This window comes from Mytilus edulis, chromosome 9 (assembly GCF_963676685.1).
Source record: "Mytilus edulis chromosome 9, xbMytEdul2.2, whole genome shotgun sequence".
Classification (NCBI taxonomy): Eukaryota; Metazoa; Mollusca; class Bivalvia; order Mytilida; family Mytilidae; genus Mytilus; species Mytilus edulis.
Genome location: NC_092352.1, coordinates 35054053 through 35190090, shown reverse-complemented (window position 1 = coordinate 35190090; position 136038 = coordinate 35054053). Strand labels below are relative to the sequence as shown.

The 136038-nt window shown below is 32.1% G+C and overlaps 5 protein-coding genes and 1 long non-coding RNA gene across 7 annotated transcripts in view; 1 reads left to right on the top strand and 5 right to left on the bottom strand.

Annotated features, from left to right (window-relative positions):
- Positions 1-6409: 6409 nt before the first annotated feature.
- Positions 6410-6808, bottom strand: LOC139489937 (uncharacterized). The gene has a single exon (XM_071276784.1). The coding sequence runs from the start codon at positions 6806-6808 to the stop codon at positions 6410-6412; it is 399 nt and encodes a 132-aa protein (XP_071132885.1).
- Positions 6809-33889: 27081 nt separating this feature from the next.
- LOC139488224 (protein ecdysoneless homolog) lies at positions 33890-82304 on the bottom strand. Its single transcript, XM_071273703.1, has 14 exons — positions 82073-82304; positions 78918-79035; positions 78008-78095; positions 76277-76455; positions 75304-75445; positions 69147-69197; positions 65077-65205; positions 64335-64469; positions 49159-49244; positions 48681-48790; positions 42827-43004; positions 35502-35563; positions 34752-34990; positions 33890-34354 (listed from the first exon to the last, which is right to left on the bottom strand). The coding sequence occupies exons 1-14, from the start codon at positions 82272-82274 to the stop codon at positions 33980-33982; spliced, it is 2094 nt and encodes a 697-aa protein (XP_071129804.1). The 5' UTR covers positions 82275-82304; the 3' UTR covers positions 33890-33979.
- A 105-nt stretch (positions 82305-82409) lies between these two features.
- LOC139488225 (ragulator complex protein LAMTOR2-like) lies at positions 82410-90335 on the top strand. Its single transcript, XM_071273704.1, has 4 exons — positions 82410-82536; positions 86837-86999; positions 88884-88973; positions 90128-90335. The coding sequence occupies exons 1-4, from the start codon at positions 82469-82471 to the stop codon at positions 90182-90184; spliced, it is 378 nt and encodes a 125-aa protein (XP_071129805.1). The 5' UTR covers positions 82410-82468; the 3' UTR covers positions 90185-90335.
- A 2963-nt stretch (positions 90336-93298) lies between these two features.
- Positions 93299-109996, bottom strand: LOC139488222 (uncharacterized). Of its 2 annotated transcripts, none has more exons than XM_071273702.1 (7): positions 106967-109995; positions 106326-106462; positions 105734-105893; positions 105188-105283; positions 104480-104611; positions 100040-100144; positions 93299-93976 (listed from the first exon to the last, which is right to left on the bottom strand). In XM_071273702.1, exons 1-7 carry the CDS (start codon positions 109956-109958, stop codon positions 93789-93791), a joined length of 3810 nt encoding a protein of 1269 aa, XP_071129803.1. In that variant the 5' UTR covers positions 109959-109995; the 3' UTR covers positions 93299-93788. The 2 variants fall into 2 exon arrangements, 1 of the variants encoding a protein (XP_071129803.1); XR_011655942.1 differs by lacking the exon at positions 93299-93976 and adding an exon at positions 94844-95149 and having other exon boundaries at positions 99967-100144; positions 106967-109996.
- Positions 100786-102018, bottom strand: LOC139488223 (uncharacterized). Its single transcript, XR_011655943.1, has 2 exons — positions 101744-102018; positions 100786-101387 (listed from the first exon to the last, which is right to left on the bottom strand). It is a non-coding gene; the product is annotated as an uncharacterized lncRNA (long non-coding RNA).
- Positions 109997-129952: 19956 nt separating the features above from the next.
- The window catches only part of LOC139488221 (uncharacterized), a 14296-nt gene continuing 8210 nt past the window's right edge, over positions 129953-136038 (bottom strand). The window contains exons 4-7 of the mRNA XM_071273701.1: positions 135401-135532; positions 135145-135201; positions 134140-134218; positions 129953-133173 (exon numbers count right to left, since the gene is read on the bottom strand). Of these exons, the coding sequence (XP_071129802.1) occupies positions 132150-133173; positions 134140-134218; positions 135145-135201; positions 135401-135532 (1292 nt within the window). The 3' untranslated portion in view covers positions 129953-132149. The remainder of the gene's footprint in view (positions 133174-134139; positions 134219-135144; positions 135202-135400; positions 135533-136038) is intronic.

Here is a 136038-nt window from a genome sequence, read left to right as displayed (position 1 = left end):
ACAGTTAAAAGTTAACTGTGGAACAAGTGTGTAGAACTAGTTTGTAGAACCTGGGTATATAATCCTCATAAAACATTTTTTCCTTTGTTACATCGAAGTTACTGCGAGCAAACCCACGGGGGGGGGGTAACCATGGTAACTTCGATATTTTTTTGGTAGGGGTGTGCCATTTTTGCCTCAAACAACGTACCCATTTTAATATAACATTCACTGAAAATCAGTACCTATAGTTAGATAAATATTTAAGAAAGAATGACCTATATTTATATATTTCCGGGGTTCATTTGGGAACTTATTTAAAAGGTGAACTTTCAAATGAATTAATTTAATTTAATATAATAGTTGACCATTAATAATGTAAGATTCGCAATAGCATATTTATTTATGATATATAGATCATACCCAAAATCAATATTCAATTATCAAACGTATTAATATAGGATGTCATTAAAAAGGAGGGTCATTTTTATATAAAATCTCGCAAAATTATGACCCATATTTTTGGCACATCCCCGTATACCCAATAATAGGAAATTAAACAAGCAATCTGACAACTTCCTTATTAACGATAAGGGTTTAAACACCACTAAATAAAGGTCTACCAACTCGCCCCACTTATAAAAATCTCTTGCTTCCTTTAAGTATGTTAAATTACTAGTTGTAGGTATCTAGTTGTCCTGGTCAGTGGTATGTGTCGTGGGCTGATATGCTTAAGGTCTTGAGTTCGAATCCCAGCATAGACACTGGATTTTTTCTACGTAAATTTGATAGATAGTCTTTTTCCGTATAATTAATTATAAGTTTTATAGTGGATTTAACATTCCCGCCAAAATGTTACAGAACAAAGGAAAGCATGCAAAACAAAGAAACTCAAACTGGGGTGATCTGGTAGGGGTGACCTGAGCCGGATCACCCCTACCAAAGGACAAAAGAGCTCGGATGTAAATAGTCATATATAAGTCCGATACTTGTATAGTATGTACCGATGTGTTCACAGTAACCTCTACGTACAACATTAAGTTTAGCATAGACAAATGTGTGTTTGTTTAGAAATGTTTGTAATGTTTTTAATAAATGATTTAAATGTTGTATCGAATAGAAAATAAAAAGTTACTGCGAGCAAACCAAGCCTACATTTTGACTTGCCTCTTATTTAGTAGATAGATTATAAATGTTTTAAATTCGGACGAAGCCCGAATCCCCATATGGAATTTACTGACCCCATATATATCGTTTAATTAAGGTCAAACACACGCTATGTAACGAATTTGTCCTACCGACTATCTTAACTTGTTAGCTTTAAGGAGGCTCGAGGGTACAAAAAATCAGCAAAAATTGAAACATTTTTTTTTTTCATTATAAATGTTATTCCTTATGACACTATTAGTTGTTACTTTATGATATGGTACAAAATCAACAAAAAATATCAATTCGTCTTGGCCCCAGATGATTTTTTTAAATGTTTATATCATTGAAAAAGCTCCAAACTATCTGCCTTTGGTGAAAATATGCAATTTTTTTGCATTAAAATTGAAATAACTTTTGTACCTCATCGGTGACCTATATTTTTTTTATTATTTTATTCAAATAAACTGTACCTAAACTAAACTATTGTAAAATTTAAGCGAATTCTGTAATTGAGTTCTTTTTTTATTTCGATATTAATTTTTTTTCTCCTATTAGTTCAACAGAAAAAAATGCAACTTATCAAAAATGCATCCTTCTTTCAAAGGCAGATTGTGAGCTTAAATGAACGGTGATCCCATATTTTTATTTTATTTTCCCATTGAGTATACTTAAAGTTGGGTTTTTTTTAGAAAAAAAATTAACGAAATCCTATATTTCAAAAAAAAAGATTTATTCCCGCGAGCCCCCGTAAATGTTTTTCATTAATTTGTTACAAACGTTCATCATCATTTTCTTCGTCTGTTGAAAACTTTAAGATTTTTCCTCAACGTCTTGTTGTTTTTATGAAGGGATGTAACACCTTACTAACCGTGTATTGATATAAGCTCCGCCTACTAATTTGGAACCCTACTAACCTAATATGGAATATAAACGGTCTCCACGCGGTTGCTTTTAACCTGTCATACTCATAGAAATGCATAGGAAGTAAGGTTAATCATTATCCTAAACCTTATCATATCTACATATCAGAATCCGTATCCTTATAACATTTATATATTATTATCCTTATCCTATGACATTTATATGTCATTATCCTTAAATAATTAATGCATTTGATACGTCAATTAAAAATTTGATTTTGTTCATACTTGTATGGCTAAGTTTACAGTCCAAGGGCGATGGTTAAGCAGAGATGAAAGGATGTATAACAAACGTGTTTAATAAGGTAAACGGTACTTATTGATTCTTATGGAACAAATTAAATACACAAAATCATTTAAGGAGGCTCGAGGGTATACAAATTCAGTAAAAAATTAAACATTTGTTTTTTATTACAAATTTTATTTATTACCTTTTGTAGTTGTTACTTTATCATATGGTACAAAAAAATATTAAAAAAAAGTTAATTCGTGTTGGCCCCAGATGACTTTTAAAATGTAAACATCATTTAAAAAGTTCTAAATTATCTCCCTTTGGTGAAAAAAATGCCATTTTTCGGCTTTAAAATTGAAATATCTCTTTTAACTCATCGGTGACCTATATTTTTTAATATAATTTCGATATATGCTGTACTTAAACTAAATTATTGTAAAATTTGAGCGATTTCTGTAATAAATTTCTTTTTTTATTTCGATATTATCTTTATTTCTTCTATTAGTTCAACAGAAAAAAACACTTTTGCAAAAATGTATGCTTCTTTCGAAGGCAGATTGTGAGCGCAAATGAACGGTGACCCCATTTTTTTTTATTTTATTTTTCTATTAACCATAAGATAAAGTTCATTTATAGAAAAATATAGAGAAATCCTATATAAATGATTTAGACCCGCGAACCCCCTTAATAACTGTTTATGTTAAAGTTTAATTACCCAATGGGAAAATAGGGAGAACAACTATCTACATTCGATCTATCAATTCACTTATAATCCATGTGCTCAACGATTCTGTGTTGATTGTTTTTGATGGACTTCACATTCTAAGGTGAATAAGCTTGCGATCACCAATCACTGACTGAAATATTATTTCTCAAATATACGTTCGATTCTTAATAAAAAAAAAATATTGCATAGGTACGGGGAGCCGAACGGAACTCTTGTAGTTTTGTAAAACAGAGTTCAGTTTAACAAAATTTGTAGCATTATACAAATTTAAATTTTGTATGTTTTTCAGAGGGTTTGTCATGACAAAATTCATTTTTTTTTATCACAGACTTTACTTTTGTGTTCTAATTTGAAAATTGGGCGACAAAATTTGTTAAGTTTGGATTCTGTGCATACAAAATTGACTTTTGTGACTCAAAATTCAATTTTATGACACAAAAATTATCTTTGTGAAACAAAATTTGAGTTTTGTTATATTTTCACTTCTGTCTAACCATACTCAATGTTATCTTCACTAAAATAAACACTAAATGAATTTTGTCTCACAAAATTGAATTATGTCTCACAAAATTGAAATGTGTCTCAAAAAAATGACTTTTGTGTTTTAATTTCCATATTTCAGGTAACGAAAGTGAATTTTGTATGCAAATGAGTATATTTGCTATCTATTTGACAAAATAATTCATGACAAAAATTACTTTTATATGCAAAAATGAATTTTGTGTACAAAAAATGATTTAATTAGTCCCATTCGACGCCCCGTAATAGAGAATGTAGTTTAACCATGCATTTAATAATTTCCATAACATAATTAAAAGTATCTCATTTCCTGACTTTAAACACTAACTGTCAAGTAAACACATGCTTATTTAATGAACATTTAAACTATTCTTTAATACAAATTAATGAGATACACTGGCCAAGGAATAAGATCAGCACAACAAAAGAAAAAAAAACATGTTTTAATAAGTTAATAAGTTACGTTACACATTGCTATTGTCTATCTATTGTGTTGCTAACCTTGCGCCATACAAAATTCCGTACAGACAGAATGTACCTTCGTCCTTTCCTTTTGGCTAGCTTTACAATCAGCAATGTAAACGCAAAAGCTAAGGTCAACAAGAACATTTTACAACAGGATAACCAATTCAGTTTTGTATAAAGAAGCCAAAGGATTTTTCCGTCCACACTATGCCAACTGCCACCTTTTAAATGTTTGAAATATTTGTTTCCATATAAGGAGTTATTAATATTTAAAATCTGTGACTTTCTGTTGTACAACTGAGCTTTTCTGGTCAAATATATTGATCCAGTGGTCAACATAACAGTAAAATAAGGTATGATATAATTTTTCTTTGCTGGAACAAGTCCGGAAATAACATATTCCATAAACGGATGTTGTTTTGCAGCAATCATGAGGTCATTAGAAACCCCCGATGGTTTCGTCTCCATTAAAACGATACCCTGGGAAGCAGATAAACTGTTGAGAATCTTATCTATTGCATTTGGACGGCAAGCAATATCAAGATCTGAATAAATCCCACCGAAGTAAAACAGAAGAAAATATCTGGCGACATCTACTCTTTGAATATTAAAGGGATAACTGTCATATGTTTCTATGAACCATGGAAATGTATCATTTATAAACTTCCTTAACATCAAGTCGTCCCAAAATAAGTACGTTATGTCTTTTTTTCCGCATTTTTGTTCCCGCCATGTTTTTTGGGCTTTCAGCCATACTTCCGGTACATTACCATATTTCCAAGTTTGATGCACTATCATGGATATTCCTTTGTACGTTGAAAAATTCTTCCATTCATGTGATCTGAAAAAACCAGGATCTTTCATCATGGACGAGCGTGTAACATAAATAAATGTAATCCATAAATAAAAACTCACCATTAGCAGAAACAATACTAATATTACACTTAAAACAAATACTTTCTTAACTCTAAGATAAAAGTACATAATGTTTGATTGAGTGTTACGAGATAAATTGATACAAAATGTATAAACAAAAATATCGAACTTCATAAATATGATATGCACTAGACTTCATGGTATTTAAATAAAGCTTAATCGGCATAGATGGATGATTTGAAATAGAATCATTTAATTCATTTCATACCGAGTATCCGAGTATAAAATTTCAGATCTTTTGACATCCCTAATTTAAAACAATGAAAATTACAATACTTATAAATATTAAATAGTGGTAGTAATTAGACAATTCAAATGTGAATAGGTACGGGGCGCCGAACGGGACTCTTGTGGTTTGGAACTCGGAATTCAATTTTGTGCGGACAAAAAATTTACAAAGTTCAGTTTAACAAAATTTGTATAATACTACAAATTTAAATTTTGTCATACAAAATTATCTCTCAGTGAACAAAAGTTACTTTTGTCATGACAAAATTCATTTTTATATCACAGACTTTACTTTTATGACCTAATTTGAAAATAGGTTGACAAAAGTCAATGTTGAATGCAAATTAGTTTAGATTTGTTTCTGTGAACAAATTTGCATACAAAATTGACTTTTGTAAAAGTAACTTTTGTGACACAAAAATGACTTTTATGACACAAAAATGACTTTTATGACACAAAAATGACTTTCATGACACAAAAATGACTTTTATGACACAAAAATTATTTTTATGAAACAGAAATTACGGGGCGCCGAATGGGACTCTTGTTGTTTTGTACTCGAAATTCAATTTTGTACGGACAAAAGTGAGTTTTGTTCAACAAAAATGAGTTCAGTTTAACAAAATTTATAGCATACTACAAATTTAAAATTTTGTCATACAAAATTATCTTTCAGTGGACAAAAGTTACTTTTGTCATGACAAAATTCATTTTTGTAACACAGACTTTACTTTTGTTACCTAATTTGAAAATTGGGCGACAAAAGTCAATTTTGTATGCAAATTAGTTTAGTTTTGGATTCTGTGAACTAATTTGCATACAAAACTGATATTTTGTCACAAAATTCAATTTTGTGTTTATCTTTGTGTAGACAAAATTGAATTTTGTTAAACAGAAATGAAAATTTAACACAAAAGTCAATGTTGTGTCACAAAAGTCAATTTTGTCAACAAGACAATTTTACAAAAGGATGACCATTTATGTTTTGTATAAAGAAGCCAAATGACCTTTCCGTCAACACTATGCCAACTGCCACCTCTAAAATGTTTGAAATATTTGTTTCCATATAAGGAGTTATTGATATGTAAAATCTGTGACTTTCTGTTGTACAACTGAGCTTTTCTGGTCAAATATATTGATCCAGTGGTCAAAATAACAGTAAAATAAGGTATGATATAATTCTTCTTTGCTGGAAGAAGTCCAAAAATAACATATTCCATAAACGGATGATGTTTTGCAGCAATCATAAGGTCATTAGAAACCCCCGATGGTTTTGTCTCGATTAAAACAATACCCAGTAAAATAAGGTATGATATAATTCTTCTTTGCTGGAAGAAGTCCAAAAATAACATATTCCATAAACGGATGATGTTTTGCAGCAATCATAAGGTCATTAGAAACCCCCGATGGTTTTGTCTCCATTAAAACAATACCCTGTAATGCAGATAAACTGTTGAGAATATTATCTATTGCATTTGGACAAGCAATATCAAGATCAGAATAAATCCCACCGAAGCAAAACAGTAGAAAATATCTGGCAACATCTAATCTTTGAATATTATAGGGATAACTGTCATATGTTTCTATGAACCATGTAAATGTATCATTTATAAACTTCCTTAACATCAAGTCGTCCCAAAATAAGTACGTCATCCCTGTTTTCCACATTTTTGTTTACGCCATGTTTTTTTGGGCTTTCTGCCATACTTCCGGTACATTACCATCTTTCCAAGTTTGATGCACTATCATGGATATTCCTTTGTACGTTGAAAAATTGCTCCATTCATGTGATATCAAAAAACCAGGATCTTTCATCATTGACGAACGTGTAGCATAAATAAATGTAATCCATAAATAAAAGCTCACCATTAGCAGAAACAAACTAATATTACACTTAAAACAAATACTTTTGTAACTCTAAGATAAAAGTACATAATGTCTGATTGAGTGTTACGACATAAATTGATACAAAATGTATAACATCAGATTATTACATGGCATTTTTCATATCGCATGTATTATCAGCCCTAGGTTAAATATCAGCCCAAGAGCCGCAAGGCTCGAGGGCTGATATTGACCGAGGGCTGATAATACATGCGATATACAAAATGACATGTTATGATCTTTTTATCATATGCTTCAACAATGGAGAAAAATTACAGATTCATATATTGATCCTTTTACGTTGTTCCAAAATAGAAGTTTTAAGAGTGACAAATTTAGTTCATTCGATATGAAATCTTCTATCATATGCCTCAACACAGAAGAACAATATTCTAATATGGACGAATCGACAAAAAAAAAACATAGCATTGAGGTGTATTTTCCGGAATTTACCGAGTATCACCGGAATGCCGTGCGATAACGTTACGGAAAGGCATGTGATAACAATCGAAGCATGTGATAAACTTTTCATATTAGCCCGCTAAGCACCAATTCGAAAAATATGGAATTTACGTTAATTTAATGCTATTATCATACAGTAAAAATCATATGTTATTTAGTCTAAGTATATGATAAACAAAAATATCGAACTTCATAAATATGATATGCACTAGATTTCATGGTATTTAAATAAAGCTTAATCGGCATAGATGGATGATTTGAAATAGAATCATTTTCATAACAGTGTGGAAAAGACAATTTTTTGGCGCGCTCAGGTAATTAATTGACTGGGTCGGATAAGTTGAATGCTTATCTGAGGCGCCCATTGTCATATCGTACGTGTTATAGACATTAAAACTGTGGGGTCGCCAAAGGTTCTTAACGCCTAAATCAAATAATACGAATAACTAGGAGAGGACTAAACCTTGTGTGTTGTTTTAAATGTTGGATGCTTCATTTTTTTTCTTCTCGTGAACCTGCATGTACTTTACTCTTTAAATCCCCACTGGAAAGCATGTGACAGACTAAGTGAGCGTAAAAATCACTGTTTTCGATAGCCGATGACAAACAAGTTGACGGTAAATAATTCAGTAGTATTACTAACATAAGAATTGCGGACAGGCACAAACATAGAGAATGTGGTGGGGTTAAATTGTTGATTTGTCTGTGACGTATATATCAACTGTTACTTTTATACATTAAGAATATTGGAGGTATCAGTCTAAAGAAAATTGATGAAAAATCTACGTGCTGTTCAGTTTTGCAAAGAAAATTAACAGGAGACAGATAGGAACTTGCAGTTTTATGTGATATACCGATTAATGATTTAAAAATAAAATTGAAAAAAGGAATGAAAACATGTTTTTGTTATAGTCAAAAAGTGATTAACCGACATATGCTTCTGTTGTATTCTCCAAAAAAGATGCATATATAAATGTCTAATTTGATTTTCCGAGATAAGAGGAATAAAACTTTTTGGGTATTGCTGTGGGAGGTTGTTTCGACCGGTTATAGATCTCTGAATCCAATACACACAATTTAACAACCGATCAATGATAAAAAAAAATATATAGAGCATTGCAAAAGGTTCTTTGTGATAGTCCAAAAGAGGTTAAACTACATGCTTCTGTTGTATTCACCGAAACAAATATAAGTAGTCTATTTCAAGTTATCTTATGTAATTTAGAAGATATCTCATATCATTTTCTTTATAAGATATCTTATAAACTTTATATGATATCTTATTTGTTATATGAAATATATTATGTTTTATGAGATATCTCATATAAAAATTATTTATAAGATATCTCCTAAAGTTTAAAGGATATCTAATATTAATAACTCCATTGAAAATCCAAGTCTCCCTTTAAATAAGTAATCAATAAATGATCGCGCAGACAAAATTTGCAAATGTATTATATTAAGATACCTGAAATAACAGTTGACTTCTAATGAGAGTTATTTACCTTAAATAACGATTTTAATCGTTTTTGGTTGTGGGTTTAACCTATAAAAGAAAAAGAGCACTCGTTAAGAGCAAAACTGAGCAGCAAGATAATATCTACAAACAGGCCGACAAAGCTGAAATTGTTCGTCCATGCACTTCTAATAGGGAATTAGGAGAACTCGGACTAAGCAACTTGGAAAAATTTAAAGACAACTCGGGTCAGTATGAACATTGTTCAGTCAAGGTTTTTTACTTGAGTTGACTTAACTTGTTTTATACAAATACAATTATAACATTGAAATTGAATCAAACATTTCAAACTATAGACTCAACAATTTTTTTAAAATATTCTTAAAACCCTTATGCTACCTATGATAAGTACGTGGATGTCTGTAAACCCAATTTTAGTTATAATGCATATCAAATCATTTTTAAAGCGATGAATTTTTTCCCATTTCTATATAATTAAAGTAGTTATACCTTATTAAAGAAGATTATGTAACATCATTCTTGACTTTAATCCTCTTTCAATGTATAGTTAATTGATTGAATAAACTCATCATAGACACCCGGATTTAACCAGTCTAACCCGGATTAACATTTTATACGCCACACGCGCATATCCGGGTATGGTCTACAAAATACTAAGTGACACTCGAATAAACACGGATATCAATTGGATCCGAATCTTAATCAAACCCTTGACAAATTATTTATAACGAATTTATTTTTTTATATATTTCATTAGAAATAAATTATTAACTGATATTAAAATGAATGGGGAATGTCTATCATATCAAGTTATAAAATGAAACAACTGAACAAAAAGTAAAATAATAAAAAAAAATCAAAACGGAAAGTCCCTAATCAAATGGCAAAATCAAATGATAAAACGCTTCAAACGAATAAACAACAGTTCCTGTTCTAGTGATTCTACCCAAATTTGTACTGGATATGAGTTTCGTGTTAATATCAATTGTGTATAAGTTTCATAACATTTGGTTGAGGCAAACCTAAATTAGAGATTTAGCATTTTGTCCCATTTGTAAAGGTGCATAACTCTAGAATGGTAAAAGTGATACCCCCAAAATTCAAACCTAATCTGTAATTAGCATTGGGAATAATCAGTTATCAAAGGTACCAGGCTTACAATTTTGATACGCAAGACGCGCGTTTCGTCTGCATAAGACTCATTAGTGATGCTAAAATCAAAATAGTAAAAAAACTAAACAAGTATAAAGTTGAAGAGAATTGAGGACCCAAAAATTCCAAAAAAGTTGTGCCAAATACGGCTCAGGTTATCTATGCCTGGGATAAGAAAATCCTTACTATTTTGAATAATTCTTACTTTTGCAAACAGTTTATTTATAAAAAAAATGACCATATACTAGTAATTGGTATGCATGTCAATACCGAAGTACTGACTACTGTGCTGATGATACCCTCGGGGACGAAACGTCCACCAGCAGTGGCAGCGACCCAGTCGTGTAAATAGTTATTAAAGGTACAAGGCTTATATAAGTTTCATAACATTTGTTTGAGGCAATCTTAAGTGAGAGAATGGAAACCAACTTTCGGACGTACGGGCGGACGTACAGACGGACAAGGGTTAAACTTAATGCCCCCTCCGCTACGGCGGGGGCATAAAAAAATCGACTACTCGTGCATGTACAATATCAAACATTTGTGTTGATCAACATTTATAGAAGAATTAAAATAAAACAGCCTTAATATTTGGCATTGTACTTTGTCAATAAGACAGATGAAATTAATAAACAATTAATTGAATAATGACTATTTTGCAATTACAGTGATAACTAATTAATTTGCTCTTTATGCCTATACGTCCTTGTTCCATGTGATAAAATTGCATCATTGGACCAAAATTTTATATGAATTTATTAAGAAATAATTCCTTCATGTCATGCTCTATGCTCATTTTAACATGGGTAGGCATTATATTTGTCGATATTTTACACTGAGCGTTAGCGAGGTGTAAAATGTGGTCAAATATAATGCCTAACCATGTTAATAGTTATCAAAGGTACCAGGATTATAATTTAATACGCCAGACGCGAGTTTCGTCTACATAAGACTCATCAGTGACGCTCAGATCAAAACAGTTAAAATGCCAAACAAATACAAAGTTGAAGAGCATTGAGGACCCAAAAAATCCTAAAAGTTGTGCCAAATACGGCTAAGGTAATCTACTCCTGGGCGTAAGAAAATCCTTAGTTTTTCGAAAAATTAAAAGTTTAGTAAACAGGAAATTTATAGAAATGACCATATAATTGATTATCATGTCAACACCGAAGTGCTGACTACTGGGCTGGTGATACCCTCGGGGACGAAACGTCCACCAGCAGTGGCATCGACCCAGTGGTGTAAATAGTTATCAAAGGTACCAGGATTATAATTTAATACGCCAGACGCGAGTTTCGTTAAAATGAGCATAGAGCATGACATGAAGGAATTATTTCGATTCTAATAGGACAAATACAGTATTTTTATAGGTCGAAGCGTACGAAATTACCGTAAAAATGTTTGGCTGTTCCCGTTTCCTCCTCGAGGAGTCTGTGCATTGCATTTCATATTTGATAAGTTTAAAAACTACGAGCAGGATAAATATATGTTGTTTCATAAAAATATATAATAAAAGTTAAATGTGTATATTTTAAAGGATAACGATGGAAATAACGTTAATATAAACAGTAAGTTTGTGCGCATGTGTCAAACATATTTTGTGCTCATTAGAACACGGCTTTGTTTACAAAGCGTAATAAGGACGTCATATTAGAATATCAATTAAGTGATACCGTACAAGTTAAAAAAATCTTATAATTATCAACAAGAGGTTAGTTAATCTCTGCATATTTTTATATTTAAATGAGATGATATCTCTGATTAACGCACCTCTTTCCTGGTGTGGTATATTAATTTCATATAATGGCTAATTGGCATAAAGTAAAATCACAAAAATACTGAACTCCGAGAGAAATTAACGGAAAGTTCCTAATCAAATGGCAAAATCAAAAGCTCAAACACATCAAACGAGAGGATAACAACTGTCATATTCCTTACTTGGTGTAGGCATGTTCTATTGTAGAAAATAGTTATATAACATTTGTATATCAGTGTTTTAGATTTAGTCAATTATAACATGCTTTTGTAAAATCACTCATGTTAAAGGGGCACTACCTACGAGATGTATAACAAAACTAATATCTTTTTTTTTGTTTTTCTCAATCAATAATGAAATGTAGATAGTGAAATAATAATTAGCTTAGCAGCCAGTTTGGATCAATTTTATCAAAGTAAGCTAAAAAAAAAACCAACATTGATTTTGAATTATTCACTTGCAAGTGAATAATTCGACCTCATTGGATCCGTATTCATGTGAACTTCAATTTAACCCCTTAGCTTTAGATGGATAACATGTGAATTGTGTATGTGTAAAGTTTTTTAAAGGAAAAGAATGCCAGCATTGAAAGTGAAACAAAGATAAATTATTTAATTGACTGATTCGATCCACAAAAATTTATTCTTATACAGGTAAAAACGATGATAACCATTTATTTTTCATCTACAATATGAAATTAAATAGACCTAGAATAATCCAACAGCACGAGTTTGCTTAATCTACATGTATTTATATCTATATCTATGTTTACATCGCTTAAATGGTCATCGCATGACTTTAGAGGCCAACTCGATATTTAATTAGATGGCGTCTAGACTAAAATACACACGAAACGAAGTTACGTATTTTCATGCTCGTGCCCTGTTTATTATTTATTTTAGACTTTTAATAGTTTGGATAAATGTTTTACATTGTTAAAATATGAGAATTTGATTAAAATTGGTGAACATGAATTTGACAGCTAGTATTCTTTAAACGAGTTCTATACTATTGTCACTTTTCTGTTCTATTTGATTAACTTAAATGCTATCTTTCAATTTGTAAAATTAGATCAACCTGAAGCCCAAGGTTTTGGTTGGGTTCGTGTTGCTCAGTCTTAAGCTTTCTATGTTTTTGTTAAGTGTACTGTTGTTTGACTTTTTCCCTTTTTGTCATGGCGTTGTTTACAACTTAGGAGTTTGAATGTCGCTTTTTTACACCTTTGTCTCTCTTACATGTAAATCATAGGACTTTATTTTTCTAATTGAATTTTATCATCTGGCTAGCAATCACCTGTTCAAAGATATGCTAGAATAAACAAATAAGATAAATAAAAAAGAGGGGCGAAAGATACCAGAGTAAAAGTCAAACTCATAAATCGAAAATAAAGTGACAACGCCATGGAACTAGAAATAAAGGATACAACAGATACAGTTAAGTCTGCCTCATATCTTGACTTACATCTAGAAACTTGTGTAAAGTGTAGAAAATTCAAAAGTAACCGTAGCCAGTGACAAAAGAGAAACACTATCAAACCAAACGTTTCTTTTAAGGCAGGCTATCATTACATGTTTTAATGACATTCTGTCTTCATATGTCGATTAGGAACTGCATTGTCATGTATATTTCATGGGTTTTAAGATTAATAAACAAGTCAGACTTCCTTACCAAGTTTATAAAGTTATGTGATTCACACCTTGTAATTGGTCATCCACAACTCTTAACTGCAGCAAGATAGCAGATTATCAGCATGAGAGAAGCAGGTATGTCGCTGTGACAATTGCACGTAGTGTTGGTCATCACCATTCCTCTATAAGTCGTTTTGAGAATAAAAATCAGGCAACAAACGATGTTATAGACCTTCCGAGATCAAGAAGACCCCTATAACATCTGCTAGCTAGGGAAAATCAAGCCTAATGAAGGTTGGTCAGAAAGAAACCCATTGCTAACAATGCAATCCTAAAAAAGAGAGTGGTGGCAATACAATAGCCTTTAAACAAGAACTGTTCGAGATCGACTCATCGCTACTGGCTATCGTGCGAAAAGACCTTTTCGGGAACCTTTGCTTACGAACAGACACACAGTTGCCAGTATCCAATGTAGTGCAGAGCTCGCAAAAGTTGGAAATTACAATCGTGGAGGAAGATCCATTGTTCAAATGGCATTCTGTTAATCTTTCTTGGTTCGATCGTAGCCCGGATTTGAACCATATCGAGCATATATGGGACACTTTTGGGCGTAAAGTGCGGAAAGGATGCCCCAGTTCAAACATGTCATGAAATAATCAATGCCCTTCATCGGGAATGGTTTCTGCTACCTAGGCAACATATTAGTCGACTTATGGCAGGAATCAGAAGACGCTAAGAGGCGTTTATCCGTTTGAATGGAGGCTGCGCAAAAAGTACTAATTCTACGGCGTATAACGATCAACCATGATGTGAACAGTCATCTTAAGATTAATTTTAAAATGTCTGACATTGTAAAGTTCGACTACAGTAAAAGTTGTAAAATGCATTTTTTTGTACCAAAAACACTTCATTTTGTTATCAAAGTTAGTTTTTTCATACATTTTTTGTTCGTTTTAATGCCAATGTTATCCTTAAATATGTTTCAATATTATTTTACAATTATTTTATTATATTCCATCCAAAATAAGAGGCTGATTTTTCAAGCTTTAAACTTTTTTCCATGTGTGTACTTCGAATTTGACATACGCTGTCATCTTAGTATCAGAATCGATAAAAAAACGAGACGATTTTAATTTTTAATTATCAATTTCCCCCAACTTATATGTAGCAATAAAACAACCTTCATCTACACATAGGATATATTTTCCAACTTGTTCGGTATTCAAGAGCTTGCAGATGCTACTCATACTTTGTACTTTTTGGAATTTTGAGTCCTCAATGCTCTTCAACTTTGTACTTGTTTGGCTTTATAACTATTTTGATCTGAGCGTCACTGATGAGTCTTATGTAGACGAAACGCGCGTCTGGCGTATTGAATTATATTCCTGGTACCGTTAATTTGATAACTAATTAAACGTAACCAGATTCTGAGCAGAAAGTTGATAAACCTGGGGTTTGTTAAAGAACGTGTCGTCCTTTGTCTAAAAAAAAATAAAGTTCATCGGAAGGTACCAAGACCTTGTTGATAAATATTCTGTATCAACTTCACAAGTAATACACGATGATATAGAAGTGTAGATTCTGGGTACTGACAGTGTTAACATCTTTATAGTAATTAAGATTAATTTATAACACAATGCTGACTGCTGATACCCTATTTTTGACATTTTTACCTCTTATGTCTGTTTGTTTTGATCACACATCGTTGTCAATATAATGGACTTTTTTGCGGCTGTCATACACATGAGATTTAGCTAGCTATAAAACTAAGTTTCACGATGAAAGATAATCTTTATAAAAAAATATCTGTACCAAGTCAGGAATATGCGGTCTCACTAATTAGCGACAACAAGAATTTTAGCGACAACAAGCGTCAACAAGCGACAAGAAGCGACAACAAGAATTATTTTAGCGACAACAAGCGACAAGAAACTATTTAGCGACAAGAAAACATTTTTTTTAATTAAAATTAATTATTGCAATAAATTTTAAAAGAATATGCAAAAGAAAATAATTTTAGCGACAAGAAAGTTAAAATTGATAGAAAAAAATGAAACATTATTTACATAATATTTTATCATCTATTATGAATAACAGCCAGTATTACGTTTAATTATTGTATTATGAGATTACTTTTCCTTGTGTTTTAGAACATATTATTTATCTTATAATTTGTATTTTAAAACTCTTTTCGTGCAATATGTATTAAGCTCGCAAAATGAATTACTTGTGCATCATTGTCCTGAAAATATTGACACAAATTGTGAAATACAAAGAACTGAAACCAAACAGGAGGAAAAGAAAATTGAAATGTGAATGTTTTCATCTTTTTATTTGTTTATTGCCTCATTAAACGATATTTATCATGTTTATGCATATTGATTGAAGATGAAAGGAAATTAATGACAATCTTGAGTTTTCAACAGGTGTTCACTATTTACAATGATTGTATAGTCTGGTGCGTGTAATTGTATAGTCTGACGCATGTACAAAGTTGAAGGTGTTAATTGGATGTTATTGTAGCAATAAAACAGGGGACACGCGACTCGTTAATCTCATTTGATGTTCCACATTGTGTGTACTGTTATTACCTTAAGGTGAAGCCACATCTAATGTTGTTACTATTAAGAACAATGAATTATACTGTTAGAAAGGAAATAATATTTCATGTTTTTGTTTCAGTAAATCCTTCAAAGGAAAGTTGACCTTTTTTTTTTCTTTTTTTTTCCGCAAAAGTACGTGATCTGTATATGGACCCCAAGGTAGAACCACGTCCTCGTCGTGGGGTCTGGAAACACGCTTAAATAATAAAGATGGCAAAGCGTGGCTGAGAGTTTTACAAATAAAGCATCGAATTGACATAACAAGAGTACACTTAGAGGATCTTAGAGCATAGTATTAAGCAAATGAATCAAAATATTATATTCGATTATGCCCGCTCCATATATATATCTCCATTCGTTTATTCATACTTTGACTTTGATGAAAACAGATACATACATTATCTTATACATATTCTTCATATTTAAAAATAAAAAAAGAAGCTCAATCTCTTTCTTTTTCACAAATGTTAAATTTCTTCATCTACCAATATACTAATATAAACTTCACAATCTCTTTCTTTCTCACAAATGTTTCATTTCTTCGTCTATCTATATAATAAAACATTTTAATTAGACATATCTGCTCGTATATTTAAAAAAAAAACATTACATACAAATTTCTTTATATCTAATAAAAAAAAATGTTTTCTTGTCGCTAAATAGTCTTCTTGTCGCTTGTTGTCGCTAAAATAATTTTTGTTGTCGCTTCTTGTCGCTTGTTGACGCTTATTGTCGCTTGTTGACGCTTGTTGTCGCTAATTAGTGAGACCCGGAATATGACAGTTCGTTTGATGTGTCTGAGCTTGTGATTTTGCCATTTGGTTACAGACTTTCCATTTTGAATTTTTCTCATAGTGAGGTATTTTATGAAACACTTTTTTCTAGCAACTGCAAAGTTATTAAATCTATCCCCTACTGTTGTAGTGTTTGAGTTGGGAAATTGACTGTACTTTTATTGTTATTTTACATGTCAAATATTTCTACAGTGCTATATTTCATATGGGTACAATTTTCTTACAAGTTGCATATGACAACTCTTTACATTAATTCTGTATTTTTTTAAATATTTTTTTTGAAATTAATAAGCTATACAATCGTACCTGATGATATTGAAATCTATTGCCTTAATGTATCAACCAATTAAAGATGCCAGGCTTATAACTTTGTATACCAAGCACCTTAGTCAAATAGCATATGGCCACCATAACTTATTTTTAATGTACTGTTAACTTATTAAATTATGTTGTCTTGTTGAAGTTTGAAAGACAGTTTTTAACATGGTGTAAAGTGAAATAAAACATTTAATTTGTTGACTACATTTGCATTGATGCCCACACATATTGTCTGCCCATATGAGGTTTTGTTTTATAATATGACAAGACTTATCAATAGCACACTGACAAACTCGTTTAAAATGCAAGTGCTAAATTTTAACCCCACCTAGGTAGCAATTAAAACAACCTTCACCTGCACATGGGATATAATTTCCAACTTATTTAGTATTCAAGAGCTTGCAGCTGCTATTCATAATTTGTTAAACGTAACGAGATTATGGGTAGAAAGTTGATAAACCTGGGGTATATTATCTAACACAATATATCTGTTATTGTTTGTGTGGTACCTTTGATTACTAGTTACACTTCACACCTGTAAAGCATTTGCCTGATAGAACAACAATTTTACACTTCTTCCATTTATTTTTATTTTTCATGGCACAATGTTCTATTGAATTATCTGTATAATCATATATAACAGTTTATAAAATTTAAGGCAAAACATAAGTTATCATAGTGCAATGATATGTTCTTTGATTGAATGAGTTCCTTTTCATGGGGAAAAATAATGAACAAAAAGCAAACTGGTAACAAAAGCCTTTATTATATACTTAGTAGTAAATACAGATAAATTGTATGTGTAATACAATCAATGGCAAGCGTACTGTATCAGCCACCCGTGATGATATTGATATCAGCACGGTTGCAAAAGCTTTATCACACCTTTAATCTGTATGACGTCACGTCATCGATTGCAGTCACTGTTGCAAAGTCTTTTCAAAACCCTAATCTGTATGACATCATGTCAAACTTATAATCTGTATGACGTCATTTCAATCCTCCTTATCTGTATGACGTCGTCATGTCACATAAAAAACATCTACTTGAGATATATGTATATAATAAAGTGTATACGATATGGCTTTTTCAATATCATACACTGTATCAACCCTCAACCAATATAATCCCTCGAGCAGAGCTCTTGTGATTATATTGGTGTCTCAGGTTGATACGGATGCGATATTGAAAAAGCCATATGATATTCTCTATTTATAATCATTTGTCCAAATATAGCATTTCTTTGCAATAGAACTTACTAGGTATTGCTTTAAAAGGTAACTAACTGCAAAAGACTGAATAACGAGTAACAAAAAATTGATACAGCCCACTTTCTGTACATTAAAAACACTTCTCTTAACCCGTCTAAAGAGGACCTAGTAAAAGACGAAATATCTGCCTCACCTGCATATCTTGTTTCATTGGCAATCCAAATTTCATCCAGGTCGACAAAATCTTCAGAACCTACCTATTTTATCTACTATTTTAAAAAATAATCATACTAAACACATATGAAAAATTAGCTCATCATCAAAACAACAATCCATCATTAAAGATAAAGGCAGAAATCCTTACACATCTTCATAGGGATGGGTATCAGAAAAATCAAGCACATCAGTGAATATCTACACTTTGGAGAAACAACAATTTTCAGAACTTTTCATATATTGCAAAATGAAAAACATTGCACTATGAGATAAATATGTTTACAACAATCCTTAGGAAAATGGTCATATAAAACTATTAATTCAAAAATTATTGGGAGGTTTTTTATCATTGCTTATGATGCAACTGAGTGAGGATAGCAAAAATTAAGAACTTCCATTTTAATATCCAATATTAACACATATATGCAGATTTCTTTATATGGTCATAATAAATCTCACATTTTTTTATCATCCTTCAAAAAAATCCCATTTTTATGCAGGCAATAATTTCTGAATAAACAGTATTAAATAAGTATAAAACAACATTTCCTAAACAAATAAAATTAATACTGACAAAGAATCCATTTACAAAAAGTATGAATATGCATCATCATGGTTAAACTTGAACCTTGATTAAAATGTATAACTTTCCTAAATGATAATACTATAGAAATGTATATCATAAAAATTGTCATTTCCAATTGTAGTATGTCTGCTTTTAAACATCATGTAATTACATAATATATGTGTTTCATGAGAATATGTAATTTTGATTTGCAGACAACAATAACGATGTATTCCAAATTATGGTTTGTTTCCAAATAAAATACAACATTCCTTAATACATAAATGATAGTCTATTCAAAAACTGAAATAATTTTACCTTAAATATTAGATAAAATGTATTATGATATACTGGTGTTATGTTAACTTTGGTTTTGTATTGATATTAAAAGGTTTTTAAATCTGAACATTCTTGACGACTGGTACTGAAACCAGACATTCAAACATAAAAATAGCATAAGACTAGACAATTCATTCAATTACTACATGTATATACATATTATCTGCTTTATTAGCATACATAGGCAAAACATAATATAAATAAATGCCATATATGAAGATTTTAAATTAAAGAACCTTAGTGAGCACGCTCACATACCCCACGTCCCCACATTGTCATTGGAGAAATTAAATAAGTGTAAGAAAAAAAAATTGTATAAGAAAAAATATTGAATAATAATTTCCTGTCAATATGCACATCAACATAGTATGTCCTTATTATCTACAAAATTTCATGAAATTCTGTTGTGTAGTTTCAGAGGAGTTGAGCTTACAAACTGTTGCAGAAGTACATTGAAGCAAGTAAGTTCAAAGAGATGTAACTCCTAGAAAAAAAATTGAATCGTAATTTCCTGTCGATATGCACATCTACATAGTATGTCCTTATTATCTTAAAAGGTTTCATGAAATTCTGTTGTGTAGTTTCAGAGGAGTTGCAATGACAAACTGTTGCAGTAGTACCTTAAAGCAAATAAGTTCAAAGAGATGTAACTCCTAGAAAAAAAATTGAATCGTAATTTCCTGTCGATATGCACATCTACATAGTATGTCCTTATTATCTACAAATGTTCATGAAATTCTGTTGTGTGGTTTCAGAGGAGTTGAGATGACAAACTGTTGCAGTAGTACAATAAAGTAAATAAGTTCAAAGGGGGGTAACTCCTAGAAAAAAAATTGAATCGTAATTTTCTGTCGATATGCACATCTACATAGTATGTCCTTATTATCTTAAAAGGTTTCATGAAATTCTGTTGTGTAGTTTCAGAGGAGTTGCGATGACAAACTGTTGCAGTAGTACAATAAAGTAAATAAGTTCAAAGGGGGGTAAATTTTGAATTTTTCTCATAGTGAGGTATTTTATGAAACTTTTTTCTAGCAACTGCAAAGTTATTAAATCTATCCCCTACTGTTGTAGTGTTTGAGTTGGGAAATTGACTGTACTTTTATTGTTATTTTACATGTCAAATATTTCTACAGTGCTATATTTCATATGGGTACAATTTTCTTACAAGTAGCATGTGACAACTCTTTACATTAATTCTGTATTTTTTTAAATATTTTTTTTGAAATTAATAAGCTATACAATCGTACCTGATGATATTGAAATCTATCTATTGCCTTAATGTATCAACCAATTAAAGATTCCAGGCTTATAACTTTGTATAGCAAGCACCTTAGTCAAATAGCATATGGCCACCATAACTTATTTTTAATGTACTGTTAACTTATGTTGTCTTGTTGAAGTTTGAAATACAGTTTTTAACATGGTGTAAAATGAAATAAAACATTTAATTTGTTGACTACATTTGCATTGATGCCCACACATATTGTCTGCCCATATGAGGTTTTGTTTTATAATATGATGACTTATCAATAGCACACTGACAAACTCGTTTAAAAATGCAAGTGCTAAATTTTAACCCCACCTAGGTAGCAATTTAAACAACCTTCAACTGCACAGTGGATATAATTTCCAACTTATTCAGTATTCAAGAGCTTGCAGCTGCTATTCATAATTTGTTAAACGTAACGAGATTATGGGTAGAAAGTTGATAAACCTGGGGTATATTATCTAACACAATATATCTGTTATTGTTTGTGTGGTACCTTTGATTACTAGTTACACTTCACACCTGTAAAGCATTTGCCTGATAGAACAACAATTTTACACTTCTTCCATTTATTTTTATTTTTCATGGCACAATGTTCTATTGAATTATCTGTATAATCATATATAACAGTTTATAAAATTTAAGGCAAAACATAAGTTATCATAGTGCAATGATATGTTCTTTGATTGAATGAGTTCCTTTTCATGGGGAAAAATAATGAACAAAAAGCAAACTGGTAACAAAAGCCTTTATTATATACTTAGTAGTAAATACAGATAAATTGTATGTGTAATACAATCAATGGCAAGCGTACTGTATCAGCCACCCGTGATGATATTGATATCAGCACGGTTGCAAAAGCTTTATCACACCTTTAATCTGTATGACGTCACGTCATCGATTGCAGTCACTGTTGCAAAGTCTTTTCAAAACCCTAATCTGTATGACATCATGTCAAACTTATAATCTGTATGACGTCATTTCAATCCTCCTTATCTGTATGACGTCGTCATGTCACATAAAAAACATCTACTTGAGATATATGTATATAATAAAGTGTATACGATATGGCTTTTTCAATATCATACACTGTATCAACCCTCAACCAATATAATCCCTCGAGCAGAGCTCTTGTGATTATATTGGTGTCTCAGGTTGATACGGATGCGATATTGAAAAAGCCATATGATATTCTCTATTTATAATCATTTGTCCAAATATAGCATTTCTTTGCAATAGAACTTACTAGGTATTGCTTTAAAAGGTAACTAACTGCAAAAGACTGAATAACGAGTAACAAAAAATTGATACAGCCCACTTTCTGTACATTAAAAACACTTCTCTTAACCCGTCTAAAGAGGACCTAGTAAAAGACGAAATATCTGCCTCACCTGCATATCTTGTTTCATTGGCAATCCAAATTTCATCCAGGTCGACAAAATCTTCAGAACCTACCTATTTTATCTACTATTTTAAAAAATAATCATACTAAACACATATGAAAAATTAGCTCATCATCAAAACAACAATCCATCATTAAAGATAAAGGCAGAAATCCTTACACATCTTCATAGGGATGGGTATCAGAAAAATCAAGCACATCAGTGAATATCTACACTTTGGAGAAACAACAATTTTCAGAACTTTTCATATATTGCAAAATGAAAAACATTGCACTATGAGATAAATATGTTTACAACAATCCTTAGGAAAATGGTCATATAAAACTATTAATTCAAAAATTATTGGGAGGTTTTTTATCATTGCTTATGATGCAACTGAGTGAGGATAGCAAAAATTAAGAACTTCCATTTTAATATCCAATATTAACACATATATGCAGATTTCTTTATATGGTCATAATAAATCTCACATTTTTTTATCATCCTTCAAAAAAATCCCATTTTTATGCAGGCAATAATTTCTGAATAAACAGTATTAAATAAGTATAAAACAACATTTCCTAAACAAATAAAATTAATACTGACAAAGAATCCATTTACAAAAAGTATGAATATGCATCATCATGGTTAAACTTGAACCTTGATTAAAATGTATAACTTTCCTAAATGATAATACTATAGAAATGTATATCATAAAAATTGTCATTTCCAATTGTAGTATGTCTGCTTTTAAACATCATGTAATTACATAATATATGTGTTTCATGAGAATATGTAATTTTGATTTGCAGACAACAATAACGATGTATTCCAAATTATGGTTTGTTTCCAAATAAAATACAACATTCCTTAATACATAAATGATAGTCTATTCAAAAACTGAAATAATTTTACCTTAAATATTAGATAAAATGTATTATGATATACTGGTGTTATGTTAACTTTGGTTTTGTATTGATATTAAAAGGTTTTTAAATCTGAACATTCTTGACGACTGGTACTGAAACCAGACATTCAAACATAAAAATAGCATAAGACTAGACAATTCATTCAATTACTACATGTATATACATATTATCTGCTTTATTAGCATACATAGGCAAAACATAATATAAATAAATGCCATATATGAAGATTTTAAATTAAAGAACCTTAGTGAGCACGCTCACATACCCCACGTCCCCACATTGTCATTGGAGAAATTAAATAAGTGTAAGAAAAAAAAATTGTATAAGAAAAAATATTGAATAATAATTTCCTGTCAATATGCACATCAACATAGTATGTCCTTATTATCTACAAAATTTCATGAAATTCTGTTGTGTAGTTTCAGAGGAGTTGAGCTTACAAACTGTTGCAGAAGTACATTGAAGCAAGTAAGTTCAAAGAGATGTAACTCCTAGAAAAAAAATTGAATCGTAATTTCCTGTCGATATGCACATCTACATAGTATGTCCTTATTATCTTAAAAGGTTTCATGAAATTCTGTTGTGTAGTTTCAGAGGAGTTGCAATGACAAACTGTTGCAGTAGTACCTTAAAGCAAATAAGTTCAAAGAGATGTAACTCCTAGAAAAAAAATTGAATCGTAATTTCCTGTCGATATGCACATCTACATAGTATGTCCTTATTATCTACAAATGTTCATGAAATTCTGTTGTGTGGTTTCAGAGGAGTTGAGATGACAAACTGTTGCAGTAGTACAATAAAGTAAATAAGTTCAAAGGGGGGTAACTCCTAGAAAAAAAATTGAATCGTAATTTTCTGTCGATATGCACATCTACATAGTATGTCCTTATTATCTTAAAAGGTTTCATGAAATTCTGTTGTGTAGTTTCAGAGGAGTTGCGATGACAAACTGTTGCAGTAGTACAATAAAGTAAATAAGTTCAAAGGGGGGTAAATTTTGAATTTTTCTCATAGTGAGGTATTTTATGAAACTTTTTTCTAGCAACTGCAAAGTTATTAAATCTATCCCCTACTGTTGTAGTGTTTGAGTTGGGAAATTGACTGTACTTTTATTGTTATTTTACATGTCAAATATTTCTACAGTGCTATATTTCATATGGGTACAATTTTCTTACAAGTAGCATGTGACAACTCTTTACATTAATTCTGTATTTTTTTAAATATTTTTTTTGAAATTAATAAGCTATACAATCGTACCTGATGATATTGAAATCTATCTATTGCCTTAATGTATCAACCAATTAAAGATTCCAGGCTTATAACTTTGTATAGCAAGCACCTTAGTCAAATAGCATATGGCCACCATAACTTATTTTTAATGTACTGTTAACTTATGTTGTCTTGTTGAAGTTTGAAATACAGTTTTTAACATGGTGTAAAATGAAATAAAACATTTAATTTGTTGACTACATTTGCATTGATGCCCACACATATTGTCTGCCCATATGAGGTTTTGTTTTATAATATGATGACTTATCAATAGCACACTGACAAACTCGTTTAAAAATGCAAGTGCTAAATTTTAACCCCACCTAGGTAGCAATTTAAACAACCTTCAACTGCACAGTGGATATAATTTCCAACTTATTCAGTATTCAAGAGCTTGCAGCTGCTATTCATAATTTGTTAAACGTAACGAGATTATGGGTAGAAAGTTGATAAACCTGGGGTATATTATCTAACACAATATATCTGTTATTGTTTGTGTGGTACCTTTGATTACTAGTTACACTTCACACCTGTAAAGCATTTGCCTGATAGAACAACAATTTTACACTTCTTCCATTTATTTTTATTTTTCATGGCACAATGTTCTATTGAATTATCTGTATAATCATATATAACAGTTTATAAAATTTAAGGCAAAACATAAGTTATCATAGTGCAATGATATGTTCTTTGATTGAATGAGTTCCTTTTCATGGGGAAAAATAATGAACAAAAAGCAAACTGGTAACAAAAGCCTTTATTATATACTTAGTAGTAAATACAGATAAATTGTATGTGTAATACAATCAATGGCAAGCGTACTGTATCAGCCACCCGTGATGATATTGATATCAGCACGGTTGCAAAAGCTTTATCACACCTTTAATCTGTATGACGTCACGTCATCGATTGCAGTCACTGTTGCAAAGTCTTTTCAAAACCCTAATCTGTATGACATCATGTCAAACTTATAATCTGTATGACGTCATTTCAATCCTCCTTATCTGTATGACGTCGTCATGTCACATAAAAAACATCTACTTGAGATATATGTATATAATAAAGTGTATACGATATGGCTTTTTCAATATCATACACTGTATCAACCCTCAACCAATATAATCCCTCGAGCAGAGCTCTTGTGATTATATTGGTGTCTCAGGTTGATACGGATGCGATATTGAAAAAGCCATATGATATTCTCTATTTATAATCATTTGTCCAAATATAGCATTTCTTTGCAATAGAACTTACTAGGTATTGCTTTAAAAGGTAACTAACTGCAAAAGACTGAATAACGAGTAACAAAAAATTGATACAGCCCACTTTCTGTACATTAAAAACACTTCTCTTAACCCGTCTAAAGAGGACCTAGTAAAAGACGAAATATCTGCCTCACCTGCATATCTTGTTTCATTGGCAATCCAAATTTCATCCAGGTCGACAAAATCTTCAGAACCTACCTATTTTATCTACTATTTTAAAAAATAATCATACTAAACACATATGAAAAATTAGCTCATCATCAAAACAACAATCCATCATTAAAGATAAAGGCAGAAATCCTTACACATCTTCATAGGGATGGGTATCAGAAAAATCAAGCACATCAGTGAATATCTACACTTTGGAGAAACAACAATTTTCAGAACTTTTCATATATTGCAAAATGAAAAACATTGCACTATGAGATAAATATGTTTACAACAATCCTTAGGAAAATGGTCATATAAAACTATTAATTCAAAAATTATTGGGAGGTTTTTTATCATTGCTTATGATGCAACTGAGTGAGGATAGCAAAAATTAAGAACTTCCATTTTAATATCCAATATTAACACATATATGCAGATTTCTTTATATGGTCATAATAAATCTCACATTTTTTTATCATCCTTCAAAAAAATCCCATTTTTATGCAGGCAATAATTTCTGAATAAACAGTATTAAATAAGTATAAAACAACATTTCCTAAACAAATAAAATTAATACTGACAAAGAATCCATTTACAAAAAGTATGAATATGCATCATCATGGTTAAACTTGAACCTTGATTAAAATGTATAACTTTCCTAAATGATAATACTATAGAAATGTATATCATAAAAATTGTCATTTCCAATTGTAGTATGTCTGCTTTTAAACATCATGTAATTACATAATATATGTGTTTCATGAGAATATGTAATTTTGATTTGCAGACAACAATAACGATGTATTCCAAATTATGGTTTGTTTCCAAATAAAATACAACATTCCTTAATACATAAATGATAGTCTATTCAAAAACTGAAATAATTTTACCTTAAATATTAGATAAAATGTATTATGATATACTGGTGTTATGTTAACTTTGGTTTTGTATTGATATTAAAAGGTTTTTAAATCTGAACATTCTTGACGACTGGTACTGAAACCAGACATTCAAACATAAAAATAGCATAAGACTAGACAATTCATTCAATTACTACATGTATATACATATTATCTGCTTTATTAGCATACATAGGCAAAACATAATATAAATAAATGCCATATATGAAGATTTTAAATTAAAGAACCTTAGTGAGCACGCTCACATACCCCACGTCCCCACATTGTCATTGGAGAAATTAAATAAGTGTAAGAAAAAAAAATTGTATAAGAAAAAATATTGAATAATAATTTCCTGTCAATATGCACATCAACATAGTATGTCCTTATTATCTACAAAATTTCATGAAATTCTGTTGTGTAGTTTCAGAGGAGTTGAGCTTACAAACTGTTGCAGAAGTACATTGAAGCAAGTAAGTTCAAAGAGATGTAACTCCTAGAAAAAAATTGAATCGTAATTTCCTGTCGATATGCACATCTACATAGTATGTCCTTATTATCTTAAAAGGTTTCATGAAATTCTGTTGTGTAGTTTCAGAGGAGTTGCAATGACAAACTGTTGCAGTAGTACCTTAAAGCAAATAAGTTCAAAGAGATGTAACTCCTAGAAAAAAAATTGAATCGTAATTTCCTGTCGATATGCACATCTACATAGTATGTCCTTATTATCTACAAATGTTCATGAAATTCTGTTGTGTGGTTTCAGAGGAGTTGAGATGACAAACTGTTGCAGTAGTACAATAAAGTAAATAAGTTCAAAGGGGGGTAACTCCTAGAAAAAAAATTGAATCGTAATTTTCTGTCGATATGCACATCTACATAGTATGTCCTTATTATCTTAAAAGGTTTCATGAAATTCTGTTGTGTAGTTTCAGAGGAGTTGCGATGACAAACTGTTGCAGTAGTACAATAAAGTAAATAAGTTCAAAGGGGGGTAACTCCTAGAAAAAAAATTGAATCGTAATTTCCTGTCGATATGCACATCTACATTGTATGTCCTTATTATCTAAAAAGGTTTCGTGAAATTCTGTTGTGTAGTTTCAGAGGAGTTGCGATGACAAACTGTTGCAGTAGTACATTAAGCAAATACGTTCAAAGGGGCGTAACTCTTATAAAAAAAATTGAATCGCAATTTCCTGTCGATATGCACAACTACATAGTATGTCCTTTTCATCTGAAAAGGTTTCGTGAAATTCTGTTGTGTGGTTTGAGAGGAGTTGCGATGACAAGAAACAGGACTGACGGACGGAGGGACGGACGGACGGACGGACGGACGGACGGACGGACGGGTCAAAAACATTATACCCTCCGCAACTTCGTTGCGTGGGGTATAAAAATGATAAAATTAAAGAAACAAGTGAAACTGTGAGCTACTGCTCACTGATGATACCCCCGCCTGAAGTGGATAATATTAATAGTGTAAAAATATGCAAGTGTTCGGTAAACAGGAAGTTGTCGAGTGATGAATCTGAAAACGCATCACACGGTATAGCTGACTTATATAAATCCTGAAACCAAATTTCAGAAATCCTTGTATTGTAGTTCCTGAGAAAAATGTGACGAAAATTTTCAACTTGGCTATCATGTGTAAAATCAGACAAGTGTTCGGTAAACAGGAAGTTGTCGAGTGATGAATCTGAAAACGCATCACACGGTATAGCTGACTTATATAAATCCTGAAACCAAATTTCAGAAATCCTTGTATTGTAGTTCCTGAGAAAAATGTGACGAAAATTTTCAACTTGGCTATCATGTGTAAAATCATACAAGTGTTCGGTAAACAGGAAGTTGTCGAGTGATGAATCTGAAAACGCATCACACGGTATAGCTGACTTATATAAATCCTGAAACCAAATTTCAGAAATCCTTGTATTGTAGTTCCTGAGAAAAATGTGACGAAAATTTTCAACTTGGCTATCATGTGTAAAATCAGACAAGTGTTTGGTAAACAGGAAGTTGTCAAGTGATGAATCTGAAAACGCATCACACGGTATGGCTGACATATATAAATGTTGATACCAAATTACAGAAAGGGTGGATGTGTAGTTCCTGAGAAAAATGTGACGAAAGTTTCATGGGACGGACTGACTGACTGACTGACGGACGGACTGATGGACGGACGGACTGACAGACAGAGGTAAAACAGTATACCCCCCCTTTTTTAAAGCGGGGGTATAATAAAGAAAACTTTACAAAATGTGTGAAATTATCTATTATATTGAAATTAAGAAACTTGGCTGTTTTGTATCAATTTTCAACTTTAATATCTTCTTAACAAAACTACCATGCGACCAAACAATTTTAAATTCACTACTTTCAAATTTTGTCTTAATTTAAATCAAATGTTATGAGAAATGGAATGTTAGAAGTTATAACAGTTATAAGTTGTGTTAGGTTGAGGATGTTGGGAATCGTCTCTCATAAGTATTAAATTACCAAAGATGTAGTCCATGGTGCTATATTATTTTTCACTAATAATTTAGCTCAACAGATATAACTAAAAGCAGCATGTTTATATTATACCCAATGATGATTGTTCAGCAGAAAAAATTAAAATTAAGTACCTTTTTATTGAAAAAATAGACAAATGTATTAAATGATACCAAATAAAACAATGAATACAGATATTTATTAGTTTTGTCAAGCAACGCTTTGACAAAGTCATGTGTTAAACTGATGTAATATTGGAGGAATATTAATGAAGAAAAAAGGTTTTTTTTCCAACTTTTTACTTAACTTTTTTTTTTAGATCACAATTATAGACATTACTTTTATAACATCAGGAGATGTAATATGATTGTCAATGAGACATTTGCAACTATCTGTACAGACCATAGAAACAAAAGTGTGAACAATTACTAGTCACTGTAAAGCCTTCAACAATGAAAAATACCTAGCTATAAAATGCCCCAGTATGACAAAATATAAAATAATTTGAAAAAGAAAAGCAACAGCCTGATTTATGCTACAACAAGGAATGAAAAACAAATATAACAAATAGCAACTAACAACAACTATTAGATTATACTTTCCTGGTGAAGGGCGGACTGATGTCATTAAGTCACGTATAACTAAAATGAAAACACAAAATGTGACATCACAAGGAGGTTAAGGTGGCTCGGGCCTATTCAAATTTTCTATCAGAAGTGCCGTATTTTTTGTTATTTTATTTTTAACAGAAAGTGAATCAAATTGGTCGAAAAAAAATAGGGGGTCACAGACCATTTAAGCTCAAAATTTTACTTCTAAACAGGTATGTAAAAGGGACCATTTTTCAATGACATGATAGGGAAAATAGAGGTGTTGACATATTTTTATCGGAATATCAAAAAAACGTTCTATGACACTTGGTCCAAAACTGTAATATAAAAAGCTTAACCATAGCTTCAAAGAATGAGCAAATAAAAAACATAGGTCACCGATAAGGAAAAATAAATATTTTGGCTAAAAACCCAAATTTTGGCGGGAAAATGGTGAAAATAGGTGATATGTCATTTTTACCCTTTAACAAATACGGATAATAACGAAAATATTCTATTAGTCACATAACTACAATGATTTAACATTTCTAATCAATCAAAATATTTTAAAAAAATTACGACAAATACGTTTGTAATTCATGCGTGAAATTATGCGCAGTCGAATAGTCCCGAGCCACCTTAATCTACTTATTATGTTGATGTCTTATATATAATACTAAGTGGTACATATGAGGCAAGAACAAATAAAAAAAAATACCAAATATTCCCAGATATAAAGATTAATATAAAATAGGAAAAAATACAAAAATGTTTAAAGTTAGCTTCTTTACTGGGAATCCATTTCCAGTGATACATATTTATATATCTATATATAAAATTACCATTTATTGTCGTTGAACATAAAATGTAATTGTACAAGCCTTAGAAACAAGTTGAAATGCAAGGCTCACAGAGGATTTAATTTTATTTTGTGTTGAGTCAAAATAAAATTTTCAATTTCCAAACAATGTTATAAATTGTTATTCTAGAAGAAAGTAGGAAGATCCTGCTATTCTATACACCGTAGCAAAAGCATGAATTTAATTCTATAAAAACATATTGTTGACATAACAAACAACGCTTTGTACAGTTGGTGACTTTGTCACAAATGATTCTACAGTAAATACAATTTGTATGACTGCAAACATAGCACAGTTGAAGTATAAATGATGTTATTCTTACATCAGTTAGGAAGTACAGCAACATGACAATGTCACCTACTAAACATTGAAGTTATGTTTATCTTATATAAAAAAATCTTAACATACATTTTCAAGTTACACACTGAACCATGAATATTTACCATACATGATCATTTCACTGTTAATTTTAAATGCTTTTCACAAGTTCATGAAATGCCAATAAGGAAAACAGCACAAACTAAGGTCGACCCCATGTCTAAATATATGGTATTTCAATGAATAATAATGTTATTTTCAAACAATAAACTATGACCATATTGTACTTGAATGCAAAGTCAGCAATTGTTTCCTACATTGCAAAATAAATGTTTGAATTCTTTCTAAGACAGATTTTTAACAAACAAAATACAATTAACAAATTTAAATATTACATGTGTATAGATTAAGGTAAAATATAACTTTTTTACAAAAAAAATTAAAATTATATTAAAAAAAAAGCACAAAACCACAATAATGTTGACCTTATCAAAAATGTGTAAGTGTATGGTCATTAAAACAACAATTCAATGTTAAAATCCAGAATTGATGCTTAATTTACAGTATGTGTTTTGCTCATGGCAAAATTATCTATATAGGTCACCATACAATCTTACATAAAATAGATGATTAACTGTGAAAAACCTTCTTTTTTTTCTGCATAACAAATATGAATTCCGAGAAGGATTGCAATCTTCCAATGTGCAGAAGTGTGAAAAAGACTATTTGAAAACAAACATAATTATAAGTAAAGATTATTCATCTGAAAAAATAAAAATAAATATAAAAGTTATATCTTAATTGCCATATAGAATGCAAATCTTGAGAATTAATATATCTTGTCTAAAATATTCTTACCCACTCATTGGTTTAAACATGAAGAGGCAAAAAAATGTATTTTCGTGGTATAACATGGGTTTTGTTGTCTTTTATATCTATAATTGTATTTACATGTAAAAACTATGGAATACCACTTCAGTATCCACCAAAACTTTACCACACCACAATGCACACATTGCCTACCTCAGCAGGCCCATACCCAGGAATTTCCAAAGGGGGGTTATTTGGCCTCAAAAACTCGACTTTAATAGTCATTAATCGAACAGAACAATGACTTTAACATTGTTACTATCTATTCAGTACAGATGATAACAGCAAAACAAAAAACAATAAGGTAATAATTATTTACAAACATTAGAATTTATTTTTTTTAAATGCATGATTGGTCTGTACAGAGACAGTTTGTTAAAGTTTATAATTGCACAATGTATTAATTTGAATTGCAAGTTGCATGAATAAACTCAAAATAAACATTACGGATAATTTTCAGTGAAGAAAAATCGACCAATTATTGCAAGTCTTCTCCTTTATTGCACTTATTACTACAAAATGTATATCCAAAGAGGAGAAAAATGTATAATCATATAAATGCATATCAAAAACAGTTTTTAAATGTGAAAATGAAAAAAACTATTTATAAAATTTATAAACTTCTGATTGTATTTCTCAGAGAATTAAAACACTACATTTTTGAGATAGCGCAGAGGTTTTTTTCCTGACATATCATTTGCTGTATTTACTTGAGAGAGAAAAAACATAGTCTATGCTGATTTATTCTGCATTAAAGCAATGGATTTCAAAACTGAACACATTTGTTTATATTCATAAAAGAAATCCTTTATAAATGTCATATTTGATTTGTGTGGACAAATCAATTTTGTATTCATTCATGAATTGAAAGCCAAAAATGAAATCAAATTGAAATCACTTCATGAACAGTGATACCTATTTTTAAGATTTTATGAATCAAACTTAATAATGAAATATTAACTCTGAATCAGAAACTGTTCTGTTAGAGCTGCCATCTTTGAACTTTGATTGAATTTAACAAAACAAGACAATCTAGTCAAAAACAAATAACAGTTGTCATTCAAACACATACTACATCAAAAACAATGTTGACTTTTCATTTTGATTTGAGAAACAACATATTACATTTTCTAATGGATAAGATCAAGAATTTTCAAGTTGCAGCATTGAATCTATATAAAGTCACTTTCCAATCAATTAAGGACATTACCTTCAAATAGCAAAAGTTAAATCACAACTTTACCTTCATTTTTTCATCAGTAACAACTTTTAAAAATTTAAATGCATTTATAGAACAGTTTTCATAATATTGCACAGAAACAACATAAAGACACCCTTGTAGATTTCGAAAGAGTAGGCTAATGCCGCTACAAGGCAGCACTCGCACCCGCAAAGTGGAAAGGGATTAATATAAGTTGCAAAACTTGTTTCCCAATCCACTATAAATAAATATGTTTAAACTAAAAACAACATAAAGTGCCATTTTCCGATCATTCAAGGACCATAACTCCTGAATGCCAAATTTGAAAATCCTCAATATGGAATTTAACTTCCATTTTGTAAACAATAACAATATATACAACTCTAATAGCATGGGTAGAATGTTTTTTAAGTTAAACTAAGGAAACAATATACAGTGTCTTTTCCCAATTCTGCAGGAATCATAACTCCTAAGTGGCAATAGTGAAAATAGTCAATATTGAACTTTAAATTTGCCAGCAGCATAAGTATATTAAATGTAAAAAGATTGGTTGAATGGTTCATAACTCATTGCATAAGAAACAACTAGAGCAGACAGCCCACCATTGGTACTACTCCAAATAAATGATACTATTTTTTACCAGTAAACTTATTACATATCAATGGAAAGCAACTTTTTATAAGTGGTCAATACCAGATTTTAGATTGTATAGGAGTTTAGAAGATTGGTTATTTAGAGGTAATATTTCCCAACACAAAGTTTAATCTAAACTTTTGATTATAGGTAGAGTAGAGGTAAATTTCAAATGATATGGCATTTTTGAAGTAACTACTGAATCAGAGTATAATTATAATATATATTATGCAATCATAATAAAATCTCTGAATTATAACAACCTTAGTACAAATAAAGTAAATGTAAAAAAATTAAACATTAGATTCTTGTCTAACAAGCAAAGGGGGTTTAGAGTCAGCTGACTTCTTTGGTGATCGATGATGTCGTGGAGGTGCTACCGGAAGATCAGTAGGTTTTGGCCGAGGAGGAATTTTAGGACCAGATTTCTTTTCTCTTGATTTTGAACTTCTAGGAGGAACTATTGTGTCATCATCTTCCTCGGCCATTGGTGCTGGTGCTTTGATTCCCATGGACCCAAGTATATTTGAGGCTGGACCAGCCAGTCCTTGCTGAGACTCTAGGGATTGTAACATATTTTTGACAACAGTCATATCAATGTCAACAGGTTTAAATCCGTCATCTTCTTCTTCAATACTCTTTTTGCTTTTTTTACCATTACCATTTACCTGTAAAACAAATTTTGACATGTTACAATATGAAATCTTGTAAAAGATATTTAAGCTCCTCTCAACTTACACAAAAAGATAAAAAGCTTATCAAATACTTTCAGGAAGAAAACATTTACAGAGTAAATTAGGAAACGATTCACACATTTTCATGAAATAGATTTTTTAATTTTCTGGTTTTTTTTCTGTAATCTCAATATTTAATCAACATTCCAACTACATCTGCAATCCATTTCAAAATTAAAAGAGAAAAAAGTAGTCAACAATGTGTTAGTGTTTTAGTTGGTTCAATTTACTTTGAAGCGGTGGCCTAAATATTTCGTTCTAGATGTTTGTGTCAGTTGAGGTTATTCTAAAGACAGCTTAAACATTAAATGCATTCCCTACAATATTTTACCTTTGGTTTTGAAGCCGTGGTTTCATCTCCACCTACTCTTTCAAAACTTTTACCAACATCTGTTGTCGCTAGTTCCCTGTCCATCATATTCATATAATCCTTTACTGTAGGTTGGACTGGTCCCTTTCCTTTCTTCCCTGATTTAGAAACAGGTGGCCGATCATCAACATCTTCATCAGATTCCTCCCATCCATACTCACTCATGTCAGAACTTGAGGCATCATCATTGTCATTAAACTCTGAAAAAATATTTAAATACAATACATTAGTATTCAGGCAACATTCTGTTCTACCGGGTTATGTTGAACAAATAAAATCTTATGACTAAAATAGGTTGTAAGTCATCACTGGTAATGAATAATCATCAATTTTGTCATTAGATTGTTTTTTTGAAACAGACAGGCCTGGTCTAATTGAAACTCTTTTGAAAACACTAACAACTAAACTGCAGATGACCTGAATGCATTTATTTTAGTAACACATGTTCTCAGGCAGTTATTTTTTTTCTTGGAATCACCTGCTTTCATCTAATTCTTCATATTTGATTCTTACAATGTTCAAAGTTTTATCAAATTAATGAATCCTGTAAGAGGAATTGTAACTACAGGGTGCATTCTAAAATGAATTAATTTTACATAATAAATACAAGTAATAATTTCTGAATATAGAATTTTTTTGTCTTGAATTCAAAGTTTTTAACATTCAATATAAATGTCTAACAGTATATGTACATTTGTATATAAAACTTACCAAACATTTTCTGCATCTGTGTAATAAACCCAGTACCATCAAACTGTATATCATCATCCTCTCTGGAAAAATTTAAACAATCATTATTAAGAAATTACAAACGAAAGTGAACCAAAGCCTGGTGAATCTGTAGTACGATAATTAAGAAATAATTCATGGAAGCCATATATTGTTGGAAATTTACACATGGCCCAGGCCAGGCCATGTGTAAATTTCCAACAATATATGGCTTCCATGAATTATTTCGATTCTAATAGGACAAATACGGTCATTAACAAGAATGTGTCCACAGTACACGGATGCCCCACTCGCACTATCATTTTCTATGTTTAAAGGACTGTGAAATTGGAATAAATTCTCTAATTTGGCATTAAAATTAGAATGATCTTATCAAAGGGAACATGTATACTAAGTTTCAAGTTGATTGGACTTCTACTTTATCAAAAACTACCTTGACCAAAAACTTTAACCTGAAATTTGCACTATCATTTTCTATGTTCAGTGAACCGTAAAATTGGGGTCAAAACTCTAATTTGGCATTTAAATTAGAAAGATCATATCATAGGGCACATGTATACTAAGTTTCAAGTTGATTGGACTTCAACTTCATCAAAAACTACCTTGACCAAAAACTTTAACCTGAAGCCAAAAACTTTAACCTGAAATTTGCACTATCATTTTCTATGTTCAGTGAACCGTAAAATTGGGGTCAAAACTCTAATTTGGCATTTAAATTAGAAAGATCATATCATAGGGCACATGTATACTAAGTTTCAAGTTGATTGGACTTCAACTTCATCAAAAACTACCTTGACCAAAAACTTTAACCTGAAGCGGGACAGACGGACGGACGGACGGACGGACGAACGAACGGACGCACAGACCAGAAAACATAATGCCCCTCTACTATCGTAGGTGGGGCATAAAAAACTGAAGCGAGGGTGGGTATGCTGTGTGTGTGGCTGTTCTTTTTTACTCCCTGCTAGATAAAGCTCAAATATCTTTATAAATATGTAGCTTGCATAGGTAAGTTCATGAATAACTGCCAGAAAAAAACTTTTTAATTCTTTAAATTCTCAAACCCAACATTTGCCATTTTTAATTTACATATTTTTCTCGTAAGCTTCCATTAAATCCAAAGTTGACATTTTGTAACTAAGGAGCTGCCATGTTGACTTGCTGAAACGAGTAAATATGCGAATAATGCAATAGAATAGAAAATAAAACAAAACCTACCTTAAAAATCAGTTTTAATACAATATCATACGAATTCCGATGGTGCACGCAACAGAAAACTTTCAACTTTAGCAGTTTCATTTGTATGACGTCATGTTTTGAAATGACTTAAATGCGCCAAAAAGATTAATAGACTTTTGCGGAATTTTATTTAATTTTTATTTTGTTGATTTCTCCGAGCTCTTGTGCATTACTTCTTTTTATTATGCATACGAATAAGAAAAAAGTTATTTTGTATTTTTTTAATTGCCCTTTTTAAAACAATAAAATCGGCAGAGGGTCTGCAAATAGGTTCCAATACATGTAGATTTATGTGGGGAGTATATTGTAACAGCCATTATTATCTATATCTCTGAGTCTGCGCGAAGTATATCAAGAATTTTATCACAGTGTTGTTTACAAAGCTAAAGAAGCACGTCATATTAGAATTATTATTAATAAACATTTTTTTCATTTGAAACCTTTACAATTTAACTCATAAATAACAATAAATTGAACAAAAAAAGTTATTCTGTCAATAAAATGTAAGTCTGTTATCTGCTTATCTAATGATATTTACACTGTGTGTGTGATCTTCTTAAAAGCTGTAGTAACATTGTGATTCACTGTGAATTATTCGGGCAAGTATGGTTGCTTTTTTCATGACAAAGAAAAGTAAAATCAAAGTAAGACACGTTGACATCATACTTGAAATTTTATGCATTGATTTCAAGAATAATTACACATTCCAGAGAGTTAAAGCTCAGCTAACAATTACAAAAGAGTAAAATTCATTATCATATACTAATACTAAATAACATATAAATTTTACCGTATGATAATAGCATTAAATTGACATAAATTCCATATTTTTCGAATTGGTGCTTAGCGGGCTGATATGAAAAGTTTATCACATGCTTCGATTGTTATCACATGCCTTTCCGTAACGTTATCACATGGCATTCCGGTAATACTCGGCCAATTCCGGAAAATACACCTCAATGCTACGTTTTCAGTGAAAAACAATACAAAGTAGTGTACAAAACAATTATTTGAATACTGGAAAGTATATTGTTTAAAATAATAAAAAAAATAAAAATAAAAAAAAACAAAAAAACAAACAAATTATTTAATAAATGCATTTTTTAAGTTTTTCTTAAACATAATTTAGAAAGTTTCCTTAAAAGTTGACTTTTCCAAACAATGATCATTAGGTATATTGATGAATTATTTTTTGCCGATTCGTCCATATTAAAATGTTTGTTTTCTCTCTCTCTGTTGAGGCATATGATAGAAAGATTTCATATTGAATGTATCAAATTTTGGGCCCGACTTTTTAACTCTTTAAAACTTCGGGAACCACATAAAAGAATCAATATGTGAATCTGTTATTTTTCTCTACTGTTGAAGCATATGATAAAAAGATCATAACATGTCATTTTTCATATCGCATGTATTATCAGCCCTCGGTCAATATCAGCCCTCGAGCTGTGCGGCTCTTGGGCTGATATTGAACCTAGGGCTGATAATACATGCGATATGAAAAATGCCATGTAATATTCTGATAATATCCCTCATAATTGAAGAGACTTACAGATTATTCAATGATTGTTTGATTGGTGTTTAATATGACTATCACCACAGTGGTAGTCTGTGGTGATAGTCTGGTAGTCAATTTTATTTGATGGAGAAACCAAAGGGCCTGGAGAGAATCATCAACCTTCCAGAAAGTAAAAATGACAATCCTAGTCATTTAAGACAAAGGTCAAGTGCAACTGCCACATACATGATTCGAAATCACAACCTCAGTGATGAAATGCTAGTTATACAGTAGTTGGACTTCTTAGGCCACTCAGCCACCAAGACCCAAATCAGATTATTTAATAAGTACGTCTAATCTATACTATTAAACAAGAAGACCTCATTTTGTGTGTTGCTTCTCTTCTTTCCACAATTAATTAATCATCATGCCTTTGTGTTCTATAGGTACCATGCATAGTCTCATTTATCATCCATTCTTATGATTATTCAGTTTGGGTTATTTTGGGAGAAAAACGAATAAAAAGATGTCTGGATATTGTTTCCATCATTGGACGGAATTTTAAGTCAGAATAGACTTCCGATTACCCATTTTATTTTTGCGGTTGTATATTGGTATGACGTTGGCGTCATCGTCGTCCGAAGACACATTGGTTTTCGCACTATAACTTTAGTTTAAGTAAATAGAAATCTATGAAATTTTAACACAAGGTTTATGACCACAAAAGGAAGGTTGGGATTGTTTTTGGGAGTTTTGGTCTCAACAGTTTAGGAATTAGGGGCCAAAAAAGGGTCCAACAAGCATTTTTCTTGGTTTTCGCACAATAACTTTAGTATAATTCCCAAGAGAAAATGAAAACAGGATCCCAATGAAATTCCGGTGAAATTGTCGAGATAAGCCGGATAAGCATCTGGAGTCGGGATCCCATTCGGGATAAATATCTGAAACTGGGATCCCATTCGGGATAACTGTCTGAAGCCGGGATTCCAGTCTAGATGAAACAGGATAAAATATGTAAGTGTTTGGTTTGTCTCTGATAACATCAAGTACATGTTATTGGTCTTAATTTTCGCGAATAAAATGGCAGGGCGTCCGAGAAATGTCAACGGGTGTTTTGCCAGACAAGCTTGGGCGTTTCTGATGTTCCCCAAGTTCACATAAGTGTGTTTCTATTAGTTGTCGTTCGGCATCAATGATAAGATAATGATCGACATCGTAAAACGTTGGTTTCTCAACGTATGTAAAATGTTTAAAAAAATCATGACTGCTTTTTTTTCAATTGTACTGAACAGTTCGACCCTAGAAAATACTGTCCTAAATAATGCGGCCACTAACTTATCTGCATGCACCCTGTGCCGATTAATAAAGTATTTTTTTCTTATATTTAGTAAAAACTAGCCAGCAATTAATATTTTTATGCGATACCCTTAATTTATTTATAATACCTTTACGGAGACGGATCAACTTCTGGCCAATATAATATGGGGCGAGATCGTCACTTCGACGTTAGTGTACTGGTAAAAACGTCATCAAAATCTGATTACGCTGATCAATGGAGGACCAAGATGAATTCGATGCAGATGTTTTCAGATAAGTGCATTAATAATTTAACTTAACATGTGTACATGTGTATATAATGATTATAAAATAATTTATTGAGGAACTATGATTTTTATTTGAGCAAATCAACATCAGAAAGTATGAAAGCATGAACTGAAAATATATTTATTTTTAACATATACAATGAATAAACTTGTTGTCACATAACAGGCATAACTGGTAGGTATGTAAAAATTTAATTCAGTTGTGTGTATGTTTATTTGGTGAAAATAATAAGTCGCAAGTTATTTATCTTCAGGGGATAAAAAAGGGGGAGGGTAATTAATTAGCAAAAAAAATTAAAATAGCCTTACAAGACGTCATAATTATTTGGACTAGCTTCCAATCTACTGTATAAACATGCAATAATATTTCTATTGAATTTGTTGCTTCAAAACGTATTGAACAAATGATTCTTTATGGATTTGTTTGATACTTTTTGGGGATTTAATGATATTTTTAAATGGAGCTGCAAACAGATTGCATACAGATATTCCAGTTACCTTAATTTACTCGGCAAAACTAGTTGGAAGTACAGAGACAGCAAATTAATTTACAGAAAGGAGAACTTGACATGTAATATGATGTATCCTTTTGCATAAATAACCCAGGAATCCTAGTGGCAGTGCAATTTGAATGGGATTTATTTATGGGATCCCGCTTTTTTTTCCCGGGAATCCCAGTATATTCCAATCAAAATCCCAGTATATTTCCACTTGGATTTACATCGGGATCCCACTTCTTTTATGGGAATCCCGTAATTTTATCCCAGTACATTTACATCGGGATCCCGCTTCCTTTGCAGGAATCCCGAAATTTTATCCCAGTGGGATCCCAATTGAAATCCCACAATATCCCAGTGGGATCCCAGTATATTTCCACCGGGATTTACATCGGGATTCCCGCTTTTTTTTGCGTGATTCCCGAAATTTTATCCCGGTGGAATTAGGTGCGATCCCAATTGGAATCCCATCAAAATTCCAGCCAGGATTCCAGTGGAATTCCAGATTTATTTTCTCTTGGGTAAGTAAATGGAAATTTATGAAATTTAAACACAAGGTTTATGAACACAAAAGGAAGGTGGGGATTGATTTTGGGAGTTATGGTCCCAACAGTTTAGGAATTAGGGGCCAAAAAGTGGCCCAAATAAGCATTTTTCTTGGTTTTCGCACCATAACTTTAGAATAAGTAAATAGAAATCTATGAAATTTAAACACAAGGTTTATGACCACAAAAGGAAGGTTGGGATTGTTTTTGGGAGTTTTGTTCCCAAAAGTTTAGGAATTAGGGGCCAAAAAAGGGCCCAAATAAGCATTTTTCTTGGTTTTTGCACAATAACTTTAGTGTAAATAAATAGAAATCTATGAAATTTAAACACAAGGTTTATGAACACAAAAGGAAGGTGGGGATTGATCTTGGGAGTTATGGTCCCAACAGTTTAGGAATTAGGGGCCAAAAAGTGGCCCAAATAAGCATTTTTGGTTTCCACACCATAACTTTAGGAATTAGGGGCCCAAAGGGTCCAAAATTAAACTTTGTTTGATTTCATCAAAAATTGAATAATTGGGGTTCTTTGATATGCCGAATCTAACTGTGTATGTAGATTCTTAATTTTTGGTCCCGTTTTCAAATTGGTTTACATTAAGGTCCAAAGGGTACAAAATTAAACTTAGTTTGATTTTAACAAAAATGGAATTCTTGGGGTTCTTTGATATGCTGAATCTAAACATGTACTTAGATTTTTTATTATGGGCCCAGTTTTCAAGTTGGTCCAAATCGGGGTCCAAAATTAAACTTTCTTTGATATATGCTGAATCTAACCATGTATTTAGATTTTTGATATTGGACCATAATAGATTAATGTCTAATTTAAAATTTTTAAGTTTTTAAGTATAAGTTCTTAGACCACATTCATTCTGTGTCAGAAACCTATGTTGTGTCAACTATTTAATCACAATCCAAATTCAGAGCTGTATCAAGCTTGAATGTTATGTCCATACTTGCCCCAACTGTTCAGGGTTCGAACTCTGTGGTCGTATAAAGCTGCACCCTGCGGAGCATCTGGTTCCTGTATACTTTGATCATACAGGAATAAGTGTGTTTGCTATCTGCTATCATTTTCAAGTTTACTATCCAAGAAGGTCACAGAGTTTATTAAATAGAGAGGGTCTATATAATATATCAATGACCGCCGTTGATCGATATTAATAAACTGAGAATTGATAGTAAAAAGAAAATACACTTTATTTATAGTAATGAATGTTCATAATATACAGATAAACGCTAACATTATTGAAATTGATAGAAAACCAAAAAATGGAATTTTGAAAAAAAAGGAGGAGCCGGGCTAGAAAAACAGTTTCCTGTCCCAAAGTACCTATCACTATTGAAACCTTTTCTGAAATTCTCCAGTCTTAAAATCTTTTACAAAAATTCATCGGGTCACTATAAGCAGACATATAATACAATATTATAAGTATCATATGTCTCTGTTATAAGTATATTAAATAGAGAGGATCTATATGATTATATATCAATGACTGACCACCGTGGATTGAATAGTAAACTGAGAATTGATAGAAAAAAAGCAAACACACTTTATTTATAGTAATGAATGTTCTTAATTTACTAAATGTATGTTTCTATTGAAATTAATAGAAAACAAAAAAATTGGAAAAAAGGAGGAGGGGTAGAAAAACAATTATCCTGTCCTGAAGAACCTATGACTTTTGATACTTTCAACCACGTTCTGAATGCCCGTGATTTCGCGGGTGTGTTCTAGTATCTTTTATCAATGAACTAACATCATGAATTATTTGTCAAAAATGTTTGATAATTTGTTTAACATATATAACACAATGGTTGATTAAACCAGGGATAATCCTAAACTATAGAATGATATATATGAAAATATAATCAGCATTTACCCTGGAATTTACAGTATACATGTGAGAAAAGGATCTATATTTACCCTGGGAATTCCGCTCCATCAACACCAGATACTTTGTTGACAAATGATTTCATTCCATCACCCATTTTATTTAAATCTGAAATATCTCCAGTTTTAGCCATGTTACTTGGGTCTAGACCAGATGATTTGAACATTAATTTATCAAGCTCTTCTGGACTTATCTGTAACCAGTTATCATCTGAAAAATGAATCGAAAATAATATAAATACTAAAAAAAATGTTAAACAACTATGTTTACATCTAGTTATATATATAGATATAAGTAGATGATGTATAAGTGCCAATGAGACAACTCTCCATCCAAGTAAAATTTTATAAAAGTAAACCCTTATAGTTTCAGGTACGGCCTGCAACACGGAGACTTGGCTCACACCGAATAGCAAGCCATAAAGGTCCATAAAGGTCCACAGAGCCTTGGTTCACACCTAACAGCAAGCTTAATAGGTCCATGTTTGCAGCTATAAGAAACCTCATTCTGGAAGATATTTAGTAGAGTGTTTACAATGACATTCTCAATAATATTCTCAAGCTTCAAACAATTCTAGTTTGGATTAAGAGAAGTGGTCAATACAAGACATACCCACTTTATATCACAAAATTATGTAAGAAAGATTCTAATATTCTATGTGGAAGATTCTACAATTTCTTCTGTGACCATTTTCACAAAAAATCTTCAGATTAAAATTGATTGCTGTTCTACTGACTTGTTCATGACTCACACGTGTTTTGCTAGGTAGTTTTGTTTTGTGTAAAGAGTCTCTGAATGTCAAAATTTACAACCCAATAAAATATGAAAGAACATGAGCACTGTTCAAAACAGGCATAATACTGTAAATTCACAGAAATTTATGAGCACATCTTTTATTGCAAATCTTTGACCACTGGCAAAAGTTTGAAATCAATTTAATACAATACATTAATTCTTTGAAGTAAAACCAGTTTTTATTTATATTGCACATCTGATGTAGTCACAATTTGTGCTTTAATAAAAACAGTGCAACAGTTTCTGAATTTTAAGTACCAATCTCATACCTTACAGACTGACATGTAAAATGGAATGTCAAATAACACTACAAGATACCTTTAAATCTAAGATCAAGTTATGTTTAAATAAAAAATTCAAAAAACAAACAGCAGTTTTATTTGCTATACGAATGAATAGTCATAAATATGAGTCAGCACACATTTCAATTGTCATATATCTAATAATATAATTTGTGATTTAAGAATCCCAATATAACATTTGATAGATTAATTATGTCATTGTGTGTATAGTTTATCAATAGTATTATCTGAGTATTTGTTACTGGTTTAAAAAATTACATGAACAACAGACCATTTGCACATGTGTGTTTTAATGGTTTTTATATACAATTATGTTGGGACTGTTGATGTACTTATAAAGTGATTATTTTGATTAAATTTTACCCTTCTAACTAATGATTGAAAAACTTATAAAAAATCTAGTAAGAGAGAAACCCAATTTTATCTCATGACATAATTTTAAAATATTGATTTAAAAATGAACCATATAGAACTGATAACCTTGCCATATGAAACTTTCAGCTATTAAAAACAAGTAACATGTGCATCAAAATTAGCAGAATTCATTTAGACTATTTCAGTTGATCTGTAAGAAAAAATCCTGTAAACTATAAACTAAATAACTTGCTATACAGTATATGACTCTTGGCCACTTTGTTATTTGGAAAAAAACTGTCATTCATAAATGGATGAGTAGAGTACTCTAATGTCCCTCTCCCCTTTAGAATATGATTTTGTAGTTTATATATATATATTTTAACAATAAATTCTTGTAGTATGTAAAACAAAATCTGCATGTTATAATAAATCAGATCATTAAAAAGAAAACAGCTTTGCCTATAATCATTTATATGCAAATTTCTTATCACAATTTAACATAAAGTACATATCTATTTTATGGTGTTTTCAGAGTAAATATTGACATTAAATTTGTAAGTAACTCCCATGCAAAGTTTAATCAAAAAAAGAAAAATTTATGGATCTTTTCATCAAACAAAAAAGCATATACTAACAACACACCTTCTGCTGTTGAATAATATCAATGGTATGCATATGTCACTTAGTACAATATAATTTTAATGTTATAACAGAAAATTTCTATATCATGAATTCGTAATTTCTAATTCATTACGACTCTTAAGTTTTCTATAGTTTTTATACTGTTTTATCGCCACCTACTTAATAATATATAAACATTATTTACCAACCTCTTTTAAAGAACTATACAAAATCATCCACTTACATCAGAATATTATGACTATAAATATTTTTTGTAAGAATCAATAAAATTAACGTACCGTGAATTGTACATATATAGAAAGCCAACAGATGCAAACATGAAGAGAAACTATCCTCAAATTTCCATTAAATATGAATCAACTGAAGTTACCTTGCATTTAGTCATTTACCTTTCATTGGAAAACTGCAAACAAAACTTCATTACAAAAAGCTGCTGGAAACTTAACCTAGTTTTTAATAATAACATTTTCCTTTGAACATGTAATTCTATAAAATGAAGTTTGTCCTTAAAACGTAATAATCAGTAACAGCCTAAGGATATGTATTGATTTTATACCTTGAATTAATAACAGACTAATAAAGTTTCTGTTCACTTCATTACATCTTCTTTGTAAATTAACTCTTCACTTTCATTGTTCTATATTTGGAACATTAGCAATTGTGGGTCATATGAAATTTGATTGTTATGCTATTTGTTTAGATTATATGTTTCAATTAATATGTCATTTTCATTTTAATATCAAGACGTTTTCCTTAATTTTGTTTCCTAACATTCTTATTCTTCAGATATTTTTAATGACACTATTTAATTTAATAACATTATATTACGTAACCAATTGTTACTTGAACTGCTGCCACATTAATTATGTCCAAATAAGTAACATAAGGAAATGTTAATGGAACCAAAGTATATAGTTATATATGGGAATATCTGATTCTCTTGACCACAACAATTAATCGCGGTAATTTGATCTATCAAATGATTACACAATATAGATAGAAGACCTAGAGATACTTCAAATATGTTTTCAATTAGAAACAAGAGGCTCTTAAGTGTCGCTCACCTTGGTCTATGTGCATACATGTATTAAACAAAGGACACAAATGGATTCATGACAAAATTGTGTTTTGATGATGGTGATGTGTTTGTAGATATTACTTTACCGAACATTCTTGCTACTTACAATTTTCTCTATCTATAATAAACTTGGCCCTTTAGTTACACAGAGGAAAATATTTTGTAAAAATTTACAATTTTTTTATAAAATTAAAGAAAATTGTTAAAAATTGACTATAAAGGGCAATAACTCTTTGAAGGGGGTCAACTGACCATTTAGGTCATGTTGACTTATTTGTAGCATTTTTATGCAAAAATGCTGGAGGCTAGCAATGTAAAAAGTAAAAATAAATTGAATTCGATAGAATATGTAATGTGTGCAACTGTGATTCTGTTGAAGATGAATATCATTTTACTTTGGAATGTATTGGATACAAAGATATTCGTATGAAGTATATCAAACCTTATTATTGGAGAAATCCGTCAGTATTTAAACTTGTACAATTGTTATCTGTTCGTAATATAAAAGAACTTAATAATTTTGGAAAGTATTTATGTATTGCCGAAAAAATTCATAATCATTGAATGTGTATATCATACTTTGACTAAGATTGTTAAATAATGTTAATTAATATCATGCTCCTACATTTGTTTTTAATTGTATTAATTGCATATCAATGAATTACCTTATTGTAATATTTGTTGCTAATTATATTTAATGTAATATTTATTGTACTTGATACCTATAAGCAGTATTGCTTTTGGAATAAAGAACATATATACTTTGCTGAGCATTATTGCTGTTGACAGTTTATCTCTATCTATACTAATATTCAAGATAATAACCAAAAACAGCAAAATTTCTTATGGGGCAGCAACCCAACAACCCATTGTCCAATTCATCTGAAAATTTCAGAGCAGATAAATATTGACTAGATAAACAATTTAACCCCTTTCAGATTTGCTCTAAATGCTTTGGTTTCAGAGTTATAAGCCAAAATCTACATTTTACCCCTATGTTCTATTTTTAGCCATGGCGGCCATCTTGGTTGGTTTGCCGGGTCACCGGACACATTTTTTTAACTAGATACTCCAATGATGATTGTGGCTAAGTTTGGTAAAATTTGGCCCAGTAGTTTCAGAGGAGAAGATTTTTGTAAAAGACTACAAAATTTACAAAAAATTGGTAAAAAATTACTATAAAGGGCAATAACTCCTTAAGAGGTCAACTGACCATTTTTATCATTTTGAATTATTTGTAGATCTTACTTTGCTGAACATTATTGTTGTTTACAGTTTATCTCTATCTATAATAAATAGTATTCAAGATAATAACCAAAAACGGCACAATTTCCTTAAAATTACCAATTCAGGGGCAGCAACCCAACAACTGGTTGTCCGATTCATCTGAAAATTTCAGATAGATCTTTGACCTGATGAACAATTTTAACCAATGTCAGATTTGCTCTAAATGCTTTGGTTTCAGAGTTATAAGCCAAAATCTACATTTTACCCATATGTTCTATTTTTAGCCTTTTTAGCCCTTCGGCCCAGGTGAGCTAAAAATAGACTGGATACTTAGTCCTAAATTATAAATAAATTACTTTCTCCTACATTTTTATCATTACCATATTTAGTTGATTAAAAGGAGGTATGGGTTATATATCAATGAGACAGAAACCCAACGACAGTCAAGGTCAAAATAATGTATTCAAAATAAATATGTTTTTATCTATGCATACAATCAACACATTTGTGAGATAATCACAAGAGATAACCAAAGATCAGTCATTATGCTAAATTAAACAAAACTGGTATATATACACATCTTATCTGTCTAAGGGAAACAACTCAAAAGAAATATTTGTTTTGTGTTCTTTTTAAGCTTTTCAGTACTGTAAATTCAGAAATTATTACGAGGTTTTTATTATTGTGAATGTAAACGCAATAATTTAAACTCGCATTTTGAAATATTGAGATTTCTAACAATGTTATTTTCCAGATATATTCAAAAGGCATAAATCATTCAAAAACAAGTTGGTTCACATTCTTCCAAAATCTTGCTATCTTGTATGAGACTGCTTACAATGCAATGTTCAAGATTATTATATTTCAAAAGAACACAACTGTTAAAAGTTAACGGTATTGGCAAACAGGAACCATATGTCTGACAGTGCACACACATACAACTCATAACTGTCAGTCAATCTGACAGAAGTAATAGAATGAAATTCAAAACAGTGTGGCTGTGGCCATTGATTGACACATTAAATTCATCCATTGACTGGGACAATTTAGGTGAACGTTTGTATGTAACGACCACTGCTCACTATGTACTTTTTAAAGACACTTAAACTATGGGGTCACCAAAGGTTCTCAACACCTTAATAAAGTAATTCGAAAAATTAATCAGAAATAACACGATGTTTTGAATTATATCAATTATATAAATCAAAACATAAAGGTTATTCCTGATTAATTTTTCGAATTATTTTATAATTAAAGGCGTTAAGAAACCTTTGATGACCCCACAGTTTTAATGTCTATCGTAGGTACGTCGTGAACAGTGGTCGTTACAGACAAACGTTCACGTAAATTGTCCCAGTCAATGGATGAATTTAATGTGTCAATCAATGGCCACAGCCACACTGTTTTGAATTTCATTCTACCAGAAAAATGCAAAAAATAATTAATTGGTAGGAAATAGACAAAATAAAACTGAAATAAACAAACCATCAGGAGGTTTGAGATCTGTCTCAGCGTCTCTCAGTTGTTCTATATCTACTGTTATCTTATCTAAGATATCTAATACTTCTTCTCCTTGGCAGCTGGTATCGTCACTTCTGTTGATATAAAAACAGAAAATTGAAGAACTAATATACATAACAAGAGGTTGTGAGTTCAAGCACAGCTTATGGCAAGATTTTTTTTACTCACATCTTAACTGACTGTTGATAATGTTTACTATGTGATTATAAATGGAACTCTAGTCCTCAAAAATATTACCTGTCTCCAAGGATTTGTATAGAATCCTTGTCACTATACAAATCATTGCTGTCTCTTACTAATCCTAAATACTAGAGCTGTATATTTTTTTCAATAATGATATAAAAAGCGTAGGCCAGCAGAATTTTGTTGGAAAAAAATAATAGTTATTCAAAATTATTAAAAAAAATTATTATCAAAAAAGTCCAAAATAAAAATTAATTACCTATTTGTCAACTCTATCTGTTCCGAGAAGAATTGTCTGGCCTTTTCTAACAACTGTTTATATAATATAGATCCCTCTAACTCATTCTAAAAAGTAAAATTTATAACAGCATAAGGTGATTGACAATATATTTCGGTTTAAATAATGACTGATTTGAAATAACTGTAACAATACTGTGTTCCTAACATGTAGTACAAAGTCCAATATATCATAATCAAATGAAAGGTTATTTTAACAATCAACATCCACTTTAATTCTTTCTAAAAATTACATAATAATGTTATCACAGAACTAAAATGTACATGTTCAAATTAGAAGATGAACATTTTATTACATTTGTTTAAACCTCTGAAATTGAACCTCTAGAATACCACATAATCATGTTACAAAAACATCCGTTCTGATAAAATACAATTTGTTTTTGTCATCAGTGCATGCAACAGGAGGATGTTTATGGGAGATTGTAATTATTTCTTTCCAGTTTTAATATAACTATCTCTCTATCTCAACATTCTTCAGATACAGTGATTTCCATTCCTTATCAATCAAAGTTATCATGCCCAACATTTTAAAAACAAAAACAAAAATATTTCATTCTTCAAACACTATATTATTTCCGTATTAATAAACTTTATATCATATTCTTTTAATATTAAATCGATCTCATTGCACTCAGTGCCTCTTACCTTAATTGTATCCTACATTGCTCATATTATCAATTTATTATTTGTGTATTACTTATTGTGTATTTCACTAATGTTTATATAATCATTTTATTATGATGTTTTTTGTATCTTGCCGGACAAGGGCCCATGATTGGTTTAATAAAATAATGTCTAATGTCTAATGTCTATACTTATCAATCACAGTTACCATGGTTATGATGACAATCAAACAGAGATAAACAAAGGATTTAGTTGATCTAGCAATCAAAAATACCTCCATCTTTGCTTTTTAAAATATCTGAAGACTTCAAAAGGATTTGTTTAATTGGTACATCCAGAAACAATTTTATTTGTTAAGGTAACCAATGGGGCATAACTCTTTGTTAAATTTCAACCAGATGCTCCGCAGGGCGTAGCTTTATACGACCGCAGAGGTTGAACCCTGAACGGTTGGGGCAAGTATGGACACAACATTAAAGCTGGATTCAGCTCTAAATTTGGATTGTGATTAAATAAATGACACAGCATAGGTTTCTGACACAGAATGAATGTGTTCTAATGAACTTAAAATTTTTGTTTTCTCTTAGAGCAATTCACTATGCTGTTGAATATTAATCCTCTCAAAAAAATGTTTGAAGAAATTTTCTTTTTTATTTATGAAATTTCAAATGAGAAAAATTGAACCCAATTTTTTTAATCACATCCCCCTTTCCCTTATTCCAAAACTAATCTCAATTAAAATTTCTAATGGAGTTTGCAACAATAACTACTCATTTAAATACATCATAAAATATTAAGATGTAAAAAAACTGCTTGTTATCACTGAATGGTAAAGATTATTTTAATTTATCAGTTGGTAGTAAAAAGTGAATATACATTGTATATTGTATATAACAAAGATTTAAGTTGATTCTGGACAAAGAAAGATAACTCCAATTAAAAAAAAATCTTGCTATTGCACAATATTTTGCAATTAGATATTTCTTGCTTACTATTCTGGACAAAGAAAGATAACTCTAATTAAAAAAAAATTTGCTATTTCACAATATTGTGCAATTAGATATTTCTTGCCATTGCGCAATACTGTGCAATTGAAAAGACTTGCTATTGCACAATACTTAATATAATAATTTTAGATCCTGATTTGGACCAACTTGAAAACTGGGCCCATAATAAAAAATCTAAGTACATTTTTGGATTCAGCATATCAAAGAACCCCAAGATTTCAATTTTTGTTAAAATCAGACTAAGTTTAATTTTGGACCCTTTGGACTTTAGTGTAGACCAATTTGAAAACAGGACCAAAAATGAAGAATCTACATACACAGTTAGATTTGGTATATCAAAGAACCCCATTTATTCAATTTTTGATGAAATCAAGCAAACTTTAATTTTGGACCCCGATTTGGACCAACTTGAAAACTGGGCCAATAATCAAGAATCTAAGTACATTTTTAGATTCAGCATATCAAAGAACCTAACTGATTCATTTTTTGTCAAAATCAAACTAAGTTTAATTTTGGACCCTTTGGACCTTAATGTAGACCAATTTGAAAACGGGACCAAAAGTTAAGAATCTACATACACAGTCATGACAGTTAGATTCGGCATATCAAAGAACCCCAATTATTCAATTTTGATGAAATCAAACAAAGTTTAATTTTGGACCCTTTGGGCCCCTTATTCTGTTGGGACCAAAACTCCCAAAATCAATACCAACCTTCCTTTTATGGTCATAAACCTTGTGTTTAAATTTCATAGATTTCTATTTACTTATACTAACGTTATGGTGCGAAAACCAAGAAAAATGCTTATTTGGGTCCCTTTTTGGCCCCTAATTCCTAAACTGTTGGGACCTAAACTCCCAAAATCAATACCAACCTTCCTTTTGTAGTCATTAACATTGTGTTTAAATTTCATTGATTTCTATTTACTTAAACTAAAGTTATTGTGCGAAAACCAAGAATAATGCTTATTTGGGCCCTTTTTTGGCCCCTAATTCCTAAACTGTTGAAACCAAAACTCCCAAAATCAATCCCAACCGTTCTTTTGTGGTCATAAACCTTGTGTCAAAATTTCATAGATTTCTATTAACTTAAACTAAAGTTATAGTGCGAAAACCAAGAAAATGCTTATTTGGGCCCTTTTTTGCCCCTAATTCCTAAAATGTTGGGACAAAAATCCCAAAATCAATACCAACCTTCCTTTTGTGGTCAGAAACCTTGTGTTAAAATTTCATAGATTTCCATTCACTTTTACTAAAGTTAGAGTGCGAAAACTAAAAGTATTCGGACGACGACGACGCAGACGACGACGCCAACGTGATAGCAATATACGACGAAAAATTTTTCAAATTTTGCGGTCGTATAAAAATCAGAAGAAAAAAAATCAAATCAAAATTTCAAAACAGTACTTTAATCATCATCAGTAGAATAATAGTACGACTGATGAAAAAAACTGATGTATATGTCTCTTATCCCATTTGAGGTTAAAAAATATCTAAGTCTTGTAAGGAAGACCATGTGCCATCTCCAACAATATCAAAGTGGAAAGGGATTAATATAACTTGTTTCCCAATCCACTATAGTATAAATAAATATGTTTAAACTAAACAACATCAGCCGAAATGTGAACTTCATGCTGATGTGGCAAGACCCAATACAAAATTATCTTGTCTTATGCTCAGATGACACCAAAATTCAAAAATACTACAAATCAAGTTAAACTCCCAAACTACTACCAAATCAATCTCACAAGATTTCATCATTACTATTTACAAATGATACAACCTTGATTTAAATTGATTTTTACATTTTTCTAGTTAAGTAAACAGATATGTTTCAGAAAACAGGAAGCATGTGTCTGGCAGATCTGAAAGGCACATTAGATATTAAAAGTTATTACTGTCAAGCTGCTCACCAGATAGAAATTCATTCTGTTCAGTAGTATACTAGAGAAATATGTGACAAAAATGTCAAGTTAATGCAACATATTGAACAATTTAAAGGACTAAGTTTTTCTTTAAATCAAATATTTTTTCTGATTTTGTGTCAATTTTTTCTTCAAATATCATAACAATATCTACAGAAACGGGTACCTCTTCATGACCCCTGAATAAACATATTTTACCCGTCTTTATAAAATCTAATTAAGCATTGTCAGATAATGATAGATTTATTCACTTTAACTACCAACATTATTGGTCAATAATAGCTTGATGAGAAAAAAATTACCAATTTATTACATATTTGGTATTGATTAAATAGACAATCAACTGATGAAATGTCAAATTCAAGGTTAAAATTAATTACTTTTTTCATTTGATTAAGTGTTTAATTTTCTGTATTATTTTTATCTAAAACTTTGAAGGTTGTAATCAATAAAACAATAACATTGTTATCAATCAAAATAAGTAACAGGATGACTATGCTACAGGTACATTTCTCACCTGTGTCGTATAGATTGATTGAACTTTTGGTGTTTAATGCCACTTTAAACACCTTTGGGTATTTCATGACAGTCAGTTTTTACAGAAGGGGCTGTTTTTTCTTAAAAACATGTGTGTAATATTTGCCTGGAATCAATGCCCTTTTAGCATTTTCTGGATCTTACTGTTTTTTTTCAATGATTTTTGTCCTTACTATTTGTCATCGTAAAACCAGAATTTACTCCATAATGACGCCTTTTGACACCTGTGTAGTGCCTCAGTTGAAATGTTTTCACTACCAAAAATTGGTATCAGACTTAATAAAATTTATATCTAAAATAAAGAGGATATTCATGCGAATATCTTACTGGACTTTCATTGATGAAGTATTTGTTTTAGCAATGCATTAATACTTTAAACCTGATGATTTTTTTGTATTGAAAAAATCCTATGCGAATCATGTTTTAAAAAAATATTTCCATGGAGTAAAGGGTGAAATGTCTCCTACCTATCACCCAATAAACGACAAAGATATCAGACAATTGACAGTAAACCTTTAACGCTGCAATCACCCCTATTGTATTGTAAAAATGTAAGTTGTATTTGATGATAATACATAACATATATAAAGGTTGAGAGTGAACATGGAAGTGGCCTCTTTCATTTTTGACAAAAACCATCTGAAAAGTGATATATTATGACAAATTTGATAGATTTTTTATAATTGAGCTTGAATTTTAGCTTCTCTAATGACTTAATCAGTTAAAATCTTTCACATAAACTTATTGAATTGACTGAAGTATACAATAAGTGTTTAATCAAAGAGCTGAAAGCTCTGAGGAAAAATGACGCCACTGCCTCTAATATTGGGATATTTTTTATGCAAGTCTTGATTTTCACATACCGTAATAAGTTGAACATTGCAACATGTCTCGTAAGCATATAATTGATATTCGTATATGAGTGTGTGAAGTGAAGATGACAACTGACTGTTTTTTTTTTAATACAAATGAATAGGTCAAGAGTCAAGACTACCTAAATGATCTACAGTATCCAATGACTGCTGGCATGTTTTTTTGTACAAATAAATAGGTCAATAAAATTGAGAATGGAAATGGGGAATGTGCCAAAGAGACAACAACCCGACCATAGAAAATCAAAGCGCTGTAAGCGCTGAAGGCAGTTAACCAAAAACCAAGGCAACCGTAATTATGAAAACTGTGGCAATGTTGCCTCAACATTAAACATTCATATATAGTACATTCATGTTTATCTAATGATTTATTTATTAAGGCAAATAATTTATATGTTATCAAGGTTTCAAAAGCAATGCATATATCAATGTATATTTTTTATGGTGTGTCTGCAGTGGTACAAGTTCCCAATGATTGCAGTTGTTCTATTTGGTAGTTAACCTTGGTTTTATTTGACTGCTAGAAGTTCAATTTGACTTAGTATGAACATGTAAAAGTATGAATGGACTGGTTTCCCTGGAAAGAAAACTGAGTTTGTGTTCTATAGTACAAAAGTTATGAGACACGAATCAGACAAATGTTCACTACAACAGGGATCAAAGATGAGGTCTGACTGACTTGCCCATAGTAAATGTAAATGATTTGTTATTTTGTCCCATACATATGAATATATATAATTTAGGGGTGGGGATCTCAACGGTTTTCAAGTTCTCAAACAGGTAGGGGTAGGTAGAGGATTTAGGGGGCAGGGGGCCCGGCCCCCCTTTTAGTGAAAAAATTTGGTTGCTTATATAGGGAATCCCTGAAGCGTGACTGGAGCGGGCCCCTCTTAGATCAGTCAGTGGGCCCCACTTATGAAAATTTCTGGATCCGCCACTGGGGGTAGGGTGACCCTAGGGACTTCCCCTACATTTCATTTTATTTGTTATATTGTACATGAATATATATGGTTTAGGGGTGGGGATCTCATTGGTTTCCAAGTTCTCAAACAGGAAGGGTAGGGTGACCCAAGGGACTCCCCCTATATTTCATTTAATTAGTTATATTGGCCCATACATGAATATATATTGTTTTGGTGTGGGGATCTTGACCGTTTCCAAGTTCTCAAACAGGAGGGTTGGGATGACCACAGGGACTTCCCTTATATTTCATTTGATTTGTCATATTGTCCCATACATGAGTATATATGGTTTAGGGGTAAGGATCTTGACCATTTCCAAGTTCTCAAACAGGAGGGTGAACAGTGACCTCAGGGACTCCCCTATCTTTCATCTTTTTTGTTATATTGTCCCATACATTAATATATATGGTTTAGGGATGGGGATCTCGACCATTTTTAAATTCTAAAACAGGAGGGGTGGGGTGACCCCTAGCAACTCTTCCTATATTTCATTTGATTTTTCATATTGTCACAAACATGAATATATATGGTTAAGGGGTGTGGATCTCGACCGTTTCCAAGTTCTCAAACAGGAGGGGGTGGGGTAACTCCAGGGATTACCCATATTTCATTTTTTATTTATTATATTGTCCTATACTTGAAAAAAAATATATGCAGGGGCAGATTCAGACGGGGGAGGGTTGCGGGCTTGCACCCCCCTTAAATTTGCAAAGCATGGGTTGTTCTCAGCTTAATAAAGAATATTCCGATAATTTTACCTCAATTTTTTTTTAGCCTCGCTCTGCTCGGAGAAAATTTAAGTTTGCGCCCCTCCTAACCTAAAATCCTGGATCTGCCCCTCTTATGGTTTAGGGGTGGGGAGCTCGACCGTTTCCAAGTTATCAAACAGGAGGGGGTAGAGTGGCCCAAAGAATGCCACCTATATATCATATGATTTACTTACATTAAGGTATATATAATATAGTTGCATTATTTGTGAAAATAAAGAATGAAACTTTCAGCTACTTTAATTGACCCTTCAAAATTGAGAAAAAAACAAATAACCCCTCGAAATTGCAGTAATATGTTTACACTTTAAAAGCATCTCACATGCATTATCATCATTTATCATTTATAAAGAAAATTTAGACTGTGACCATGAACATGTATATTGTTAGATATACTGTTCCCAGCTGTCACGTTGTATTGGATTTTTGTCGAGCCTGCAACTTTTGTTGCAGAAAGCTCGACATAGGGATAGTGATCCGGCGGCGGCGGCTACGGCGGCGGCGGCGGCGGCGGTGTTAGCTCACTTCTTAAAAGCTTTATATTTTAGAAGGTGGAAGACCTGGATGCTTCATACTTTGTATATAGATGCCTCATGTTACGAAGTTTCCGTCAGTCACATGTCCAATGTCCTTGACCTCATTTTCATGGTTCAGTGACCACTTGAAAAAAAAGTTCAAATTTTTTGTAATGTTGAATTCTCTCTTATTATAAGTAATAGGATAACTATATTTCATATGTGCGTACCTTGCAAGGTCCTCATGTCTGTCAGACAGTTTTCACTTGACCTCGACCTCATTTCATGGATCAGTGAACAAGGTTAAGTTTTGGTGGTCAAGTCCATATCTCAGATACTATAAGCAATAGGGCTAGTATATTCGGTGTATGGAAGGACTGTAAGGTGTACATGTCCAACTGGCAGGTGTCATCTGACCTTGACCTCATTTTCATGGTTCAGTGGTTATAGTTAAATTTTTGTGTTTTGGTCTGTTTTTCTCATACTATATGCAATAGGTCTTTTATATTTGTTGTATGGAATGATTGTAAGGTGTACATGTCTAGCGAGCATAGTCATGTGACCTTGACCCCATTTTCATGGTTCAGTGGTTATAGTTAAATTTTTGAGTTTTGGTCTTTTTATCTAAAACTATATGCCATAGGTCAACTATATTTGGTGTATGGAAACATTTCATGATCTTTATGTCAGTCGCGCAGGTTTTATTAGACCATGACCTCATTTTCACGGTTCATTGCACAGTTTTAAGTTTTGTGTTTTGTTCTATTTTTCTTAAACTATAAGTAATGGGTCAACTATATATGTTGTATAGAAACATTGTTAGCTGTACATGTCTGCCTGGCATGGTTTATCTGACCTTGACCTCATTTTCAAGGTTCATTGGTCTTTGTTTAGTTATCTTGGTTAATGTTAAGTTTATGTGACAGTTGTATAATAAAGCTTAGCTGTATACTTAGGACTATCAACATAATATCAATAATTATAGTATAGAAGGCGAGACATTTCAGCGTGTGCACTCTTGTTAAATTAAAATTTATCAAAAAGTAATTTTTAGTTTCTGAATAAAATATTTCCCTGCTTTTTCTTTCTTTTACATATATCTTTTGGTTTACAATACTAGTGTTTATATTCATTTACCATGCATAGATGTATTTTTTCACCTGCTTGGATTTATTTTGTAAATGATCGTCAAACCCGGAATTACCCTTATCCGCTTCCGGAATCGGATCCGATTTTGTAAAATTTTGTCTTCACGGCCGCCATTGTTATGTGTTTACAATGTTGTTTTTGTCAATCAGATACGATTTTACTCGAATTTATACAATATTTGTCGGCGATTTTCTGTATAAAGCTAGCGGTTGAACAAAATGAACATCACCGTCATGAATAATAATGATAAAAATAAGTTTTTAGCTCGTTTAATTGGAGACTTTGGTGAACATGGTGAAAAGGTTTGCAAAGTAATTTCTTATTTTCTTTCAAATGTAAAGCGACTACGTCGGGCGTAGCTAGAAACCAACTATCCTAGTCGAAATTCCGCTTGCAAAAGTGGAAGGTCGCGGACCTCGGACCACCGCTAATTTGCACACCTGCCTCCAAATTGAAAAGCTACGAAAATTTCTTTTTCTAATTTGAAATTGCCGCCAACAGCATGAACAGTTGAACTTATTATATAATAGACTACTGACGTAGTTGTACTACGTATTGATGACAAACAATATTCCTACGACTTTTGTCATTTGGGAAATCTAAACTGCTTGTCTTAAGAGATTTTCGGCGATTAAATATTTCATACAATTGTTCTTTGACATCTTAGCTAAAAGCACAAGTCATAATGAACTACACAAGGATTCTTAATAAGCACTACTTCCTATGTGTAACTTTAAAACTTTTGGATAAATCGACGATCATTTAAGGTTTTTCTGGTCATTTGTTTGGTAATCCAGAATAAAAAGTATTAAAAAAGTGTTCAATTAGTTAAATATAACATAGTAACAAGCTAGATAATAACAATGGCAAGTATTTCAGGATTTATTGGGTAGAACACAAATCTAGGGTGCTCGCATAATGCAGCTTAACTGCATAAAAACAACAGCAGAAGGTCACCAACAGGTCTTCAATGTAGCGAGAAATTCCCGCACCCGGAGGCGTCCTTCAGCTAGCCCCTAAACAAATATATACTAGTTCAGTGATAATGAACGCCATACTAATTTCCAAATTGTACACAAGAAACTAAAATTAAAATAATACAAGACTAACAAAGGCCAGAGGCTCCTGACTTGGGACAGGCGCAAAAATGCGGCGGGGTTAAACATGTTTGTGAGATCTCAACCCTCCCCTATACCTCTAGCCAATGTAGAAAAGTAAACGCATAATAATACGCACACTAAAATTCAGTCCAAGAGATGTTCGAGTCTGATGTCAGAAGATGTAACCAAAGAAAATAAACAAAATGACAATAATACATAAATAACAACAGACTACTAGCAGTTAACTGACATGCCAGCTCCAGACTTCAATTAAACTGACTGAAAGATTATGATTTCATCATATGAACATCAGGCACAATCCTTCCCGTTAGGGGTTTAGTATCATACCATCATAACATATATGAGAAGAACATAACCCGTGTCATGCCAACAACTGGTTATTGAATAAATGTGTTTAGTTCCGATGCAAAGACCCTATAAGTGAATCAATATTAACGCCAAAATATGCAATCTTTAATGACCTGACAACAGTATCGTAACTATGTCCCTTCTTAATAAGTCTATTCAAAGGTTTTGTTAGTTTTTGAGGTGAATACTGACACCTTTGTGCTTTATAAAGAATATTTCCATAAAAAATTGGATGTGAAATACCTGAACGTATAAGAAGTCTGCATGTTGAGCTATATTTACGAATGATGTCCTTATACCGATGATAAAATTTAGTAAATGTTTTGACTAGTTTGTGATATCGAAAACCCTGGTGTAATAATTTTTCAGTAATACATAAATTTCTCTCGTTAAAATCTAAAACATTGTTACATACACGAGCGATTCTTACAAGTTGAGATATATAAACACCGTAAGATGGTGACAAGGGAACGTCACCATCTAAAAAAGGATAATTAACGATAGGATATGAAAAATCATCTCTTTTATCATAAATTTTAGTATTCAGCTTTCCGTTAGTGATATAGATATCAAGATCGAGGAAAGGACAGTGGTCATTGTTAGTATTAGCTTTATTTAAAGTAAGTTCAGCAGGATAAATTTCTTTAATATACATACTGAAGTCGTCATTATTGAGAGCCAAAATATCATCCAAATATCTAAAAGTATTATTAAATTTGTTTATCAGATGTTGTTTCGATGGGTCTTTGCTTATTTTTGTCATAAATTGTAACTCATAGCAATACAAAAACAGGTCCGCAATAAGTGGTGCACAGTTAGTCCCCATTGGAATTCCGATAATCTGACGATATACGGAATTCCCAAAGCGAACAAAAATGTTATCTAGTAAAAATTCAAGGGCATATATAGTATCAAAGCATGTCCAATTGACATAGTTTTTTTTGTTTATTGCTACTAAAAAATGACCTAAAAGAGTTTGAACATATATATTCACATTCTGACTTTTTAAATGCCCATTTTATTAGGTGTGTGAATTTTTTCTTAATGAGAATATGAGGAAATGTGGTATACAGGGTAGAAAAATCAAAACTTTGAACAGATTCAAAATCACCAATATAAGCATGCAATTTATCAAGTACTTCCAACGAGTTCTTGACACTCCAAAAGTAATTAATTCCACTATTTTCGAAGGCCTTATTTGAACAATTTATTATCAGATTTTTAATTGTACCAAGTGTGCTGGTAAGAAGAATAGACAATTTAGTAGTGGAACAATGGCTTGAAGACGAAATAAATCTATATTTGTAAGGTGTTTTGTGTAGCTTCGGAAGCCAGTAAATAGTTGGGACTTTCATTGTATTTGGCTCTGCTTGTAAAGCGGTAGCTAAAAGTTTATGTTTGTTACAGATGTCGTTTTATGAAAATGGAGTCAGTTGGAATGTTGTGAATTGGTGATTTCTTTTTTCAGAACTTCAATGTAAAATTTACGTCAAACAATAATAATGTAATTAGCAGCTTTATCGGCCGGGACAAAAACAAATTTCATGGCTAGTTCTTTTAGTTTATGTTTGATACGAGAAATAGGTTTTTTGTGGTTATTGTTAATAGTAAAATGTCAAGACTACCTGAATGATCTACAGTATCCAATGACTACTGTCTGTTTTTTTTTGTACAGATAAATAGGTCAAGAATACTGGAATGATATACAATATCCAATGATTACTAGCTGTTCTTTTGTACTAATAAATAGGTCAAGACTATTTATATGATCTACAATATCCAATGACTACTTGCTGTTCTTTTGTACGTACTAAATAAAGACTACCTGAATGATCTAAAGTATTCTAATTAATATGTATTTTTTTTTCTTGCAATTACATTTTTCTAATTCAAGAATACAGACTACTAGTATCCTTTCAAACCAAATGATTATGAAGAGCCTGTTGTAATAAGCTCTTATACCCCACTAGTCCTATTAACATATGACTCCGCATTCTTATTCAATTTTTAACGTTTTTATACTGATATTTTCATTTTTTTTTAATTTTTGAATGCGAAGTGTGACACATTGATAGTAAAAAAAAAATTATCAGAACAGTAAATAGAAATAGTAAATAATGCTCCTGAGGTCATATGTTATAGGACTAATTACCCACATATTCATTAAATAAGTTACTAGTGACATACACAAATGTAGTTTTTTCTGTTACTTGAAGCAAATTCTATTTCTGTAGATTTACACAATATTGTTATACTTGTTTTATTTCACATTGAAGATTAGACAAATAGGGATACTCCTTTGATTTTTTTATTTCATGTCAGTCAGGTCCCTTCATATGAAACTTGAAACCACTTCTCTGCCATATTGATATTTTATAACAACTCTGCCCATGACCCATATAATTTGATATTCATTCATTAACCATATATTATAGTAAGCTATTTTTTTTTTTATTTTACACTAATCCACAATCTTTCATGTTAAATTTTGTCTCCATTTAAGTTTATGCCATTGAACCATCATGGTATTAAATACAATCCCAAGTAATTATGCTGTTATAGTGGGTCACCATATATTCAACTTGGGTGGCATTCCAGTTATTGAAATTTGTGTCAGATTGGATAATGAACTAGACCTTTAGGAATTGATCTCATAATTTAATATGGAGCCATCGTATGCGACCCCTACCCGGTAACAAAAATAAACATGTCAAGCGGCAATATTTATCACCAGAGATTACAAGTCAAAAGAGGATGGATAAGTCTCCAAAATGCTTGCCAAACTAGAACTACAACAAGATCTCCAGACGAGGACGAACAAAACGTTCAAGCCAAAGTTAGTATTTATGTACAAAGAAGTTGGGGGTCTGATTCACGCTATTGAACCAGACGAATTCCTCTTAAAAGCATGTCCGAAGAGAACCATAACTGCCGAGAAATTCAAAGAATACCACGAAACAATTATTGTGGAAAAGCAAGTAAAGAATAACTCTTACTGTGAGTGTACTGACATTCCGCCAAGTAAAACACCGTACAATATTCAAACTCACTTTAGGGCCTTATTAATATGGTACAAGTTAAATCGGCACCTTGTTAAATCGACATCTAGTCAAATCGGCACCTATTTAAAGTCAATTAGGCATCCAATTATAAATATAAATAATTCAACCTTTAAAAATGTGAATAAACATGATAAAATTAGGTTAATATTTCTGGCCAACTCCTTCCTTATCTACCTTTTCTTGGGTAAATACTGTAAAATTTCTGGACAACCCATTCCTTATTTTTACTGTTTTTGCTTAAAATACTGTTAAAATATATATTAAACAAATCTAACATGGGTGCCGAATTGACTATATCAAGTGCCGATTTAACCAGGTGCCAATTTGACTAGATGCCGATTTGACTATACCGGGTGCCGAATTGACCAGGTGCCGATTTAACCAAGTGCCGATTTGACTAGAATTCCGTAAGACAGTGATCGCGCCGATCAGGGCGATCGATCCCACCCCGCCAATAAAACCGTTGTATTAAAGCCAGCATCGATATCGACAATTTATGCACATGTCAATGCACATGTCATACAGATACAGTCTGTTACAGACTCTAATGTTGTAACTTTGTAAACAAAGATTGAGTCGGATTTCCGTAACTTCGATCTGTCTAATAATCAATAGAAAGTGGACCAACACGGACACATTATATTTTCTTATAAAAAAGGCAGTGGTTTGTAAAAAGAAAAGACTATCAAGTTTTCCCCGATTAATTATAGATTTTTAATGTTTTAACAATGTTTTAGTTTTACTTCACATAATCAATAAAGTTATAAAAATAGATTTATGAGTATCTTAACAACATTGGTTGGTACACTTCGATCTTTTTGGTAATAAGAAGGACCGGAGGTATGTAAACTGGTTCCCGGTTGATTACTACACAAAAATCATAATAAAAGCAAATTCCAGTTTAAATGTAAAATAGTAAATACGAAACCAAGAGCGGTAGACAGAGAAATGTAATGGAAAGTAAATACGAACCAAGCGCGGTAGGCAGAGAAATGTAGTGGAAGTTCAGTTCACTAGTATAGAAACATGCAGCTGAAAGCGTCATTTTTCAAAAAGTGTCATCAAAGTGTGTATCTGAAATTTTAGGCCTCAATTTGCCCTTACCGGTCCTTTGTATCACTTCAGATATTACTTTTCTAAATAAATTGCTTTGCCTAGCATAGCTGGATATGACTGCAGAGGTCCAACCCTGAACAGTTGGGGCAAAAATTGACACATAATTCATGCTTGATACAGGTCTGATTTTGATTGTAATTATAAATATTTGACACATAATAGATTTCAGACACAGAATAACTGTAGTCAAAGAACTTAGAGTTGTTTTCACGACTAGAATTTTATTTTATATTCAATTTTTTGGCTTTGTGTAATACACTATGCTGCTGTGAACTGTTTTTCCTCCTTTTTTGCTCCTAATTCTTAACAGTTTGAGCCATAACATCCCAAATGCCAATCCTAACCATCCTTTTGGGGTAGGAAACTAGAAAATTACTTATTTGGGCCCCTTTTTGGCCCCTAGTTCCTAAAAGGGTGGGACCATAACCCCCAAAATCAATCCAAACCTTCCTTTTGTGGTTATAAACCTTGTGTTTAAATTTCACAGATTTCTATTTACTTATGATTATTGTCCGGAAACCAAATGTCTTCAGAGACACTGACAGTGCCACCACTGCTGACAATACATGACTGCAAATTTTTTTGAGGTCGTATAAAAATGGCGAATGTGTCCACAGGTCACAGACAATGCCTGTGCTTGCATATAACTATATAAATGGACATAACTCAGGAACAATAAAAGTGACACAAACCAAATTTAAATTTAAAGTGTGCTTTGTGGTAATAAACATTGTGTATCAGTTTCCTAGCATTTGGTGGAGGCAAACTAAAGATAGAGAACACAAAAAAAACTATTGTTGGACTTGCACATGTTACAGACGTACAAACCAATGAACATAAGGACAGATATACAGACAGAAAAGGGTAACTCTTAATGTCCACTCTGCTGCATTGAGGGCATAAAAAATAATAGTTTTAAGTTAAAATGTTTGAATTCCTGGTCACTATGAAGCAGTAATACTTTCACCCTAGTATTAAAATGTTACTTGCTTGTCATTTTATATAAATTCTCCCAACCCTACATATAATACATACTACTCATCTGTATAATTTCTATTTTTCAATTATTAGTACAACATACCAAAATCAGAAAATAAAAGCAGAGTATTAGATAAATAAATAACTCCTTACCTTGAAGTAGCCATGTTTGATCAGAGATTTGAGGTATCGTTCCCATCTTACATCGTCTACTGATGAGTTGTGGCCATTGGAATTTTGATCTCGTCTCTCAGAACATTTTGAACATAAAATCTCAAAACCATGAGCCTGCAATAATATAATAGTATATAATTTAATTTATAGTAAGTGAGATTTGTATGTAGGATAGGCAAACTAAATGCAAAATTCTAATGTTTAGGTCAAGAGTTAATAAAATTGTCCATTCTTTCCTGTATTGGAGCTAGATATGGAATAGTAACTGTCTGATGTGTGTCATTGTGACTAAATTAGTGGAATTATTTGTACTTTACCACATAATCCTTACAGTACTCATCTCTGATATTCCACAATAAAGTTTCTGAATACAGAACAAAAGCACGACTAAACAAATGTCACCCAAACTATAACAAAATTGGTCTTATGGACCAAAATATCACTGAACCAGCTCTTTCAAGATTTTAAGGTAACAAAATCTATTCATCTAAAATTTAGTAAAACAGACTAAAATGGGCATAAAAAGTTCACTGGTTTTCTCTTTTGAATTGTTTCAAGTTTTTCACTTTTTGGACTTTAAAAGCTTTCAATACAATATGTCTTTGCTCATGTAACAACGCAGTACAGTTGACCATACTTGATTACATCTTTGTCTATTTGATTTACTAGATGTAAACTTCCTTTATCCTAAATTTTAATAATAAAATAATCTGAAATTCACCAATTTCATCCCAAGATCATGTGACAAATATTTTGGGTTGGATGTGCTAGGCATCTGAAATCCACTGCGCTTGTCAGGTTGAAATTCTTGTTGTACTAGCTGAGCATACAAACATCTTGTGAATTTTACCTGTAAAAGATATTGTTGTTACACTAATATGTCTTACTGTGAAAGTACTTTAATTCGTGGGGAACCAATTTTCGTGGTTTTTGTGGATGACTTTATCCATGAATTTAAGTGTCAAACGAAATGTAATAAGTGTTGTCCAAATCAAGGCATCAACAGATCCCCATGTAGGATTGACTCCTGATCATATCCAGAGAATACATTGAATATCGGCAAATCTACCAAATGCACCCCAGCAGGATTATACCCAATTAATTTTTAAAAAAAAATCGTATAACTTTCGATCTTTTAATTCTCATAATACAAAATATTGTTGATCAATGAAAACCAGATTTCCGGTGATGATATGCTATGATAAAGTGTTCATATTATATCCTCATAATTCCCATAGGGGAAACAAATTAATTATATTGTTGGCTTGCTTTTGAAAAGAAAAAAAAATACAATTCAAAGTCCATTAATTTTATAGCATGTGTTTATGTAACTGTTTTCTACAATATTGACATGTTTATTACCTAATTAACACCTTTGATGGTCTTTAATCACTTCATCTCAGGTTATAATCAGTGTCATCACTACGATTAACACAAGTGCAACAATTTAAATGGTTACTTTTCAATTTCCTTCAATATAGACAATTTGCAATCTTCGTTTCTGATGACTTCAATTCTTCACTCTATTTTTTTTTTTTAGAAAACTAAAATCCATGAATTTAAGAACCAACGAATGTGTAACTTTTGCTCAAACCACGAAAATTGATACCCACAAATTAAAGTACTTTCACAGTAGCTGATTTCAAGAATTTTATTTCTCTTTTATTTCCTATGGTAACATTTTTTGCAATAAAGCTGTAAAGCAGTTATTTGTGTCTCTTGCTTTGCACCCAAATGGATAGAGCCTTGTCCTTGTTTAGAACTTGATGTTTTCAGTCATTCTTAAATTGTATTGAGTTTAGGAATTTATTGTATTAAGGGAGTAGATCAAAGTAGCACCAAAGTGTTCCCTTCATTTAATTTCTTTAATACTACCACCATGCCACATGTATGGGTAGGGATCCATAAATTATCTGCCCAGAGTCTAGATCTTGTTCTTTATGACAATACTAGTATATACTTTGGGTATACTTAACATGACCAGCTCGATTGACACTGAATACCTGATAACAGATTAACATCTAGGTAAAAGTGACTGTGTTGAAAGTATTGATCAAACTAGAAATAGATATAAATTTATCAGCTGGTCCAAATGATCTTCACATGAATGAAATAAATGAAACCCTACTGTTATTAAGGTGCCTACATTGTACTATATTAAATAAATGATATCATATTGAATTTTACTAAGACAATTAAGAATTGAATGCTTCTTTTTGTAACTTCATTGGGGTGTAAAAGAGTTGACCGAAGTACATTTTGTATGAAGCGGGGAAGCGCTTCATGCCCAAAATGTGCGCACAGTCAACGCTTTTACAACCCAATAAAGTTACAAAAAGAAGCATTCAAAACTTATAATAGCATTTTTTAGCAAGGATCATGAAAACACGATTTTTATCAATTTCTTTTAATATTTACCTGTGCACTTTATTGTTGGACAGAGTGTCATCATAAATGATAAATTTTATTGTGTAATGAAGTTGATTAAGGAATAACGCAAGATTGTAGTGTAGCCAATCAGAATAACGTATCATAATGAAACATACATCTAATGTAATTATTGGATAATTGCAATAGATGTAACAATTTTGAAAACAAGGGAGATAAGTCACATGCATATAATTATCAATAATTCTATCTTCAGTTAAATTTTAAATATGTGAATATTTATTTAGAGATAAATTGCTTAACGATTTGGTGGAGAATAATGTAATATCTGACATTCAAGATGGGTTTAGACTAGGAGGATAATGTGTAATTCAATTTCTTGAAATTTTTGGTGAAAGAGGAATATGTTGGATTTTTCATATCCAGTGTATACTTTTTTTCAAAATCAAGTCTAAATATTATAAAAAGTACATGTGAAAAGTGAGCAATTTCAGTAAATATGAACTAGAGGCTCTAAAGAGCCTGTGTTGCTCACCTTGGTCTTTGTGCATATTAAACAAAGGACACAGATGGATTCATGACAAAATTGTGTTTTGGTGATGGTGATGTGTTTGAAGTTCTTACTTTACTGAACTTTCTTGCTACTTACAATTATCTCTATCTATAATGAGCTTGGCTCATTAGTAACAGAGGAAAATATTTTGTAAAAATTTACAAAAAGATACAAAATTTATGAAAATTGTTAAAAATTGACTATAAGGGGCAATAAGTCCTTAAGGGGTCAACTGACAATTTTGGTCATGATGACCATTTTGTAGATCATACTTTGCTGTTAACAGTTTATCTCTAGAGTGGGGTGTGCATATTCGCCGGGGACACAATTTCGCCGTTTTATAATTTTGAGGTGTAAATAATTCAAAAGATGGCTGAAATGGAAGAAATATGCCTGTAACTTAGATTTTTATAACAAATATGATTATTTTTTAAACTACGACAAAATTGCGGCACTTACCGCAAAGAACCAAAAAACGAACAACGATTTTCGGCCAATTTCCTGAATGAAAAACACGATTTCAAAGAAGTATTTCTTAGTAAATCTTTGACTGATTGCCTAAATTTCAGTTCTGTACAACTTTAAAATGTCTGCTATTGCCATCTTTAATGAAATTGATTTGAAAAATATTGTTTAAAGCTGCAGTTTTTTTGGTTTAAATAGATGTATCAAAAACGGCGAATATGTGTCCCCCATTGACAAAACATCAGGCAATTTCAAACACCCTTTAATCTAACTTTTCAGATGATTATTTTCAAACAAACACGTTTTTAAGCTAAGAATATTTTGCATTTGAAGTTATCTTCATATAGAAATATCAGTTTATTTCAAAAACATATAGACCTGAACATAAACTGTAGAAAACATGGAAAGATATGGCGAAAATAAGCACCCCACTCTATCTATAAAAATATTCAAGATAATAACCAAAAACATCAAAATTTCCTTAAAATTACCAATTCAGGGGCAGCAACCCATCAACTGGTTGTCCGATTTGTCTGAAAAGTTCAGGGCAGATAGATCTTAACTTGATAAACAATTTAACCTGTCAGATTTGCTCTAAATGCTTTGGTTTCAGTTATAAGCCAAAATTTACATTTTACCCCTATGTTCTATTTTAAGTCATGGCGGCCATCATGGTTGGTTGGTCGAGTTACCAGACACATTTTTTTAAAACAAGATACCCCAATGATGATTGTGGCCAAGTTTGGTTTAATTTGGCCCAGTAGTTTCAGAGGAGAAGATTTTTCTAAAAGATTATTAAGATTTACGAAAAATGGTTAAAAATTGACTATAAAGGGCAATAACTCCTAAAGGGGTCAACTGATCATTTTATTCAAGTTGACTTATTTGTAAATCTTACTTTGCTGAACATTATTGCTGTTTGCAGTTTATCTCCATCTATAAAAATATTCAAGATACATGTAATAACCAAAAACAGCAAAATTTCCTTAAAATTACCAATTCAGGGGCAGCAACATAACAACGGGTTGTCTGATTCATCTGAAAATTTCAGGGCAGATAGATCTTGACCTGATAAACAATTTAACCTCCTGTCAGATTTGCCTTAAATGCTTTGGTTTTTGAGTTATAAGCCAAAAACTGCATTTTACACCTATGTTCTATTTTTAGCCATGGTGGCCATCTTAGTTTGTTGGCCGGGTCACCGGACACATTTTTAAAACTAGATACCCCAATGATGATTGTGGCCAAGTTTGGTTAAATTTGGCCCAGTAGTTTCAGAGGAGAAGATTTTTGTAAAAGTTAATGACGACGGACGCCAAGTGATGAGAAAAGCTCACTTGGCCCTTCGAGCCAGGTGAGCTAAAAATCAATTGTAAAAAACTTACCCTAGATACCACTCTAGTTCCTGGTCTAAAATATCTCATTGTTCTACATGCCTGTAAATATATATACAAACATTACTTTTTTTATTTCATTTTAGTTATTGGAATCACAATGTGAGAACATATATACAAAATAAGATGGGAGCATGCTACAACACTGCACTTTTTGTCATTCATAATTTGTCCTTCAAATATTGTGCAAGATATAAGAGTAACATGAATAAACTAACTGAAACTGAATTAGAGTTATACAACAAATAAATGCAGTGTGCAGTTAAAAAACAAATTTTTCAAAACCATGTCATCCATAAAATTTACATATTGTGCCATTATACAGTTAAACCTGGCATAAAGGTCACCACAGTGACAATTATTAAATCATAACCTGTCTTAGCATGTCAAGCTTTTTTTGTCCTATGTATTTAAATAGGGTAAATTTTTTTAAATTTTACATCGTTGATCTATTTATACTGGCTTGACTGAATTCATATTCATATTTGTATCTATTTTGCAAAGTGACAAGATCAGTGATTTTGCTAGCGCTCGTCACTTTCGTAATTTACGAACGATTTTTGCATTGACCAAAGTATTTCAAATCAATTTTGTCACTTAAATTTTGAAAGTGTAAAAATATATTTTTGTATTAAAATACTATAAATCTACCTGTCTTTATGTTTTTGACAAGTTTATGATACCCAGGTAATTAAAATTTGCAACAGGTGTTACAAGTTGTGATTACAACTAATCCGCTTATCTCCATTGGATGGGTCACTAATTGTCCCCCCCGGACAGTTCGCATTTGAATTTCAATATTTCTCAAACGATCACAATTTGAAGTTCGTTTGTCGTAGATTCGTCATTCGAACGCATTTTCGTCATATTTGATATAAATTTTCATCAAAATTTTTTGACAATTTCCATTTAAAATATAGAACTTTATTCAAACTGTTCAGAAATGTTTTCACGAGTCAAATAGGTGCTTCCTGTACTGCGTGCTACGCATACGTGAAAGTATTCTCTTGACTATTTATAGACAGCAAAAATGTCTTTCTAGAGGTATTTAAAATGGAACCAGATGCTCCGCAGGGCGCAGCTTTATACGACTGCAGAATTTGAACCCTGAACGCTTGGGGCAAGTATGGACACTACATTCAAGCTGGATTCAGCTCTGAATTGGGATTATGATTAAATAGTTGACACAGAATAAATGTGGTCTAATGAGTTAAAGAGGTACTTAGAATAATATAAACATTTAACTTAAGTTAAGAGAATAGAAACGAAAAAAATCTTTAATTTTTCCACTTGTAAAGAGGTATAACCCTAGAATGTCAATCAAAGTGCTTGTAATCACTGAATGGCAAAGATTGTTTTAATTTATCAGTTGGTAGCAAAAGTGAATATTGCATTGTATATATAGCATTGATTTAAGTTGATTCAACTACTATTCTAGACAAAGAAAGATAACTCCAATTTTCAAAGAACAATAATCATGGCAGAAAATAAACAAAAAAGCTTCATCAGCAACATTTTATATTGGCAAATTTCCAATGAAGTTCATTAAACTAAAGTTATTGGAAAATTTCCAATGGAATTTATTAATAATAAATTTCCAATATACATAATTTAAAAGCAGTTTAGGTGAGATATTCAAATGAGTTTCAATTACCAACCTTACACTGCTTTTAAATTATGTTTAGTACTTAAGTAATTGTCCATTAATCTGGAAACCCTTTCCCCCCTTTTTTGCACATTATTCCTTAACGGTTTGAGCCATTCAATTCTTACCATCCCTTTGTGGTATTCCCCAATATCCAAAATCTAAATGCATGGTTATATTCAGCATATCAAAGAAACCCAAGAATTCAATTTTTGATGAAATCAAATAAAGTTCAATTTTGAACCCTTTAGACCTCAACCTGAAAACTGGGCCCATAATAAAAAAAACTAAGTACATGTATAGATTCAGCATATCAAAGAACCCCAAGAATTCAATTTTTGTTAAAATCAAACTAAGTTTAATTTTGGACCCTTTGGACCTTAATGTTTGAGGGGTCCGTAGGTGGCCTGTTGTAAGGTAAAATTTCTGTCCCTATCCAATATTACCTCATTTTCCAGTGGTAGTCGAAATTTCCCCGACCATCATCCCTTATGGCCTCTTTTATGGCAAGACCTACCTATTGTATTTATTGTGAACTTGTTCTCGTCCTGAATATGCATGAAATATTTGCCACTGGACGTTAAGCAACCAACAATCAATCAATCAATTGGACCTTAATGTAGACCAATTTGAAAACAGGACCAAAAATTAAGAATCTAAATACATGATTAGATTTAGCATATCAAAGAACCCCCCTAGATCAATTTTTTATAAAATCAAACAAAGTTTAATTTTGGACCCTTTTGGCCCCTAATTCCAAAACTGTTGGAACCAAAAACTCCCAAAATCAATCCCAACCTTCCTTTTGTGGTCATAAACCTTGTGTTTAAATTTCATAGATTTCTATTTACTTATACTACAGTTATTGTGCGAAAACCAAAAAATGCTTATTTGGGCCCTTTTTTAGCCCCTAATTCCTAAACTGTTGGTACCAAAACTCCCAAAATCAATCCCAACCTTTCTTTTCTGGTCATAAACCTTGTGATAAAATTTCATAGATTTCTATTTACTTGTACTAGAGTTATTGTGCGAAAACCAAGAAAAATGCTTATTGGACCCTTTTTTGGCCCCTAATTCTTAAACTGTTGGGACCAAAACTTACAAATTCAATCCCAACTTTCCTTTTGATGTCATAAACCTTGTGTTTAAATTTCATAGATTTCTATTCACTTATACTTAAGTTATAGTGCGAAAAACCAAATGTCTTCGGACGACGACGACGACGACGACGTCATACCAATATACGACCGCAAAAAATTTGCGGTTGTATAAAAATGATAATTTCCTGATGAATCTAGACTTGTTTTGAATTTATTATCCACGTGGCACTTCCCGTTTTCATTTCACTGAAAACTGAAAGTAGAAAACGTGATCTTTTCTTGATTTGTTTACAACCTCACACACTAAGTTACAGTTATAAACGTTCCAAAAAGGATTTTTTTTTATTTTCAACTTCATAGAAATGATTTCCAAATATAGATTTAGACGTTTTATAAGGATAATGATTATGCAGTGAGATAATCATTGTTAGTTAATTTCTGCTGTGATTCCTTGTTTAAAAATCAAAGCGCTGTAAGCGCTGAAGGCAGTTAACCAAAAACCAAGTTCTCAAACATGTAGGGGTAGGCAGAGGATTTAGGGGGGTGCCCCCCCCCCCCCTTTGGGAAAAAAATTAGTTGCTTATATAGGGAATCACTGAAGCGTGACTGGAGCGGGTCCCCTCTTAGGATGGTCAGTGGGCCCCCACTTATGAAAATTTCTGGATCCGCTACTGGGGGTAGGGTGACCCTAGGGACTTCCCCTACATTTCATTTTATTTGTTATATTGTCCCATACATGAATATATATGGTTTAGGGGGGGGGGATCTCATTGGTTTCTAAGTTCTCAAACAGGAGGGGTAGGGTGACCCCAGGGACTCCCCCTATATTTCATTTAATTAGTTATATTGGCCCATACATGAATATATATTGTTTCGGGGTGGGGATCTTGACCGTTTCCAAGTTCTTAAACAGGAGGGTTGGGGTGACCACAGGGACTTCCCCTATATTTCATTTGATTTGTTATATTGTCCCATACATGAGTATATATGGTTTAGGGGTGAGGATCTTGACCATTTCCAAGTTCTCAAACAGGAGGGTGTACAGTGACCCCAGGGACGCCCCCTATCTTTCATTTGAACTGTTATATTGTCCCGTACATGAATATATATGGTTAAGGGTTGGGGATCTCAACGGGTTTCAAATTCTCAAACAGGAGGGGTGGGGTGACCCAAGGGACTCCCTCTATATTTAATCTGATTTGTTATATTGTCCCATACATGAATATATATGGTTTAAGGTTGGGGATCTCGACCATTTTTAAATTCTAAAACAGGAGGGTTGGGGTGACCCCCAGCGACTCTTCCTATATTTCATTTGATTTTTCATATTGTCACAAACATGAATATATATGGTTAAAGGGTGTGGATCTCGACCGTTTCCAAGTTCTCAAACAGGAGGGTGGGGTAACTCTATGGACTCCCCCTATATTTCATTATATTGTCCTATACTTGAATATATGCAGGGGCAGATTCAGTCCGGGGGGGGGGGGGGGGGCGTGCACCCCCCATAAATTTGCAAAGCATGGGTTGTTCTCAGCTTAAAGAATATTCCGATAATTTTACCTCAATATTTTTTTAGCCTCGCTCTGCTCGGAGAAAATTTAAGTTAGCACCCCTCCTAACCTAAAATCCTGGATCTGCTCCTCATATGGTTTAGGGGTGGGAGCTCGACCGTTTCCAAGTTATTAAACAGGAGGGGGTGGAGTGGCCCAAAGGATGCCACCTATATATCATATGATTTACTTACATTCAGGTATATATAATATAGTTGCATTATTTGTGAAAATAAAGAAACTTTCAGCTACTTTAATTGACCCTTCAAAACTGAGATAAAAAAAAATAATCCTTTGAAATTGCAGTACTATGTTTACACTTTAAAAGCATCTCACATGCATTATCATCATTTATCACTGATAAAGAAAATTTAGACTGTGACCATGAACATGTATATTGTTAGATAAACTGTTCCCAGCTGTCACGTTGTATTGGATTTTTAAATTAAAATTTGTCAAAAAGAATTTTGAGTTTCTGCATAAAATATTTTTTTGCTTTTTCTTTCTTTTATATATATCTTTTGATTTACAATTCTAGTGTTTATATTCATTTACCATGCATAGATGTATTTTTTTCACCTGCGTAATTGATTGCCAAACCCGGAATTACCCTTATCCGCTTCCGGGATCGGATCCGATATTGTAAAATTTTGTCTTCACGGCCGCCATTGTTATGTTTTTACAATGTTGTTTTTGTCAATCAGATACGATTTTACTCGAATTTATACAATATTTGTCGGCTATTTTCTGTATAAAGCTAGCGATTGAACAAAACGAACATCGCTGTCATGAATAATAATGATAAAAATAAGTTTTTAGCTCGTTTAATTGGAGACTTTGGTGAACATGGTGAAAAGGTAATGGTTTGCCAAGTTAACTCTTATTTTCTTTCAAGTGGAAGGTGACTACGTCGGGCGTAGCTAGAAACCAACTATCCTAGGCGAAATACCGCTTGCAAAAGTGGAAGGTCGCGGATCTCGGACCACTGCTAATTTGCACACCTGCCTCCAAATTGAAAAGATACATACATTTCTTTTTCTAATTTGAAATTGCCGCCAACAGCATGAACAGTTGAACTTATTATATAATAGACTACTGACGTAGTTGTACTACGTATTGATGACAAACAATATTCCTACGACTTTTGCCATTTGGGAAATCTAAACTACTTGTCTTAAGAGATTTTCGGCGATTAAATATTTCATACAATTGTTCTTTTACATCTTGGCCGAAAGTACAAGTCATAATGAACTACACAAGGGTTCTTAATAAGCACTACTTCCTATGTGTAACTTTAAAACTTTTGGATAAATCGACGATCATTTAAGGTTTTTCTGATCATATTTTTTGTAATCCAGAATAAAAAGTATTAAAAAAGTGTTCAATTAGTTATATATAACATAGTAGCGAGCTAGATAATAACAATGGCAAGTATTTCAGCATTTATTGGGAAGAACACAAATCTAGGGTGCTCGCATAATGCAGCTTAACTGCATAAAAATGGAATCTAACTTTTGTTGATCAGGAATGTCATATGGAACAAACTGAACAGAAATTGTGTACTAAATTTCCGGATCCCATGTCAGAATCTTTCATAATAAGATCTAGAGCCAATACAGTCAAATCATACAATAACTGCCAATCATGCTTAAGTCCTTTAAAATCTGACAAGTCAAAGATGAAGCTACATGTAGTAATATACATCCTTGGTCACTTTCTGTTACACAAAAAAGGTTGATTTTAATAGCGCGTAAAAGTGACTAAAGGCCTCAAAATCCTAGCTTAAACCCTGGACAAGATGAGCTGAAGGAATATTCATCAACTTTGTATATTTCAATATATTTATTTACCTTCAAGTCTATGGGATCTCTGTAGTAGAATGCATTGACCCCTGCAGCTATTAACGATGGTTTTGTATCTAAAACAACAGCTAGATTGGCTGGGATGTAACAGTGAGCATAATGGACTTCTTTCTTCACTCTATCAGATAATCTACATATATACAATAGAATCATAAATTTATAATATAACCATAATAATCCATGGGCCAAAGTAACAATCAGTGTTATAACAAGGATTTGTTGTACATTGTATTTGTAAGTGTCTTTAAATTAAGCTTTGCCACTAGCTTTGTATAAATGATTGTACAAAACATTAAGCATTTTTGAGAAAAATGGCATTTAGATCATATCCTTTTTCTTTTTCTGTACTATTTTCAAATGAAAGTGACAAAAGACATTGCATACTTAACCATGAACACCCATTGGGACCATGGGTAGTAATTTAAAACTTTTAGTTATGTTTTATAAGATTGTATTTATTACTATTTAATGACACTTTTCACCGTGTATTGTATGGCAGGCATACCACTAGGGAATGTAATTATCTGTCCAAGATATCATGGGATGAACAGTGAAAACCTACCCATCAAGCCTTTGTCTTAAGCAGTATTTACTTCAGTGCTAGCCAGTGTGGCAGTGTTATAAGTTTCTGACACATTTCATTTAGGAGTGTTGGGCAGGTACAGCAATAAGGGGAATGGTTATCTGTGTATGAAATTGTGGGATGGAAAATCACTCAGTGCTAGCCATTACTGCAGTGTTGTAGTTTCTGACACATTTCCCTTGGGAGTGTGTTTTACATGTACAGGAAATTATGGGAATTATGGGAATGGACCGTTAAAACTTACCCATCAAACCTTTGTCTGACAGCATTATTTATCTCAGTGTTAGCAAGGGTAGCAGTGTAATAGTTTCTGACACATTTCACTTGGGAGTGTGTTTTATCTGTGCAGGGATATGGGAATGGACAGTTAAAACTTACCCATCAAACCTTTGTTTGACAGCATTATTTATCTCTGTGCTAGCCAGTGTGGCAGTGTTATAGTTTCTGACACATTTCACTGCGTATTGTATTTCAGGAACACCACTAGGCAAGGTGGTTATCTGTGCAGGGGATTGTGGAAATGGAATAATGTGCAGGTTTCCTTGAAAAATATAAACCTGAAAAAATAAACAATTCCTTAAATTTAGCATTTTATACATGTATGCTGGTAAAGAAAGTACATTGTATATAAACATGATAAATAATAATGTATGCATACATCATGTACATATTCATGAACCTACAAATTTATGCACTGCAAATCAGTTAATTGTTACCTGGTTTTCTTTTTTTATTACTTCATTTTAAAGGGTGATCAGCTGATTAAGCTGCATTAGATCAAACCAAGAATAATATTTAGGACACTAAAAACATTTTCTGTAACTCATCTACATTTCTTTTTAATTAATAACATTAATACTTCCTTTGCCCTATTTCAAAGATATAACCAAATAAAATGTTATTGTAAAAGTTTCACCAATCCCTCTTTTTGAACAGTTCTATGTTTGTTTTAACCATCTTTGGAATTTTGTCAAAGGGAAATTGGTCTATACATATCGAAAATATAATGAAGATGGAATGCTATGTGAGGAAGAAGGGGCGATTTACACAGCTCTCTGAAACAGACAAATGGAGATGGAATGCTATGTGAGGAAGAAGGGGCGATTTACACAGCTCTCTGAAACAGACAAATGGAGATGGAATGCTATGTGAGGAAGAAGGGCGATTTACACAGCTCTCTGAAACAGACAAATGGCGATGGAATGCTATGTGAGGAAGAAGGGGTGATTTACACAGCTCTCTGAAACAGACAAATGGAGATGGAATGCTACGTGAGGAAGAAGGGGCGATTTACACAGCTCTTTGAAACAGACAAATGGAGATGGAATGCTATGTGAGGAAGAAGGGGCGATTTACACAGCTCTCTGAAACAGATAAATGAAGATGGAATGCTATGTGAGGAAGAAGGGGTGATTTACACAGCTCTCTGAAACAGACAAATGGAGATGGAATGCTATGTGAGGAAGAAGGGGCGATTTACACAGCTCTCTGAAACAGACAAATGGAGATGGAATGCTATGTGAGGAAGAAGGGGCGATTTACACAGCTCTCTGAAACAGACAAATGGAGATGGAATGCTATGTGAGGAAGAAGGGGTGATTTACACAGCTCTCTGAAACAGACAAAAGGAGATGGAATGCTATGTGAGGAAGAAGGGGCGATTTACACAGCTCTCTGGAACAGACAAATGGAGATGGAATGCTATGTGACGAAGAAGGGGCGATTTACACAGCTCTCTGAAACAGACAAATAGAAGTGAGAAACAAATCACCCTGTTACAATATTTAGTAGGTGAACCAATAATTAGTTATTTTTCTCAAAATCTTCATAACAAGTAAAACCTATTGTTGTTGATCTTTTTTATCATGTTAGCTGTGTTTGAATCTCTACTACAAGCAGCAGATAATCCTATAAAATTGAGAATGGAAATGGGGAATGTGTCAAATAGACAACAACCCAACCAAAAAGCAGATAACAGTCGAAGGCCACCATGGGTCTTCAACATATGTGTTCAATGCAGTAAGAAAATCTCGCACCCAAAGGCTTGTCTCAGCTGGTCCCTAAACAAAAATGTATACAAAAATATGCTATAAATAATGAAATAAATACTCTATTTTCAGCAGTATCAGGTTCCAGCCATTTAGGAAGATTATCAGCAGCCTCTATCAGCATAAACTCTTCATCACTATCCTTAATTCTGAATTAGAAAACATGATACTGAGTAACATCTTGTTATTCATATGACAGTCACATACTGATAAAAGATGTCACCAAATACCGGTAAAAGTTCATTCAAAATATAAACAATGATAAAGTTCAAATGGAAAACATATTCAGGAATATTATTTAATTTCCACTGAACAAATAATACACAACAGTGTTTGTTCCTAATGAAATAAATGGTAAAGAATATTTGTTCCTGCTGGAACAAATATTACAGCATTGTTTATAACAAAGTTTTAAGAGGAATTTCTATAAGACGTAACAAAATAGTATTTCCAATACTAAAGGGAAATCAACTGAACATGTTTATCATTTTTACTTTTAGCTACTACATAATAGTTGTTTAAAATAGAAATATGTGATGTACTACAAAAATATAATTACTGTGAGAGAAAATTTCACATGTTTTACACTCATCTCTAGAAAATCAAGAATCTCCAAAAGAAACATCCTCATATGAATAATCAATATATATATATACTATAATTCACTTTTAATATATAGCAACAGAAAAACTACAAGTCTTCAAAAGTGAACATTAATCACTGATCATGAGTCATGAATATGAGGTCAAGGACACTTGACAAATGTCTGACAGAGAGAAAAACATTTTATTTAACTAGAAGAAACCTACATGATGTAGGAAATTACAAATTCAATGCAAATATAAAAAAAAAAATATATTTTAGTTTAGGTTGTCAGTTTTTTTCTAAAAAAGTTTGAATATCATGAATATGTGCATAATGAATCTTTATAACTTTTGACTATCTTAAAAATACAAGTGAAGGTATCTTACTTTGCAACTAAGCAATCAAACTGTTTGGTTAATGTGAATAGTAGGTAAACAATAAGCCATTCATCCTCAACGTTATCACCATAACAGGTTTTTCCATACAGGTGAGGTGGTAAATTATCTAGAAATAATGATAAGATGTTACACATCTCCTGTTTAAATATGATTATAAATTTAAACTTCATTGTCTTGTAACAAAAATATCAACTCAAGCTTTTTAATTTTAGCAAATTCCTTTCTTTCTTTCTTCAACCATTTTGGGGATCTTTTTGTTGTCTTAGCTAGCTAAACAACAAAAGAGTTATTTACTATACATGTAGTCCTTGGTGTCCAGTGGCAAATATTACACATGTTTAATGCATGTTCAGGACAATATAACTCAGACATGCCTGTGTCTTAGTACAAGACTGAACAATAATGACAATGCTTCACATCTGATCTTGAGCAAATTTTAACCAGGTGCTCCGCAGGGCGCAGCTTTATACGACCGCAGAGGTCGAACCCTGAACAGTTGGGGCAAGTATGGACAAAACATTCAAGCGTGATACAGCTCTGAATTTGGATTGTGATCAAATTTTTGACATTACATGAGTTTTTTTTACACAAAACAAATGTCAAGATTTTACAAATCAATTAAAGATTTCTTCTTCAAACTTTTTAAATCTAAAATTAAATGGTTGACACAGCATAGGTTTCTGACACAGAATGAATGTGGTCTAATGAACTTAAAAGTTTTTTTTTGCCTTTTAGCAATTCACTATGCTGTTGAATATTAATCCTCTCAAAAAAATGTTTGAAGAAATTTTCTTTTTATTTATGAAATCTGAAATGAGAAAAATTTAACCCCCCCCCCCCTTTTTTTCACATCCCCGTTTCCCTTTTTCCAAAACTGATATCAATTCAAATTTCTAATGGAGTTTGCAATAATAACTACTCTTTTAAATACATCATAAAATATTAAAATGTAAAATAAAGTGCTTGTTATCACTGAATGGTAAAGATTGGTTGGTAGTAAAAGTGAATATACATTGTTTATTGTATAAAACAATAAAAAAAACTTCATCAGCAACATTTTATATTGGCAAATTTCCAATGAAGTTATTTACATAAAGTTATTGGCAAATTAAAATAGAAAATGACATCATAGTCATGTCTGACAAATGTCCAACATACATTATCTAAAAACATTTTAGATAAGATAAGGAAAAAAAGCTTCATCAGCAACATTTTATATTGGCAAATTTCCAATGAAGTTATTTACATAAAGTTATTGGCAAATAAAAATAGAAAATGACATCATAGTCATGTCTGGCAAATTTCCAACATATATTATCAACTACTATTCTATACAAAGAAAGATAACTCCAATTGAAAATTAATTGCTATTGCACAATATTGTGCAATTAGATATTTCTTGCTATTGTGCAATACTGTGCAATTGAAAATTTCTTGCTATTGCACAATACTTGATATGGAATCCTGATTTGGACCAACTTGAAAACTGGGCCCATAATCAAAAATCAAAGTACATATTTAGATAAAGCATATCAAATAAGCCCAAGAATTTAATTTTTGTTAAAATCAAACTTAGTTTAATTTTGGACCCTTTGGACCTTAATGTAGACCAATTTGAAAACTGGACCAAAAATTAAGAATCTACATACACAGTTAGATTTGGCATATCAAAGAACCCATTTATTCAATTTTTGATGAAATCAAACAAAGTTTAATTTTGGACCCCCATTTGGACCAACTTGAAAACTAGGCCAATAATTAAAAATCTAAGTACATTTTTAAATTCAGCATATCAAAGAACCCCAAGGATTCAATTTTTGTTAAAATCAAACTAAGTTTAATTTTGGACCCTTTGGACCTTAATGTAGACCAATTTGAAAACGGGACCAAAAATTAAGAATCTACATACATAGTTAGATTCGGCATATCAAAGAACCCCAATTATTCAATTTTTGATGAAATCACACAAAGTTCAATTTTGGACCCTTTGGGCCCCTTATTCCTAAACTGTTAGGACCAAAACTCCCAAAATCAAACCCAACCTTCCTTTTATGGTCATAAACCTTGTGTTAAAATTTCATTGATTTCTATTTACTTATACTAAAGTTATTGTGCGAAAACCAAGAATAATGCTTATTTGGGCCCTATTTTGGCCCTTAATTCCTAAACTGTTGGAACCAAAACTCCCAAAATCAATCACAACCTTCCTTTTGTGGTCATAAAACTTGTGTCAAAATTTCATAGATTTCTATTCACTTAAACTAAAGTTATAGTGCGAAAACCAAGAAAATGCTTATTTGGGCCCTTTTTGGCCCCTAATTCCTAAAATGTTGGGACCAAAACTCCCAAAATCAATCCCAACCTTCCTTTTGTGGTCATAAACCTTGTGTTAAAATTTCATTGATTTCTATTCACTTTTACTAAAGTTAGAGTGCGAAAACTAAAAGTATTCGGACGACGACGACGACGACGACGACGACGACGACGACGACGACGACGACGACGACGACGACGACGCCAACGTGATAGCAATATACGACCAAAAAATTAAAATTTTTGCGGTCGTATAAAGAAGGGTTACAATTTATTATTGGCGATTCAAAGTCAGGCAGAAATGCAATCTAAAAGTAAACAAAGTAACCTTTTTCAGTCACAGCAGTCAAATTAAACTGCTCTTTTTGCCAAATGTGGTCGACAATTGTTGAACTAACAAAAGCAGGATAAGTGTCAATATATTCAAGTAAAATTTTCACTTTGTCTCTTGACATAAGCCAAGGATCCAAGGATGTGTCAACAAAGGGGAAAAGCCAATATTCAGAAGCATTGTCGGGTAGTCAATCTTTCTTTTCTACCATGCTTATTAAATGACTGGTTTGTAATAATTAACTACGATAACGATAGCTTATTTTCAATTGTACACATTTCTACAAAGAGTTGCATCGCCAGTGGCAAATATAATTACACATGTTTAACTGTTAATGCACATTCAGGACAATATAGCTCAGATATTCCTGTGTCTTAGTACTTGACTGAAAAATAATGAAAATGCCTCACATCTTGGGCAAATTTTATAGAAGGGTTACAATTTATTTTTGGTGATTCAAAGTCAGGCAGAAATGCAATCTAAAAGTAAACAAAGTAACCTTTTTCAGTCACAGCAGTCAAATTAAACTGCTCCTTTTGCCAAATGTGGTCGACAATTGTTGAACTAACAAACGCAAGATAAGTGTCAATATATTCAAGTAAAATTTTTCGCTTTGTCTCTTGACATAATGATGTGTCAACCAAGGGGAAAAGCCAATATTCAGAAGCATCGTCGGGTAGACGATCTTTCTTTTCTGCCATGCTAATTCAATGATGACTGGTTTGTAATAATTAACTACGATAGCTTATTTTCAATTGTACACATTTCTACAAAGGGTACCAGTCAAAATTTGCGGAAGTTCAGCACAGGTCGTAACCTCAATAAATTGGCCAATCATTTAGAATGTTACAAAGTGCTTTGGATCCGAATCATGTGATCTATTATTTTGTGAAAGATGTTGAAGCCAAAAGCATTAACTCAAGTTTTGAGTCAGGCAAATACTGGTGGTGTACAAAGCACACTGTAAGAATATTAACTAATATCAAAGTTTATGAATTTAATGATATACAAAGTATGCTAAAAATAAATGAAAACAAAATGAAATACTTTGGCATATCATTATCAGATCAAATCATTAACTGGGTAGAATCCTTTCTTTCAAACAGAACGCAAACAGTACTTTTAGAAAACATGTCATCTTCAAAAATACCAGTCTCATCAGGAGTCCCACAGGGTACAGTGCTAAGACCAATACTATTCTTAATTTACATAAATGACCTCCCAGATTACATCCAACATAGCAAAATCAGACTCTTTGCAGATGACAGTATAATCTACGGATCTCCTGTAGTTGGTGATCGCAATACTGGTATACCAGTATTGTCCACAATACTAAAAAATTTGTACCAGTATTGTAACTTTTTATAAAAAAAAACCAGCAATACTGGTACATTACTGATATACCAGTATTGTAGTTGTATTGTTGACTAGACTATATTGAAGATCAACGGGAGATTAAATGAACTCAAAAAGATTATAAAGGATAATTGTGAAATCAATTAACAACCAGTTAAAAGTCATTACTATACTTGCACAAATAAACAAAGGATTATTGAAATTAACTCATAACATCATTATTATTTAAACAATTGCTAATAATTTTATCATATTTCTATATTTTATTTAATTCAATAAAGATAAAATAAAATAAAAGCTTTTTATTATCTGAGTAATAATTTAATAAATTCAAGCAAATTATTAGACTCTAACACTGTAAATTCAGCATTTACATGTATGCCATCACACATTTTGACAGATATTTTAATACATGTATACATTTTTTGTGTACTAAGATCATATGCATTTGTTTGTCTTTATTTTCTTATTAATCTTTCACAACAAAAGATATCAATATTATTCATTAATTATAAAAAATTGCTTTATAGGGGAACCTTGTTATAATCAAATTAACTAGTTTGTCTACATGAATGTTAAGGGTTGAAGCAGTTGATTCAGAACCATGGACAATACAATTAGTAGCAGATACATGTATATCTACTGGTACAAATACTAATACTAGACCAGCATTCTGACAGTAAGAGAGCTGTTCAAATGCTATCTGAAATAGCTTGTAATCTAGTAAGCGTTAGAGAAAGTCCACAGAGACAGAATACCTAAATACCAATATAGGAAGGGGGAGGGGTTGCAGAAATCACATCTGAAGAAGAAATAGACAATACCAATGCTGATGATACAGAAGCTATAACAGCATTAATGTCAATATAAAATTCACTAAAATATACTACATGAATCTTGGAAAGAGAGAGCTGAAAGAAAACATAGAAGAAAGTATAGAGTTTGTTAAAATGCTGATACAGAATGGTTAAGAAAAAAACATCAGAAGATTTAAAACTTTATTTGATGACAATCACAGTGTACCATCTATGGCATCATCAGCTAAACACAATCATTCCTAATAAAATTGTCATGTCATATGTTAATTTCATTATGCATATATGTGACACCTTTAATAAAAGATTAATTACCTATATTGTTTATTTAAAAAAAAGCACAATACTGGTACAATACTGGAGGGCGCACTACGTTTGCGCGCATTTGGGGATTAAAATGTTTTACGTTTGCGCGCAGCTTTTGATTACATTTGCGCGCATTTATCTTACAGGTAAACCCAGGTAAAAAACGGTATATGATGAAATATGAATAATATAAAATTTCATTAACTTTGAAAAGATGTTTTAATCATAATTTATATTGTTCATATTGTATTCTAAGACAAAATATAAAGTGTGCATGATAAATTCTGTTATAACTTAAGGCATACATGTAACTTCATTGCGAATTTTTTCAGGGTGATCAAGTACCCCGAATAGTGATCTCTTTAAAATTCGTAAATAATCTATTGAAAGCTAGATTGTAAAGTTTTGTCAAGTAACGGACATTTGAAATTTTTTTTAATAGCAAATCGGGGGAGAAAATCATTAGTATGCTATGAGTATTAAAATTTCCGGATTGATAGAATATAATGCAACCGACTTATCCTGCTTGTATCCAACTTCTACCTCCTCGTGGGTGAGTATAGGTGACTTAGTCAAAAGGAAAGGGTACTTTTACTTAAAATAATTGAATAAATTCATAGATAAATAAGAGTTATTGCCTAAGCTTACCTGAGTTTACCTGTCAAATAAATGCGCGCAATTGTAATGAAAAGCTGCGCGCAAACGTAATGATTTTTACGCGCAAATGTAATGGTAATGCGCGCAAACGTAATGCACCGATACTGGAATACAATACTGGTACAAAATTTTTATACCAGTATTGCGATCACCAACTACAGGAGATCCGGAAAAAGATTGGCTTATGTCTTTCCATCCAGACAATTGTAACATCATGAATATAACAACAAAAAGAAATCCCATCCACTTTTATTATAACATGTATGGACACATCTTAGAATCTGTAAAACATGTAAAATACTTAGGTATCACCATCTCAGCAGACCTAAAATGGAACACCCACATCCAACAAACCGCTGCAAAAGCAAATAAATCCTTAGGTTTCATCAGAAGAAACCTTAAAGTCCAATCGCAAACAATTTAAGAAAGAGCGTACCAAACACTCATAAGACCAAAGTTGGAATACTGTTGTACTGTATGGGACACATTTACAAACGAAAATATAAAATCACTGGAAAAAGTACAAAGATGGGCAGCAAGGTACGTGTGCAATAGACATCACAACACCAGCAGTGTGTCTGAGATGCTAGACACCATGAAATGGCAAACCTTACAAGAACGCCAACTACGAACAAGGCTTATAATGTTCCACAAAATTGTAAATGAAAATATAGCCATTCCATCGCAAAATGTATTACAACAGAGTCAGTCTACTACAAGATCCACCAATAAAGAATCCTACAGACAAATTCATTGCAATTAAGACAGCTATAAATTTTCTTTTTTCTGTCAAACCATCAAAGACTGTCCACAAACTATCCTCTGAAATTACCAAAAACACTACTACAGAAAACTTTAAGGATGCACTCACACGTGCTCCTTGATACTTACCCTCATCTGAAATAAACAGATACTCTTGTTTTTATCTTATACCAAAAAATAAAAATAAAAAATGTAATATTTAAAAACTAAATAAAAAATTGTATAAATTAAAAACAAAGAAAAAATTGTAAAAATTGAAAATACAAAAATATATGACCAAAAACAACTTTGAACAAGAAATATTTTGTTAATTTATATTTTCACAAAAATTATTCACATAAATTTATTAAAAAACATATACCAGGCATGCACTGGAAAGTAAACATCAGTACATGGATGGTTTTCTGTAACAAAAGAAGAAGAAAAAAACCATTTAAACAGGTTAAAAAAAGAACATGCAAGCAGGCTAGATCATACATGCAAATTATTAGTCCGAGATTACTCAGATGTCCAACAGCTGTTTTGCAAGACAAGTCCCACGGCCCCAGCTTGTCTGGCAAAACAGCCGTTGGACGTCAGAGTAATCTCGGACTAACATGCAATGTATAAAATTAAAATTATTTGTTTGTTTATAAGAGCCTAAAGAGGGGGGTAAAGGGTGAATAAAAGTTAAAAGATTAGTGCAAGGTGAATGAAAGCTGTCAAATCTTTTGTTATTGATGTCAATATCATGGTTGTTGATCACCTCTTAAATCAGTTACAATATTATTATATTCACCATGAAACCAGAGTGATATAACAATAAAAACTATACTACAAGGAATCTCAAAGTTGGGTTATCATATATATATAATGAATTAGATTTATAATTTTTTTAAATCTTGGTAATTTGACTCACTTTACAGGATCAATTGACCTGGTGTCACATGGTATTTTGAACCTTCTGTAAAGTGAACTTGAGGTCTAAATACCTTAATATGGTAAATTGACGCAGGGGTCATAATACCGTATATACCAGTACAAATTTTCTAAAAAGTGTTTTAAGGTGTAATCAGATACAAAGTTGAAGGAAACCATATGCTCCTACATGTATATCATGTATTGTTTTATAAAAAGGGTCAATAAAAATGTCAAAACTGGAACAGGATTAGTATGTATGTATATATACATGATATAGGTGTTGCTCTCACCCAATTAGAACATTAAGGCTAAATAGAAAGTCCATGTCTTGATAGCTATTTATTTTGATATTACCCGGTAAAAGGACTGCATATTACATGCATATGCACTTTTATTTTGATGCTGATACTTGTAATTATATTCATTTTTTTTTAACAAGAGATTTTTTTTAATTGATCTATTTTTAGGTTGTTGAACAATGAAGGAGCCTTATTAGCCTATTCTGGTTATGGTGACAAAGATGCTGCTGTTTCAGCTGCTATAGCTGGTAACATTTGGACAGCCTATCAGAAGAGTGGGTCTGCAGCTTTTAATGATGATAAATTAAAATTAGTTCTGTTGGAATGTGAGGTAAGAAAAGGAAAAAGCATTCAATGATAAGAACTCAATACCAGCATTTACTTTTAAGGGTCCTGGGATGGATAAAAGGGGTTCCTGTCTTATTTTTGTAAATTCATAGGAAAATCTAAATCTTGTAACATCCTTGTGATCCCTTTTATGTCAAAATTGGTAGTTAATTTTAATTTTGGATAACAATACCAAATTTTAGGAACTATGTTTGTAACAGGATTTCAATGAAAATCAATATGTACATGCAGGTACAATTTGCTATTCCAAAATAATTTCCTGTGTCAAAAACATTTGGTTGCTTACCAGTTATGGAATGCCCTCCATTAATACATTTTGTTTGGATGTAAATGAAACTATATATTATCAACCAGGTGCTCTGCAGGGCGCAGCTTTATACGACCCCAGTGGTTGAACCCTGAATAGTTGGGGCAAATTTGGTCACAATATTCAAGCTTGATTCCGTCTGAATTTGGATTGTGATCAAATTTTTGACATAATATAGGTTTTTGTCACAAAATTAATGTGGTCAAAGATCTAACAAATCTATTGCACAATACTGTGCAATTGAAGATTTCTTCTTGAAACTTCTTTGAAAAAAAAGAAAGCCCTTCAAAAAATGGTAAACAAAAAATCCCCCCCCCCAACTTTTTGAACCCCCCTTAGAGCAATAACCCTTAAACTCAATCCCATGCTTTCCATTGCAGTATTGAACCTTGTAGTACAATTTCAGAGAGATCTATACACTTAAACACAAGTTATTGTCATGATTGTTTGGAAACTAGAATCATGCTTCTTTTTGGCCCTTTTTTGGCCCCTAATTCCTACATATTTTGGGCAATTAACCCAAAACTTAATCCCAGCCTCCCCTTTGTTATATGGTACATTGTGGTACAATTTCAGAGAGATCCATACAATTACACATAAGTTATTGTCTTGAAACTAGAAAAAAGCTTGTTTTGACCCCTTTTTGGCCCTTAATTCCTAAACTTTGGCTCCATAACCCCTAAAATGAATCCAAACCTCCTACTTGTGGTTTTAATCATTGCGGTATGATTTTAGAGCAATTGAAATACTTCTACACAAGTTATTATCCTGAAACTAGAAAAATGCTTGTTTTGGGCCCCTTTTGGGCCCAATTCCTAATCGGTTGGGACCATCATCCCCAAAATAAATCCCAACCTTCCTTTTGTGGTATTGAACCTTCTGAAAACATTTCATGAAGATCTATTCACTTAAACTAAAGTTATTATCCGGAAACCAATGTGTCTTCGGACGACACAGACGACGTAGACGACGCAGACGACATCATACCAATATACGATCCCAAAATTTTTTTGGGGTCGTATAAAAACACTTCAAGCATTAATTGCTGGCATCAAAGTTCCTGAAATTTGTCACACATTGCACATGCATGACATGCATAATTGCTTTGTATACATCAGTCTCTGTCTCACACTAAAATTTGCTAACCCTTGCTGACACATCAGTTTTCATGTTTTAATGATGAATCACCAATAGCCCTAGAAAGATTGATACAAAATAAATGAACTGAGTTTTCTAACCACAACAACTGAACTTACAGTCTAAATCTGTCTCTGGAAGTAAATTAATGTTGATGAGATGGGCATAATTTTAAACACTTTTTGTATAAATTAACAAAACCAATGTGAACAAAAGGGAATTGAACACAAAAGTCTAAAAAACATCATTTTTAGTAAATTAAATTATTCCTGTTTTTAATTTAGACTTTTTAACAGTTTTTATGCAGAAGTCATTTAGGGTTTTGGTACAAGAATGTATATCAAATAGTTAAGCACTGATTTTATATTTTTTATGCTCAGAACTTTTCAATTTGATTACAGTACAAACTTTTTTTTATTTCAGACAGGGAAAGTAGCCATAACAAAAGTTGCAAATTTAATTCTGTGCATGAGTTCAAAAGAAAATGTTGGATTTGGAATGTTAAAAGCAAAGGTAAGGCATGTATACCTGTCTTTACGTTGTACATATGTACTTTTATACTATTTCGTTCTATTTGAGCAGTCAAAATGCGTTGACTGTATATTTCTATGTCATATACAGTCACTGACCTGATATCACTTTTCCTCATGAATATTTAAATAGAAATTGCCAAAATTGTAATTAATTATTCATACGACCTATTCAACCTGTTCTTGTTTCGATTGTATACAACGACTCAACCTTATTTCTTTTGCAATTTTTAGAAAAAAAAATATTTCACTTAAATCATTATGTTTTAAGCTTATTGTTATTTTAGTTCATTTTCAAACAATTCCTTCACCACCGATTAAGGGTTTCATCAGGAAATGTACATATTTCTCCGCCTGTATGATATGAGGCCTTTTATAAAAGGGGAGTTTCCCAATATTTAAATCAAATAATAAAATTAACACATTAAACAACAATTGAAAATGTTTTTTTTAGATTGCAGTATAAAGACAATAATAGTGCATTGACTTGACATATCAACGATATAAGGATTCGGCACGAAACGGGGAAAATGCTCGGCATAGCCTCGCTTTCCCCGTTTCTAAGCCTCATCCTTATATCGTTGATATGTCAAGTCAATCCACTATTATTGTCTATATATAATGTGAAATGATCCTTCCAATTGAACAAAAAGAAGAATATGGTTTATTTACTTGAATGTCATAGTTTTACTATAAATATAGACTTTCTTATAAAAGAAACTCTTCATTTTATCCAAGTCATCAGAATTGTACTGCTAGTAAAATAGTATCTTTAAAAGTTTAATTCGATGACAGCTTTTTGATCTGTAGTGGCCTTAACCATAACAAGGTGTAAACCCCTCTCATTAGAAATTCTGCAATTGTATAGTACTTATTAACTTATTATTCAGTATTTTAAGACCTGTTCAGATGAAAATTTATACTAGGTCAGTTCTAAATCACTGCACTAGGGATGGTTGGGTGTAGCAAATTTGAAATATGAATTTTGTCAAAATTAAGACTTTGTAGTGTTAAATTTGTTTTAGAGCGTTGTCCAGCTGAAATTATTCTGATTTCTTTTATGAATCTTAGTTTGTTTATTAAATTGTAGTTAGTATTTTATGAAGTGTTAACATAACTGTATATTATTTTTTTTAGGCAGAAGCATTAGCCCTGTATCTAGAAGAACCTTTATCACAAGTGGCAGCATCCTGACAGTAACAACATGTGGTCATCCACCCTTTGCTATTGATCACCATAATGTCACCAGTCTCTCTATGAACTTCATACTTACTGTCATACTAGATGACTACAGTCAAATACTTGTTATATTGCTTATTGTTAAGTAAAATTGTGTAAATAATAATCAGTATTTTTTTATTCCTATTCTTGATGACCCATTGTTCACCTTTTAATACCCAGCCTAGCCTACAAAAGAAGGACAAACTGTGACTTGGATGGAGAGTTGTCTTATTGGAACTCATACTACATTTTCTTATATCTATTAAAATTCTTTGAAATAAAAGACAATGTTAATAACACAAAGTTTAGTTGAGCACCAGTTGTACATGTGCAACATAGGATTTAAAGCATTGTACCACTTAAATACAAATATACAAAATAAAATAAATTTTGTGTGTCAGAAAATTTAACTGTTTTAAAAAGGTTAAAACTTCCCTATTCAACTCACTACGGTATATATGAAATATCTCTTCTTGCTGGAATCAGCTTGATAAATACTGAAGACCACAACCACAAGAGAAACAAGTATAGAAAGCACTCTTTATCAACATCAAGTGCGTAAAATGTTCATTCTAGAATCAAACAGATGTATAGATTTTTTTTCATTGTAGCTGAACAGTGGCCTACAATTGCTTACTGCTACTTCATTTTAACTGGTTGATCGTTCTCATCTGTTATCATATCACTTCTTATATTTATACATACCAGATAGGTAACTTTTTACAGAGAAAGAATTGTTAGAATAATGGCATAAATGCATTTGGTATGGCAAAATATGTGATAATTATATTGAGTAGAATAACCTAATTCTGGCCTTTGTTATTCTTGTATTTACTTAATTTTAGATTATAAGTGTGATGTCCATTTTTGTTGAACTACTATATATCTTTGTAACGGTCCAGCTGAAGCCTCAGGGTGGGGGAATTTTTATCGCTGTGTTCACCCATTGGTGGCCTTGGGCTGTTTAATGCTCTTTGGTTATGTTGTCTCTTTGACACATTCCCTGTTTCCATTCTCAATTTTAACTATCATTTCTCAAAGACTTTTTTGTGGCAATTCAATGCATCTCCATGAAAGAAAAGGAAATAGGAGGCACTCTGAAGAGTTAACATTTTGATAAAAAGTCAATAAAAGTTCAACAATGTACATTTATATCTGATGATTTTATTTGTTCTTAATTTAAATTTACAACCTTTAAAAGGTTAATCTTGTCATGACAATTAAGAATATAACAGTTCTATGTGTCACAGTGTGGGGATCTGAATAGTTATTATGTTATTAAAACAATTAATGATATAAAAGGGGTAAGGCATGTCCCCAGGGACAAAGCCTATAGTTGACTAGAAAGGTCTGATCTAGGCAATTTAGAAGAAATAGGTGGTCATGAATCGTTTCCTAAAATCATTTAGTTTACATAGATATCACTGTTCAAGGTCATAAGTCATCTTTCATGGTATAGGACACATTGACTTGAAATTGTACACCCATGTCATAACTTTCTATCAAAGGAATGAAAAGTTTATGATGAATACATTACTAGAGGCTCTAAAGAGCCTGTGTCGCTCACCTTGGTATATGTGAATATTAAACAAAGGAAGCAGATGGATTCATGACAAAATTGTGTTTTGGTGATGGTGATGTGTTTGTACATCTTACTTTACTGAATATTCTAGCTGCTTACAATTATCTCTATCTATAATGATCTTGGCCCAGTAGTTTCAGTGGAAAATGTTAGTAAAATTTACAAATTTTATGAAAATTGTTAAAAATTGACTTTAAAGGACAATAACTCCTTAGGGGGTCAATTGACCATTTTGGTCATGTTGACTTATTTTTAGGTCTTACTTTGCTGTACATTATTGCTGTTTACAGTTTATCTCTATCTATAATAATATTCAAGATAATAACAAAAAACTGCAAAATTTCCTTAAAATTACCAATTTAGGGCAGCAACCCAACAACCGGTTGTTGGATCCATCTGAAAATTTCAGGGCAGATAGATCTTGACATGATAAACAATTTTACCCCCATGTCAGATTTGCTCTAAATGCTTTGATTTTTGAGTTGTAAGCCAAAAACTGCATTTTCCCCCTATGTTCTATATTTAGGCGTGGCGGCCATCTTGGTTGGATGGCCGGGTCACCTGACACAATTTTTAAACTACATAACCCAAAGATGATTGTGGCCAAGTTTGGATTAATTTGACCCCGTAGTTTCAGAGAAGATTTTTGTAAAAGATTACTAAGATTTACGAAAAATGGTTAAAAATTGACTATAAAGGGCAATAACTCCTAAAGGGGTCAACTGACCATTTCGGCCATGTTAACTTATTTGTAAATCTTACTTTGCTGAACATTATTGCTGTTTACAGTTTATCTCTATCTATAATAATATTCAAGATAATAACCAAAAACAGCAAAATTTCCATAAAATTACCAATTCAGGGGCAGCAACCCAACAACAGGTTGTCCGATTCATCTGAAAATTTCAGGGCAGATAGATGTTGACCTGATAAACAATTTTACCCCATGTCAGATTTGCTCTAAATGCTTTGGTTTTTGAGTTATAAGCCAAAAACTGCATTTTACCCCTATGTTCTATTTTTAGCCATGGTGGCCATCTTGGTTGGTTGGCCGGGTCACGCCACACATTTTTTAAACTAGATACCCCAATGATGATTGTGGCCAAGTCTGGTTAAATTTGGCCCAGTAGTTTCAGAGGAGAAGATTTTTGTAAAAGTTAACGATGACGCCGGACGCCAAGTGATGGGAAAAGCTCCAGGTGAGCTAAAAATGTCCAAGCAAATCAACTTTTACACCGCAAGGTTTAAAGTCAAGGTTTCATGATGGTCGTGATATGTGATACAGAGTCTTATAGCTATTCATCTTCATACCAAATATCAGAAGTCAATGACAAAGACGACAGTGTTCAGTATTGGAAGTCTCAAATTGTATGAGAACCAGTAGAACAAATAATTTTGAAAATAAGACTCACTTTATCAAAACATTACAGATTTTTTCATCAAAACATTATATTTCACTACATCAAAACATGAGATTTCTACTCAAAACATTATGACTAACTTCATCAAAAACATTACAATTTACTTCACCAAAATATTATGGCTCACTTCATCAAAACATTACAACTCTCTTCATTCAAACATATTGACTCACCTCATAAAAAACATACGACTCATTTCATCAAAACAATACGACAATTCATCAAAACATTAACACTCACTTCATAAAAATATTACCACTAATTTCATCAAAACACATTCCATCACTTCATACAAACATTAAGACTTATTTCATCAAGAAAACATCTATAGCATGCATACAAATGAATAAATTTATACATGAGTTCATAATCAGGTCATCCAATAAATGAATTTCGTAATTAAAAATACTTTTGTTAAATCTGATCTTTCAGAATATAACATTTAACACATTTACAATAAACATGCATTTTAACCCTTTGGTGTATCGCTGATACACATCTGGTATTGTTTAATACTGTAAAGAAAACATATGGCACATTTTAAGAATTTGTTTTCCATGTTGGCTTCAATCCATCAGGTATTACACATGGTATACAACATTTCAACTTCCTTAGCATATGAATCATTGTCAGCACAGGGAGTTTCCAAGATCATTGGAATGTGGTTAAACCTTGGACAGTTCATAATTCGATTAAATCCAGCCTTTCCAATCTGACCTTTCCCAATATTTTCATGACGATCAAGATGGCAGCCAAGTTTACCTAAAAATATATATGAAATAACTCCTTGCGTACATTTTCCAGAGAATGGATAAGATAATTTTATAATTATAATAGGAAATGATGGTTTTGTTCACCACATAACTGAGTTAAAAAAAATGTTTCTGTATATTTTTCAGCAAAGAAAGACTTTTTAGAATTCAGAAAAATTAATGAAACATTTTTATTAAGGGGTATTCCAAGGAAAAGGTAGGTTTTTTTTTTGGCAACATGTTTTTATACCCCACCACAAATAATTCTTAACTTCATTTGTAATAGAATGATATTTTCCCTCATATTACCCATGGAGAAATATCATGTGCTGTCAAACCATTCCAGTAAAACTTTCATGAAATAGCCTTTATGTGTAGAATGACTCAATGTATATTGCAATAGTTTAAAATGTGCATTTTAATTTTGTAAGGTGTATACAGTAACCACATAGATAATAATGCACTTACATCAGTTTCACAATAACAAAAAAATCCACTAAAGGTGTAATACCACCATTGATTTTCCCCTATTAGTCTTTATTAAATTTGCACTTTTCAAAAAAATGTGCAGAATTTATCTTTGATTCAAATAAAGAAATACTTGGCATGAGTAAAGTTTTATCCTGTCCAGTACTATAAAAAAAAATTCACATAACATTTCATTGCATATAAGAAAATAACCATCACTGGAAATTAACCAATAAAATTTCTCCCCATATTTTATCTGTGTACAAGGTTTAGTCACCATGTAACCTCAAGATTACAAAATTTTCAATAGAAATCCCAAATAAAAAAATAATGGTGCTTTGAAATACCCAAGACATATGTTCATGACACAGAAATGTTTAACTGCAATAAAATGTAGGATTAATTACCTACAACTGTCAAATTCAAGGGAATATTTTTTTTAGACCTATTTTCGTATACAACCGTACCATGATTTGGTGGTATTACACCTAAACCTGTATTCTGGTCAACTATGCCAGCTGGTGTATTGATTTTATTATTTTTTTTAATTCTATTTTCCATTAACATATACTGTGGCTGCTATCATAGCCACAGAAACTGCTGTAGAGGAAGGTTGTAGCTCTCTTTTGATTTCAATTGACCCATTTGATTCTAAATATTTACTTAATTCTGAAACTAGAAAGATAATTTTCCCAAAATGCTGAGAAAAGATACACTGCTCTGTAATGATATTGCTATATCATCTGGTCAATGTTTACGTTTATAGAGACTCCGCCTATCTTATCTTGAGTGACATTATAATAGTTACACGTGCTTAAAGTTCATTGACTTTATCTATATATAACACACTGGGGTTTTATAACATGCAGTTCTAAATCATGTAGTCTTATAATAAACATGTATTAATTATATGGATTAATTCAATTGGCCTCTCACGATGGTAACATAACATGGTGTCAGATGTGAAAACGACTTTACAAAAGTTAGAATAGCAAATGTTATCGTTATTGTTTGGTGGGGAAAAGATAAAAGAAAAAATGGATGGTCATTTTAAGCAACCACCAGAAATGGATTTTTCCCATGAAGACAACCTATCCGAGAAATGGAAAAGGTGGAAACAAACAATGAGCTTATACCTAGAAGTAGCTATGAGTGAAAAAACGGAAAAGGAACAGTGCAGAGCTGTTTTATATGTTATCGGATTAGACGGCCGAGAAATTTATAATACTTTCAATTTCGGTGAACATGAGGCTGACAAACTTCCAGTACTGTTGAAAAAATTCGAGGACTATTGCATCCCGAAGAAGAATGTAACGGTAATTAGACATCGTTTTAATACACGCGTTCAAAATTCGAGCGAAAGTATTGATCAGTATTTAACAGACCTGAAGTTAATTGCAAAAAACTGCGAATTTGAACACTTAAAAGATGGACTCATTCGTGATAGAATAGTTTGTGGTACGAACTCTTCCAGAGTAAAAGAACGTTTACTTTGAGAGGATGGGTTGACACTGGACAAAGCTGTTGGTATTTGTCGCGCCGACGAAGAATCTCGAAAACAGATGAAAACGTTGAATGAGGAAGAACAAGTACACGCTTTGAGGAGGAAAACTCAAAACCAAAGAAATAACCGCAATGAAGGCTACTCAAAGATAGGTCCGAGCAGACGAGATCACGAGAAGCGAGGGTCGAGTTTCAGTTGTGGAAAGTGCGGAACAACTCACGAGAAAAGAAACTGTCCTGCATACGGTAAAAAGTGCCATAAATGCAAAAAACAGAATCACTATCAGAAGTTCTGTAAATCAAAGTTTTCGAAAAGTGTTCACGGATTAGATGAATATTCTTCATGCGAATCGGACGGTGAAAATTACTTCGTAGGAGCAGTAAATAGAAAAACGGAAGTCAAAGAAAATGCTTGCTTTACATCATTCAAATTGCAAGGTAAGACAGTACAATTTAAAATCGATACTGGTGCTCAAGTCAACATCTTACCGCTTTCAATTTACAAGAAATTGTCAAACGTCAAATTAAGCAAAACTTCCACTTCTCTTACTAGCTATTCAGGAGATAAACTCAAAGTTATAGGAAAATGTTTGTTGTATTTAAAAGACAAAAACTGTGAATTCTTTGTGACGGACACAAATCAATCTCTGCTATTAGGATTCAAAGCGTCAAATGAGTTAGGTCTTATTCATGTTATTATGACGGTACAAGCAGACGTTGACGATCCTGTCAAATCGTTTCCGAAAGTCTTTACAGGCTTAGGATGTCTAGAAAAACCGTACCATATCAAAATAGACTCAAGCGTCAATCCTGTAATAAACCCGCCGAGAAAGATACCCGCCGCGCTTCGAGAAAAGCTCAAAGGTACATTAAAAGAAATGGAAGACAAAGAAGTAATCCGAAAGGTCGACGAACCGACAGACTGGGTGAATTCGTTGGTTGTTGTAGAAAAGCCGAAAACAGGAAAGTTGAGGATTTGTTTAGATCCAAGAAATTTGAATAAAGCGATAAAAAGAGAACATTTTGCGCTACCAACAATAGAGGACATAACCACACGACTGACAGGTGCTAAATATCTAAGTAAACTAGACTGTAATAGTGGATATTGGCAGTTATGCATGGATAAAGAGAGTCAGCTCCTTACTACGTTTAACTCTCCATTCGGGAGGTATTGCTTCTTACGAATGCCTTTTGGAATTAAATCGGCACAAGAAGTATTTCAAAAACGAGTGTCACAATTGTTTGAAAACTTAAAAGGAGTTGAAACTGATATCGACGATATTCTAGTGTGGGGAACAACGCGAAAGGAACAAGATGATAGACTTCGCTCAGTTCTTAACAGATGTCAAGAGGTTGGACTTACGTTAAATGCCGAAAAATGCAAGTTTCGAGTAAAAGAGGTGACGTACATAGGACATACCCTAAGCGCAGATGGAGTAAGACCCGATCAGGAAAAAATACGGGCTATCAAAGAAATGCCGGCTCCAACAGACAAAAAAGGAATACAACGACTACTAGGGACAATTAATTATTTAGCAAAGTTTGTTCCGAATATGTCAGCAGTTACAGAGCCTATCAGAAAGCTGTTAAAAGAAGAAAATGAATTCATTTGGACACATGAACAGCAACAAGCATTTGAGAAACTAAAAGACATTATAACTAGGAATCCAGTATTAAGTTTCTACGATGTGTCAAAACCAGTTACTGTAAGTTGTGATGCATCCCAATGCGGTCTAGGGGCAATGTTGATACAGGACAATAAACCTGTTGCATATGCATCAAGATCATTGACAGATGCCGAAAGCAGATATGCCAACATAGAAAGAGAATTACTTGGTGTGCTATTTGGATTGGAAAGATTTAATGATTACACGTATGGTAAACACATAAATGTTGAATCTGACCACAAACCGTTAGAGATGATCGTGAGAAAATCTCTAGGGTGTGCTCCGCCACGACTACAGAGGATGTTACTGAGGTTACAAAAATATGACTTCTCACTGAAGTACATACCAGGGAAGGATTTAATAGTTCCAGACATGTTATCGCGAGCGCCGATAAAGATCAACACAAATAATGAAGTGAAAAATGATATAGAGTGTTTCGTGAACATGGTCATAAGAAATACATCAATGTCTGATAGAAATCTTGAACAAATAACGGAAGAAACTTCAAAGGATGGTACCTTACAAACACTGACCAGGCTAATAATAGACGGCTGGCCAGATGAGAAAAATGAGGTTCCCAAGGAGGTTTTTGAATATTGGAATTTCCGGGATGAATTATCAAACGTAAATGGAATTATCCTAAAAGGAGAAAAGATAGTTATACCAGCGAGTATGAGAAAGAATATTCTCAACAAACTACACGAAGGACATTTGGGAATAGAAAAAACCCGAAAATTAGCAAGAGACTCTATCTTTTGGCCAGGAATTAATGCACAGATTACTGATTTTATTTCGAAATGCAGTGTGTGCTTAGAAAGCCGAAGATCAAACTCAAAAGAGCCGATGTCAGAAAGTGAATGTCCGGATCTACCGTGGATGACAGTTGGTACCGATATCTTTTATTGGAACAATAACAATTACCTAATCATTGTCGATTACTACTCAAGATATTTTGAAATTGCGAAATTAGAGAACATACGTGCGTCATGCTTTATAACACACATGAAATCCGTTTTTTCGAGACACGGCATACCGACAAAAGTCCGAAGTGATTCAGGATCTCAATACGTATCAGCTGAATTTCGACAATTTGCAGAATCATGGGGATTCACACACACAGTGTCTAGTCCACACTATCAACAGTCCAATGGATTAGCCGAGAGATTCGTTCAAAGCGTCAAGAAAATGTTAAGCAAATCTAAACAGGACGGAAAAGATCCGTATATTGCCATGTTAAAATACAGAAATACGCCGTTGGAAAATCTTGACTCACCAGCTCAACTTTTAATGAATAGAAGACTGAGGACAACTATTCCGACAATAAAGAACCGTTTGAAACCAAAATGCGGTAATTTGAAGAACACGCAAACCAAAATGAAACAACAAAAAATGAACCAAAAACAATATTACGATAAAAGTTCAAAACCATTACCTGAATTACAACCGAATGACACTATTCGATTCCAGCACAAGCCGAAAGGAAAATGGGACCAAGGAACTGTTGTGAAAAATAATAACACTCCGAACTCATATGTGATTGAAACACCAGAAGGACAAATTTTCAAAAGAAACAGAAAACATTTAATGAAAACAAAAGAAGACAAAATCGAACAAACATCTTTAGAAAAAGCAAATGAAAACAATCACAACGACAATATAACCGATGAACAATCTACAGAACCATCGTCTGTTAGAAGAAGTGAAAGATCTGTCAAAAAACCTACTCGACTAATAGAGGAGTGTTAAATTCTTAAGGAAATCTGAGTAGTGCCGTAAGGGACAGAATAATGCCCATGCTCAGATTTATCAAGTAGGAAAAGGCAGGAGAGTCTATCCTGACCTTACGTTTGTATGAAATTATTTTAAATAGATAATCACAATTTCTTCAAATTTGTTCATCAAAATTATTTAATTCAGTATACGTTTACTACTTATTCTAGAAAACATTTTCTCTATTTTCTTTATTGATCAACATGTGATTTTCTAAAGTAATTTCGTATGATCCTTAAATTGCATGCTGTCTGTAAATATTTATCGTAGTTAATTAGATTCAACATACAACACAAACTGGCTAGACTTTCAATGTGACTTAATGAACTGTGTTAAATTAATTGCTTGTCTCAAGAGGGGGGTTGTAATGATATTGCTATATCATCTGGTCAATGTTTACGTTTATAGAGACTCCGCCTATCTTATCTTGAGTGACATTATAATAGTTACACGTGCTTAAAGTTCATTGACTTTATCTATATATAACACACTGGGGTTTTATAACATGCAGTTCTAAATCATGTAGTCTTATAATAAACATGTATTAATTATATGGATTAATTCAATTGGCCTCTCACGATGGTAACATAACATGCTCTTCTAGGTCAAGTATTCTAAAAAGATGAATTATATCTCCTATTTTCATTTTTATACAAAAAGCGTACCTTTTGAATCATTTATATGCAAAGCTTTTAAATACTGGAATCCAACTATTGATTCAAAATCTGATAACATCTGATTGAATCCTTCTTCTGTAGAGAGGTCAAATCCTGAAAAAAACAAATTTAAACTATTAAACTGGCAAGTGAGCAAATGTGTTGTTTGGTAGTAAATGATAAGAGCTGTCATAAATATTTTATATATCAAGCTTTTCATTCAAAGTTAAGTTAAACCAGATGCTCCGCAGGGCACAGCTTTATACGACCGCAGGGTTCGAACCCTGAACAGTTGGGGCAAGAATGGACACAACATTCAAGCTTGCTACAGCTCTGAATTTGGATTATGATTAAATAGTTGACACAACATAGGTTTCTGACACAGAATGAACGTGGTCTAAGAACTTTAACTTAAAAACTTAAAATTTTAAATTGGACATTTACCTATTATGATCCAATATCTAAAATCTAAATACATGGTTAGATTCAGCATATCAAAGAACCCAAAGAATTCAATTTTTGATGAAATCAAATAAAGTTCAATTTTGGACCCTTTACACCTCAATGTGGACCAATTTGATAACCGGGCCCAAATATCAAAAATCTAAATACATGGTTCGATTCAGCATATATCAAAGAACCCCATATATTCAATTTTTGTTGAAATCACACAAAGTTTAATTTTGGACCCAGATTTGGACCAACTTGAAAACTGGACCTATAATCAAAAATCTAAATACATGTTTAGATTCAGCATATATACATACATGTCAACCTCTGACAATGGGAAATCATGTCATGACATGACATGATATGTCAAAAAGCGTGTGAAAACGCGTGACGTAGATGCGGACTTGTTAATATGAATGTGGTAATGTTCATAATTTCATACAAATTTGTGAATATAAAAAAACAATATATATTCTACTGTGTACTTTTATTGTATTAAACAGTGGTCTGTTATGTTGCTTTTAAAGCACCACCACTAGGCATATATTCAAAACAACTGCCAGTTTCAAGTTAAATTTACATTTATTTGATAACAGCACACAATACAAATGAAACATAGTCAAGTTCTGATCAGAATTCAGTGTCAATTTCTTTATAATAGAAAAGGCTCTCCCACAGTAGGAATTGATATTTGACTGAATTAGCTTCATCAAGATTTGAAAGAATGTCATAATGTTGGTTTTTTTTGGCAATTGTAAAATGTCATTGCTCCCATTGCTATTGCCTGGTTAAAACTTGGTAGTTCATCAGAAGAAAGCTGGTACTATGACAGCTGATCCAACAGTTGTGTGATATTTTTATCCCCATGGCCTGTAGAAATCTGTTGCTGTGTTGGCTAGATTTGAAACTGAAATTGAAAAAGAAAAATGTTTTATAAATTTGATTTCCATTAGATAAACATGTTAAATGCTTATTCAAATAGCTACATTGTATTTCTCCTCTCACATGTATTGGTTTTTTTTTATCATTGCAACATATAATGCACAAATTATGCGTTACTTGTCACTCGATCATTTAGACTCGAACTCCAAAATATAATTTATAAATCTTGAATCTTGCCGTACACATCGTTTTGGCTTAATAATTGGCACTTTAGACGACGGTACAGGCCCTTAAAAAGACCTCTTTCTGTGCACATTTCCCCTATAAAGTGAATTTGAAAGAAAGTCACAAAATCGTTAAAACTAATCACAAACTACTTACCTTTTACTGTTTGTCCATATAGAAAAATAAACAATGTGGCAGCCAAACAATTACTTCGAATTTTTCGGTCTTTATCGCCGAATAAGGAAAAATCCCGAGAATAGCGATATCACTAACGACCAAAAAATGAAAAGAACGAAAAAGCGTGTAATTGCGTGTAAAGTGGTGAAAAGCGTGTACACGCCATGTGACAAAATCCTCGCGTGTAAACCGTTGAAAAAGCGTGTATTACATGCGAATATCATGTCACTTGACATGTATGCATATATATCAAAGAACCCCATATATTCAATTTTTGTTGAAATCACACAAAGTTTAATTTTGGACCCAGATTTGGACCAACTTGAAAACTGGACCTATAATCAAAAATCTAAATACATGTTTAGATTTAGCATATCAAAGAACCCCAAGGATTCAATTTTTGTTGATATCAAACAAGGTTTCATTTTGAACCACGATTTGGACCAACTTGAAAACTGGCCCCATAAGCAAAATTCTTAATACATGTTTAGATTCAGCATATCAAAGAACCCCAAGGATTTAATTTTTGTTGAAATCAAACAAAGTTTAATTTTGACCCTGATTTGGACCAACTTGAAAACTGGGCCCATAATCAAAATTCTTAATACATGTTTAGATTCAGCATATCAAAGAACCCCAAGGATTCAATTTTTGTTAAAATCAAACAAAGTTTAATTTTGACCCCGATTTGGACCAACTTGAAAACTGGGCCCATAATCAAAAATCTAAGTACATGTTTAGATTCAGCATATCAAAGAACCCCAAGAATTCAATTTTTGTTAAAATCAAACTAAGTTTAATTTTGGACCCTTTGGACCTTAATGTAGACCAATTTGAAAATGGGACCAAAAATTAAGAATCTACATACACAGTTAGATTTGACATATCAATGAACCCCAATTATTCAATTTTTGATAAAATCAAATAAAGTTTAATTTGGACCCTTTGGGCCCCTAATTCCTAAACTGTTAGAACCAAAACTCCCAAAATCAATCCAAACCTTCCTTTTATGGTCATAAACCTTGTGTTTAAATTTCTTAGATTTCTATTTACTTATACTAAAGTTATGGTGCGAAAACCAAGAAAAATGATTATTTGGGCCCCTTTTTGGCCCCTAATTCCTAAACTGTTGGGACCAAAACTCCCAAAATCAATCCCAAAAATCAATCCCAACCTTCTTTTTGTGTTCATAAACCTTGTGTTTAAATTTCATAGATTTCTATTTACTTATACTAAAGTTATTGTTCGAAAACCAAGAAAAATGCTTATTTGGGCCCTTTTTTGGCCCCTAATTCCTAAGCTGTTGGGACCCAAACTCCCAAAATCAATCCCAACCTTCCTTTTGTGGTCATAAACCTTGTGTTTAAATTTCATAGATTTCTATTTACTTAAACTAAAGTTATAGTGCGATAACCAATGTGTTTTCCCGCCCTTATTGTTAAGAAACTGCAATAATCATCTGACTTTCTGACAACCAGCGACATGCAGTGTTGGACATGATCCAATGAAGCCTTTCACAGAATACAATTACGAGAAGACTGAAGTTGTAGCCTCTACAATAACACAAATCATCCCCAAATTAAACCAAAATGGATCATTTAATGATAAGCCACATCCCAGGGTACAAAAAGCAAGAAACGCGAATTCTGTAGACCAAAAATCATTCATTATTTACCAAAAACCGTCAGTGGTGGTTACATACACATTTGGCACCGGCCGCCTTGTCCAAAAGTCATGCTTTTCCCCGGATTTTGGTCAGATCGAGCAAATTTTGCATCAGATTTGACATGGTTTAGAAGATAAAAACCACCACCAATATCATAAAGTCAGCTTGAGTTTGCTTTGCGGGACAAGTGGAATAACATTCATCGGTATCACATTAAACGTCAGGGATGATCAATTCAACGACGCTGTCGAGATTGCACTGCACCACAGGGTTGTAACATTTTTTGTTAGGACTGTGAGTTGATGATTCGACATTGGATGATTCTTTTACCTATTGCGCCCAAAAGATGACAATGAAACATTTTTGATTGATATCGATCGATTGTTAATATTGTTAAGTTTTAAGAACAAATTATTTTGAAAGATTATCATTTCTAATATAAATTTTATTTTTGAAAAACCAAGTGTTGCATTTTCATTGGCACTCAGTATATATGCACATCAATATGTATAAGGCTTAATAGTTATATTAAATGTCAAATATTAATTGTCAAATTAACATTTAAACATGACGTGCACATTTACTATGTTATAAAATACATATGTACCTTCGCTCATTCCAAAGATTAAAATTCACAGGGACTGCAATTAAGTACATTTTGCCTTAAAAAAAATATTTTAAGCCCTGTAGTATGGTCATGTGTTAGTTCAATATGCCGAACCTCTTCAGCAGTCTTTAGCAATTTCGTAATGTTTTCGGTTTTCATGGAATTTGGTGTTAATGGCAGATCCCTAATAGCCTCTGATAAACTTAATAATCAGTTTTTTTTCTGGACACATGTTGTATACTTGTAGACACTTTTCTATTGTTATAGACAGTTTGCTGACCACTTAACATCTTTACATTTTAAATCATTGCATTGAGAATATGTATCATGAATTACAGCTCATCACAATGAAGTTTGGTACCTGAAAACACAAAAGTTGTGATTGTTACTATCCATGCATAATGTGAAAGGAGAGTATTAATAGTTGATTAAAATGTCTTACCGGCAGCAAAAGCATGACAAGTATCAAGACAAACACCCATCCTGGATTTGTCCTTCACTCTGTCTATAATTCCTTTCAATTCCTCAAACTTTCCTCCGAGTGTGTGGCCTTGACAGCTCATGTTCTCCAGAACTGTAACAAACAATAAATCAATAGATTTCTTCATAATAACTTTCATGTTTTTTCTTAGAAATAATGCCACCTAAATTAATTTCCCAATATGTTGAACAAGAGTTTGAGCATGACAATACAAAGGTTTAAAGATGTTTTGGAAAAAAAATCACACTGAGCTTCAGTTTTAGTTTCACTGCAATAAGCGTAATTATCACTATTTTGCATAATTTCCTTTATTTTTTATTTTTTTTAATAGATGATTTTCATATCATGCTTCTTGCTTGAGATAGAAAATTATCCCAGAAACTATGGGTGTAAATGACTTCAATGTAAATTATCCCAGAAACTATGGGTGCAAATGACTTCAATGTAAACATCTAAAGGTCATAGGCAAAATAGGGATAAAAAGATTACTGTTTCAATGGTCTTTCAAACTTGCAGATGTTTTTCTGTCTGTTGCCCTTCAATGATATTGAAGCTAATAAACACCCTCTAATTTGAAAAAACATCAATAATCTATAATTATTTATTAAGATAAATTTGCCTGCCTGTATGCTATGTTAAGGAAAACTTTTCTAATCTAAAAAGTCTGACCTGTAATGACACCACTGGTTTTAGAATGGGCAATATCTATGCTGGCAGCAATGTTATCCAGACATTTTTCTACACTAATTTTTCCACATGTTGAACCTGAAACAAACACGACAGATATTTTATAAATGTAAGCATATTGAATAAATATTCATATTTCATAAAACAAAAATGTTAAACCACTTCACAATTCAATAGAGCTTGCTTTATCAATTAAGTTCTGTTGACACATAGTTGAGAAGAAAAGAAAATTAAAAAGTATCGTTAACTATTTTGTGACAAAAAGGAAATAATTCACAATTTCAAGCTAATTGTTTCCAGCTTTATTCTTTATAACCAGGTGCTCCGCAGGGTGCAGCTTTATACGACCACAGAAGTCGAACCCTGAACAGTTGGGGCAAGTATGGACACATTTGGTTTCAGAAAAAAACATTGTGCATATACAGGGAAAAGAAGTGCCTCTACATGCTCATACAGCCAAGATTGACAACTAAAAATTCTATAATAGGTTATTTTCTTATTTTAAAATTTTTACAATGGAATTTTTACCTGGATGGAAATTAAATATTGTTAATCCTAACTTTTCACATCTCTGTAAGTCATCTATTAGTAAGTCTCTACTTTTGTGTAATGTATTCTCATCAGGCGAGCCTAGATTCATCAGGTAAGAACCATGAGGTACTATGTACTGTGGAAGGTACCCATACTCCTGTCAATAAATAAATCAAGATGAATATACAAGATTAGAATTAGATATGAAAATATTTGCAACAAAATAATAACAATTTTAATATTACAAGACAGTCTATTGAGATAATTGGAATCTTTTTGTCAATAGTTCTGCCTCACTGAGACTCTCTTAGTCATTTCGTTTATTGGTATTTTTTTCTTTTTTCAACTATTTTGCCTTCTTTCTCCATGCAATGTTTTTATTGGGGGTTCTGTTTCCAAATTTTTTAGGTGTTTCTGTAGTAAACAAAACGTTCAAGTATCATATTGTTGTGAATTTAAAACATCTTGTCTGTTCCAAGTCATGTGTAAAGTTTATCAGGATTAAGCAACATTTTAACTTCTCAGTAGTAGGTATTTCAAGAATACACACATTTTTTTTTTCTTCATTATACTAATTAATGAATCCAACCTGACAGGTTTTCCTGAATTTTTCTGCTGCTTCGTCTTCTAATGGTTTACAGGCCCACTGTCTTTGTGACTTCAAAAACAAACCAAATGCAAAGGACTTCATGGCTACTGCTTCCAATACAGACTTGTAAATTCCTCCTACAGTAATGTAATTTCCGATTAGTTCTCTATTATGAAACAATTTATACAAGTATAACATTTTTGGTTGCTATAACACTCACTAAAATATATAAATCATGAAGTTAGATGACGTGAAAACAGATACGAGTACGTCATTTCAAACACACATATTTGAACTTCTTTTTCTTTCGATTTCTATTACACCAAAATAAGACAAAATTTCTATAAACAATGACATTTGATATTGAATTTACTTTAGTCTATGTGTGAATCCTTCAAATAAATTCATTAAACAAGTGTATGTTAACTACCACTTGGAAACCAAATTTTAAAGAACAATAAACATGTGTTGTGAAGAGAAATGGACATAAATTCACTTTTATTTAAGATGCATGTATAATTTTTTGTATCAATGTATCAAGAAAAAATAATCCACATTAAAATTAAAAAAGGCAAAAAAGTTGCATATCATGGAAAAAAAGTAAATATGCATGTCATGAACATCCATAAACACTTACTTACCTGCAATAGATAAATGAGCTCCAACAAACTTTTCTTGATTCGGGTCTAATCTTCTCTCATCGACTACCACCTCTTCACTTTTCTTCTTCTTTTCTTTTGAGTTTGGTCTTGTGTCCTTTTCTCTATTATCTGTATTACCATCTTTCTTCTTCTTTCCTTTAAAGCTTTCATTTGATTCCTTTCCTTCAACATCAACATCAACATCTGATTTTTCTGTCTTTCCATCTGAGATTGAGTGATGGAGATCAATTTTATCATCAATATTTGTGTTTTTCTCTTTTTTTCTTGTGTCAGTATCTGTTTCTTTGATTGTTTTCTCTCCTTTTATTTTCCTTTCTTTAATCTTTGTTTCTGTTCCTAGACTTGAATGTGATATGTTTTTATTTTCTTCTACTTTTTCAACTTTAATCTTGATCTTGCTTGGCCTCCCCCTTTTTCTCACATTTACAATTTCTATTTCCTCCAATTTTCCTTGAGTCTCAATGTCTGAAATATTTTCGGTTTTAATAACATCATCAGTTACAACTTTTTTCTTTCTTTCTTCAGCTTTCTCCTTCTTTCCTTGAACGCTTTTATTTGATCCCTTTTCTTGGACATTACCACCTATTTTTTCTGTCTTTCCTTTTGAAATTGAGATCTTATCATCATCATTAATATTTTTGTTTTCCTCCTTTTTTGGGAGGTCTATGATAGGATCAGCTTCTTGGTTTGTTTTCTCCCCTTTTCCTTTCCTTTCTTGAACTTTACTTTCTGTTCCTAAACATACTGCATTTTCATTTTCTTCTACTTTTTCAACTTTGATCTTGCTTGGCCTCCCTCTTTTTCTTGCATTTACAATTTCTTTTGCAAGGGATTTTAGTTGCTTCACATCATCAGATATATTTTCTGTTTTAATCAAATCATCAGCTGCATCTTTTTTCACACATTCTTCACCTTTCTTCCCCTTTCCTTGGAAGCTTTTATTTGCTTCCTTTTTGTCAACTTCAACATTAAATTTTTCTGTCTTTCCTACTGATATTGAGAGAGGGAGATTGATTTTATCATCAACATTTGGGTTTTCTTCCTCTTTTCTGGTTTCTATAAAAGGTTCTTGGTTAGATTTCTCTCCTTTTCTTTTCCTTTCTTTAACTTTAATTTCTGTTCCTAGACGCGATACATTCTCATTTTGTTCTACTTTTTCAACTTTGATCTTGGTTGGCCTCCCCCTTTTTCTCATATTTACAATTTCTGTTTCTTGTGATTTTGGTTGCTTCACATCATCAGATATATTTTCTGTTTGAATAATTTCATCTGATGCAACTTTTTTCTTTCTTTCTTCAGCTTTCTTCTTATTTTCTTGTAAGCTTTTATTTGATTCCTTTTCTTCAACATCAACACCTAATTTCACTGTCTTTCCTACTGAAATAGAGAGAGGGAGATCCATCGTATCATCATCAATATTTTTGTTTTCACCCTTTTGAGGGGGAACAATGATAGGGTCAGCTTCTTGGTTTGTTTTCTCTGTGGTGCCTTTCTTTTCTTTAACTTTAGTTTCTGTTCCTTGGCTTGATAAGTTTTCATTTCCTTCTACTTTTTCAACTTTGATCTTCCTTGGCCTCCCCCTTTTTTTCGCATTTACAATTTCTGTTTCACGTGATTCTGGTTGCTTCACATCATCAGATATATTTTCTGTTTGAATAACTTCATCTGATGCAACTTGTTTCTTTCTTTCTTCAGCTTTCTTCTTGTTTTCTTGAATGCTTTTATTTGATTCCTTTTCTTCAACATCAACACCTAATTTCACTGTCTTTCCTACTGAAATAGAGAGAGGGAGATCCATCGTATCATCATCAATATTTTTGTTTTCACCCTTTTGAGGGGGAACAATGATAGGGTCAGCTTCTTGGTTTGTTTTCTCTGTGGTGCCTTTCTTTTCTTTAACTTTAGTTTCTGTTCTTTGGCTTGATAAGTTTTCATTTCCTTCTACTTTTTCAACCTTGATCTTGCTTGGCCTCCCGCTTTTTCTCACATTTAAAATTTCTTCTTCAAGCGATTCTTGTTGCTTTCCATTTTCAGAAATATTTTCTGTCTTAACCACTTCAACGGATGCAACTTTTTTTATTCTTCTTTCTGCTTTCTTCTTCTTTCCTCCTAAGCTTTTATTTGATTCCTTTCCTTCAACATCTAATTTTTCTGTCTTTCCCTCCGAGATTGAGAAATGAAGATCAGTTTTATCATCTTCCACATTACTTTGTTCTTTCTTTTTTCTGGTGTCTATTAGAGGATCTGTTTCTTGACTTTTTCTTTTCCTTTCTTGAACTTTACTTTGTGTTCCTCGGTTTGATAAATTTTCATTTTGTTCTACTTTTTCAACTTTGATCTTGCCAGGCCTCCCCCTTTTTCTTGTATTTCCAACATCTGTTTCCTCCAATTTTTCTTGCTCCTTATTGTTAGATACATTATCTGTTTTAATAACAACATGAGATGCATCTTTTTGCACTTTATCTTCTAACTTTGACCTTTGCAGTTTTGTGTCATCTTTACTACTGCTTTCTATATCAAGCAATTTTTTCATTTCTTTTTTCTGTTTTAAAATCTTTTTCTTTTTCACCAATTTTGCAGTATCTTCTAATCTTACTTTGACTGTACCAGGCTTATTTTTTACTTTAACCTTTACTTTGATTTTCATTGTTCTCTTTTTAAGTGTCTTTCTCTTTTTACTTGAAACTGGTGTTTTTACTCTTTCTTGTATATTCTTCACCTGTATTTTTTTAGTTTGAATTCCCTTAATATGTTTTGATTCAACTTCAAAATGTTTACATCCCTCATACTGGCCTTCTATCTCATCCTCTTCTTCATCTGTTGTGAAGCCATCTTCATTACTCAATTCAACTGTACCTAATTTATCTCCATGCTTCTTTCTTCTTCCAAGAGAAGACAACTTTGGCTTCTTAACAACAATTTCTCCATCTGAATCTTCTACTGTCTCTACACGTTTTGATTTTGTCTTCATGTTTACCTAATAATCTGGAAAATAAATGTTGCAAAATTCAAAATACCACTTCCTACACTACATCATTTGTGTACATTACATGACCTTCTGCTGTTGTCTTCTCTATGGTCAGGTTGTTGTCTCTTTGACACATTCCCCATTTCCATTCTCAATTTTATTACAAGCTTTTGCATACATTCTCATTGTATACATGCTTTTCAGAGGATGTTCTTTTGAGTAAAATATGCTTCGTAGATCTGTGAGAAACTTGCAATTTCAGTGTCTAAATAAATGGAAAACATTGAACTTTGGTTACCAAGCCAAACAACACAAATTACACTATCTATATATATCATGTATATGCAGGCAAAATCTTCTCTTCTTTTTTTTGGGCATTATTTTTGTTGTTGTTAAAATTGATTCTCAAGAATTTCCTCTATTTTTCACAATTTTTTGTATAAATCAACTGCTGCTGAAACCCCTAAATACAACATTTTTAGTGTGAGGCCATGGAAAATAAATGTTGGTTTCCCCATAAAAGTGAAAATAGTTACAGCCTGGCAGAAAGGAAAACCTTTTCATTTTTCAATTTTTTTATTGATTCATCTCAGAGTATTTAATTTATTAATTTCTGTGTTTATTTCATGTTTTATTCCCAATATGATGGCATTCAACTATAAACCCCTGAGCATGAACACATAGCCTCGAAAGCCATCTTGGTTTTTTGTCCCCACATATAGACAGAATCGTCATACATAGTCCAAATAATTATCATTTTTATGTCGTCTTGGGCATTATTTTCGTTGAAGAAACAATACTTAATTTTTGATATTTGCATTAATAAATTAGTTATGACTATTTTGACGTTGTTAAATATTCGGGTATTTTCAACCATGTTCGGGTATTTTCGACCATGGTCGGACATTTTCGACCACTTTCTAATTTCCTTCTGTCATATCACTGATATCATTATGTTATGGTTCGACCACAGAATCAATTGGTCATGGACTGTTTAATTGATAATTATTTTGCCACCGTAAGTGGAGATAAACGGCCATTTTTAAATAAAACTTCTCAAAGTGATACCGTTCACACGATCGTTACAAGTTTTGATCAGCAACTGATATTTTTCAGGCATGCAGGCTTTAAAAAAAAATCAATGCTGATTTTCTGAAAATTTCGAATTACCTGTTTTAAGCGGATTTCAGAAGAAAAAATGAACCTCTACAACTGCTTGCACGGGGCTTGTGTGAACACTTGTGTGTATTTTCACTGTAGCCTTGAAAAACGTAAAAAAAAGCGTCCATAGTAACACAAAATATACAAGACTGGTCGAAAATAGGCGAAATATGTGTGAAAGGGATACAAGTTGATTATGGGCAAAATATTTTTTAAAATGCGTCTTTTTTATTCATTTATGTGTTCATTTTAATATTCTCAGGATTTAGCGAACAGTGTCATTAGGTTTTCATGCTTGAACATTATGTGTTTTTTACTGAAATCATTTGTTGAAAGACAGATATTTTTTAACACATGACGTAATATTTGTTTTTATCATGGTGAGACGTTCCACGACAACGGTAATAAATTATGTAAGTTACTACTTCTTTCTGTGAATTGCAGCTAACCTAACCTTCCATGACAAATATTAAGTTCTGCAGATCTGCACGCGGAAAGGATGCGGAAACAATGCCTCGCGTACATGAAATTGCTCCCGAAATGTTCGGTGGTCGAAAACTGCCTCTGGTTGAAAATACCCAACAGTACTCTATAAAATGATATATGCTTCCTAATATTTTTCTATAAAAATCCTTTCAGAAGTGTTTATCAATGCTGGTCTTCTATCACAACATGTATACTAATTTCAAAAGACAAGCGTACAACCATCTTTCTTGGAGAGCATTGTTTTGCTGAAGGTGTTTAAACAAAGTTGGTTGAGTCTTTGACACCCCCCTTTTTTTTTTTTTTAGTTACTATAACTGCATAGTTTTGTAATGATTGACATTGCACAACATTCAGTGTTTTATTCAGTGAAACTGAATGGACAGTTTTAAAAAGAATCAGGTGGGGTTTTTTTTCCATCTTGATTCTTCTGCAGTGATGAAGATGAAAAAATTTTGAAACACCTGCCTCTGTGCCTCATATCAAAATTATTTACGTTTTTTGTTATCTCAGTCAAAGAATTTCATATTAACATCATTCAAATCTTTGTATAAGCTATGGAGACAAGTGTCTAATCTAAAAGATCAATGATCCAGAAAACGAAATGCTTACCCGCGGTTTTGTCACCTTTACAAGAAGTCTATTTCAAGAGAGATAACTCTTTTTCGTCTCTTTTTTTCGAAACAAGAGGCGCCTCAGAGTGTAAGTGATAAATTTGTCATGTTAAAATATGTCTGGGCGGACAAATATTACCTGTATAAAAAGTCCATGGTTACAGAATTTACTAGTATATTTGGTCCGATGTTAGTAATATATGTCCCCAGACTAATTTTCCTAGGTAATCATGTCCTATACAATCCTATATTAATAAATTCAATTACATTTAAACCATGGAAATTTAAATGTTATATGTTTTAGTAATGTTTAATAGTTACAAAATCATGGACATGGACTTGATTAACTCAGTAGGGAAAAAAGTCTGGCGGACAAATTTTACTACCGGACCAAATTTACTGTTACAAGAGCACCTTGGAAAGAATTGTCATCATTTTTTAAATGATGATTTGTTAAGCTTTATTGTAGAATGAAATTCAAAACAGTGTGGCTGTGGCCATTGATTGACACATTAAATTCATCCATTGACTGGGACAATTTAGGTGAACGTTTGTATGTAACGACCACTTCTCACTATGTACTTTTTAAAGACACTTAAACTATGGGGTCACCAAAGGTTCTCAACACCTTAATAAAGTAATTCGAAAAATTAATCAGAATTAACACGATGTTTTGATTTATATCAATTATATAAATCAAAACATAAAGGTTATTCCTGATTAATTTTTCGAATTATTTTATAATTAAAGGCGTTAAGAAACCTTTGGTGACCCCAAAGTATCGTGGGTACGTCGTGAACAGTGGTCGTTACAGACAAACGTTCACGTAAATTGTCCCAGTCAATGGATGAATTTAATGTGTCAATCAATGGCCACAGCCACACTGTTTTGAATTTCATTCTATTAAGTTACATTCATTGGTTTCAACAAAGAAAAGACATATAATTTTATACAATGAATTATAGACCAATGATCCAGAAAATGAAATAATTTGCTTACCCGCGGTTTTGAAAGCTTTTCACATTAAAAAAAAAGTCTATAAGCACAAGTCAAAAAACACACTGGCGGAACCTGAGAACTTTTCATCAGGGGTAGGTGGTGAGGTGGCCTGACTGACATAAAAGGGGGGGGGTGTCGCTCCAGTCATGCTTCAGTGATTCCCTATATAATCAACAAAATTTTTCCTACGAAAGGGGAGCCCAGGCCCCTTCTGGATCCGCCTATGAAACACATAAACCAGTGAGCACAAATATTGATATCAAGCACAGAACATTAATTCAGGCGCGTAGCTACGTTTACGTCAAAACGCCCGGGCGTACACTTGAATTTTGGTAAAAAAAATATTTTAATCTCAATAAATTAAAAAGATCTGCACATCAGTCTTTTAAATCATTCCTCAATTCCTTGTAATTGTTAATAAAAGCGACATTTTTACTTTCCTTTCGTTTAAAGCATTTCATAATCAGCTGGGATTCGCTATATATGCTTTCAGTCGAGCCTACATTTGTGACGCGAAAACAAGAAATATAAGAGAACCTAGATTTCATTTGAGGTGACAACATTTAGGTTCAATATGGTGTAAAAGCTGTTGGTTTTTTTTTTAATATAAATGATTTTGTAAACCTTAATGAAATTTTACGAAAGTTAGAGACTCGGAAGCTTTTTATTCTCAAAAGATTATCCAGACCATATAAATGATGAATTTATATTTTTAATTTTCTCGCATTCTACTGATAAAAGGAATTTCTGTTTGCATATACAGTCTGTGGTTGAAGTTTGTTACACTTCAATTACTTTGTTAACCCTTCATTGAATTTTATGAAACTTTTGCAGAAGTTTTTTTTTTTGTGATTAATGTCTGAAGCAAAATTTTGAAAGTATATTTTTTTTTTTCATTTTTCAATTGACCTACGGACTTATCTTTTAGCAGTTAGCAGACGCTAGATGTGATTATTATGTTTTACATGATGATTTTGAAAACCTTCAGATGTTGTCATGAGACTAGGGTAGAAGTTAATATACCAGATCAAGAAAAAAAAAATCTAAAGAAAATGTTTGATTATTTAAAATCCTATTATAGACTGATAGAAAGATTCAATTTTCGCGGGAAGCGGCAATCTAGCGAGAACCACGGTTTCACGGAACCCTTTACGAATTTTCATAATGCATCTAAACATCTTTGCAAACAGTGGCGTAGCCAGGGTTGGAACGATGTGGATGCGAACTAAAAATTTTGGGACTTTTTTATGCAGAAAATTAAATTTTTCCTGTATGCATGTCAGTGTATTCCCCTAGAATCCGACACTGGTTAGATTTTCGTTTAATTTCTAAATACCCACCAGTATACATTATATTTCCAACAGAATTTTATGAACAATACTACCGTCATTAAATTCAGAAATATTTAATGTAAAAGTTTCACACCAAATCTTATATGTGACATCTCAAAAACAAACCCATTACAGCGGCACTTCTGTATATGGAACTTCGGAATATAGGAACCGAAGTGACACCCCTCCTTTCCTGGCGATTTGACTGCGGCCTCCCAATGGGGGTTTTGATTACTTGTCTTAACTCATTGCTGCGAGAGGATATGGAAATGCCGGGCGTCCGTCCGTCCAGTCTTGTTTAGCGCTGTCATTTGTACAATTCTTGCCAGATTTTTGTGAAACGTATATCATCATGCAGCAATGTCTTTCACACATGCGAGTATAAATCCTGATCAAATATTTTTAACCAATATATGCCCCTTGGAAATATAAATTATAAATGCAAATCTCATTGTATTTGTCTGGAAGCTCTCGAGATATAAATTCAAAAAAAATAAAAAGTGCTTTGTTTAGTTTTGCCCTCTTGTACATAAAAATGTATCTTGGATGCGGGGGACATGATCTCTGGTCTTTTATTGAAAACAACATTACTATTTGTACCTAGATGGAAAAGGGTATTCGTGAGTCCTGGAATAAAAACACTTCATTACAAATAGAGTCGTCGTCTTTCGTGCCAAAGAAAACAATATTAGGATATGATGTTTAAGATTCTTGTTTACATAGAGGAAAAACCACGCATACGGCTTCGGAAATGATTGGAAGCTATTCTCATATTCTTATATACATTTAATTCTCTTTCCTCTAAATGTAAGAAGGAAGATATATCTTTTGAAAAACTATATTCAGGTTTACCCTGTGAGAAACTTCATATAAAATTTTGTAAATTTATACTTGGGGTACACAAGAAAACAACAAATGCTGCAGTGTTATCTGAACTTGGAAGATTTCCAATATATTTTAATATTATAAAAGGAATGTTATTGTACTGGTATAGATTAGAGAATTTAGGTAATAATTTTCCTCTATTAAAAGAGGCATATACACAATCAAAGACACTACATCACATGAATATAACATCATGGTATGGTTCAATAAATGTTGTTTTTAAAATACTTGGTATTGACTATACAAATGCTGTTAATGCTCCATTTTGTGAATCCTTATACAAATTTAAGAAATATATACAAACCAAGCTATCAATATTGTTTATTAGCTGTTGGAAAAAACAAATAGATAAATTTTCAGACAGTAAACTGAAAACCTACCTTTTATATAAAACAAATTTTGGTTTTGAAAAATATCTAACATTGATCAAGAATTTTGAACTTAGAAGAAGTTTTACTAAATTACGTGTATCTTCTCATAGATTACAAATAGAATTAGGTAGATATCAGGGTATTCCCCGAATTAACAGAATATGTAATAAATGTTCTTCCAATACTGTCGAAGATGAGGCTCATTTTCTATTTGATTGTAACAAATTTGAGGATGATAGAAATTGTATGTTAGCTAGTATTGCACAATATAATTCTTATTTTAATCATATGAACAGTCAAAGCAAAATTATCTGGTTATTTAGTGTAGAAAATGTTGAGTTACTTAAAATAATATGTAATTTTATATACAAACATCTTCCTTAGTGAAGATTAGTTAAAGGAAATCTATGTGTGTATATACATTTGATTGGACATAGAAAATTATATTCATCTGAATATCACAAACATACTAGCCGATTAAAAAAAAAAAATAATTGTTAAGATATATTATTTATTCAAATGTTCTCTTATATCCTTGAGGCATCGTCCCCTGGTATCAACTGCATTCAAGTTACCTATGATGCTTCCTTGTTTGCTTTTGATACAGGTAGGAAAGAGACATTTACACACATTTTACATGCCTATGGCCCATAAGGTATCGCCCCCTGGTGTCAGCTGCCTTTAGGAAACCTTAATGCTTTCCTATTTGCTGCTGACACAGGATGAGTCATGGACATGTTTAATTTCTACTTTCTTTTTGGCTAATTATTATATATTTAATTGATCCAACTTTTTGTGTACTATACATATGTGGATATCTATTTTTCTTTTTTTCTTTTTGGGCTGCTTGTTTGTTATCTATATCAACCACACTTGCAATAAAATGCATTAGTATTAAAAAAAAAACATACTATAGATTCTTTATCTACGTATTCTTAAAGAACTTAAATAGTTCTCGTTTAACTTTTTTTTTTTTATTATCTCATTGTTTGTATTGTATTATAAAAAAATTATTGATGTTGTAATGTTTATGCCCTTTGGGGCCCATAATTGGAAATAAAAATATCTTATCTTATCTTATCTTATATACATTCGGATACCATCATGTGTATATGCTGTCAACTGTCATTATATAATTATTAAAAAAAAATTTTTTTTTTGTCAAATTGATGTGGATGCTTGAGCATCTGAGCATACATGAAAGCTACGCCACTGGCAAACTAATCATTTCATATCCGTTAACGACATTTGCACAACAATGGGCCGTATCCCACGGTTCCTTTAAACATATTTTAAAGTAACCGGTTTGGATATTTACCCCAACACCAATGACCATTAGATTTCAAATCAACGCAATGAATAGATAAAAATAAGGTAGTCTATAAGGTATGTTCAACTTGCTATTGATTAGTTTTTTATAAAAGAAATGCCACCTTTTCGAAACCCACTGCTTGAAGGTGTTATTACCTGGGTCCGATTGAGCTATCAAACCCTTCGCCGTGTTTGGGGCGTACACTTAAAAATAGCCTAGCTACGCCACTGATTATAACAATTAATAAGTAAATTAAAGCATATATGAATTAAGTAAACATAAAATGAAGACAACTAACACTAAAAGTAATTCTAGCATTTTAATCAGAAAAAAGTATGCAACAAAATATAAAAGCCAGGGTATACAAGATAAATAAGTATTCTACAGCTCACCGTGAGATCTACAGGAGGAACATTGACACATTTGAAGATCTTTTTTATCCATGTATTTTGCTGACCTCTTTGCTATTTTAAAAGTTCCTCCCTATATCTGTTATGGTTTCTGCAAAAAATGAACCAAAACCGTCTTCACTGACTCCCTGTACGGTTCAATTGACAATGTTGCCATGTTAATTTGGTCTCAGTATTATAGATCTGCAAAAAAGGAGAAAAGTCGTCTTTTAAGGACAAAAACTCCGATAGGTGCCGATTGATGTTATTTTTACTCAGTGTACATAACAGTTTAACTTAAATAATAGCCAAAACTTCGAAACTGGCTTTGTACTATAAACAGCAACAAGGCGGGTGTCACTTGTAAAGCAGCCCGATGATGAATCAATTTGAAATGAGATCAGCCTCTGTTTTTTTGTTGGGTTTGTGACTGAGTTGCTCAGTCTGTAGTTTTCAGGCTATGTTGTGTTTTGCTAGTAAAAACATGTTTGTCTTTTCGTGTGTGTTTTTTTTTTTATTTGTCGATCCATGGAATTGTTAGCTCTTTTGCGGCGGCTTGACTATCCCTTAGTATCTTCGCCTTGTTTCGTAAACATAAATATTGGCAAAATGTAAACTAGATACGGTACCACAAGGAGCCGTGACTCATGTTACACTCAGGTAATGTTTTGTGGTAATATTCTATACAAAGTACAAAAATGTCGCAATTTCCCTACAAAGCTATATGTGTCCAAACCTTTGAAACATAGATATAGTTACGATACTGTTGTTAAGTTGTTGAAAATGGCATATTTTGTATTAATATTGATTCTTTCATAGCGTCTTTGCAGTTGTTGGCATGATATGGGTTATGTTCTGCTCATACATTTTATGATGGTATGATAAACCCTTAATGTGAGCAAGGATTTGTATAGTAACTATACAAATCCTTGATGTGAGGGATTGTGCTTGATTTTCATAAGATGAAGAAATAACCTATTAATTGATCAGTTTGATTGACGTCTGGAGCTGGCATGTCAGTAACTGCTAGTAGTCCTTTGCTAATTTATGTATCATTGACGCTCATCTGACATCGGAATTCTTTTCAACTGAGTTTTACTGTGCGTATAGCGATGTGCTTGTTTATTCTACATTGGCTAGAAGTATAAGGGATGATTGAGATCAATCCAATCAAATATCAACTCTCATATTGTATACTCCATATGAGGCTGAGTATAACGACATCAGAGTTCTATAAGTTTTAATTAGACCCTGTTGCATTTTTGCGCCTGTCGCAAGTCAGAAGCCGCTGACCTTTATTAGTCAGGGTTACATGGTTTTTTTTTAAATAAGATCATTTTTATATATTTGTAATGAATATGACGTCAATTTTCACTGAACTAGTACACATTTTTGTTTGGAGGCAAGTTGAAGGCCGCCTCTGGGTGTGGTATTTTCGCGCTGTATTGTAGACAAATTGGTGGCCTTGCGCTGTTCTTTGGTCGGGTGTTTGTCTTTTTGACACATTCTACTTTTCAATTCTAAACTTTATCAGTAACATTTGGCTCCAGATGAGGATACATTTTTTTTTTAAAGTTTTGGAAGATGGACACTGAACGCCGACGCCAAGTGATGACAAGAGCTTTCAAGTAAATTGGCAAAAAGGGAAGAAGTGATTAAATCGTCATTTAACGCAATACGATAAGGGGTTTTCTAATTGTGCAATGAAGCTTTTAATTGCTTACATCTACTTTATTTAAACTTTGGTGGATAGGAAACTGTCTCATTGGCAATCAAACCGGCCACATTTCCTTATTTTTAATATAACTCAAATACGTAGTTGACTGGCCATTTCGGTCTTATCATGTACGCTTTTAAAGTTCCGTCTATCTAATATGGTTTTTGAAATATTAGACAAAAACGCCAAAAATTGTTGAAATAGTCATTAAAATGTAATATTAACTCCAATAAGAAGTCGATTCACAAATTGTGCATGTTGACTTGTTTGTACATCTTTCCTTGCCGATAATTTCCTCTATTATTAATTTAAAGCTAGTAGGCAAACATGGACAACACAATTGGTAAACAAGAGTGCACACACTAAAATGTCTCGCCTTCTTTACTAATCATTGATATTATGTTGATACTCCTAAATATAAAGCTTTATTACGACTGTCACATAAACTTAACATGAACCATGAAAATAAGGTCAAGGTCAGTTGAACCATATGCCAGGCAGACATGTACAGCTAACAATGCTTCCATACAACAAATATAGTTGACCTATTGCTTATAGTTTAAGAAAATAGACCAAAACACAAAAACTTAACACAGAGCAATGAACCGTGAAAACCAGGTCAAGGTCAAATAAAACCTGCAAGACTGACATATAGATCATAAAATATTTCCATACACCAAATATGGTTGACCTATGACATATAGTATAAGATAAAAAGACCAAAACTCAAAAACTTAACTTTGACAACTGAACCATGAAAATGAGGTCAAGGTCAGATGACATCTGCCCGCTAGACATGTACACCTTACAATCATTCCATACAACAAATATAGTAAACCTATTGCTTAAAGTATGAGAAAAACAGACCAAAACACAAAAACTTAACTATAACCACTGAACCATGAAAATGAGGTCAAGGTCAGATGACATCTGCCCGCTAGACATGTACACCTTACAATCATTCCATACAACAAATATAGTAAACCTATTGCATAAAGTATGAGAAAAACAGACCAAAACACAAAAACTTAACTATAACCACTGAACCATGAAAATGAGGTCAAGGTCAGATGACACCTGCCAGTTGGACATGTACACCTTACAGTCCTTCCATACACCAAATATACTAGACCTATTGCTTATAGTATCTGAGATATGGACTTGACCACCAAAACTTAACCTTGTTCACTGATCCATGAAATGAGGTCGAGGTCAAGTGAAAACTGTCTGACGGGCATGAGGACCTTGCAAGGTACGCACATACTAAATATAGTTATCCTATTACTTACAGTAAGAGAGAATTTAACATTACAAAAAATCTGAACTTTTTTTTCAAGTGGTCACTGAACCATGAAAATGAGGTCAAGGACAATGGACATGTGACTGACGGAAACTTCGTAACATGAGGCATCTATATACAATATATGAAGCATCCACGTCTTCCACTTTCTAAAATATATAGCTTTTAAGAAGTGAGCTAACACCGCCGCCGCCGGATCACTATCCCTATGTCGAGCTTTCTGCAACAAAAGTTGCAGGCTCGACAAAAATCATCATTTTTGGTCAATGACTCCTATAAGAAGTGTACATATTTCATATCAATATTCTAAACACTTTTGTCCCTGTCAGATTGTCTCTTTTTATAGTAGTATGAGATCCTAGCTCAATGCTCGACAGTTGTGTCGACGAAGTATTAGATTGGGTCAAGATGCCAGGCTATTTTTATAACAGTTTTCAAGATAAATTAAAAGACAGACACTTTTGGTTGGCAGGCAAAGTCATCAGACACATTTTTGAAACTAGGCGCCCAAAATGATGTTTATGGACAAGTTTAGCCCAATAGTTTTAGAGACGATGTTTTTAAAAGTTAACGAACCTCAACGAGAACAGCTCTCTATACGTGTTGGCATCCAATTGAATTCTATCAAATCGAAAAGCTAGCTGCTTTATGTCTAACTTTTCTGCTAAGAACACTATAAAGTCTAAACATGCTTGATTAGTTTGTCATGGAAGGTAAAATATATAATTTCAGTAATTTTTACCAGACACAGAATATTTATATTAACATATATAATTAATACATTAGATATATGTTTCATTATAATACGTTATTCTGATTGGATTACTGCAATCTCGCGTTATTCCTTAATCAACTTTATTACACAATAAAATTTATCATTCATGATGACACGAGGTCCATAATAAAGTGCACTGGTAATTTAAATAAAAACTTGATAAAAGTCGTGTTTTCATGATCCTAGCTAAAAAATGTAATTATAAGTATTGAATGCTTCTTTTTTTTAACTTCATAGAGTTGTTAAAGCGTTAACTGTGCGCATATTTTTAGAATGAAGCGCGGAAAATGTACTTCGGTCAACGCTTTTACACCCCAATGAAGTTACAATAAATTGCTTCGCCGAGCGCAGCTGAATACGACCACAGAGGTCCAAACCTGAAGAAAAATGGACACAATATTCGCGCTTGTTACAGGTCTGAATTTGGATTGTAATTAAATATTTGACACATAATAGGTTTCTGACACAGAATAACTGTAGTCAAAGAACTTAGAATTAGTTATACAGGATTTGAATTTATATATTTCTGCTTTTGTGCAATACACTATAATGTTGCAAATTAAACTCCCCTAAAAAAATGTTTACCCTCCTTTTTTTTGCTTTTCAGCAATACACTATGCTGTTGCCTATTGACCTCTAATTATTTTTGCAAATAGTCCAAAACCTGACATTTCTTTATGTATAAAAGTCGTGTTTTCATGATCCTAGCTAAAAAATGTAATTATAAGGATTGAATGCTTCTTTTTTTAACTTCATAGGGTTGTAAAAGCGTTGACCGTGCGGATATTTTTAGAATGAAGTGCGGAAAATGTACTTCGGTCAACGCTTTTACACCCCAATGAAGTTGCAATAAATTGCTACGCCGAGCGCAGCTGAATATGACCGCAGAGGTCCAAACCTGAAGAAAAATGAACACAATATTCGCGCTTGATACAGGTCTGAATTTGGATTGTAATTAAATATTTGACACATATGGGTTTCTGACACAGAATAACTGTAGTCAAAGAACTTAGAATTAGTTATACAGGATTTGAATTTATATTTTTCTGCTTTTGTGCAATACACTATAATGTTGCAAATTAAACTCCCCTAAAAAAAATGTTTACCCCCTTTATTGCTTTTGAGCAATACACTATGCTGTTGCCTATTGACCTCCAATTTTTTTTTTGGCAAATAGTCCAAAACCTGCCATTTCTTTATATATAATCTACAAGTAGTGTAAGGCAGGTAAATCCAAACATTCACAACATTGTACTTAAATTGTATTTGAATTACCTCCCTTACACTGCTTTTAAATTGTCTTATTTGTCCATTAACCAGAAATATCTAGTTTTTCTCCCTTTTTTCCCCCTAATTCCTAAATGGTTTGAGTCATAACCTCCCAAAAGTTGATCCTAACCATCCTTTTGTGGTATGGAAACTTGTGGTATAATTTCAGAGAGATTCATACACTTAAACACAAGTTATTGTCTGGAAACTACAAAAATGCTTATTTTGGTCCTTAACTCCTAATCTGTTTGGACCATACCCCCAAAATCAATCCCAGCCTTCTTTTAAAGGTATTGAACCTTCTGGTAAAAAATTATAATAGAGATCCATTCATTTAAACAAAAGTTATTGTCCGGACACTAAATGGGTTTTTCGGACAACAACGCAGACAACGACATGATAGCATTTTACTACGCAATTTTTTTTTTTTACATTCGTATAAAAAGAAGCATTCAATTCTTAAATAGGGTGCATTTCAAATACAAAGAAAATACTACAATAGACAAAAAGAAGATAATTTTACCTCCATACAACAAGTTGAAAATTAGATATATTTTAAGATTAACAAGTTGGTATGTCTGGGTTGTTTAACGTAAATGACTGCAATATGTCCTAAAATAACCGAGTCTGGGTGGTATAATGGATAATATATAATAGTTCTGAATTGAACTTCAGCACAACTTTTTAACGTCTTCCTGTAAAGTTTCTGATGTTGTTTGTATGAAAGTTACTCTTGAGTACAGGCGCCAATATTACAGTAGATGGTTTGAATACAAATCCCATTACAATTACTTGGAGAAGGTATCTATCTTGTCAATTGTATTACTTGTACATGTTTTTTTGTGTGTACGGGTTCTACTAGTATACGGTTATAGAGAGGCTATACTATGTCCTGGTTTTATCGTATTCGTTTAAGCATCTTTTTGATATTCCTTTGATAACAAACGTAAGGTTGATATCTCCAAAGCCTAGTTCATCTGTCTGTCTCATGTCATCTTTCCTAGCCAAGGGTTACAATCAAGTCCTCTCCTTGCTAGCAAAGATGAATTACTTTGTATTTCTGGAATAATCTTGATCATGAATGTTGGCAACCATAAGGATGTAAAGTCACAAATATTTTTAAAAGTTCAAAATTATAACTAGAGGCTCTCAAGAGCCTGTTTCGCTCACCCTGGTCTATGTGCATATTAAGCAAAGGACACTGAAGGATTCATGACAAAATTGTGTTTTGGTGTTGATGATGCGTTTGTAGATCTTACTTTACTGAACAATCTTGCTGCTTACAATTATCTCTTACCTATAATGAACTTGGCCCAGAAGTGACAGTTGAAAATATTTTGTAAAAATTAAGAAAAATTTACAAAATTTATGAAAATTGTTTAAATTTGACTATAAAGGGCAATAACTCCTTAAGGGGTCGATTGACCACTTCGGTCATGTTGACTTATTTGTAGCTCTTACTTTCCTTTACATTATTGCTGTTTACAGTTTATCTCTATCTATGATATAGATAATATTCAAGATAATAACCAAAAGCTGCAACATTTTCTTAAAATTACCAATTATGGGACAGCAACCCAACAACAAATTGCCCAATTGGTCTGCAAATTTCAGAGTAGATAGATCTTGACCTATGAAGAATTTTATTCACAGCAGATTTGCTCTAAATGCTTTGGTTTCAGAGATATGAGCCAAAAACTGCATTTTATCCTATGTACTTTTTTTAGCCATGTCAGCCATTTTAGTTCGCGGGCTGGGTCATCAGACACATTTTTAAAACTAGATACCCTAATGATGATTGTGGACAAGTTTGGTTAAATTTGTCTTTGTAGTTTCAGAGAAGAAGATTTTTGTAAAAGATAACTAAAATTTACAAAAAATTGTTAAAAACTAACTATAAAGGGCAATAACTCCTTAAGGGGTCAACTGACCATTTTGGCCATGTTGACTTATAGATTTTCTGAACATTATTGCTGTTTACAGTTTATCTCTATCTATTATAATATTCAAGATAATAACCAAAAACGACAAAATTTCCTTAAAATTACCTATTAGGGGCAGTAACCCAACAACAGGTTCTCCAATCCATCTGAAAATTTCAGGGCAGATAGATCTTGACCTGATAAACAATTTTATCGCATGTCAGATTTGCTATAAATGCTTTGGTTTCAGAGATATAAGCCAAAATCTACATTTTACCCCTATGTTCTATTTTTAGCCATGGTGGCCATCTTGGTTGGTTGGCTGGGTCACTGGACACATTTTTTAAACTAGATACCCAAATGATGATTGTGAATAAGTTTGGTTTAGTTTGGCCCAGTAGTTTCAGAGGAGAAGATTTTTGTAAAAGTTAACGACGGACAACGCCGCATGCCAAGTGATGAGAAAAGCTCACTTGGCGAGCTAAAAACAAATAAACATAAAAAGAAGAGCCAAAATCATCTATGCATGGCCAACTTTGCCTTCATAAAAGGGGGAGGTTGCAAACTCAATTTTACAGCTATATATCTTTCTCATATAAAATGTAGTCAATAGTAAATGTAGTGTCACACATGCATGTGTCCTTATAAAACCAACTACAGACTATTGATATATCCATGTCTGCTGCAATTACCTATTCCTGAAAACTTAGTGTTGATTTTAAATGGTCACTCTGGTGGATTTTTGTCTCAATGTTAATCATATCACATCTTCTTTATATTCAAGCATGAATATGAGGCTAAGTAAAATAGTACCAAACTAAAACTTCAGAGCTATATCTTTCTATATACACTTTCAAAACATCTTGATTTGTCTAGATTTTGAAATATAAAATCTCTACAGCTTTCTAATGCTACTTACCCTGTGGTTTGCAATCAATTATATATTTAATTAATGTCTCACCTTTAGTTCAATTTGGCCATAAAAAGGAGAAAAACAAATTGAATGGCACAACTTTAATTGTAAAACTGTACTAGCTTGTTAAAAGCATTACAGTATTGTTCCAATCAAACAACACAAGGCCAGAGTTGTGATAGACAGATAATAGAATAGTACAAATTATATCAAATGCATACTATTTACATTATTCATTATGGTAATAATAATATATCATAACTGATATCTATTTTAGAGTGTAATGCAGAACTATATATAAATATAATGCAGACATTTTTGGGATTAACAGCTGACTGAGTCACTGCAGTTACAAAAAATTCTATTCACATTTTATTTAAGGTGGAACCCAACACCTTCACTTAAATTAATTTGGTTCGTTTAATTTTCATAAAATTTTGACAGAGTATTTACTTTGACCATTTGACAAAAGCATAAAAATCAAATTGAACAAACCATTTTTTTAGAAAAATTACACTGATTATATAGCAGTTTGACAAACACTCATTTTGATCATTGAGAAGCTTAATTTTCCTTTAACAACACAACGTAATTAAAACATTTAGCTGATTTTAAAGAGTTATCTCCCTGTAGTGTTAGGTACCACCTTAATATGTAGAAAAGATTTAAATGTAATTAGGAAATAAATGCAACAAATGTGATTGAGTTCAGTTTTCATTAACAACACACTGTTATTCCAATTATGCATTCCAATAGTTGAAATTAAACTGAGATTCATCAATTTTTCATGATTTGTATTTATATCAAATAAATAAATCAATGCATTTTGTTCTTTCAAAATTTCTATCAATTTTTATTTTAATCATTTTATTATTCTTGAAAATAAATTACACTTAAACAGAAGTATTCTGTTACTTATAAACTATTGACAACCTACTTGAAATAAGTTTCCTTTGTTAATATCATCGTTAATCTAAGGCTACACCAAATATATATATCTTTTCCAACTTTTTTTTAAATAAATTTTTGGAAGGCATTTATTTGAGTGTACTTGCAATTTGCTCAAGCTTTCATTTGTCATTTAAAATATAAAGGAGTAGGTCTGGTAAGGGCCGATTTTCGCCTCAAATTTCAGGTTCGTCCAACGAAAGTTTTTGGCCACTTTTTAAACACTTAAGTGTCTATTTCAATTGATTCGATTAAGTTTATGTGAAAGATTTTAACTGATTTAGTCATTAAAAACGCTCTGATTCAAGCTTAAATACGAAAAATCTATCAAATATGCCGAAAAACGTCACTTTTCAGATGGTTTTTGTCAAAAATGAAAGTGGCCGCATCCGTGTTCATCCTCAACCTTTACATATGTTTTGTATTATCATCAAATACAACTTACATTTCAATATAATGAATGAACACGAATGCGGCCACTTTCATTTTAGACGGAAACCGTCTAAAAATTAACCAAAATGCTAAAATTTTGAAGATTTCAGTAATTTAGCATGACTTAATGATGCTAGAACGCGATATTTGTGCATTGTTTTGTCAAAAACAGCTCATATTTATGTAGCAGAAGCAGTTTACTTTCCAAAATATAGCTTACAGATTACATTTTCACAATTTTCCAAAACTGTTATATTTTGGGGCCAAAAAGGGGTCTTACTGAACCTACTCCTTTCCAATAAACGATGAACAACAATCTTTCACAACAAATAGTCCTTAATTACATATGTATCAATCACTGCAACAAAATGTCTTGTTTACATACTCAATAAATATGGCAGTAATGTTAACAACAATTATATCTTTAAAAGTTTTTTTTTATGCAAAGAAGAATCACATTTCTAATGCTGAATATCGTTAACCGTAACTTAACTTCAGGGTTTGAAACAATCTGATCAAAATACAGATCGTGTGTTAATGCTTCCTTAAAAGGATCTGACAAAACTCTTGTATATTGTCTGTTCTGGTAAGTATTACAACTGCCAATGAAATTCCTGTCTACATAATTTTGAAGGTGTGTAACATTACAACAAAATTGATCCAAAAGGTTTTAAATAGAAAGCTGAACAGAACATTTTCAGATTATCATGAGCCACATGATCTCTAATTTAATCAGATTGAGTTTGTAATTTGTCAAATATAAAAATACAACCTTTATCATATTCTATTTTTACCATACCAAATTTTCTCCTGTTACAATTTCATACAATAGTAAATATTGAAAATTGTAAAAAATTCAAGTGAAATGCACTCTTCATTTACCAAACATTTTGCAGCAATATTTCTTCAATATACAATAAGGTGATGTGGTATGATTGCCAATGAAACAACCATCCAACAAAATCCAAATAATGTGAATGACCCAGTCCCATAGAGGGATAAATTAAAACAACAACATCACATGACCCAGTCCCATAGATTGATAAATTAAAACAACTATATCAAACAACTCCAGCCCTTATATCACAACCATATTGGATACAACAAATTCTTTCAAAATTACAATAAATATTTTATATACAAATCTAACTAGAAACTCAACTTTGATTGACTTATAGCACAAAGTACAGAAAACTGATAAAAAAAACTTATTGGAATGTGTTATTTAGCTTAGTAATTGACAATATATTACATTTACCCATAAATTCTCTGCACAAATGATTACTAAAAATTCAGAAATTATCATAAGGTTTCTATTAATGCATTTAAAAAGAACATTTCATCATATATCTGATACATATACCATTTTGCAGATTTCCTTGAAATCACAATAATCAATTTTACATTTTGGGTGATTCTTTAAAATATCAGAATAATAAAAGCTAGCAATAATTCCTGAATTTACAGTATTCTAATATCAGGGATCTTCGTTGCAAAAAATGTACTATAATCTTAAATGACCAGCAAATCTTTAATTTGTGCAAATATTATCGCTTTGTTCTCTTATGATTCTCATCATTAAAATAAGAAATTTACTATCTCAAAAATTATTGTATCTTCTACAGTATCATTTTGTTTTTGTATTGTTTGTTTTTTTTCCATTTTTTTGCATTTCTGATTTATAACTGAAAACAGATTCCAAAAACTTTGACCATGAGTTCTGGAGTAAATGGCAGAATCAGTTCTATATATAAGGTGTATAGTTGTACAAATTACTGGAATGCACATCGTGGCAAGGATCTTAAAATGATGAAAATAGCAAAAATCAAATATGGAATACAAAAATATTGGAATGTGAAAATCAGAACTATTGATGGTCATGCATGAACACATCTTATCTATAGTTTATTTTTAAAATGCAATGTCAAGTAGAAAAATATTATGAATGAAATAATACATCATTACTAGTGCTCAAATAGTGCTGTATATTAATTTTACTTTTTTAAAAGTAATCTTATTTGTAGATTGAAATTGTGTGTACTTTACTGACAAAGTGATTTTTTTAATATAATTTGTGAGTTTCAATAGTATTCTAAAAGCGTACAAAGACTTTGACATTTAGTGAAAAATAATGAAATAATGAAATGCTAACAAAAATACATGTATGGAGGTCAGAGGTAATCTATTAGTAAGAATAGTCTAAGTTTTTTTTAAATACTTATTAAAAAATTTAAGTGATTATCTTGATGGTATATATCATTGTCAGTAATTAAACTTCACATAATATAAACCATAATGCCCTAGTAGATATAGAAAGTCACAAAAAAGTGGTCGAATGAAAAATATTCAATAATAGCCTGAATTTTTAATGCAAAAAATATATGTTAATAAAATATATTGTTATATGAAAAAAAATAGATAGCAAAATATTTATTATGAATAATTCAAAAAGTTGCATTTTAATATAAAACTGGGATGGAATCCATGTGCAAGGCAAAATTAATCTCTAATATTGCTGTATACCACAAAGGGTATAAAGGCACAATTTTTCCAGTCTTGAAATAATCAGATTTTTATGGGTAAAAAAAAGTGTATTCTTTGAAGAAAAAAAACATTTGTTGAAAAATTCTATGAATTCCCTAGTTTAAGCATTCATACAAGAATTACAGAACCCATCTGCAAATAACTAGTACAAATGTATAAAATTATTTCTGTTTGAAAATTACATACAAGATTTAGATATTATAATTTTATGTTATTTTTATTTAACCCACCATGATAGGGTAATTTGCGACCTGTACTTTAAAATTATTTTCACATTTTTGTAATTTCTAAATAAACACAATGTTTATCTATGATGTTTAAGCATATCTTTTTTACACTAACCATTGAAATTAAAGATGAAAACATAAAACATTTTGGAGATTATATATCTGCTTCTTCTTAATAAATAATGACAAGACAAGGTTGTTATTCTGAACATGACAGTATGTATACAATATAAGGTCATTGTCAGGAAAATATATACTTTATTGTATGAGGCTGAGACACTGGGGAAGGGCAAGGTTCTACCGAGCTCGTCCACAGTTTTGTGCTGAGTACAAAAACGTTTCTATTTTCATGACATTGACCTAATATTGTTTTTATACTGCAACTTAAATTAATACATTGATAGCTTTTTAAACCGTAACACAAATGTCAAACTTATTTTCATCCCTTAATGGACCCCTGACTGTGGAGAAAGTGTTTCTTGATGAAATTGACATTATACAAAATATAGCTGTGTTCCTATATTTAGGAAATAAACACAACTAGTTGCAGTATAAATGATTGTTAGTTGAAACTGTTTAATATTCCAGGTACATTTTGAATCAAAAACTAAAACTTAACATCTTTTAAAATCTTATATAAATCTACAACCCTATAAAATTAGACACAACAAAATAGGCAACATTCAACAGAAATAATACAAAAATAACAGATCTATTACATGTTTTCCTTTTTTACAACAAGTTATTATGTCACATTAGATGTATTTTTTATTCTGGCTAAGTGTTTGAGAAATTGTATGCACAAAAATTAGTATTTGAGACAATTACAAACACCTTGACATAAAGCTGGACAATGTTGTACTAAATCATAAGAATATTGAAATTAATGTTAATTATAGATTATCATTGATCATCTCAACGAGGTTGATTTTCTCGCTTGAGCCGGCAAGACAAAAGCAGGAAAGGCAATCGAGTGGAGATGACCAAAGATAATCTGTTTATCGCTATTTTACCTATGACGACGTTGTCAATTTCATTAGCAACGCCACGTGCCTCCTTAGTTTCAAGGGATAATTTTCCATCTCAAGCGAGTAGCATGTACTAAAAAATTATCACAAAAAAAGATCAAAGGAAAAATGTGCAAAACAGCGAAAAAAGGAATATCTATACTTATGAAAAGAGACATGTGCAATTATGTTTTACTTTACTTAACTAGCAATATAAAACTGTCTCGTTAAAAGTACATGTGACATTCAGTGGCTCTTTTCACACCAAAAAATTCTGACAAAAATTGACCGATAGTAAGACTGAAATGTTCATGACTTACAAGAAGTTTTTTGTAAAATGAATCATTGACTTTTTAGATACAGTTTCTTCTTGACATTATACAAACAATTTTTACTGCATATTTTCTCAAAAAAAAAATCAATAAAATGTTTTACTTATCATAGCATAATAGTCTAAAAATTATGAAAAAAACAAACATGCAATTTATTTACAAATGATTTTATGGAATAAAAGAAAATTAATACTGATAACTATCTTCAAAACAATAAAAAAAAATCTATATAAGTAAATGAAATACTGGTAAGTACAAAGAAATAGAAAGACAACATGATTTTCTAAAGAAAGTTATACAAAACAAGTTTCAAATTTTGTAAATTTAGAAAATTTGTTAAACTATATTTGAGACATAAGATAACACAACCAGTATACAACAAAAAAAAGTTATGAATTTTATAGTAATTATTTTGGTTGTATTTTTACCTTTATAAGTTTTGTTCTCAAATCAACAATGAACTGAATGATACTTTAAATATCTTATATATATCCAATAACTATAAAGTGTTATACTGACAGTGCTATACATTTCATAAATGCAGTAATTTTTTTAAATACAACAATTATTGCACATTAAACAATTTATATCTTTTGACAGCACAACTATTAAATAAAATATTGTTTCAATACACATGTATATTTATCATGTATATAGAACAAATCAAAAACAAAAAGAAAACTGTTTAAGGAAAATTCCCATGTTCATAAGATTCAATGATTGAAGGGAAAAGTTCCCATGTCCAAAAGATTCATTGTTTGAAGCCAGGGAACATTTTCCATGTCCAAAAGATTAAATGTTTGAAGGGAAAAGTTCACCATTGAAATAAAAAATATCAATTAAGATCAACTGACATTACTCTCTGTGACAATTTCCTGATTAAAGTAAATTTTACAAGCCGGTTAACTTCTCTGAAACCTTCTTATAGCTATGAACACAAAAAAAAACCCTCAACAACATACATAAACGATTATTTTCATCATGTCATAAATAAATGAGCATATCCTTTTTTTTCAACTTAACTTAAATACCTGATTAAAATGTTTTACTTTAATATCCGATTGTAACCTGATTGTAAATACATCTGATTAATACAACAACCATTAAAGCTAAAATCGTTATCTGAATTTTACTTCAAAGAAAATAATGACAAAAAATTAAACAGAACAACATGAAAACTGCAACCTATGGAAGAATTTTGAAAAAAAAAATAATACAACTGATGTAATAGACAACCTGAACCTAAGTTTTATTTTTATAAAATTAAAACTTAGTTTTTACATCTACAGTTTTGCCCTCTTCTAAAGCATCATATACTTCTGCATATGCTTCACCTGACATTGTTTCTCCGTTTCTTTTCTCCTCACTAACACTAGATCTATTAGACTTATCTCCCTTTACCGATGACTGACTAGACAGACGTTGAGGCAGATTCATTTCCTCCTTTTTTCCTTTAACAGAACCAGGAACCAGATAATCATCTTCTGATACCAGAATATGCTCCTGACTTCCTACTGAGCGGTAACCAGTGTCTTCGCTACTGCACATGACATCATGTGGATCAATGTGAACATGTTCAGGTAAATGTCTTTCGTCAGGTATATTTACACTATGTCTATGATCAAGTAATTTCTTACTGTCATCCTCACCTTCATCCTCTTCACTTTCATCGTTCTCTTCATCTCTCTCATCTATATCATCCTCTCTCATCGACTGTGATAATTTATAATCATCTATATGTATAAATCCAGTTGGACTGGTAGTCTCCCCTTCGTTTAACTTCCTTCTCTCATTATCCATTCTTTGAATGAGTACTTGTATTTCATCACTTGTTGCATATGCTAGATCACTCTTTTTTCGTCTGTTCGGCATCACTAGAGGCTTACCATCCCAAGGCTGCTGGTAGGGGTTAGCATCTTTATCATACAAGTTTTCTGATGCAGGACTATTTGGCACAGTTGGTGATGAAACTAGAGGAGACAATGGGACAACAGGTCCAGTAGGAGGTATAGCTGGTACTGTCGGTGGCACAACTGGCAATGGCGGTGGGAGAACTGGTGGGGAAACTTTCTTAGGTTCTGTTGGGAAAAATGAACCCATATTTTTGCCAGGAGTTGCAGGTTTAAATGGTGAAGTAGGGTATTTTCTTCCATTCTCAACAGAATCATAGTAATTACCAGCTTCATATTCATCATAAACATTGTCCTCAGGTGATGGTAAGGGTGGAGCAGTGATAGTCAAACTGTGGGAAAATCTATCTTCATCTTTCTTTCTTAATCTTCTCCTCCTAAAATATGTTAATAAAATAAAGACATTGCTTCAGTACAGTAGATGTGTTATTTGTCACAAACTTATAGTTCAGAATTTATATGACAATAACTATTTGAATTGAATTGAATTATATTTGTTTTATTTAGATGTAATAAACAAATTATGTATGGATTCCAGAAATAACTGACAGTCATTGTCAAATGATTCAATAATTCTTTACTCTACATTCTTAGCTGAATACTCTTTCTACAACATTTCAATAAGGTTCTTACTAGGAAAACAGATTTTAAAATAGTTATATAATAATTCATTGCAATATTATTGCACTTGGATCTTTTAAACCTGTCAAAATTTATACAATAGCAAAGTCACATTCAACTATATAATACAGACTTTTTCAGAATATTTACTTAAAAAGCAACTTGCTGTCTCGTTGACCTTTACCCCTCATATCCTTTTATCAATATTGGAGAATTTTATTAATTTATTTGTTCTTCCACTTAACAAGTGATAATTTTTGTTTTTAAATTGTTTTACTCATATGTTGAAATTCATCTCTTTCATAAAAAGTTGCCATGTAGATATACTTAATAATCCATTAAGTAATTGGGCTATGTCAGAAGTGATCTTAATGATATTTGTTGTCTGATTTTATTTTTACAGAATTTGGTGTTTATTTCTAAGTCAGGTCGTCTCTGATGTACAACTTATCCAGACTCAAAACATAAAGAAAAATATCCACTTATATTTGGTAAATGTGTGATACATAAAAATATAATTCATGTAGTCACCTTGTGGTGAAATAATTGCATTATTTGTATTGTAGGTTCCTCTTGCTTTATATCCATCATGTATTCAAATATTTATACATTCTTGGCTATGAAATATGGTGTTGAAGCATTCCAGATATAGGTCAACCCAGAAATGCACTCAAATACACCAAATTTATATAATATAACTTTTATTCAGAAAACAAACCAACCTTCTACAACACACTACTATAATAATCAACACTACAACTACCAATCCTGCAACAACACCAGCCACTATAGGTATCACATCTGTAATCAAACAAACAAATACATAAATTATGATACAACCAATTAAAACACAGATATCTAGGTAAACACAAAATTAGATAAATGATTGATTGTTGATGTTTTGATGACACTTTCAGTACATGTACTAGCAGAGGCGGATTTAGGGAGGAGCAGGGGGCCCGGCCCCTGCCCCCCTTTTCTGGAAAAAAATTGGTTGTTTATATAGGGAATCACTGAAGTATGACAGGCGTGGGCCCCCTCTTAGGCAGTCAGTGGGCCCTGTGGAATTTCTAGATCTGCCACTGACTAGTATTGGTTAGTTTGTTGAGGTCAGTGTTTACTGGTGTAGGAAATACAAGTGCCTTGATAATTATACAGGCGTTGAAGTACTTAGTAGACTGAATTTCATTAAGTTTCTTGTATCATATTTTTCAAGATAATCTAAATTTAATCAGCATACTATGAGTATCTAAGCAAGGGTCCCAAAACATTCACTCAACATTTTGGTCATGTTTTAAAGAAATACAAGAGGCTCTCAAGAGCCTGATGCTCACCCGTTATTTTTTGCTTAAAATCTTTCCACAAGAGAAAAACTTAATTCCTTCGTTTATATTAAACATATTTTTAATACCAAATAAAATGGCCAGTAATCACCGAATGGTGCCATTTATACTTAACAGACAACAATGATTCAATGACTTTTGTTTGCATTTTCTGCCATGTTTTGGTTTTATTTTAGTAGATATCAACCTCGTTTCTTTTTGGAATCCTGAACAGTTTAATTATTTCACAATATTTTAAGGTTATTGTGATGAACAATATCAATTTCTTAATATTCAGTACACATTTCTTCTTTAATTGGACAGTATGCAAGAAATCTTGTTGTTCAACAGATTGATATCTCAATTTTCATTAGAAGTGAAACAAACTAATTTTTAAGTGAATACCTGTTCCTTTTTCTATATTGCCAGGATTAGGACCTTTATCTTCACTTGGCCTTGACTCTACAAAAGATGCATAACACTGTATAACTTAATAGTTTCTATTAAATCTACTAGAATTTTACAAATTCATCATGCTTAATTCTTCTATAATTTGAATTGATTATTATATGCAAATCAAAGAGTCAAAGGAACTGTGAACTATAGTATTATCACTATGTTATCAAATTTAATGAACTTTAAAAGCTAACAGATATCTTACCAAAAGTTGAAGGCTGTACATTAGAAGGAGTTGTTGAGGGAAAAAACTCTGGTGGAACACACACATTCTGTAAGCTGTGGTGTATTGCACCAGAACCACATGTTATCATTACGTCAACATCTGGAAAAGTAGCTGGAATAGAAATCAAAACATGTCTTGCTCAACAACTGAACATTTTTATCTACAGAATTGATATCCAGGAAAGTAAAGCTGAAAAATAAGGTTACACTTTTATCAATAGTTCTACAATACAAGGCCGTAACTACCCTTGAGGCAAGTGAGGCAATTGCCTCACTAAAATTTCAACACTGATCATTTTTTTTATACATATATATAAATATAATAGTCATTTGTTGTTCTGTCTCAACCTTAATTTCTATAACTTGCCATCATTTCTTTTAAACTATTTTTCCCGGATACAACTCAGCATCTCAACGGGTGATGTTTCTCGATAACATTAACTTAGTAACGATAATCATCATGGATCTGTAGTTAAAAACAGGCTCTTGTAGAAAAAGGAAAAGTCACTGAAGGTAAAGAAGGAATCATTCTAGTAAACTAGTTTTTTTGTGAACAGAGTCGGAGTATTGCATATAATAGATATAGGAAGATGTGGTGTGAGTGCCAATGAGACAACT

Excerpts from the sequence above, each read along its gene's own strand:
- LOC139489937 (XM_071276784.1), bottom strand. The coding sequence starts at position 6,808 with ATGACGTACTTATTTTGGGACGACTTGATGTTAAGGAAGTTTATAAAT.
- LOC139488222 (XM_071273702.1), bottom strand. The coding sequence starts at position 109,958 with ATGAAGACAAAATCAAAACGTGTAGAGACAGTAGAAGATTCAGATGGA. Across the intron at positions 104,612-105,187 it reads AACCAGTGGTGTCATTACAG|TTCTGGAGAACATGAGCTGT; the intron begins GTCAGACTTTTT and ends TGTTTGTTACAG. Across the intron at positions 93,977-100,039 it reads GCATATAAATGATTCAAAAG|GTAAACTTGGCTGCCATCTT; the intron begins GTACGCTTTTTG and ends ATATATTTTTAG.
- LOC139488225 (XM_071273704.1), top strand. The coding sequence starts at position 82,469 with ATGTTGAAGCCAAAAGCATTAACTCAAGTTTTGAGTCAGGCAAATACT. Across the intron at positions 82,537-86,836 it reads GGTGGTGTACAAAGCACACT|GTTGTTGAACAATGAAGGAG; the intron begins GTAAGAATATTA and ends ATCTATTTTTAG. Across the intron at positions 88,974-90,127 it reads TTGGAATGTTAAAAGCAAAG|GCAGAAGCATTAGCCCTGTA; the intron begins GTAAGGCATGTA and ends TATTTTTTTTAG.
- LOC139488224 (XM_071273703.1), bottom strand. The coding sequence starts at position 82,274 with ATGGCAGAAAAGAAAGATCGTCTACCCGACGATGCTTCTGAATATTGG. Across the intron at positions 75,446-76,276 it reads GTCAAACAAAGGTTTGATGG|ATTATCTGATAGAGTGAAGA; the intron begins GTAAGTTTTAAC and ends GTATATATGTAG. Across the intron at positions 43,005-48,680 it reads AGATCTCAAACCTCCTGATG|ATGATAACTGGTTACAGATA; the intron begins GTTTGTTTATTT and ends TTCATTTTTCAG.